Raw genomic sequence first — 137,232 nt, 5'->3', positions numbered from 1 at the left:
GGATGGGATGGAGGATGTGATGGTAGAGGAGGATGGAATAATGGATGTGATGGTAGAGGTGGACAGGAAAGTGGAAGTAGAGGTTGGTGTTAAGGTGGAGGTTGTTGTAGATATTAAGTTAGAAGAATAGGTAGACGTAGGAGTAGAGATGGAGGTGAATGTTGTGCTGGATGTGCCTGTGGAGACAGACGGTATGATAGTTGTTATGGTGGGTGTGTCAGCAGCGGTAGAGAATGGGATGACCGAGGTTATGGTGGATGTGCCAGTAAAGGTGGAGGTGAATATGTAAGTGTTTGTGAAGGTGGAAGAAGCAGTGGAAATAGAGGCAGATGTAAATGTGGAAGTAAAGGCCGAGGTAGAGGTAGATGTGGAGGGGGAGGTGGTAGTGGTGGAATTTGTCACTTAATAAGTAAAACATAACTTTTAAATGTGCATGCTGTCATTAATAATTGGAGTATATTTAAGGTGGGCGACTCTGTTAGGGTATAAGTCAACTATTTTATAAAACTTTTTATATACGAAAACATGTATTTTCCCTACAAAAACTCTACAGTACCAAATTAACTAGTGGTAACCAGATAACTGGAATGACGGTTGTCTTCATACTTTTCATTTTATTTCAAAATGACTCTATGGATTTTGTAATTTGTAACTGATTTAGTTGTAAAAAATTTGAATGAAGTTTTAATGTATAAAATCAATGTACCAATTAAATGCCATGTTTGTAAAATGTATGTACACTATTTCACCAAACGGAGTGCTAGTAAATGATAACAAAAAATTTGAAAAATTGCTGAATATTCTTTTCACAATGAATATAAGAGTGAAGTAAACTATGTATAATTATTCATGTGCCCAGGTATGTTAAGTTAAAGTAATTACTGTAGAACCATTAGACTTGACTGTTAGTTGACGATGTCATACTTACATAGAAATAAGGAAATCAATCCATTCACCTTAATTGTCCTTGGAACAAGCCAACTCAACTAGATTCTTTTTTTCAGTAAAAGTATCTAACTCTTATTAACTTAAGGAAGGACTAGTTTCGCATGTGTTGGAAGTATTTTGGGTCACACACAATACACAGATATAATTGATTTTAACAAATGGGAATAAAAGTGTATAATCCAAAAAAATAAAAAATATACTTTTTTCTGTTGTAGAAGTGAAAGTTGAAGTGATCTCAAATGAAAAGACAGATGTAGGAGTAAACATGGAAGTTGATGTTAGGTTATATGTAGAAGTTAGTGTGGAAGTTGATGTGGGGGTAGATGAAGACGTAGACGTGGAAGAGGAGGATGGGATAGTGGATGTGATGGTAGAGGAAGATGGGATGGTGGATGTGATGGTAGAGGAGGATGGGATGGTGGATGTGATGGTAGAGGAGGATGGGATGGTGGATGTGATGGTAGAGGAGGATGGGATGGTGGATGTGATTGTAGAGGAGGATAGGATGGTAGATGTGATGGAAGAGGAGGTTGGGATGGTTGATGTGATGGTAGAGGAGGATGGGATGGTAGATGTGATGGTAGAGGAGGATGGGAGGGTGGATGTGATTATAGAGGAGGATGGGATGGTGGATGTGATGGTAGAGGAGAATGGGATGGTGGATGTGATGGTAGAGGAGAAAGGAAGGGTGGATGTGATTGTAGAGGAGGATAGGATAGTGGATGTGATTATAGAGGAGGTTGGGATGGTGGATGTGATGGTAGAGGAGGATGGGATGGTGGATGTGATGGTAGAGGAGGAAGGGAGGGTGGATGTGATTGTAGAGGAGGATAGGATAGTGGATGTGATGGTAGAGGAGGATGGGATGGTGGATGTGATGGTAGAGGAGGAAGGGAGGGTGGATGTGATTGTAGAGGAGGATAGGATAGTGGATGTGATTGTAGAGGAGGATAGGATGGTGGATGTGATGGAAGAGGAGGATGGGATGGTGGATGTTATGATAGAGGTGGACTGGATGGAGGATGTGATGGTAGGGGAGGTTGGGAAGGTGGAGGTTGTTGTAGATATTAAGTTAGAAAAAGAGGTAGACGTAGGAGTAGAGATGGAGGTGAATGTTGTGGTGGAGAAAAATGTCACTTAAAAGATAAAATTTTATTAATGCAGAACTTAAAACCTTGATTATCCTTCTGAGATTTTTATCTAATAAGCATTATAATGAGATGCATTGACATATTGTTAAGAATCCCAATTATTTAGTTAAAATAGTTTTTAAGAATAATTCCATGATTTCTGTTAGAATCATGACAATATGGCAATTATGATTAGATAAAGGTTTAAAGGATGCCAAAGTGAACTGGGCAAATACCTCCTTAATAAAGGGTCATTTATTCTAACATAGCCAGTCCTTTTACGTTTAAATTGATGATGGTTTCTGGATCACAAGTAAGCTAAACTTATTGCGATTTGTGGATTACAATTTCGTTAAAAAATCTGGAAAAAAAGAGATTTTTTATTGAAGTGGCTTGATAGAATTAATATAAGTATAATAGAGTAATTCAAAAATAATAGGTTTGAACATGAAGTACCTTCTTGAAAAGTGACACATAATATTGCAGACAAGGTGCAAAGAATAGTACCTGATGTATATGATAGCGTAGAGGAAGATGTAGAGATTGAGGTAGAGATTGAGGTGGAGGGTGAGGTAGAGGTAGAGATTGAGGTTGAGGGTGAGGTAGAGGTAGAGGTAGAGATTTAGTAGTAGTAGTAGTAGTAGTAGTAGTAGTAGTAGTAGTAGTAGTAGTAGTAGTAGTAGTAGTAGTAGTAGTAGTAGTAGTAGTAGTAGTAGTAGAAGAGTCTGGGACTCGGGGTGGTATAATTAAAGTAACAAAAGCATTGTCTGGTTCAAGATTGTATTGCTGTTTTAACATGCTTTTGATATTTTGGATTCTGGCTTTAATCCTTACAATGATAACTTGCAGTTGTACCCTATTCTGTAGAATTTGTACTCTGACAGAGCTGGAAACTATAACTTGAGTATATGAGAGAAATGTTTTCGCCACGGAGAATAAAGTTTCATCTCTTCCAATCAAATCGATGTTGGCTAAAAATATACAACTGTTAATCATTCATATTTGATTTCACCATTTTGAACATTTTAAAAATTTACAGAAATATGTTGACTGATTGCCGCCATTTATAGACAATGCTTATTAGATAGGTTTTCATAATGTCCTCATTTGCATTGTAAACATTCCAGAAAGAAACATCTAATTTCTGGTTCATTTTAAGTTTTGTTTGTGGTTTCAATTTTTAATTATCTTTGACTATTGCTGTACGTGCACATATTTCAATATCATTTACAATGCAATGTAATGGTGACCAACACTATTGTATAATAAAAGTTTTAAAATTGCACTTTATACCATATACAATAGAAAATATTGCAACAAAAGGTTTGGTCAATAGTGGATGATCTCTTAACAGTTCTTTGTTTGGTTCATTTTAATGTTTCCTATTTAGCATGTTCCAAGACTTATTAAACCAACAATTTTTCCAAAAAATTTTAAATTAACTTTAATTCTGGACATTTAAGTAATGAATAATAACCTGTGCTTGTTGTTCTAACCGTGATAACTGAAAGGGTGTTAACTACTTCTAATTCTGTCGCTTTAATCAGGTTTCTCTTCGTTCTAGAAAAAGATTACTTGAGATCTAGGATATACAAAGAATGCAGAATTGGTCGCCAGGTTTAGAATAGAATGATTTGATTAAAAAAAATACACCAGGGGCTAGGGCTGGCCACTTTTGGACTTTTTTAAATCTTTCCGTTCTGTTCTAAAATGAGGGCCTTCAGGTAGATTGTTCATTTCTCGTTCTTTTTTTCCAATAGTTCTGTTCTTGTTCCATTTCATTCCGTTCTTGATGTTCTTAGTCAAAGAATGGTCTATCCCATTCCATTCCGATCTTGGTCAAAGAACGATTCATCCCTGTTCCATTCTTATTCAAGAACGTTTCCATCCCCTGTTCCTTGAAACAGGGGGTGTACAATTTTTAGATTTTTAAAAAAATAATTAATTTTCATAATCAATTTTTCAATAATATTATAAAGATATATAAATAAATTAGCTGAAGGGCCCGGCGTTGCTCGTGGGAAAAAAAAAATTTTGAAGACAAAAAGAATTTTTTTTTTTAAGCCTATCACACTCCGAGGCTACCCATTAGGGTCTATGAAAAATTTCAGCCCAATTGGTCCAGCCATCTCGCTGGCCAGAGGGATCTCCTTCTCGTAAAATTTATGTGTGCAGCTTAATCTTGTTTCAGTGGAAGTACACATCACCATTTACTGTTTAGCAATGGGTTATGGATTCATCTTTAATTGGATGATAAGATAAGATAAGATAAGATAAAATTTATTGCTAAAATAAATGTATCTGTATACAGAACGAGTTTACAATTACAAATTGATGATTATATTAACAGTACAAGTATAAAGCAATTAGGTGGAAAATAGCTCTTGGCTGTTTTGATTATTTTTTCCACCTAATTTTAATAATAACAACAAAATATTTCAATTAAATAGATTTAAGGAGAACGATTAGAGATCAGGGTGCAAATTTATCATATGCAAAATAGTTTATACACTGATTCGAATAACTAGAGTTTAAAGTAATTTTCTGACATGTACACAACAAATATCAAAGCATATTAAAACATATCTAATGCAAAAGATAGATAGATAAATGGTACCCTTTGCAATACTATTGGTTCTGAATTTTCATTAAGCATGTGAATGAACCCTGATTGGATCAGTTACTACTAGGGATGTTAACGTTTTGATTTTTCAGAAAAACGATCGTTTTGTTATGATAAAGACGACGAAAAATCGAAAACGAAACGATCGTTTTTAAAAATTTTAATTTATCATTTAATGAAGATGACTGCTAAACTTCTTGTGGGATAGAGTTCCATTTTCTTGGAACTTTATTAATAAATTTATAAATCTATAAATACTTCATATCTTTGAGAAACCTCTCATGCCACCAGGTCGAAAAATTTGTAAAAAATATTTTATTTAAGAATAATAAACGGGTTTAAAAAACCTATTGCATATATGCTCATCAGTGTATAGCAGAGGCTCTTACAAGGAAAGGTACCTTATATGTCTTTGAAAATTGCTTTAGACGTGCACTTATACATAAATAGTGCAGAATATTTAGATCAAGATCTCTTAACTAATTTCTACATACTTATAACTATAGTATAGACTGCAAAAATTGGTTTGTCAATGTCAAGTGTACGCAGAAATACTGAGTGCTCGGAGGAGTGATGCAGCTCATGCGTCACAACGCATTAAAGTAAATGTAGATTAGCAAGAAATAAAAAATATGGGACAAATGACAATCAGAAATAAATACATGTAGCTATCACTAGTTGCTTAGAATTAAAATGTTTCAAATATGAAAATTTCATATTTGTTAACAATAATAATAAAGAAATTTGCTGCATACTTTGGAAAAAATCGAAAGCTTTTGTTTTCCTCCGCCTTTAAGCAATTTGTATTCGCTTCTTGGGTTTTATTTTCGGGGTCAAGAAAAAAGCTTTAAAAAGTATTAGAAACAGTCTTAAGATTTAAAAATATTATATTTAAATAAGTTACCTAGCAGTTCCGTTTAGGATCATGTCTATTTTAGTTGTAACTTTTTCTAACTTATCCTCAGCCACCTTCAAGGATGTCAAGGTTAGATTCAGATTTTCAGCTGATGTGTAACATTTAGCAATATAACCAATTGATCCATCTTCAAGCTTCTTACATTCAGCAAACTTTTCTTTGCACACAGTTCTGGCGTCCTTTGCTTCTGCTTCCAATTGAACACCTGAATTCGAATTTATCAATATTTCAACTCAATCAGTATAGAACTGTAAATAAGCAGTTTTTAAAGAAATATTAATACAGATAATTTAGACTTACAGGGGACTGCGCAACCCTTTTTTAAAAATGCTAGCTCTTAAATGTAACTTATACTACAACTTTAAATTATAAAAAAGAATAAAGGAATTAAATTCTTGCCACAAACTAGTTTTCTAATCCTTTTATCTTAGCAACCCGATTGTGTAAACCTTTTATATTTCAAACCTAAATTCATAGTTCGACATATCAAATGTCTACAACATTAGGTACAAAGAAATAAGGATTAGAAATCAGTATTTGTGGCAAAGGTTTAATTAATTTTAGTGTTCTTTTTTGTAGACATAGTGTATTTCCAAAGTTAAAATAAACACTTTTAGAGTCGGAAAAACAACATTTTTTATCAGATTAAGATTTCAAGAGAACTGTTGTAAATCGGACATTGCTATCTTTGCACGGAGGGTCACTCTTGAAATTACGCTTACACTCCCTTTAAATTTTAAAAGTTCAAAACTAAAAGTTCATTTATTTGAACTCTCCATTTTGAAAACAAAAACAAAACTGAGCATTGTAGCATATAAACTACACAGTAACTGTATATATTTACTGTATACGATATCTGTGTATTGTATATAAAATCAGTGGGAAAAAACTTACTTAGATCACTGCAGTTTTTATACTTTGCCGGATAGTCGGCAATTTGGCTCACACACGAACATATGCTTTGAGGTTGATTTAAACAATCATCATATTTGGTCCTGTAAATTGTAATCATATAAAATACTTTACACAAAATCTATTCAGTTTAAGTTGAAAAATATCAAACAAATTAGTTTGTTAAGTTCTAAGCTGAAGAAAGACGGAATTTCTTCAGCTTTCGAGAAAAAAAAACTTGTCCTAATTTCAGTGCAAAAAGAACAGTAGCAATAAAGAGTGAAAAGGTGGCGCAACAGAACAATGTTTTTAAAATCTATTTTAAAATTAAAATTTAAGGACTAGAAGGTGCCTTCTTGCGCTCCTAATTTTTCCATGGAGGGAGGGGTCCGTCCTCCTAGTTTTCCAGGGAGAGGGACGTTCCCTCAATTTTCAAGGGGGATGTCGTCCCCCCCCCAAAAAAAAGCCGCCTCTGGTTAAAGAACTGTGAATTTATGGTTATATCCGGAATTTTCAGTTAATCTTATAAACTAATATTATGTATTATATATAATTAATTAGTTTTGGTTCCCCAGATCGTATCGTGCATTTAAATTAACCTTAATTATTTTCATTTTAAGGCCCAGTGCTATACATTTGCAACAATGAAGATGTATATGTGGGCTGTCGTTTTTGAATTATTTTGGTTTTAAACATGAAAAAATCGTTATTTATAAATAAAACAATAGTTATAAAATGTACTAATGGGTGACCCATTTAAACCCAATTGAATAAAAACTGTTTAAACTTGACATGCTTACTTCATATCTTCTCGTAGGTTAACACATTCTTGAACAGCTGTCCTATTGGCTTCTGAACCTGCAGGATTTACGCACTGTTCAGTAATATTACTCTCGCAATAACTCATGTTCAGATAGTGGACCAATCCCTGAAATATATCATGTTCAGATAGTGGACCAATCCCTGAAATATATCATGTTCAAATAGTGAACAAATCCCTGAAATATATCATGCTCAGATAGTGGACCAACCCCTAAAATATATCATGTTCAGATAGTGGACCAATCCCTGAAATATATCATGTTCAGATAGTGGACCAACCCCTTCGTTGAATATTTGAGAAACTCAGTGCATTGCTTTATTGATTTTTATTCATATACTATAATATCATGTTCAGATAGTGGACCAATCCATGAAATATATCATGTTCAGATAGTGGACCAATCCCTGAATTATGTCATGAGTGTATAGTGGACCATTTCCTGAAATTGCTTCTCAAAATCTGATAAATGAAAAATTACCTTTTGTCCATCTTCTGTGTCATATTGTCCACCACAAATGGGTGTTCCATTCGTAACAGCTTCCTTTTCACCAATAGCATGTAAGAGAGCTTTCATTGAAGCATTTAGGAAGTTAGAGGTGTTAAACTTCTTCTCTAAAATTAATAAATTTATTTTCCTATTATTTGACTTTATTTATCAGACATTCTGCCTTGGTCCTGGTAGGTTGACTTTTTATAAGGAAAACTTAATTTCGTGGAAAAGCTGGGGTTCTAAACGAAATCTTTACAAGTTTGCTTTTAGTACAGGTCGCAAAATGCAGCAATGGAAGAAGTTATTGTAAAAAATTACAGTTCTTTAAATGGAGAAACCGGCAATGAATGGTAGTTGAACTGAGAATGTAGTATCTTGGAAAGAAATTTTAGGATTCATTTGAGACATATAAAAAATTTAAATGATGTATAATTACTGAGTTTGAGCGCAAAGTCGAAGTTCAAAATCATCCATTTGGGTAAAATTTTGAGAATCGAATTTTTTAAAATTATTAAATAATGACGACAAAAAATGTATAAAAAATTACACTATAAACTAATAGGATGTTTAGAAACATATTTCTCAACAGAAATTTGTGACTAAACCAATGTAAGAATCAATATTTCTTTTCCATCATTATATTGAATTTCTTATTCTTTACGAATTTGTTCGCAGATTTCTACAAATTCTTCAAATGTCGTCTTTTCAATAAAAATTCCAGAAAGTCTACAGAAAATGTTTATGAACAATGAGAGATTACAAAAACTAATAAGGGAATAAGATTACTTATTTTCGTTGATAAGAGTTAATTTCTATTTCTTCAACCTTTGAACCTGTTCCTAAACAACTAATTAGTTTACTGTAGAATTTTTGATTTTGCAACTCGACTTTGCGCTCAAACTCAGTAATTATATATCATTAATACGTTTTATATGTCTCAAATGAAACCTAAAAATTTCTCCACAATACTATATTCTCAGTTCAACTACCATACATTGCCGGGTCACTCCCTTTAAGGTTTGAATATTTTTCAGTGAATGCCTTTAATGTCAAACTAATGTTATTTTTTCGTAGATAGTTGTAAAGCCATCGGAAAATCTTCAAAACATTAAGGTTTAAAATATGGATAAAAAATAGACCAGTATCCAGCAATTAGGCAGTCGAGCTTTTGACAAGGAATCGGTCAGAATAAAAAGAATTTAGGTGATTTTTTTTAGGTTTTTAAGTATTTGCTCCTGAAACACCCAATTTTGCTTTTGTTATATTTCATAAATAGATGATTTTAGGTTTTAGGCAAATTCTTCAAAGGAATAGAGTCCTTTGCCACAAACTCAAATTTTTGCAACCTGATGTTATAAAAATAATAAGAAAGCTTACCAGTTATCTTTACAAAATTCTCATAACGTTTGAACCTCTTTTCCGCATTGGCAAAATCTCCTTTAATCCAGAATTGCAATTTTTTCAAATTGTCCAAACAAGATTGGTTGATACATCCTGCAACAGCCTGTTTCATTCCATCCTTGGAACAAGATTGGTTGATACATCCTGCAACAGCCTGTTTCATTCCATCCTTGGTTTTTAACACACTTTTCCCCTGTCCAGCGGCAACTAACTTCTCCGTTCTAAACAGCAGTTTGTTCTTGTTTGACTCCCTTTTCCCTCGAGAGCTTTTTATAATCCCGCTAGGAGAAAGGTCTTGGTTTACTTCGTTCATTCTTTCAAATGTTTTAGAAGGTTTTGTTTCATCTCGGACAATCCTAGTGTTATGATTCAAATCAAGACGAATGTACTCCTCCTCCTCAACTGGCTGTTGGGAAAATTGAAAGTTTGATTTTAGTAGAGTTTATTTTTGTGTTTATTCCTAATGTTTTTTTCTCGTTTTTTTTTGTATTTTTTTCTGCGATCTTGGAAACACTGAAAATTGTCAAAATCCGAAAATTTATTGCAGAAATATGATTTAAGACTAACAACAATCAATTGGTTCGAATGCTCAATTTCTTCGTCGGGTTACACTTTTAAATTTGGGCTTCACATTCGAATGAAACAAAACTTATCAAAGTATATCCGATATGAATCTAAAAAAATCAGTCCCTCAAAATCCACAACACAAAGTTTAAGCTAAAAGTGAAGCCAAAGAAAAAAATATGGAAAATACTAAAATCTTATATACTTGATAAGCTAAAATGTGTTTAAGCTGTTCCGTGGTTTGAATATCTTCAGTTGCACTTGACGATTTTTCAATTTTTACTGGAAATTTTTTTTTTAATAAAAAATAAAATGAGTCTTTGCCACAAACCTTGATTTTCTAATCCAATATACCTACCTCTGCCTCTTAATGTCGTAGAAGTTTGATATTTCATACTGTGAATATTAGATCAAATAGTCTATGGGGATTAGAAAATATTATTTAGTGGCAAAGAAACAATTCCTTCATAATGATAACAAGTAAAAATATAAAAACGTTCAAAATTTCCTTGTTTTTTAGGAATCCACCATTGGCTACTGTGCTGAGAAACAACAACAATAAGTTTAGCACCAGCAGTGCACGTTCTATATGATCCATGGTATCTAAACATGATCCATGATATCTAAACATAATCCATGGTATCTAAACATGATCCAAGGTAGCTAAACATGATCCATGATATCTAAACATGATCCATGATATCTAAACATGATCCATGGTATCTAAACATATAATCTATGAAATCTAAACATGATCCATGGTATCTAAACATGATCCATGATATCTAAACATGATCCATGAAATCTAAACATGATCCATAATATCTAAACATGATCCATGATATCTAAACATGATCCATGGTATCTAAACATGATCCATGATATCTAAACATGATCCATGATATCTAAACATGATCCATAGTATCTAAACATGATCTATGATATCTAAACATGATCTATGGTATCTAAACATGATCTATGGTATCTAAACATGATCCATGGTATCTAAACAACATGATCCATAAAATCTAAACATGATCCATAATATCTAAACATGATCTATGATATCTAAACATGATCCATGATATCTAAACATGATCCATGGTATCTAAACATATAATCTATGAAATCTAAACATGATCCATGGTATCTAAACATGATCCATGAAATCTAAACATGATCCATGAAATCTAAACATGATCCATGATATCTAAACATGATCTATGAAATCTAAAAAATCTAAACATGATCCATGATATCTAAACATGATCCATGAAATCTAAACATGATCCATGATATCTAAACATGATCCATGGTATCTAAACATGATCCGTGATAGCTAAACATGATCCATGGTATATAAACATGATATCTAAACATGATCCATGGTATCTAAACATGATCCATGAAATCTAAACATGATCCATAATATCTAAACATGATCTATGAAATCTAAACATAATACATGGTATCTAAACATGATCCATGATATCTAAACATGATCCATGATATCTAAACATGATCCAAACAATCTGCATGATCGATGATTTGTGCTAAGCATGATCCATGCAAAATATGTGATTCCTTATCTAAATGTGGTCCATGCTATAATCTACATAATCCATACAAAACATACAATCCATACAAAACATACAATCCATACAAAACATACAATACATACGAAACATACAATCCATAAAAAACATACAACATACAAAACATACAATACATACAAACATACAATCCATACAAAAATTACATTCCATACAAAACATAAAATACATACAAAACATACAGTCCATACAAAACAAACAATCCATACAAAACATACAATACATACAAAACAAACAATGCATAACAAACGTACAATCCATACAATAAACGTACAATCCAGCATAAAAGTCAAACAATAAATACAATAAAACTGTAATATCGGAAGATGACCGAAAGCAAACAATAAATGCAATCCATACAATCCATACAAAACATGCAATACATACCATACCTTCAATCTAAAAAACACATATGATCCATACAACATATACAATACCTGCAATCCATACAATACATACAATCCATACAATACATACAATCCATACAATACATACAATCCATACAATCCATAGAATCCATAAAATCTATACAATCCACACAATCCATACAAAACATGCAATCCATACCATACCTACAATCTAAAAAACACATATGATCCATACAACATATACAATCCATACAATCCATACAATCCATACAATACAAAATCCATACAATACCTACAATCCATACAATACATACAATCCATACAATACATACAATCTATAAAATCCATACAATCCATACAATCCATTCAATACATACAATCCAAAAAATACATATGATTCATACACCGTATATAATTCATGCAATCCATACAATCCATACAATCCATACAATCCATACAATCCATACAATCCATACAATCCATAAAATCCATAAAATCCATACAATACATACAATCCATCAAATAAATACAATCAATACAATACATACAATCTATACAATACAAACAATCCATACAATACATACAATACATACAATACATACATTCCGTACAATATATACAATCCATACAATCCATACTATTCATAAAATCCATAAAATACATACAATCCATACAATCCATACAATCCATACAATCCATACAATACATACAATCCATACTATTCATATAATCTTGGGGACACAAACATCCCCGTTTATTAACTTGATCTCCATTTTTCATGTCCATGATTACCATTAAAAGGAAAAATGTAAAAAATGTTGCCGCTTCGCGCATATAATTTTACTCAATCAACTTTAGCAACGTAACATACATAGATTTTACCCAAGAATCCAATTTTTTAATGCAGTAGCGTACTTGCACTATATGTCAAATTAAGTATAAAGCATCTTCCGGGGGGGGGGGGAATAAAATATTAAAAGATCAAGATAATTAAGAATTAAATTTTAAAAAGTAAGACATTTATCTTTTGTCTTTATTTAATGGAGTTTGTAAATGCCAGAAATGAATGGAAAATGCAAATCAAACCCATCTAAAACCAATAATTTGATAACATCATGATATTTTTCTAGGGGGGTGAAAAAAATTCTAGGGCCGGGGGGGGGGGTTAAAAAAATTCGCCGCGCTTCGTACCCCCCTACAGAATCCTTATTTACGCCCCTGGCCATACAATACATGCAATCCATACAATATATGCAATCCATACAATACATACAATCCATACAATACATACAATATATGCAATCCATACAATACATACAATACATCCAATATACGTAATCCATACAATACATACAATCCATACGATACATACAATATATGCAATCCATACAATCCATACAATATATGCAATCCATACAATACATACCATCCATAAAATACATACAATACATACAATCCATACAAGCCATACAATACATACAGTATAGTCAATCCATACAGTATATTCAATCCATACAATCCATACAATGCATACAATACATACAATCCATACAATACATACAATCCATACAATTCATACAATACATACAATCCATACAATATATGCAATCCATACAATACATACAATCCATCCAATACATACAATCCATACAATCCATACAATCCATACAATACATACAATCCATACAATTCATACAATACATACAATCCATACAATATATGCAATCCATACAATACATACAATCCATACAATACATACAATCCATACAATATATACAATCCATACAATACATACAATCCATTCAAAACATGCAATCCATACAATACATACAATACATACAATCCATACAATACATACGATCCATACAATCCATACGATCCATAAAATATATTCAATCCAGACAATGCATACAATCCATACAATACATACAATCCATACAAAACATGCAATCCATACAATACATACAATCCATACAATACATACAATCCATACAAAACATGCAATTCATACAATACATACAAACTATACAATCCATACAATCCATACAATACTTACAATCCATACAATACTTACGATCCATACAATACATACAATCAATACAATCCATATAATCCATACAATCCATACAATACATACGATCCACAAAGCCATATGACTTTATAAAATAAAATACGCATATTGATCACTAATGTGAAACCAATACAAATGATCATACAATAAAAACGATCCATACACATAATGTAATTAATACATATTATATTTACAAAACATATGATCCATACATATTTTACAAATATTACATAAAGTTGTCGGTCATTATAGCAATATAATGAAGACGACTTTTTATTTAAGTTTTAATTGATAACTAGATTTTTTCGAACTACATATTTACAAGCAATTATTGAGAAGCTTTTTTACTTGACAGCTTCTCTTGTTTCCATTTTGTTGTGTATCCATGCTGTTTAAAAGCTTGATATAAATCAAAAATAAAATCGAAAGTGGTCTTCATTATATAGATAAAATCTCCTACTACCGTAGGATACTTAAATTAGGGAGGAGTGGCTGCTCTCAGGGTTTTGGAACTTCTCCCAGGGTTTAGAGTACTCCCAGAAATTTGGTGTTGGTCCCAGGGTTTAGGAGTAAAATGTGGAAATTTATCTGACTTTTTATGATTAGTCCTTTAAAAAGGGTACTTTAAAACCGAAAAATGAAAAAAGCGCTCTGCTACACTATTTTTAATGTCTTTGTTCAGATGTTTGCAGGGAAAAAAATCGCAAATTTTAGTTCAAGTAGCCTGTTTTAGCTTTCACATTAAAAATTATTAGTAAATGTAAAATAAACCTCCTTTTTTGAAAAAAAAATTTTTCGTCTTAAAAAATCTTTAATTGATTGTTGCCATTAAAAAAACAAATGTAGAATTGTTCTATGTCAAATTCACAGCCTTTTTTTGTAGCGCAATATTTCAAAAATCTTCAAATTATTGAGATATCTGAGGAAAACTATGTATAACAGTAAACAAGGGTTAGCAGAGCTCTTTTTTCACTCCAAAACCCCGGGAGCAACTCCAAAACCCTGGGAGCAACACCAAAACCCTGGGAGCAACTCCAAAATCCTGGGAGCAACTCCAAAATCCTGGAGCAACTCCAAAACCCTGGGAGCAACTCCAAAATCCTGGGAGCACTCCAAAACCCTGAGAGCAACTCCAAAATCCTCGGAGCAACTCCAAAATCCTGGGAGCACTCGAAACTCTGGGAGCACTCCAAAACCCTGAGAGCAGCCAAACTTCCCTTCTTAGATCATTACATCTTTTTCCTATGCACGATTTTCAACCATTAACAATAGGTCTTTAACTTAGGTCCCCTCTCGGAGACACCAAACCAAAAAATTTTAACCCCACTTTTTTTGTTCTCCCTGATGGAGTCATAAACAACCTCCCGTATTGTGAATCCATTTCAAAAGTTAAACAAAGAATATTTTCATATAAAGAATTAATGACTTTCGTTAATAATCAATTGTCATCTTATTTCAGAAGTTTAAAAACGTCTTTTAGTACTGTTTAACAATTGTTAACCCCTTTATCATCCGCTATTAGATCGTAAGGATTTTTTCATTATAAACATTCATTATAACATTTGTACACGTTATCAATATATGTAATTTTTTTCAGGAAATAAAGAGAATTTTTTGTTATCGATTTTTGATCATTTGTTGTGTCTCTGCTGTTATAATCGGGAAATGTTGTTGGGGAATATATATCCTTCAACGACTGATTCCAGCGGGCCTATTATCATTTCATCTTGAGAATCTCGATTTCAAGCCGTCAACAACGATATATACAAAAATACAATACATAAAAAAAAGTGAATAAACTTGATCCATACAAAACAATACATTAAGTAGAATCCAAACGATCCATAGTATGTTGAAAAAATGTATACATTATATTTTACAATCCGTACAATCCATGATATTTAAAAACAAATTATGCCACCCATAGTACCAAGAAGTAAACTATCTATATGATACAAATTATCTAAACAAGGTCCATATACAAACTATATTATTTAAACAACATCCAATAAAGTCATACAGCGTGTTTATTAAATGCCTATACACGGAGAATTTAATCAATACAATAAACCAAATTCATACAAATCATTGTTTATAAACACGATCCATGTAATTTTTAACATCTAATATTGAGTCCTATAGTACATACAATTCATAGTATTAAAATTATTACTATCCCAGTCCAAACGATACATATGAATAACATTTATGCCCGGTTCCTTGTTTTCAATAAAGCAAAAAAGTAAAATAAAAGTTTTAAAAAAGTATATATATATATATATGTTTTTGTAAAAAACTCAAAGTTTGTAATCGCTATTTCATTTATATGCGATTAAACTATTTTGATAAACCTGATATGTTAAACTTCGCATATTTCAAAATTGTACTTTTCTATCAACAGAATTCAAAGTTTGAAATATTAAAGGTTTCCGATATCGGGTTGCAAAGATATGAGGATTAGAAAATTAGAGTTTGAAACAAAATTTCATTTCCTTCCCTTGTGCTTTGCCTCAATGCAGAAAACTTCATTTATTTAGAAAAATATGAAAAGTGTAAAATTGTCTGTTAAGTTTGGTGTTTTATAATTGTGTATAAATTAATTGTTTAATATAATGCTTTACCTTCAGCGTACTAAACTGTTCTGAACTGAAAAGATGATCTGCCCAGGTGTTATAGAGCCCTCGAATATCTCTTAAAATGAAAAATACGTAAGTCTAATAATTGTTAATTATTAATGCTAAATGATTTAATATACATATGATAAAATTAACAAGGCTCTAGTAAAGATTTTCTTTTCATTTTTATTTTCATTATTCTTTTTTAACAATTTAATTTTTCTTTTTAAACAATTTGAGAAAATTTATTCCCGAAAATCAATTTGCTCACTGTTATTTGTGACATAGTGTGAAAGATTATATTCAATCCATAAATGTGTTAACATAAATGTGACAATGGTTCCCGTACGTGTAACCATTTGCCCGATTGCCATTATATTACACAATTATCTCAACAACCTCTTGCAGTATTTGCTCTAAACAAGAAACACGTTAAACCAATGAATGTAAGGCAAGGAAAGTCAATTGCTGTTTTGTATACTTTGTGTACATATTGAAACCAGTTCTCTTAAAGTTTTTTTTAATTTTGATAATTTATGTTATAAATTCCTATGACCAGAATAAATCATTGATTTTTTATTTGAAAGATGGATCCCATGTCAGGCTGTGACACCCCTACTCTTGTGTTTATATTAGAACCCAAAGACAGTACACTGCAGTACAAAAAATGCGTACACCACTGAAATGACTTTCCTTGCCTTACATTCATTGCGTTAAACCCTATTCTAGCCACGCTGCTAGGTCGATGCAACAAATCAAGTGGCCTAATCTAACACTATCTATATAGAAGGATAACGTAGTGATGGGCGGGTTCGGCTTTTTCGTTTCGTTCGTTCATCATTTATAAATTATTTTGTTAGTTCTCAAAATTACAGTTCATTTTCCATCTCTTTCGATTTCTCACTGAACGAAGTTTAATCGAAAAATCGTTCGTTGAGTAAAAACAAATTATTAAAAAAAAGATGATCAAAAAAATCAAAAAAAGATTGTTTTGTTCGTACGTTTATAAACCCAGATCTTTAAAACAATCCAGGTCGTTCATATAAAAAAGTTCGGTAGTATGCACAAAAACGAAGCTCATCTCTATAAAAACGCACTCCAAACTGGAGACGGTAAAATTTGTGCGACATTACGACGGTGTGACCTTCTAAAAGAGAAGTTATTATTGAAAACACATAATATATCAATCTTCCGTGCACATTACTTTAGTTTAACGTGAACTGAAAAAATGTAAATATAGCAAAAGAATAAAATTTCTGTGCAGATGGACCTTGAGCAAATGGCAATAGAACAAGGGTTATACGGTCGAATTTAAAGAATTTGAGCCGCGGCTTAGAATTAAGCCGGGGCTCAAATATGGTTGGTTCCGTTTAAAATTGTATTCAATTTTCAATATTTAAGCCGGCGATCAATTGAAACCGGTTTTTGAGGGATTTGAGACGAGACTTAAATTCATTAAATTCGTACACTATACTAATATATAGATCATATTCAGAACAGTATACTACGATTGAATACCCATAAGAAGTTGTGTACGATTAGTAAATTGTGTCTTACATCAAGAATTTATGTACAAAATCTTAAATTGTTCACATATATTCATTTAGCATACAGATTTCTTTATATAGTTTTAATATTTCGACCCAAATGCATCTAAAAGTTTGTTGGTTTAATGAATAGATTAGTTGATTTTTCATTGTTTGTCTGGTTCCAGAAAATATTCCCTTTACAACATTGAATTCCCCAATAAAACCTGTTCAGTTAGTTCTCAGTAACTAGGACAGCAACCTACTATTATCCTAAAGTAAGAAATATTTTCAATTATGTTTATGTTCTTATAATTTCAAGTGACCCTCCATTTAAAGAGAGCCCGATTCACAATGTTGATTTTTAAAGAGAGCCCGATTCACAATGTTGATTTTTAAAGAGAGCCCGATTCACAATGTTGATTTTTAAAGAGAGCCTGATTCACAATGTTGATTTTTAAAGAGAGCCCGATTCACAATGTTGATGTTTAAAGAGAGCCCGATTCACAATGTTGATTTTTAAAGAGAGCCTGACACACAATGTTGATTTTTAAAGAGAGCCTGATTCACAATGTTGATTTTTAAAGAGAGCCCGATTCATAATGTTGATTTTTAAAGCTTTACGTCGTCAATACTGGGAAATTTTTCTTGCTTGGAAAGTGTTTAACTATTGCAATTTTCTTCTTTCATCTGTTTCATGAAATCTTCAAGTCCCCTAAACGAACCTACAATTAAAAATAACCAATTTTTTAAAACAGCTTTTAAATATTTCTTTAATTGATCTGGCATACCAATCAAGGGTAACATTAGCAGTGATACAAAAGGTTGCAATTTTGCCAATTTTGCCAATTACTTCTATAAAACTTTATTTAAAAAGAAAGGCTTTTTATACAAAGGCAAATGCGTGGAGACTCTACAAAGTAGACCCAGTTTTAAAACTTGATGCAACTTTTTATATCTGCCTGGATCTACGTGCGTGCGCTAAAAATAACACGAGAGTTACTAGAATTTACATCTACTAGGACTTTTAGAGCGCTTCGCGCCCATCATTTATTTCAATCATTTGATCATTTGATCATTGTATAAATTGTAAATCAAAAACAAACAAAATTTCACGGTTTAAAAAAAATCGTGAATTTTCAAAATATTTTTTAATCAAATATTGTTAGAGGCAACTTTTTTCAAATTCGATCATCCATAAACCTTCCCTGGGGTCATGTGAGGTCCCACACAAAATTTGGGCCCAAAGCATATATAGATACTAGATAGTCCCTTCAACTACAGATAATGTTACTGGACAGTAAAGGGTTTTACGTCGTCTTTATCCCTTCGATATTAACAATATCTTCTTGGCTTATTAGAGTCTTTTATTTTTTTTAATTATTCTATTTTTCTGACTGATCAGCTTACAACCATTGTTAACCGCTAAACAGGGGCAGCCGTAGTAAATTTGAATTTCCGAGCCGGGTCAACCTTTCCGGTCCCAGTTTGAACTGTACATAGCTCTATGGACAGGACTAGCCGGTGCAACAAGGTTGACGCAGTCAGACTTTATGCTTCATATAGATTCAATTTACTTTTACTAAAGGGGCAGATTTGCGTGTAAACAGTAGATAGAGAAATAGCTAATTTTCCAACATACTAATTGTACCACCTTTAAGGTAATAACATTTAGTATAAACTTTAATTTAAAAAGTTTTTAATAATAGGATTATGTTGGAATAAAGAGTTGTAGATTAAACTTCTCTAGAAGTGCATATGTATGTGGATATATCTTTCAAAAGATGTATATATGTACATAGAGAATAGAATATATAGAGAGGAATTAACTAGAAAAAAAGTGTAAAACGGCCATTTTGTTGTATTGTTTCCATACTGCAGGTGTACTTCACATATTTATGCTATATAACCTGTTGGGCCCTGGAATATCATTTTATAGAAAATCTAAAATAATTGTTAAAAGAAAACCAAATTATGAAATAGGCTGGTTTCATAATTGACCTATGATCCTTTCACATAGACTCTATGCCTTCCACTTTACAATCGATGATTTTCCGTTATAACTATAAATCAAATGATGTTTTTATTCACCTAACTTATTATAAAGTTTATTTAACAGTTTAAAAAAATCGAAATTGAAATGGACAGTCTAGGGAACATACTGTATTAATGTTCCCTACTTCATATAATTTGTGAACATTTACATGATTTGTACACATTGAACTCCCTTTCAAGCTGAAAGGGACTGAAAAAATACATACCGAGAGATTCTTTTAATTCCTCTCTATATATTCTATTCTCTATGCATATATATCTACAAGTATTTAGATTGACTTATGTAAATAAGTTTGAGAATTCGTTTATTTCTATTAGTTACACAAACAAACAAATGTGAAAAACTACTTGACAAAATAAATAAATGTTTTTCCAATAAATTACAATAAAAAAACATGAAATTCAAATCTTTGCAACTCAATGCCGTAGACCTTTAAACTTTGAATTCTGCCAGATAAAACAATCTAATTTTGAAATATGGAGAGTTTACATCATTAGATTGTATAAAGAAAAAAGGATTATAAATTCTAATTTGTGACAAACTTTTCTTTAAAAGAGAATTTATGCAACAGAATAAAATTACTGAAATTCACCACTTTTTAAATCTTTTTCATCGTTGCTCAGATATGCAACTGTTAAAGGGTCATTACGTTTACGTCACTTAGTCCCTTTAAGTTTGTTTAGTTTCTATGTCTGCTCTATTGGTGAATATTAATCAAAGTTTGTTTATAAAAACAAGGAACACCATTGTCTTTTCATCAAGTCAATATTCCCTTGGTTCTCCTTTTACTTGTTTAGAAGTGGACAGAAGCCTTGAAAGTTAAAAAGTAAAAGCAGGGATTAATAGTTACCTTGTAAACATTCCTGCATTGTTTGTTAATTTTTAAGCAAATTATAAAATTAAACTTTAACTTTTCATTCAGGAAGAATTAATTGATTACGTTTTTTCGCTGAATTGAGTTTGATAATGAAAACAAAAACAAGAAAAAAAAATAAAAAAGTATATTGTTGGAATATATTTACCCCTGCATGAGGTTACCCCCCTTAACAGTCAGTTTTGCAGTGCAAGAAAATACCATAGAATAGTTAGTCATAACAGGTCAAACCAGTACAATGATTTATATAGACCAGACAATAAACAGTACATAGTTAAATAGTCCAGTACAGTTGGTATTTAGTACACAGGTCATAACAGGTCAATCCAGTACAATGATTTATATAGACCAGACAATAAACAGTGCATTGTTACATAGCCTAGTACAGTTGGTATATAGTACACAGGTCATAACAGGTCAAACCAGTACAATGATTTATATAGACCAGACAATAAACAGTACATAGTTAAATAGTCTAGTACAGTTGGTATATAGTACACAGGTCATAACAGGTCAAACCAGTACAATGATTTATATAGACCAGACAATAAACAGTACATAGTTACATGGCCTAGTACAATTGACTGTACTGTTGACTGTACTGTACGGACTGTACATATTAATATCACTATATTCTGTATCTTATAACTTCAGATAATAACTCTAGTTACTATGGGGGTTGCAGATATAAGGAAAAGGTTTTTATTTATTTGATTAGAGTCATACTTGCATATCGTGAGAATTCGTGAGTAATATTCAGACGAATAGTTTAGATATTTTGGTAATGCAAGACACTGAAAAATAGACAGAAGAAGTTGGAAGTAAAATTTATAAAATATTATTTTTTCCAGTTTGTCACCTCGAGCTCCTTAAGTAATGAGAATACAAATTAGAAATACAAGCATTATTTCTTTCTTTCAGCAGTACCTATTCAATATACGGTCTTATGACATTAAAACATTAACATTTTTAATCTTACCTACTTTAGCTTCAAGTAATCGTACCAAATTTTTATAAAAGGATTAAAATGTAAATTAGATTTCAGAATAAGACTAATTTATGTACAACGTAATCAATTTTGCTTTGCATGATTTCAAATAGTTTATTCTAAATTTCTCAAATTTAAAAACGGAAAAAGAGACAAATCATTTTTAAAAAAATTTAAAGTCATTACTACCCCACTAAATGAATTGAATAACCAGGGTTAATAATCTGTGAATCCTAGACTAAAGAACTAGAGAGTGAAGCCTTTTCTTTAATCGATTGTGCAAAATCTGTCAACATAATCCCCCCCCTCCTTAAAACCATAACCTAACAGTTTTAATACAAAAGAAGAATTTAAAAAGCAAAATTAAGTAAATCAACAAATTATCTTAATCTTGTATAGTTTTTTTATGAAAAAGAACTTGGAAAAGGAATATCTTTGCAGTTTCATGTAACCATTCTTTAATAGAGAGACATGGCGGATTCACACCGCGGTACCTTCACAACCGTTATCGTATCATATTAATAATGCGCGGAAGGGGGGAAATTTATCTGGCTTGAAAAGAAAGATTAATTTTGACGATTTCCTCTATTGATTCTGTAGTAGAAAATACCATTTGTTAATTATCTGCAAAAATAAAGGCTATGAAATTATATCTATATTGGTCAGGTGAAGATTTTATGGTTACCGTTGTGAATCCGCCATGTCACTCAAATGTTTCTTATGTGTATGTAGAGTCATCTTGGTTTCAACAATTAACACAGAGGGCTAATTTAAAGAATTTGAGCCGCGTCTTAAATTTTAGACGCGGCTCATCATACATGGTTGGTTCCACTTAAAATTGTATTCAGTCCATCATTTGAATGTAAGTCATCCGTAGCACCCAAATGACATTCACATTGCTAGCAATATCGATTTTTTGTACGCTTTCAATGATAGGAATAGGTTTCTTGAATTGAGCCGGTGCTCAATTGAAACCAGTTTTTGGCGGTTCAGCAACGCGGTTTAAATTTTTGAAATACGGCCTCAGAAAGTTTAAACAAGTTTCAGAAATGTAAATTATTAGTTCTTACCTTCAAGTAATTGAAATTATAAACATATTAATCTATATATAAATTTGGCTTGTCTGTCTGTCTGTCTGTCTGTTTGTCTGTTTGTTTGTTTGTTTGTATCCAATAAACGTAAAAACGGCTGAACCGATCGGGCCCAAATTTTTTGTGGGACATCACGTGACCCCAGGGAAGGTTTATGACTGATCAAAATTTTAAAAATTTATGTTTAAAAGTTTTTTATTTTTGAAAAATTTTTAAAATGCGCAAAAAAATATTATGAAATCCGCAAACTTTTTTTGTTTTTGTTTTATACTGTACAAAGAGAAGATGTTCAGAGATAAAGCCACAATTAAAAGTTGAAATAGAAGCTTAGAAAGAAGGGTGCGAAGAGCCCTGAATTTCTAGTATCTTTAAACAATTCTTAATTATTTGTTAAAACTGTTTTGGAGCTTAAACAATTAAACACAAACATCTTGTAAAATTAAAAAATTATAAAATTAACGCTTAAAAGCTTAATTTGTAACACGCTTTAAGTACGTTTAATCTAGATTTTGTTGTAAACAACTTTTGTAAACCTTCTTATTATTTTAAACTATAATCTCAAAAACAACAATGCACTAAAGATTATATTTTAAACATTTTTTGAGTTGCTAGAGCAATTCAGGTTTAAGATTTATGTTCAATAATTGTAGAAACTAGAAACTGAATTGTTTACCCAGGTGGATTAGATTTGGTACAAATAATAAAAACTCTAGATAATTAATATAGACCTCACGTGCCAGGAGTGCTGATCAATCCAAATAAAAAAGCTATTCAATTATTAGAAACAATTTTATGTGTAAAATACATTTTTGAAATCGCTGAATGCCGTCCAAATTATTTTAAGGCCAAAACATCAGATAACTTTAACTGTTTAATCTGTGTTTGTGAATGGTGTATCCTCATTCTAAGTATTTAACCTTTGAGATCTTGTGACTTGTGCCAAAACAACAGATAACTTTAACTGTTTAATCTGTGTTTGTGAATGGTGTATCCTCATTCTAAGTATTTAACCTTTGAGATCTTGTGACTTGTGCCAAAACGACAGATAACTTTAACTGTTTAATCTGTGTTTGTGAATGGTGTATCCTCATTCTAAATATTTAACCTTTGAGATCTTGTGACTTGTGCCAAAACTCCACAGCCATTCTTTTCCCATCCACCGAATGTGAATGTGTCGGAGGTAAAACTAAATAACTTTTGTTTTATTTATTTTGAAAAATAGTAGAAGAAGAGGTAATGTGTGTACTATATATTCAAAACTAGGGGACTATACACTTAATTTTTCTGTGACATTATCTTTGCAAAGATCTAATTTTAAGTGACCATTTGATTAAAAAAGTACGATTCACAACGGACCTCTTGAAAATCTGGACTGATCAAGTATGAATAAGATATTCATGTTTTTGTTTCTAAATAACTGTTTGTTTTCATTTGTGATTTTTCTCAACAAAAGTGACTTGCACATTTCTTGATTGAGAAACAATGGAGAAATTATCAGAATTAAAAAAAATGAAAGAAATACAAAAACATTATTAATATTAATCAGAATTGGTTTGCAAGAATACCATTGTCAATAGGGCATACTTGAAATCACAATGACATGTCCTTTAATAAGATTTTCCTGAACCATTAAACAGAATCAGGAGAGTAGAAACTACTAATTATAGTTTCTAAACTAGACAGAAGCAGGAGGATAGAAACTACTAATTATAGTTTCTAAACTAGACAGAAGCAGGAGGATAGAAACTACTAATTATAGTTTCTAAACTGGACAGAAGCAGGAGGGTACAAACTGCTAATTATAGTTCATAAACTAGAAAGAAGCAGGAGGGTACAAACTACTAGTTATACTTTATAAACTAGACAGAAGCAGGAGGGTACAAACTACTAGTTATACTTTATAAACTAGACAGAAGCAGGAGGGTACAAACTACTAATTATAGTTTCTAAACTAGACAGAAGCAGGAGGGTACAAACTACTAATTATAGTTCATAAACTAGACAGAAGCAGGAAGGTACAAAATACTAATTATAGTTTATAAACTAGACAGAAGCAGGAGGGTACAAACTACTAATTATAGTTTCTAAACTAGACAGAAACAGGAGGGTACAAACTACTAATTATAGTTTATAAACTAGACAGAAGCAGGAGGGTACAAACTACTAATTATAGTTTCTAAACTAGACAGAAGCAGGAGGGTACAGACTACTAATTATAGTTTCTGAACTAGACAGAAGCAGAAGGGTACAAACTACTAATTATAGTTTCTAAACTAGACAGAAGCAGGAGGGTACAAACTACTAATTTTAGTTTCTAAACTAGACAGAAGCTGGAGGGTACAGACTACTAACTATAGTTTCTAAACTAGACAGAAGCAGGAGGGTACAAACTACTAATTTAATTATAGTTTCTAAACTAGACAGAAGCAGGAGGGTACAAACTACTAATTATAGTTTATAAACTAGACAGAAGCAGGAGGGTACAAACTACTAATTATAGTTTCTAAACTAGACAGAAGCAAAAGGGTACAAACTACTAATTAAAGTTTATAAACTAGACAGAAGCAGGAGGGTACAAGCTACTAATTATAGTTCATAAACTAGACAGAAGCAGGAGGGTACAAACTACTAATCATAGTTTCTAAACTAGACAGAAGCAGGAGGGTACAAACTACTAATTATAGTTTCAAAGGTAGACAGAAGCAGGAGAGTACAAACTACTTACCATAGTTTCTAAACTAGACAGAAGCAGGAGGGTACAAACTACTAAATATAGTTTCAAAGGTAGACAGAAGCAGGAGGGTACAAACTACTAATCATATTTTCTAAACTAGACAGAAGCAGGAGGGTACAAACTACTAATTATAGTTTATAAACTAGACAGAAACAGGAGGATACAAACTGCTAATTATAGTTTCTAAACTAGACAGAAGCAGGAGGGTACAAACTACTAATTATAGTTTATAAACTAGACAGAAACAGGAGGATACAAACTGCTAATGATAGTTTCTCTAAACTAGACAGAAGCAGGAGGGTACAAACTACTAATTATAGTTTCTAAACTAGACAGAAGCAGGAGGGTACAAACTACTAATCATAGTTTCTAAACTAGACAGAAGCAGGAGGGTACAGACTACTAATCATAGTTTCTAAGTACATATATTTCAGGTTTATTATACCTTTCTCTTTTAAAAAGTTTACTGAAGCAGAGTAATATAGCAAAGTTATATAATTCTAACTATATTGTTTTTGTTTTTCGTCTTACAATGAGCAAAACTTTTACGAAATTTTTCTAATTTATTTAGAATTTTATTTAGGAAGATTAGCGGTTTGTGTTAAAATGATAGTTTCTCAACTTGTAAGGTAAAATCTATATATAAGATAAATTATAATAAATAAACGTTAAATTATGTTTGATAAGTAAAATCGTGTTTTTTTTAAGAAGTCTTGAGAGTCGGGTCATTTTCCGAATTTTCTAATTAGCATTTTCTAAAAAATTTTAATCACTATATTTTTGCAACCTGGTTTTGGAAAACTTTAATATTTTAAACTTATACTATTTAATCTAGCAAACTTTATAGTTTGAAATATCTAAGATCTACGACTTTGGGTTGCAAAGAAATAGAGATTAGAAAATCAGAGTTTGTGGCAAAGAATCAATTTGTATTATATCACTTTACCCAAGTAATCAACTTTCTTTATTACCGAATATATTTTTCAGATAAAAAATTTAGAACATGGCAATTTTTAATTTTCCCATGAAAACGATAAAAAGGAATAATTAGGGAGAATGTACAATGTACATTTTACAATGTACATTGTACAGTTAGAAAATTTTATTTTTTTTCGATAGATATTTAAAATTGATAAAGTAGGTTGTTTTGAAATGAATTTTGATGCGATATTCAAAATTAATAAAGTAGGTTGTTTTGAAATGAATTTTGATGCGATATTTAAAATTAATAAAGTAGGTTGTTTTTAAATGAATTTTGATACGATATTTAAAATTAAAAAAGTAGGTTGTTTGAAATGAATTTTGATACGATATTTAAAATTAATAAAGTAGGTTGTTTTGAAATGAATTTTGATATCAAGATTTGTTTAGGCCCCACAGGTCCTCTTGCCTTCTAGGCCAGTTGACAAAGGTAAACTATTGATTTTGTTGACACTTTCCAGTTTTGAAATTCGTTTCTGTCACAAAGGTTTTTTTTATCAATTTCTCAACTAATCTGATTTGCTCTCTTCTTAAACAGTAAAAAAAATACAGTCTATGTTGAACTCAGGCCAATATCTGGAATACAATTCTGAAATACAAAAATCAGGCTTTCGGTGAGAGAGTGTTCCTGTGTGGAGAGATCGAACAGTCCTTTGAAGTATACAAGGAAAGTTTTTTCAAAGTATATTTTATTTTAAAAATTTAGATTTACAGATAAGCTCCAAAAAATTTGTTGGATATATATCTTCATGAAAAACGTGTAGGCGAGGATAAAAACTCCCAAGACATGCGAGGCAACCCCAGATTCAAAGTAAGAATTCCATGCTTACAATGATAACCAGAAAACAATGGAATAGAAAGACGACATTTTAGCAAAACTTGAGTGAATTTGATGTTGTTACAAAGCAAATAGTTTTACTAGACACTTATTTAATCACTAAATTAGTGAAATGGGTCTGTTTTCACTGCACAGTTGTTGTGTCTCATACTCGTGGGACTTTTAAAGTTATTCCTTGATTCTAAGTCGTCTTCCTAATTCAGAGTTTTCTGATTATCACTGTATTTAAAAAATTTTCCATTAAAAATATAAAAAAGATCTTTTTTAGATTTACAGAAAGAGTACAAAAAGACAAGTGCAGAAAATCATATGCACATTGAACTGCACTTCGCAAGTGCGTTGCTTAGAAACTATTCAGGACACTAGGAGTATCAAGGGAGTCTAAGACACTTCATGTGTATATTTTAAGTATCCAGGACACTTGATGTATATTATAAATATCCAGGACACTTTGATGTATATTATATATATCCGGGACACTAGAAGTATCACTATCCAGGACACTTGATGTATATTATAAATATCCAGGACACTTTGATGTATATTATGTATATCCAGGACACTAGAAGTATCAAGGACACTTGATGTATATTATAAATATCCAGGACACTAGAAGTATCTAGAACACTTTGATGTATATTATAAATATCCAGGACACTAGAAATTAAAGGAGTAATAATATATATTCATGAAACCAAGCTTAAATATTACATATGTACATATTTTCGTATGTACATATTGTACTATGTACAATGTGGTAAGAGAATTCATATCGAACAATTGTACCAAGTATACGTCAGTATGCTGTTTTTAAACAGTAACACATGTTTTAGATCCATTTATTTGAAAAATTAGATAGATACACGTATTTTGCAGAACCAACTCAAGCAGAATGAGAGCCAGGAAAGAAATTACTATCATTAATGCATCGAAAACCCGGGTTTGCCCTTTCATCCAAGAACCCCCACTATGTCACTAGTAACCCCCAGGGGTATTAGATGAAAATACAGGGGTCTCCGATTAAAATAGTTAAGTAGGTGGCCGGGTTCCGATGTGATTCAGAAAAGGGGAGTGTTATGAGGTTTCTAATGGACAAATTTGGGTCAGCGATTAAATTCAAGGAGGCTACAGTGAGCGTATCTGGGCCTCAAATGAAAACTGGGATCTCTGATGAATATCTGAGGGTTCTCAACGAGATCTGATCATGAAGGGTTGCCAAAATTTTGTTGATCAGATGATATATTTGCAGACTCACAAAACAAACCTTTAAATTAGTCAAAAACTTGAATTATTTTATTTTCAGAGATCGAATTCTTTTAAGTGGAGATATAGAATCCAATCCCGGTCCTCCACGAAGGTATTGTAAAATTTATATTAGAAACCGACATTTTTAAATATATAAAAACAATCCTCAGCTTTATTTGTAGAATTTACTAACCTCCGTTTTTAAAAGTCTGAAAAATAATGGTTTTGATAAATAAATAAATACAAATAAAATGTTATTCATCGATATATTTGATGTAATAAAAAAGATGTTTAATTTCTTGATAAAAAGCAAATAAAAAGACGACATTTTTTATTTACCACTGTAGCAAACTTAAATTTAGACACCAAAACCTGGGCCGTGTGACTGCAGTGAGGTCCCGAAAAAACTTTGGACCCACTCGGTTCAGCTGTTTTGCCTTATTTGGATAAGTCAAGCATATCAATTTAAAGCATACCGCATATATGCATGTTTAGATCTATAGCTGAGAAAGGTCCAAGTACTGAAGAGAAAGTTGCCTCGATAGAAGCAAGCCTGTCAACTTACGAGGCAAAAATTCAAGGGCTAGGTAAATGTCTTCTAAAAACGGTTAGAAAATCGTTGTCATGGCCAAATTCACAAAAAGCACATTTAAGAGTAAAAATTTCAAATTAACTTATAATTCTTAAAGAATCTAAAATCTAAACATAATTTAAATGTCTAATGTTGTGAGGTAGCAATCTAGCAATCAAAACTTTAAAACTGAATACCGAAATATTAATGGCAAACAACTACATATCTGGCTTCTGGAAACTAAAGTTAAATTAGGAGAACTAAATTTTAATATTTCTGTTTTAATTTCAGAACATGAGATAGAGAGTCAGAAAGACAAATATGAGAAAACAATTGAAGATCTAGGGACTAGGTAAAAAGTTTTAAAAACCAAGAATTTTTAACTTTTGTTTTTAAATTATTTTGTTTAGAATACTGAGCCTTGAAGGCCGGATTGAGGAGATAAAGGATGATGCAACAAATCATAATAAAACTGTACAAGAATCCTTCCTAGAGTCAATGGGTAAAAATTCAATGTCTTACCCCACTCAAACCCGATAAATATCTTTGGGTGTCCCAAAAAAACTGTGCACTAGGGGTATTGAGGAAACAATTTTTGTTCTATTTTACAATCAAGGTTGCATTAGAAAGCTCTATAATTCAGTTATTTCATGATGTAAATTTTCTCCTTCCAGGCCTCATACTTTTTTGTTACAATTAATTATTTGAGCGTAAGTCGAAAATCGACTTCCCGGATTTTTCAAATTTTCGATTTTTTACGTCTCATTTTCTTTTGTTCCTAAAGTAAATAAAATAAATTATTTTAGTAAGTTAAAAAGATTTTAATAAGTTAAAAAATAAAGATTTTCGAAATTTTTATTTTAAATCATAAGCTTTTAATCTTAGGTTCCATTTTTTACACCAATTTCGGATCAGAGATCATAACTTGATCAGCGATCATTACTTTTGGAGCTATAGAAATGAAAATAAAATATGCATTACAAAAACGGAAAGAAAGCTACGAATACCTTGCCCAGACCACAAAAATAATTTTTTAACCCTATTTTGACACCCATGACGCTGTTTGTGTGCTATTTATATAATTTGACCTCCTAAAATGACCCCTTAGAATAAAATTGGCGGATGACATTAGCGGTCAATTTGCTATGTAGTTTGGACCCGCCTAACCAGAGTTGGTTGTTATGATTGGTTGGCCCATTATAGGCGAATAAGAATTGTAAATAAATAGATGGATGTACACTGTACAGTACAGTGTTCATGTTAAACAAAACAATGCTGATAAATCATGAATAAGGTAAGGAGGGGGTATATCCACCTTGATTGTAAAACTAGAGAGAAAATTGTTTCCTCAGTAACTACTACCCCTACTGCACAGTTTTGCTCAGCATTGCTTATTTTTAATAAATGCATGGTATTGTTTAACTCGGCTTGGATTTGAAATATGTACATGAAATATGTACATGAAATATGTATATGAAAAAAACTTTGCATAATTGGTCCAGTTCTAACTTTCAGAGTTAGAAATGGACCAAGTGTTAGTTTTGGAACTAATTTACCCTGCAATAAGCAAGACTATGCAGGACTGGGTCCTGACATTTTATTATTCTAAAATAAAACAAAATTAACCCCCTTTTTACGTTAGAATAATATTTTTAATTGAGCATAGTATGTTTTCCATGTTTTATAAAAAATTTATTTGCTGAATCACATCATTGTTTGCTTAAATATTGTTTTAAAATATTTTTTTTAGAGAAGTTGAAGGAGGAATCCCGCGAAAAAATCCTTGAAATCAGGTTTTGATTATTGATAAATTTCAGTTTTCGTAAAATTTAGAAATATAAATTTAATTTTTCAGTGAAAGAATAAGTGGAATAAGTGAAGAGTGTAACAGGTGTTTTACATTACATTTTAAGGATAAAAATATAAAGTTTAAAATTACATATTTTGCATATTAAGATTTTAAAGATGGCCGTTTATGGCTCTTTCAAAGATGGCCGTTTACGACTCTTTCAAAGATCGCCATTTATGGCTCTTTCAAAGATGGCCGTCTCTCGCCATCTTTTTATTTTTATTTTTTTATCTTCAAACATTTCTGCTATTGGATCTGGATTTAAAAATAGAAAATATAAAAACAAAGAAAAATATTTAGGTTTTTAAAACCAACATCTGTTGTTTAGAGGAAGTGAGGAGTATGGCGGAAAGTTTGCTAAAGTTGAAGAGAACTTTAATATTCTGCAGGTTGGACTCAGGGATATTCAGGAGGATAACCATGACAAGGTATACGGAGCTAGTCCCAATAAACTCAAACTTAAAGGGACTGTAAAAATTATTTTAAGTGAACCTTCATAAACCAAGTAGCATGTTGGATATTTGTCTGATCAATTAAAATATCTATATGGTTTTTAGGTGAAAAATCTTTTTTTCATTCGTGGATTTTTTGCAATAAATAAATTAAGATAATCTTCCACATTATTGATCGGTTAAAGGTTTCAATGGTACCGTTGTAAATTGGGCATGTCCCTCTTTAAAGGGGGGTCACTTAAATTTACGACAGTAGTCCCTTTAATTAGCGACTTTTAAATTGATTGTCAGGCACGACTTTAATTCCATACTTAAAATAATAAACATCACGGCCGGGCTCATGATTAAGAAAGGTGTTACTTAATTCCTTTATTCATTGCAGTGCATCTTTTGGAAATCTATACAAACTAATATTAATATGCATTAACCTCTGACGAATTCTTTTCTGCCGGAACATTATTGAATTTTTTTTTTTCAGTTGGATAAAATAGTTAGTGAGACGAACAAAACCAAAGAAATAATGGGTTGGCTTGAAGGCAGGGTAAAGGACAGGTAATCTAAGGGACTGTTTAGTGTTTTTGCAGTATTCATCCTAAATTATCTTTTAAAGTTATTTTTAAAGGGTTTACACAATTTTTGTCTTAAATTTGAATATTTTTAAAAGATATTTAAAAATCAAACTTTTCTTTTTAAAGTACAAATACATAATATTAACTTTATAAAAATATATTCAGTAAAGTTGAATATACTGGTAAAATCCATGAGTTGGCTCATGTATCTCGGGAGCAGGTATTTATAATATACAAAACATTATAAAGTAGAATAGTTATAACGTCGCTCGGATTTTTTTGTTTTCAGCGCATATTGTATTTCTAAAATATGCGCTGAAAACTTTCACAGAATCAGTCAAAACAATTTTACAATTAAGGTACAAAATCTGCTGGGCCATTACTAATTACCAGGTTAAACGAAGACGACAATCGTTTGCCTTATGCTCTTCTTAACCCTAATTACGAACATTATCTTCAACATTACGATTATTTTGTTCAAACACGAACATTGTGTTCAAAATTACAAACAATTTCTTCAAAAATACGAACATATTGTTTAAAATTAAGAACATTAAGTTTAAAATTAAGAACATTAAGTTTACAATTACGAACAAAATGCCCTTTTTCTACTGATTTATTTTTCTGATTTTTGTCACAATAACCGTCTAAGTAAAGGTATTGAGTTTTTGCCACAAACTCAAATTTGAGGATCCCTATTCCTTTGCAACCTGATGGTGTAAACTTTTGATATTTCAAATTTAGATTAATTGGTATAACATAATTCATAGTTTGAAATATCTAAGGTCTACGATATTTGATTGCAAAGATATAAGGATTAGAAGACAGTTCCTTTACGTTTAGTTTAAAATGAATCATTTAATAAAGAGGGTTTAGCCTTACGTATGGAGAATTGTAAGATTACAATAATTCAGATAGAAAAACACATCAATATATTTATCAGGGACTAAAATATTTTCCTCAGAGGGACTGGGGAAATAAAGTCATATCTCTTTTTTTACTTTTACTTTTTTTGTTAATTTATCAAATTTTAGAGGCGTGAGTACAAAGCTAAATTTTTGGACATGGACACTGAGTACACGAGACTAAAGGTAGTTTTTTTATTTCTTTAGACACAATGTTTTTCTGCTTTAAAATAAAAATTTAAATTTTAAAATGACTTTCTCATTAAGTTCTATACTATGGGACGGTATGACAGAAAAGTAGAAATATTTGTAATTTGAAAATTATTTGTCTAAAATTTAATGACAAATGTCCCAGTTATCATCAAATCTAAAGACTCTTATCTATTTGGTGCTTTATTGCTAGTGTTGCTGGCTGATAAAAAAAATGTTAAATTCAATTTTGATCTAGGAGAGAATGGAGACGATGAACCAGATGTTGGATGAAGTTCAGGTGAAAAATATAAGTTGACTATTGTAGATTTAAAAATATACATTTATACGTTCGTTCATTGTACACAATTTTATCTTTTTTATTTGTCTTATCCTAACAAAAGATTGATTCAAGGTTTTAATATTTAGAATTAGATGGGTGTGAGGGTTGTTTGTTTTTATCATAAACAAATTGTCAAAGCTTCAAAATTATGTGAAAAATGTGAATTTTAATAAAGCATAAACCTACAAAATTGAACCATTTATAAATTAAATGAAAATAATACTATTTTAATTTGTCGACTTTGCGCACTCCTAAGTAAATTGTCTTGAATTTCTAAATTTAAAAACCCTACATACTAAATTGATCCTATCTGGAGGTTTCAATTAAATTCTAAATGAATTGTAAAGGTAGCTTGAAAAATACTAAATATTGGAAAGAAACTAGCTTCAGCTTTAAAGGTGTATTATGTAACATTTACTGTATTTCAAGATGTTGCCTGCATTAACTGCATTAACATTAATTTTCAGGAGAAACTTTATGAATTTGAGCAGAATAAAAAGAATAATCTTATTTTCCACGGTGTACTGGCAGAACATCCAGAAACTTCGGACAGGTCTTCATTTAAAGGGAGAGTTTACAATTTTGAAATCAGATTTTGAACTTTGTCTTTGGACTTTAAAACTTCACGGACAGAATACCCTGTTCAGAAACGTTTTTATAATTTTGATTGTTAAAAGTAATTTTTGTCATCGAAACAGTTGCAATAAATTTATTTTTTGGAAAGACAAATGAGTAAAATATGATATTATAAAAGAAAAAACACTTTTGTATATTAAATCTTACATTTCAGACAATTAATTTCCCCTTCTTTAAGATTCAACCTTAAACGATGCCAGCCATCTTGTTTTTTTAGTTGAAAACCAAATAAACAACTATTTTTAACTATGTATGAACCTTAATTTTAATATTTTTCAGGCCTTTAATTATTGAATTGATATTTTAGTTCTAATCTTTATTTTTACTAAAGGACTTGAGTTTTTGCCACAAACTCTGATTTTCTAATCTCTATATCTTTGTAACCCAATGTCGTAGACCTTAGATATTTCAAACTATTAATAGTTATAGATAAAATAATCTAAGTTTGAAAAATCAAAGGTTTGCGCCATCAGGTTGCAAAGATATTGGGATTAGAAGATTAGAGTTTGTGGCAAAATCTCAATTCCTTTATGAACCGAATATTTAGAACAGTTGTAAACTTGCAAAAATCTAAATGGAAATTTAAACGTTTTAGGCGATACCGTTAAAAAAATATGTGAAACATAGTTTTTTTAACACCAATCAATCAAATCTAAATTATTTTCTTTAAAAAATGTTATTATCATTTTGGTAAAATAGGGAAACGACATTTTTTAAAGACCGTTATACGTTACTAGTTAAAAAATATTTTAAGAATTCTAATAACTCTGAAAGATCTTTTTAAATTGAATGAGATGTCCAAAAAATGGTTAAATTGAATGAGATGTCCAAAAAATGTTTAAATTCAATGAGATGTCCAAAAAATGTTTAAATTCAATGAGATGTCCAAAAAATGTTTAAATTCAATGAGATGTCCAAAAAATGTTAAAATTCAATGAGATGTCCAAAAAATGTTTAAATCGAACGAAATCCACAGATCAGTTTCAAATTAATGAGCTATGATATATCATCACTAAAATTTAGTTTTTTCACAAGAAAATGGATTTACGGATTTTTTATGTTCTTTGTTCAATAACATATTTTTGAATCTAGTTTACGTATTAACATTTTTTATATTTAACTAGCAAACTTTTTTTAGTGTTGTGTAAAGCTTGTCTATTTGATTTGCTCACCTCTGTATGTTTTCTAGTTTGAATCAGAAAGTTGCTCATATCATTAAATCAAATATCAGCATTAAGCGAGAAATCCCAATCTCTAAAGCAAGTCGGGTCTTCACAGGTATTATAATTTTCCCTTAGGTTGCTTTATATAACTAGGCCAATTAGGTTTTCAATAATAAATCATTTCTGTTTTCATTCATGAAAATAGAAAATATTATTTCCTCCCCCCCCCCCCCCCCTGCTTGTGTAAAGAATTCAGGGGGGGAGCCAACTTTATAGTCGAATAAATCTACTTTAGCATGAAACCTTTACCACCAAACATTAACTTTACTACGGAGGGATAAAATACATAAACTATTATTACATATTTTTCTTCTGCTAAATTTGTTTTTAATACAACTAACGGAACAGTAATATAATAGTAACTAGCAAATTTAAAACTTCAAATTTTAAATTTATATTCTGATATGTGAAGATAAATATAAAATTACTGTGCTTAACGTTTTCTATAAAAGTAAGAAAATCCATTTAAAAAAAATATTAGAGAAACTGTTATATACGTTTAATAGATTTTTACTTTTTCCACATACAAATTAAATATCATACAAACGTCATTTTAATTTTTTAAATATAAATAATATAAATACCTAAACTCTTAATCTTCATAAAATGAATTAGGACATAATAGAAGTTTCAAGTGCTCCGGTAACCCAAAGTGATCTCACGTAAAAAGAAGAGAATTTTGCCAAAAATCTTTTTAATTTCCTGGGATAGTTTTTTTTACATCAACCCTATTTGTTGTTTAGGTCCGGATGTAAGAGGAACACGACCCGTCCTGGTTACGTTTGAAAGTTTTAAAGACCGGGACGAGGTTCTCAGAAAAGCTCGAATGCTCAAGGAAAGGATTATTTCAGTTGTATTATTGTACAAAGCACATTTCAAAAATATTTGCCACAAACTCAAAGTCCCTTTATCTTTGCAACATGATGATATAAACTTTTGATATTTGAAACTTAGATGATTTAATCTGACAAAATTCATAATTTAAAATATCAAAGGTCTACGACATTCGGTTGAAAAGATATTGGGATTAGAAAATCAGAGTTTGTTACAAAGACTCAATTTGTTTTCTTTCAAAATACATTCCTTTATAAAAAGCTGGCTACGTCCTCGAGTTTTGCATTAAATTCATTTGGAGTTTATGGAAATTGAGTCTTTGCCACAAATTTGCCAAAAACTCAAAATTCTATTCCTCATGCCTTTGCAATCAGATCGTGTAAACCTTCGATATTTCAAACATGGATTATTTGATCTGGAAGAATTCATAGTTTGAAATATCTAAGCTCTACGACATTGTGTTGCAAAGATATAAAGTTAAGAGAATCTAAGTTTGTGTTAAAAACTCAATTCTCTTCCACTGGTTCCAATTTTTCTGAGAGTAAATGATATTCCTAACTACGCAAGCCTGCAATCTGCATAAATGTTGAAAGATTAGTCGGATACAAAGAAAAAACAGCTTTTATAAATGAATGTGCATACAAGGACATCAGTTTAATTTCAAATAAAATAATCTTAAAAGAAAGCGAATATTCATGTAGAAGAGGATCTCAGGTAAATTTTTAGATTTTACTTTAGCAGAATGTAAATTGTAAAATAATCATCTTTTACAACAAAATTTCAAACATTTGATTTACATATATAATTTCTAGTTCAGGAAAAAAATAATTAAATCTTAGATATTTGAATATTTTTTATATTTGAATGTTAATTTATTTTAGCAAGCGAACCCGTGAGAATAGAAATGAATTAAGGAAATTCATGAGACAGGTGACTTTAAAAGAACTATAACTATAATTCTAAGTGAACCTCCATTTCAGTATGGTAATGCCCGATTAACAACGGTACCTTAAAAACGTTGTCCCTTTCAGAATATTAGAGCAAAGTTTCTCCTATCTATTTATATGTTTCTCCATATCCTATCTATTTATATGTTTCTCCATATACTATCTATTTATATGTTTCTCCATATCCTATCTATTTATATGTTTCTCCATATCCTATCTATTTATATGTTTTTCTATATTCTATCTATTTATATGTTTCTCCATATCCTATCTATTTATATGTTTTTCTATATCCTATCTATTTATATGTTTCTCCATATCCTATCTATTTATATGTTTTTCTATATCCTATCTATGTATGTGTATTTCAAATAATGAGGTAACCTTAGCAGAAATCTAACATTTAAAATTGAATAAGTTCAGATGTTATAATAAAATAACTGATGCAAGAAAATCATTAAGATCCTCTTTAAACCACGTTATCTTCTGCTCTAATTACAAAATTAGCAATGACGACCTATTTTTGCCAATTTCATATTTTTTTTATTGTAATGAATGAACTCAGTTGGATTGGTGGCATTGTTCAATTTACATTGTATCCTTTAAACCTTTAAAGCTTGATCCAGGATAAATATGTCATTCTCTTTTTTTAGATTTAAAATGACTATTTTCAATTGTTGGTTTTCTAGTAAGTGACTCGCGAATTTATGCAAAACAAACAACGAAGGAAACTAAGAGAATTTATATTATTTTAGGAGAGTGCATTCTCATTGTTACTCTGATATAGGATTAAATTGTACATAGAGCTCTCTAAATTGTACATAGAGCTCTCTAAATTGTACACTACATAGAGCTCTCTAAATTGTATATAGAACTCTCTAAATTGTACACTACATAGAGCTCTCTAAATTGTACATGGAGCTCTCTAAATTGTACACTATATAGAGCTCTCTAAATTGTTCATAGAGCTCTCTAAATTGTACATAGAGCTCTCTAAATTGTACATAGAGCTCTCTAAATTGTACATAGAGCTCTCTAAATTGTACATAGAGCTCTCTAAATTGTACATAGAACTCTCTAAATTGTACACTATATAGAGCTCTCTAAATTGTACATAGAGCTCTCTTAATTGTGGGTCACTTGAACTCACGTTCTACAGTCTCTTTAAGATACTTAACTTAAAGGGACTGTAGGCGTAGTTCAAATGACCCTCCATGAAAATTTGAACAGTCAAAGGTTTAAACTGATAAACCAATAAATAAATTGATATGTCCATTTGTAAAACAATAGAAGGCGTCGGTGATAGTAGACTGTAAGTATGGTTGATTAATTGATTGATAATGGACTGTGAGGCCGGTTGATTAATTGATAGGTAGGCTCGTTGCCTTGTTGACTTATCTCATCTACTCTAGACGCAGCTAGTTACAAACATACATAGAAATCCGTATATTTTAAACCTACAATAATGGTAGGTATAAATAATTTAAATGACAATGTTAATAAAATTAATGACAATGTTAATATTGTTGGGTATTTAGTAATGTAACTTACTAGCATTCCTTGTCGGAGTAAAAAAGGAGTGATTAAGGGTTTCAGGGTTTGATGGGATAGTTTAAAACATTTATAAATACTTCTGAAATATAAACCCGATTGCTTAAGTGGAATTAACAGTTGATTGCAAACTTATTTATAAATTTAATCTTTCACCTGGTAAAACGTTTCACTCTTTATTGTTTCTTTGTTGGAGAGTACGATGAATTTGAGTGGGGACTGGCTTTGGTTTGGAGATTTGTCTCCGATTGGGTTTTGGTAAAGACGACTTACGGTAAAGGTGGAGGGTTCAGAAGATGTATTTAATTGGTCTACACCATTTTATTAAATTCTTGACATTAGATTTTAAAAATCGTCTTGAGCACTTGAACCGTGATAACTCCTAATTACAAGGACTGTATTCTATATTTCAATAATTTTTTAAAAAGTAAATTTCTTGAAGAGTCAAGATGATTCGTTTCCAGTCGAAAAGTTTTTTCAATTTGCGAACATTTATCATGATAACGTTAATAGTGCGTAGTTTTATAACAACTGTTTTCTTATCTGTTCATCCGTCGAAATGATTCAAAATCAATTTCACGAAAAACATAAAATACTAAAAGTAAATTGTAAATTTTAGCAAGCGTACTTTTTTGTATTTGTAATCAATATTATAAATCATTTATTTTGCTTTAAACCTATCAACTAATTCAGCTGAACTGTTCCTTAAAAAAGCTCTGTATTATTATTTGAATTATTATTATGAATAGGGCAGTTCACAGTTTGTTCTGCTATATAAAAATAAAATAATGTGTTGAACAAGAAAATGTACTCTAAAGATCCCAAAAATACAAAAAAGTTAATATTTTCTCGATCGGTTGATAATTAATAAACCCTTCCCTCTTTTTAACCTTTAACACGCTTGAAAATATCTAATTTGATTTAATTACTTTGATCAATTTGATTATTTATGATTTTATTTGATATCAAATTTAGATAAGAAAGGCGAATCCTGAAAGAAACTGTTTTCTGCAGTACGATAAACTATACTTAGGTAATTTGAAAAGTACATTTGTAAGTTGTTGAATCAAATATTTCTTTTTTAAATGTTAAATCAAAAACTCGCCTTCCAGCACAACAAAGTTTATGTTTAGACAACAAGGTTTATGTTTAGACAACAACGTTTATGTTTAGACAACAATATTTATGTTTAGACAACAAGGTTTATGTTTAGACAAGAAGATTTATGTTGAGACAATAAGATTTATGTTTAGACAACAAGATTTATGTTAAGACAACAATGTTTATGTTTAGACAACAAGATCTACGTTTAGACAACAACGTTTAATTTTTAGACAACAATATTTATGTTTTGACAACAAGATCTATGTTTAGACAACAAGGTTTATGTTTAGACAACAAGGTTTATGTTTAGACAACAAGATCTATGTTTAGACAACAATATTTATGTTGACAACAAGATTTATGTTTAGACAACAAGATTTATGTTTAGACAACAAGAATTATGTTTAGACAAAAAAAATATGTTTAGAAAACAAGAATTATGTTTAGACAACAAAATTTATGTTTAAGCAACAAGATATATGTTTAGACAACATGATTTATGTTTAGACAACAAAATTTATGTCTAGACAACAAAATTTATATTGAGACAAAAAGATTTATGTTTAAATAACATGATTTATGTTTAGACAACAAAATTTATGTTTAGACAACAAGATTTATGTTTAGACAACAAGATTTATGTTTAGACAACAAGATTTATGATCAGACAAAAAAGATTTATGTTCAAACAATAAGACTGGAGACACATACAAGGAGGCTGAAATAAATAAATGTTTAGAAATATATTTAAGAATAAAACGTTAGATATATATTTATATATATATATACATGTTTAGACAACAAGATCAATGTTTAGACAACAACGTTTATTTTTAGACAACAAGATTTATGTTGACAACAAGATTTATGTTTAGACAAGATCTATGCTTAGACAACGACGTTTATTTTTAGACAACAAGATTTATGTTGACAACAAGATTTATGTTTAGACAACAAGGTTTATGTTTAGACAACAAGATTTATGTCTAGACAACAATATTTATGTTGACAACAATATTTATGTTTAGACAACAATATTTATGTTGACAATAAGATTTATGTTTAGAGAACAAGATTTATGTTGACAACAAGATTTATGTTTAGACAACAAGATCTATGTTTAGACAACAATATTTATGTAACAATAAGATTTATGTTTAGACAACAATATTTATGTTGACAACAAGATTTATGTTTAGACAACAAGGTTTATGTTTAGACAACAATATTTATGTTTAGACAACAAGATTTATGTTGAAAACAAGATTTATGTTTAGACAACAAGATCTATGTTTAGACAACAATATTTATGTAACAATAAGATTTATGTTTAGACAACAATATTTATGTAACAATAAGATTTATGTTTAGACAACAACATTTATGTAACAATAAGATTTATGCTTAGACAACAATATTTATGTAACAATAAGATTTATGTTTAGACAACAATATTTATGTTGACAATAAGATTTATGTTTAAACAACAATATTTATGTAACAATAAGATTTATGTTTAGACAACAATATTTATGTTGACAATAAGATTTATGTTTAGACAACAATATTTATGTTGACAATAAGATCTATGTTTAGACAACAAGATCTATGTGTACAATGAAGTTCTTGCACAGGTTGTAGAACATACTGAGAGTGTCAGGTAAATTTTCAAATCAAATCATATTTTTATTTTATTTTTTATTCTGGGAGGGTTTTCTGCTGGATCTTGATATCTAGTTCATATCATTTTATTGTTGATATCTACGTAGGTAGGGTTGCTATCCACTTGGAATTTTTTCTTATTCGGTTTCGATATCGACATAGTTTCTGTTGTATCTGGTTTGTAGTAAGGAAGGATATCCATAACAAGATTATAAATTTGATAAATATTTCCAGAGCTGGGAAATTTAGAATGGTGGATATCGGGATTAATGCTTGATCCACTCTTTTTCTTAATCTCCAGATTAAATATTGCTTTGTGGTCCTCATGAATTGAATCTCCAGATTAATTAACAGATCGGGTTTAAGGATATCACATTCTAAAGTTTTCAGCTCTGAAGTGTTTATTATATCTAAATTTGGAATGATAATCTATAATTTCTAGGTTTTATATCCACCTAGAGTCTTTAGTATTTCGGTTAAATGTCCAACTAGTTTTTATTATATCTAGGTGTCCACCTAGCTTCTTTAATATCTAGGTTAGATATCCACTTAGTTTCTATGATATCTAGGTTGGATATACACCAATATTAAATAATATTTAGTCTTTATATTCATCTAGTTTCTATAAAATCTAGATTGGGTACAAGCTAGTTTCTATAATATCTAGATTTTAAATCCACCTGGTTTATATAATATGGAATTTCGAAATCCAACTAGTTTTTATTATATCTAGGTTGGATATCAAGCTAGTTTCTATAATATTTAGGTTGGATATCAACCTGGTTTATACAATATCCATGTTGGATATCCAATTAGTTTTTATTATAACTAGGTTGGATATCCACCTAGTTTCTATAATATCTAGGTTGGATATTAAACTATTTTCTATAATATCTAGGTTTTATATTCACCTAGTTTCTATAATATTTAGATTGGATATCCAACTAGTTTCTATAATATCTAGGTTTGGAGAGATGATATCTAGACCTGGATCTTCTATGGTTGGATCTCTACCTAGTTTCTATGGACCTAGTAGACCAGGTTCAAGAACAGGATCTAGACCTGCCTCAGGTGAAAACAATAAAAATATAAACCTTTTTCCATGGTTTGTATTTCCAATAACCTAAAGGAGTAAAAGATTCTCTTTCTGTTAAAAAAAAAATTATTTGACAATATTTTGGAAACGATCCTAAAAAACAGGTACCCTGCAAAGTCCCTTGTATCTCCGATGTATAACTTCAGTATTGGATAGTGTTTAGCTTTACTCACTTAACTCAATCTACTGAGTAAACTTTAGAATGGATGGGCTTAACGGTTTAAACTAGTGAAATTGTCCATCCCTGGACCATTGAGGACAATTAATCCTTGAACATGAATGAAACGGTCACTGTACTTGCCAGGCTACATTTGTTGCATAAAACGTGCTGGGTCGACTCTACACAGATTTGTCCCGACTGGACAGTACGAGACTGAATGCATATACAGTACATGTTGTACCGGCTTGGATCATGCAAGTTTTAGAGTGGTGTGCGGCATACATCGTCTAGGGTTGAACCGCTAAGGGGGGAGAGGAACCGACTGAGCTAGTTGTAAACAGATTTTGAATTTAAAAGTATTTAGGTGCAGGAGGAGGTAGAGGAGACAGTTCTACCAGTAGTATACCTAAACTACCTCCATTAAACAAGCAGCACTCCATCTCCCTCCCTAGTATGGTTGACTACGTAGATCCTAGAGATGTCAAGCTTAATGAACTAGAACGAGTCATTAATCAATATCAGGTTAGAATCACAACAGAGGTTTTTGGTTTGTAGTTTAGTTTGAGGCTTCGGTCGGGGTTGGGATATATTATTTTTTTCTGCCAAGAGTCAACTCAATATCCACTTGCTAGCTGATGTAGCAACCAACTATATATCTATGAAATGTTAGCTGATGTAACGACCAACTATATATCTATGGAATGTAAGCTGATGTAACGACCAACTATATATCTAGGAAAGGTTGGCTGATGTATCGACCAACTATATATATATAGGAAAGGTTAGCTGATGTAACGACCAACTATATATCTATGGAATGTAAGCTGATGTAACGACCAACTATATATCTATGGAATGTAAGCTGATGTAATGACCAACTATATATCTAGGAAAGGTTGGCTGATGTATCGACCAACTATATATATATAGGAAAGGTTAGCTGATGTAACGACCAACTATATATCTAGGAAAGGTTAGCTGATGTAACAACCAACTATATATCTATGGAATGTTAGCTGATGTAACGACCAACTATATATCTAGGAAAGGTTAGCTGATGTAACGACAAACTATATATCTAGGAAAGGTTAGCTGATGTAACAACCAACTATATATCAATGGAATGTTAGCTGATGTAACGACCAACTATATATCTAGGAAAGGTTAGCTGATGTAACGACCAACTATATATCTAGGAAAGGTTAGCTGATGTAACGACCAACTATATATCTAGGAAAGGTTAGCTGATGTAACGACCAACTATATATCTAGGAAAGGTTAGCTGATGTAACGACCAACTATATATCTAGGAAAGGTTAGCTGATGTAACGACCAACTATATATCTAGGAAAGGTTAGCTGATGTAACGACCAACTATATATCTAGGAAAGGTTAGCTNGGAAAAGGCCTTTGAGAATAGGTATAGGTTTAAAATGCATGTTCATAGCCCAATTTTTAAAGGCCAGCTCTTTGAAAAAAAAATTTGACCGATAACTTTAATAGTTTAGGTTAAAAAAGGCCAAAAAAATTAGCAAAAAAATGTAAAAATATTTTTCTAAACAAATATCAAAGTGTGACACATGTTTCTACATCTAATTTTCAAGAGCTTTTCAAAAATATAGTTTTTAGATCTTCAGTTTAGTCACAGAAAAGTTATGAGCTTTATTAGATTTTTTACAAACAGACTGGGCTTTTTACCGCCCTATACCCTACCCAATGCATTAAAAAAAAGATTTTAATACAAATCCTTTAAATTTCTTTTCATTTAAAGTCACAAAATTTCACAGTGATAGTGTCAAAAATGAGAGTGCTAGGACAATAAAAACTAGAGATCAACCCCCCCCCTCCCCCAGCCTGTTTAGGGTTAAGATTTTAAGTTTAACAGTCGTCATTTTAAACATAATGATAGGTGTGTGCTTATAGTTACCCACAAAGGATGAGACTTTAATGAAGGCCATAATGATTTGAAGGTTCTGTTCTGCCTTCCTTTAAATAATGAAAAAAAATGATTAGACAAAGAAAGAAAGTTGTAGTGAAGGAACCATAAATGCAAGGAAAAAGACGCGGTATACAGTCGTCTCTACAGTGTCATCCTTTAAGGGTAATCCTAAAAATGTCAAAAACCATTTTAATAAGACACTCGACGTACTGCTGATTATTTTCTTTTTTATTGAGAAGAATATATATTTTATATTTCTGACTAGTTTTGTTTTAGATCCAATCCCAGGGAGGATCCTGAGTATGAAGACGGGCCATTAGGTATAATACAGTGGGAAACATAAAAATGTGGACTAAAAAGACGCCGGGTTTTTTACTAAATTTTGATTTTTAAAAGTCGGAAGAGTAAGGAACACAGCAAATGCTCATTGTAATGTGCGCACACCCATTTCACTTTACAAGTCAATTTTCAAGGTTCTAGTAAAACTATGCCTTATAATAAATTTAAAAACACATTAAATTGCAGAACTTGCGTCTTCTTATTCCGCAGTTCTATGGGTCCCATTTTTAACAGAAGTACTGAGAAAAATGGGCTCCAGTACAAAAGGTAGAATTACAAAAGGTAGAATTACAAAAGGTAGAATTACAAAAGGTAGAATGACAAAAGGTAGAACGATTATAAGGTAGAACGAAAAAAGGTAGAACGATAAAAAGGTAGAACAAACAAAAGGTAGAATTACAAAAGGTAGAATTACAAATGTTAGAACGTTCAAAAGGTAGAATTTTCCAAATTAAATTTTTTTTTTAAATGTCAAAAAAAGTCAAAAAATAAGGTTTCTTATTTATTAGGATTAATTTTTTTTTACAAATGTACATGATTTTAGTCCATGCCAATAATTGTGGCAAGCTGTTTCATATAGTCTGGTGCAGGGATATTATTATACATTTCAGTCATGTTTTTAATCCTAGTACGTTTATCTCTCTGTTTTTGTTTGCGAGCGTTCTCAGTGCTGTTTGCACCACTGGCTGAACTTTGTTCTATTCTTAATTTTCTCAAAATTATATTCATATTTCTGGTCGTCAATCAATGTTGTTCTTTTCTTCTTTTGATTCACCCCATAGTTGACCAACCTCTCCATGCTGAATTTAACCGAGAAATGCAGTTTTGTGAACTTTTTTTTAAAACTCGCGGATTTTCTTTTAAAAATTAGAAACTTTTCTTCCTTCTCAAAAATAAAAAAATTCTACCTTTTGAACGTTCTACCTTTTGTAATTCTACCTTTTGAACGTTCTACCTATTGTTTATTCTACCTTTTGATCGTTCTACCTTTTGATTGTTCTACCTTTTGTCATTCTACCTTTTGTAATTCTACCTTTTGTACGTGAGCCAAAAAAATGGGCATCAATTGTCAGTGTTTAAACGTATTTTTTGTATCAAGCGGTTTATTCTAAAATTTTCATTTTTCGCGAACACTTTCTTTAAGCAAGCATGTTAAACGAATAAATATAATGTTATTGTGTAATTGTTTAACTACACGATTCGTTTGATAAGGTTTTTTTATTCGCATTGTCATAAAAACTTCAACAGGTTTTACCGCCATTTTATCAATTATTACAAATTTTATTTAGATATCTCAGATTTATCTCCTGATTTGAATCTCAAGTCTCCACATAGATCATCCAAATCTATAGATGTTATAAGGTACCAAAGTAATAAGTTACAGGGGTATTCACAAAAGATAAGACTGTGAAGATGACCTAAAACTCTAAAAATATGACAATAGGAAGCTTTCAATTGAGTATTTTGATGATTTACTAAATGATTTAGCACAGAAATGAGCTAGTTTTGTCATACAAGGAGCCCTAAATGCAAGAAATAGGGCTGTCCAATCGTCTCTGAAGTCTCATCCTTTGTGGATAACCCTGTATTCTTCCAAATCTATAGATTTTATGAGGTAGATATCCAAATACAATGGTTTCTTTTTTGCGATGTCAATTGATTTAAACACGCAGAAGGCAGATTAAATTTATCTGAGGTAAAAATGGTATCATAGCTGCAGCAAGAATCTATGTAAGAAAGTCCCGGGAAAAAAAGTTTCTGGAAAAAAAACCTAGAAATATAAACTTTGTAAAAAAGTCCGAATCTTATCAAGTCCTTGGAAAAAATGTCACTGGAAATAAAGTCCTGTGTTTTGGATTCCTGGGACTTTTTTTCCTAAAATAGTATGGGGACTGCCAATAAAGTCTCAGGAAATAAGATCCCAGGAAAAAAAAGTCCTGAAGAAAAGAAATCCGAGGAAAAGAAAAACCTAGAATTGTGAATCATGCATTTTCACTTGTTAGAGGACTTTTTATCCGAGGACTTTTTTGTATAAAATCATACTGGAGCCAAAAAAAGTCCTAGAAAATAAAGTCTCGAATTGGTAGGACTTTATTTCTGGAGACTTTTTAATTAAAGGACTTTTTTTCCACAGGACTCTTTTAGTGTGAAATTTTAGGACTTTTTTCCGGAAACTTTTTTCCAAGGACTTTTTTGGCGGTTACCTGCAGGGAACCATAAATTTGGAAAATATACTAGAAAGCTGAACAGTTGTCTCTGAAATCGGTTGATAACAATTTTTAATCTTTACTTTTTGTTTGTAGAGAGGAAGAGGAGATCGAAGATGAGAGATTTGATCAAGAAATCAAAATCAACGGAAACTATCATTGAACACTACTTAATCTCAGTTAACCAGCAGAATTTTATTTAGGCTGAATGAATTTATCCCAGTTAAATATCTTGATAGAGTTAATTAATGCATACATACAGAGATCACAACATTACTTTGGAATAGAAAGTTGACTTTAAAGAGAGTGACCGGCTATGTAATGTAGTTTAACTGAGTATGCAGTGTTATGGAAAACTTCTTTCGGATTCATTTGAGACATATTAAACTTTTTAAAGATCTGTAAATTCTGAGTTTGAGCGCAAATTCTTTGACAGTGGATACGTTTTCAGAATTAGTTTTTTTTATTATATCTTTGAAACCCGATGTCGTAGACCCTTGCTAATTCAAACTAAGAAAATCTATTAGATCATACATAGTCTATAGTTTGAAATATCAAAGGTTTACACCATCAGGTTGCGAAGATATAGGTATTAGAAAATTTGAAAAGTTGCAAAATTTCAATTCCTTTGAAATGTTACTGTAGTTACAGTTATCTAATTTATCAAATTTGTTTTTAAATCTAATTTCATTGGTTTGAAAAAATAATATAAACAATCTTAAAGAATATAAATTGTTGTTTGTTTATGTTATAGTAAAATTATTCTAATAAAACTAATTTTCAATATTTTCAATGTATCTAAATTTTTTATTTTCTATAAACAGCTAAGCGGGGAAAATATCACGCTAATAATATAACGACCAAAATATAACTGACAAAAATATAACGACCAGAAATATATCCTTTTTTGACTGAAATATAATAATTTCTTTAACCCAAAATATAACTGTTTTTACCATAAGCGCCCAAAATTGTTGGGCCCCTCCCTTTAAATTGAACGAAAAACAGTAGATTTCCAATTTATTATTTATTATCACATTTCGAGATTTACATATCAAAAATGAAACATTTTATTGAGATCGATTAAGCATAAGAATCTTATCGCTGATTAAAAAATAAACAATTAAGTGGGTGTCCAAGTCCAATTCATAATTTAGGAAGTTTAACTGTTTACCAATTAAAACAGATGTTACATAACAAACAATATGAAACATATTTACATATCTAATCAAAGGTAATAATGTTAGTGACTATATCTTTCCTTTTTTAAGCGCTTATCACGAGGTTCATAAATGTTTACAGTAATAACCACATAAACTCTGAAGTATAGGAAGACGACTTTAAACTCAAGTTAGAACTAGTTCAATGAACATTAGACATGTAGTAAATACCCTACTCCATAAACTGCTCTTGAACTCGTATCTATCCAGGTACAATTCAGTTACATTTAGCTATCAATGTCTAAACACGGTTACAATTTTGTAACCAATCAATACCAAACACTAGGCACTATATCATGAGCTATCGATGTCAAATGGACAATGGCATGTATTCTATCAACGCCAAACCAATGGGCTCGATTTCGTCAGCTATCGATGTCAACAAGTACACTAGCTATTAATCGATCAACGTCAAACCACTTGGACACAATCTTATGAACTATCGATGTCAACCAGACACTAGCTAGTATTCTATCAACGCCAAACCAATGTTAACAAGTTAAATTAGAAGACGTGCAATTCCTACAACGTCATCTATATCACATGATTAAGGCAGTCATGTTACTTATTACAACACAGTTAAAATAGGTGCAATTAGGATGTACGTCATTAATATATATATCACATTAAGCGCAATTCAAATAAATGGGTTTTACGTAGAAGATTACAAACGTAGATAGTTAATAATGTACAACGTACTTCAGATTTACAGAATATTGTGTTACTTGATATTGATTACAGACATAGATATTGTACAATGTAAATGGACCCATTTCACTTAAATTGTTTGTTACTGGTAAAAATATTTGCTTTGTAACAACATCAAAACGCTTAAGTAATTGCTATGATTTTGTCTTTCTATTCCATTGTTTTCTGGTTATCACTGTATGAGAAAACAATTTAAAAGATATTTCAGTTCAGGTTATTTATTTAATACTATAGTATATGAATAAAAATCAATAAAGCAATGCACTGAGTTTCTCAAATATTCAACGAGTCGGTTTTTCTTACAATATATTTATATACAAAAGATACAAACTCTAAATCGAACGATACCAATACAAACTAAATATTATGAATCTAATCAGTTCTATCAAACAGGAGACATTTTACATTTTCATCTTCATCGTCTCACTTATACAAATTAAATATTGTTAATCAAATCATTTTCATCTAGTAGGGGAATTCTTCAAGGGAACCTTAATTCAAGGGAGCTGAATCACAACTGCCTGTCCCCCTTCGATTTTGCTCCATCCTAGGATCGCATTTAACCCTAGCTACCCCGGGGTTGTTCCGCCCCCTCCCCAACGCTTGGGTCTTCAAGATAACGGAAAATTCGGCGTCGCTTGGGTTATTTATAGAATCCAAATGCAAACTCAAATAAATCCGTTAGGATTCAAAATAGGACTCTAAAGTCCAACCGTAGGGTTAAAGATGGGGGGGGGGGAAAGGGGGCATGATTCCCCTTGGTAGCTATGATCTCAGCGATCCAAAAAATCCTTGAATTGCTGATCGTAAAAGATCAACAAAACTCGCCCACTGTTACAATACTATTTTCGTGAATATCCTGAGGGGAGGCCATGGGTCCAGGCCCCCCCCCCATCTAGTCGATCCGCCCCTGTATTTTAAAGAGATACAAAAAAGAAATGTCAGGATACAAACAAAAAGTCCATATCTAGTTAACCCTTTCACGATTGGAGGGAGGGGGTGGTGTTTTCCACCTCCCCCCCTGTAGTTTTTCCACTATAAAATCTTGTATGCATATGGTATAGGATAGAGGGTGCTCAAAAGGGTAAACGGTCTTTCTAATATTTGAGCTACAGATATAAATTTGAAAAACCCTTGCAAAATAAATGTGAAAATATATGTTCATATATTTGTAAAAAATAAGAATAAATATTTTTCAGGTTAAAATTGATAGATAAATTATTAATATGCCGATTTGCTTTTTAATTAGTTTAATCTCCCTCTATCTGTCTGCCTGTCTATCTATCTATCTATCTATCTATCTATCTATCTATCTATCTATCTATCTATCTATCTATCTATCTATCTATCTATCTATCTATCTATCTACACCCAGATACAACTGGTAAACAATATCAGTTTAAATGTTCACATTTCTTTAAACTTTCACCTGTCAGGTTCATATAATATACCACGGTTTTTTTGGTAGAAATCTTATTTTTATTTTTCAATTGAATTCGAAATTTTTACCACTTGGGAGTTGGGACCATCAGAATTATAAAATTAATTGATCAATTAATCAATTGGTTTGTGCAAAGGATCTGTCCACTGCAGCGTGAGAGAGAAACCAAGATTGACCTGTATAAGTGTACCCTGTATCTCTTGTATCCCCTGTATCCTTGTATACATTAAACCAGGCAGGGTTAGTAGTGCACTGCAAACCAAGATGAGAAGAAGCGTGGTTCTTGGGGCTCTTGCTCTGTTAGGTATTTAAATAAGAAATCAGGGTTTAGTAGTTAGATCATCTCAGCTTTATATAAGACAATTTTAACAATCTTTCATACTTAATTCCTTTTAATCTTTTCACAGGCAATATATTTTATCCACTTAGTATTTATATTCAATTATTCTTTTTTACAAGTCACCTAGTTTACTAGGTATTTATCTCATTATTTACCAAAAATATTGTTTTTTTCTTACCTTATTTTTTTTGTTTAGTATTTTACAAACCTTTAACTATTATTTGTTTTCCACACTCTTTAGGTTATACAATTACATTCTTACGCTTAATCCCAAAATGTTATTAGTTTTGCCTTATGCAGTCTGTCTGTGTACTTTAAAGCTAGATCTAGCAAGGGAATAGGAATAAAGGGAAGGGAAATGGCGCTGGTCTGGCATGAGAAAGCCAGTTGCACTGCTTTGCAGACGAGTTCGTTATTACGTACGCACACTCTTTTGGTACAGACACACAACTTTAGGCTATATTCTTTGCAAGAAAATTTGGCTTAGAGTGTTGACTTAAATGTATAAATAATATATTACAGGCCTATTAAACTTATTTTCAAGTAAACAATTAACAATAAACAAATGTACTCTCCTAGATTGTGCAATTGCCGAGATTCTTATATACCTACAGTAAACACCTCTGGTGGTTCGGTATTACTTACACCCACTCTTTTGGTAGAGACACACACANCCCCCCCCCGGATCTAACTGCTTAAATTCGAACCTTGCATGTACTGGAAATAAAGCGGAGTTTACAGTGTACTGTAATACAAAATATTTTTTAATTACAGATTTTGGATTACTTGTGAAAAAATTTCGTGGGGTTTTCATCAGCTCATAAATACATTTTTAGTTACTTGTAGTGCACAGTCACAGGAGCAGTTTATTCAACAACTCCAACAGCAGGGGTTCACACAGGTACAGGGGTTCGTAGAGTTCAGGAAAACAGGGGTTCACTTATTTAATGTACAGCAGAGCCCACAATTTAAAAGAGTATCGTTGAACAAAACTCCCGAGTTTCCTTTTTGGGTTTTAACATTTGTGTAGATTTTTATTAAAGAGATTAAAAATGGAGTATATGAAGAAACTAAATAAAATAATATTTCATCACAAAAATATTAATATCCAAAAAACTGCCCAACCCCATTCGTAAAACCTAGGTTTCAAAACTGGTTTTCATAGCGATGCTCTGTCTTAAGTTTTGGCCTCTGGGGTTCCCGCATTTACAAATTACAGTACAGCAGTTTGTTCATATATGGAATTTCAATGTTAACTGTTCAGTGAACTGTTGAATGAAAATAAGGGGTTTGAGAAACGATTAAGCTGGAAATGTTTCTTGTATAAATCCTTGAATTTAGAAGTATCTTTAATATCAGGGTTCAGGCTATTTATTCAGGAACAAATTGGACAATTTCTTAATGATCAACAGCAGCAGGGATTTCAACAACAACAGGGATTCCAGCAACAACAACAACAGGGATTTCAGCAGCAACAACAACAACCGCAACAGGGATTCCGTCAACAACAACAGCAACAGCAGCCTGAAAGAACTAAGTAAGCCAATCATTAATTATGATTACTATTTAAACTTATATTAATGATTTAATGAAATGTGTCCTTCCTTGTCTTTTGTCGGTTTAACTTCTTGGGTTTTGGACTAAATTAGATAATAATTGTTTTTATCATAATTTCCAACATTATTATCATTATTAATAAAATAATTATCATTTTCATGACTACTATCATCTTCATGATTATCGTTATAATCATGAGCATTATCATGACTAGTATCATTATTATTACGATTATCATTAGCATTATCATGAGTATTATCATTATAAATAGTATTATCATGACTATTGCCATTATCACTATCCTGACTATTATCATTATTATTACTGATAATAGTAATATCATCATTTTTGATAATGATAATTTTTGCATTATGATTAATGATAATCTAGGGTATACTTCCGTGTGTCTGCTGACGGACAGGATCTAGGACAGATTAACATGGAACTATTCGATGAGGTAAATATGAGTTTAACAAACAAGAGTGAAATAAGGGAAAAATTGGGTAAGATTCTTGACAAAGTTAGGCACATTGCTTTTATTATTTAAAACACAGACAGTAGAAACCATGTCTAATGAACACGGACATCTTTATTTACAGACGCCAATGTCTAAAGAATAGAGACAACTGGAAACAGCAGATAAAAAAAGGCGGAACAGACGCCATATCTTCATAATACAGGCATGGAACAGACGACTAAATATCTTAAGAACACAGACGGAAGAGACAACATATCTTTATAATACTGACGGATTAACATATATTTAAAATACTGACTGTAATGACTCCATATCTTTAGAATACAGACGGAAGTGACAACATATAATTAGAATACAGACTGTACAGACGCCATATCTTTATAATTCAGACACGGAACAGACGTCATATATTTAGAATACAGACAGAACGGACGCTCTAGCTTTATAATACAGACTGTACAGACGTCATATATTTAGAATACAGAGGGAACAGACGTCATATATTTAGAGTACAGAGGGAACATATGTCATATATTTAGAACACAGACGGAACAGACGTCATATATTTAGAATACAGACGGAACAGACAACAAAACAAACTAACCCGGATTAGGCGGGTCCAAACTGCATAGTAAATTGTGATTGCTTATTTGTAATATCTCATGCTTTGTAGTTGAATAAATATATGAAATGAAATATTTATAATACAGACGAAACAGACAATATATATTTAGAATACAGACGGAACAGACGTAATATATTTAGAATACAGAGGGAAAATACGTCATATATGTAGAATACAGACGGAACAGACAATATATATTTAGAATACAGACGAAACAGACAATATTGTTGACTTTAAAAGTCACTATAGTAAAATAAAGAGATCTAAAAATGGATATTTCTAACATTTATTTAAAAACGAAAGTTTTGAAATATTTGCATTTAAGGCGGAGTTAAAATTGGTTGATTTAGAAATTAACAAAGGAATTAATGATGAATATTTGTGGGTACTTCATGGGAGTGATGTAGAGCTTCATGTTGGTGGAGCAGATCAACAGGAACTGGAACAACAGGGCTTATCCAACCTAGTAGGCAGAGATCGCGGCTTTATCATGCTGGATTTGAGCGATTATGTTGTCTCTGAAAGTGGAGTGCATGATAAACTGGGAACCCTTGGGTAAGCCTGTCTGCTGCTAGTTGAGTATCTGCGTCAAAGAGCTCCCTGTGTCGGAGCTGTTACTAGCTCAACTCTCCTAACCTGACTGAGCTGGGGTGTGTAGAGGGTGAGGCGGGGAAAGAAGGAGCGAGGGTTACATGTGTGTGCTTCATGGCGGAAATGGATCGTGTGTATACACACATCTTGAGAAAAAACTATGGCATTTGAGTCGGAAAAATCGTCTTCCTTATATTTCGAATTTGTGTTAACAAATATATATTTAGAATACAGACGGCACAGACTACATATCATTAGAATACAGACTGAACAGACGCCATACCTATATAGTACAGACGAAACTGACGACGTATCTTTAGAAAACAGATGAAACAGCTGCTATAAAAATACAGATGGAACAGTCCCTATAAAAATACAGATGGAACAGTCCCTATAAAAATACAGATGGAACAGCTGCTGTACAAATACAGATGGAACAGACGTCATATAAAGACACAGATAAAAACAGTTGCGCATTATCAAACCAATTCAGAAATATTGAGATTTACTTGTAGCCTCCAAGCTTCAAGTCCAGCTGAAATTTCTATGAAAACTAAAGAAAGGAAAGTATGATTTAACTGTCTAGGTCAAGAAAATATACATGACTAGGAACCGTACATGATCTGATATGACACGTCAAAATTCTGCAGTACTACCATACTACAGTGCATGGCAGGAGATCAAAACAAAGAATCCAGGGGCAAAACATTATTCATGTGGGGGGGGGGGGGGTATGGAGAGCTGTGGCTTAAAATTGTTAAAATATACACTTATAAGGAAGGAAAGTGGAATGATTATTAAAAAATAAAAGAATGATATTTTTTTCGAACACAAGTTTTGGAATGGATAACATAACTGGTGCTTCTTAAGGCTTCGGTCTGTCCTGCTCTAGCACCTCTCTAGCATCGCTCTAGCATTGCTCGCAGAGAGAAAAGTTCCAAATTTGCGTACATTTGAGTGAAGTTCCTTTGTTTAGGTAGTTCCACTAACTGTGCGTAACTTCAAGGAGATTGTATCTGGAGAAGCTGGGTTCTCCTACAAGAACTCTATATTTCACCGTGTGATCCCTAACTTCATGCTACAGGTTTTATACTATATATATATTTTAGAAAGTTGAGTTATTTTACAAGAACTACAATTGAAGCACATACAGGGTATCCCAAGAAACATGACAGTTGGTGAATAGTTTAGAATGTCTTTTTTTTCATTATTATTTATTTGTTAAGTTTTTTGATACCAAAGATCAATAAAAATATTATATGGGAGTCATGTTATATTAAAATTGATTTCAAAGTAAAATATAATGAAGCAAAAGATGTTTTTAACTAAAAATAACTATTTATTAAATGTCATTTTTCTTGGGACACCCTGTATCTCCATCTATTACAGGGATAGAAGCCTTTCCATATAGTTTATGATATGTCCGATTCACAATGGTACCCTTTAAACCTTTTAACTGATTAAAAATTATAGATTAATTTCTGTTTTCTTATTTAAAATAGATTTCTATTACCAGTGACATGCGGTTTTATGCAAATATAGAGAAATTGCCCTGCACACATTTAGTCTCCGAAAAACAGCTGTCGAAAATATAAAGTCCACCCGACATCTTCACCATCGGCATATATAGTCAGTTAAAATGTTTACTAGGTATATTTGTTTACGACTGAAAAACAAAGATATCTTCTATATATTTATCTAATGAAGGGCTTAACGGTACCGTTGTAAATCGGGCATGTACTTGAGGTTCGCTTGAAATTATGTCGACAGTCATTTAATGAGATTTGTTTATTAAGTTTTTGCAACAATTGCATAAACCTATTTTTGTTCAATTCAGGGAGGGGATTTTGAAAATTTTGATGGAACAGGTGGAAAATCTATTTACGGACCAAAGTTTGACGATGAAAACTTTTCAATCAAGCACGCCAGCCCTGGTCTTCTCAGTATGGCAAACTCTGGCCAGGTACGCAACCCGATCGCCTTTTACCCTCCCCCCATCATCGCCCTGTACCCTCCCCGAGGGTAAATTTCCCTACACCCCCACCCCCGTAGATAGAAAGATAAAAAACCTCATATGACGTCAATGATTATAGGGGCTAAATTGACGTCATATTATGTTTTATCTATCCGTCTTCGGAGACTATAAATTGTGCGTACATTGGAGCGCATCGAGAGCAACCAACCTTATTATACAACCTTGGTCATGTCAGAGATGAGACATGTCATAGATAAGAGATTTTATTGATGGAACATGTGTAAGATGGGACATGTCATAGTTATGACACTTTTTTCTAAGATCTATGAAATGTCCTTTCTATTTTATTGTGTTCTTAAAAATGTTCTGTCTGAAATATACTGTCTATGAAAGTTCATCTTTTAAATTTCTTTTTTTGAAGTTTAAAATTCTAATAATTAATGCATGATTCTAATCCATGACAAATCTCAGGACACCAACGGATCTCAGTTCTTCATCACGACAGTGAAGACCCCTTGGCTTGATGATAAACATGTCGTCTTCGGTAGAGTTGATGATCAGCCTTCTTATGATATTGTAAAACAGGTAAATATTCTAGATAATTGATGATTTTATTTTATATCATAAATCATTTTTTTTTAAAGATTGAGTCTATGGGATCTCAGAGCGGAAAAACGTCTAGAGTAATCAAAATCACAGACTCTGGCATTCTACAGGTTTACAATTTTCTGAAATTTTCCTGATATATTGAATTCTGGTATTCTCCATGTATAATAAATTCTGATATTTTCAATGTTGAGTAAATTCTAATTTCAATGGACGGTATTCTTTAGCTTTATTAGATATTTTAATAGTTGGATATCCTGCTAATCAGACATCATGGTATTCAGATACCCTATACTAGTCGGATATCCTGGTAGTCAGATATCCTGCTAGTCAGTTATTCTACTAGTTAGATATCCTGGTATTCTGATATCCTGGTAGTCCTATATCCTGGAATTCTGATATTCTAATAGTCAGATATCATGGTTGTCAGATATCCTGTCAATCGGATATTCTGGTAGTCAGATATCCTGTTAGTCAGATACCTTGCTAGTCAGATATTCTGCTACTCAGATATTCTGCAAGTCAGATATCCTGGTATTCTGATATCCTGGTAGTCATATATCCTTATATTCTGATATTCAAATAGTTAGATATCATGGTTGTCAGATATCCTGCTCGTCAGATATCCTGCTAGTCAGATATCCTGCTAGTCAGATATCCTGCTAGTCAGATATCCTATTAGTCGGATATCCTGCAAGTCAGATATTCTCCGAGTCAGATATCCTCCTAGTCAGATATCCTCCTAGTCAGATATCCTGTAAATCAGATATTCTGGTAGTTAAATATCCTGTTAGTCGGATGTCCTACTGGTCAGATATCCTGTCAATCAGATATTCTGGTAGTCAAATATCCTGTTAGTCGGATATTCTGGTAGTCAAATATCTTAATAGCCAGGAATTCTGCTAATTATATGTCCTGGTATTCTGATATCCTATTAGGCGGATATCCTGGTTGTCAGATATCCTGCTAGTCAAATATCCTGCTAGTCAGATATTCTGCTAGTCAAATATCCTGATATTCTGATATCCTGGTAGTCAGATATCCTAATAGTCGGATATCCTGTAAATCAGATATTCTGGTAGTCGGATATCCTGCTAATGAGATATCTTGCTAGTCAGATATAGTACTAGTCAGATATCCTACTAGTCGGATATTCTGTTAGTCGGATATCCTACTAGTCAGATATCCTACTAGTCGGATATTCTGTTAGTCGGATATGCTACTAGTCGGATATCCTGCTAGTCGGATATCCTGCTAGTCGGATATCCTGCTAGCCAGATATCCTGCTAGTCAGATATCCTACTAGTCAGATATCCTACTAGTCAGATATCCTACTAGTCAGATATCCTGTTAGTCGGATATCCTACTAGTGAGATATCCTACTAGTGAGATATCCTGCTAGTCGGATATTCTGATAGTCAGATATCCTGCTAGTCGGATATTATGTTAGTCAGATATCCTGCTAGTTAGATATCATCCTAGTTAGATATCCTCCTAGTCAGATATCCTCCTAGTCAAATATTTTGACCTATTTCTTTAATAACAATTTGAAATGATTTTGTGCAGTTTGTGCAATATATGTAATTCGTTGTTTTAAAACCCGGGCATAAAGTCGTCGTCGAATTCCACTTTAGGTTGGAAATTCCTTTATAAAGCTCTTCCAAGTAATTAATGAATTGTTCAATACTAGGTTGGAAGCTGCTGTGCTTAAAAGGATTCTTGGTCACAAAAGGATTCTTGTTCACTGCTGCAACTACAGCACAGAAATTTCATAACTATTTATTTAATATAATATAACAGAAATAAACTGATTAACAATCAAAACTTTGTTATTTGATAATTGAAATAAGATACAAGGAAAGTTTCCATCTAATTGATTTATGGAGTTAGGCTATTTTGTAGATTAAAAAATTCAATTTTTACTGAAATTGTACCTGTTCCCTTTAAAGGAACTGTCAGCGTTATTTCAAGTGATCCTCTATGCCAATGTTCGATTCACAACGGTACCCTTAAAAGCTATGTCTGAATAAGCATATGAATAAAATATCAATATTTAATGTTGTAACTGCTTAATTTCAATTGTGGTTTCGATACAAAAGTGACTTGCGCATTTCTACCCCAGCAAACCCTACAGTAATCAAATCAATAAAATCTATAATTAATCAAACACGTTTCAAGCTGAATTCATCAGAAAGGTTTCAAGTCTACCGTATTCAATAGAATATTGCCGTCTTTTTTTACAAAAATTACGCTAGTAGTCCTTTTAATTTGCATTTCACCGGTCAGAAAAGTCTTGGATATGACTTGTTTGTTTATGCATATACTTGAAACTGACATCATCTTGTTTATTCATGCATATACTTATAACTGACATCATCTTGTTTGTTTATGCATATACTTGTAACTGACATCATCTTGTTTTGAGTATACTATAGAGCTAAAGCTAGATCCTGAACCCAAATAGAACTTCAAGCGTAATTTCAAGTAACCCATGCATGCAAACAAAGACGGTAATGTCTAATTTACAACGGCTTTGATCAAGTATGAATAATGAATCGATGATTATAATTTAGACAACTGAATATTTTTAAATGTGGTTTCTCCACATCTTCTACATTATTGATTAGGTTTCAAGGGTATCGTTGTGAATCTGGCAGAGCCATCTTTAAATGGAAGGTTACTAGGAATTACGCTTGCAGTCCCATTTGCAATGTCTCAATCTCAACTTTTCAATTATCTATATCTTATAACTTCAAACTTGGAGAACTATTTGTTTAGAATACAGGATGTCCCATTAATTATGATATTCTGGAGACAGCTTCTTTGAAATAATTTGAATAATAATGTTACGTGGGACACCCTGTATCGAAGGTCTATGACGACAAGTTGCAAAGATTTATGGCTGTAAAAAAATAGTGTGCAGTTCCTTTTACATATGAATTGTGATCTATGTCTAGCTGTATGAGTGAGGCTAACAGCAAGATTCAACAGCTAAATTTTGATACAACAATGCAAGCTTTCTACAGAGAGCTTACAGCAAGTTACATTCCTGAAATTGCAAGGATACGAGGGGTTCAAGATTCAACTAGATAGATAGATAGTTTCGCCGAAAGCAATCAGAAGGGAAGATGACAGGGTTGTAAAAAAAGGTTAAATATTGATAATTTCGTAAAAAATTTCAAAATGATTCTATGACCCGGAAACTAAATCAAAGAAAGTGCAAATTTGTTTTTACTTTGCTTATCTACCCGGTCAGATTTCCCCCTTTAACATCATTAGGGGAGAGATTTTATAGTTCAGATATAGTTGTTAGGATTGGGAGGAGTCAGGAGTTAAAACAGGAGTTTTTACACCTGAACACATGGCTCCTTACCCAGGAGACGGACTACAGTCTTTTCAGGTAGAAACTATACTTTTAAATTGTGAACTGAGACTGAAGCTAGAAAACAAATGTTAGAATCTAGAGCTACAAAAATATAGGAGCTGGTGGTCGTCGTCACTTTTACTTTTTTATATACTTGGTATCTTTTATTTAAAGCAGAGAATTTATAAGATAAAATGAATAAAGTTTTTTTCTTTTTTTTTATATTAATGTTCAACCAAGCTAAAATACCGAACTGGCATTTTAACTTTTTTGATTGTTGTGCGACAATTCTATAATCGTTATCAATCAATCAGAAATGTTTCTTAACCCTATCTCTGCTGGGGTACTTGAAAACCAGGATATGCTGGGGGGGGTCAATTTGACCCCCCCCCCTCTAAATCCCATGTTTGGTGTCCAAATATGACAAATGATACATCATTGGAAAGCTCTTGTGCTCTACTTTTAGAATCTGCAAAAAAATTTGCAAATTTGCAAAAATTGAAATTTTTATCGCAAAATCCAGTTATATAGTAAAAATGTTTGCAAAACAAAATTTGTCCAAAAAATGAAAAATTATACATTTTTGAAAAGCCCTTGACCATGCCATTTCAAATATGCAAAAAATTTTGCAAAATTTTAAATAACCTAATTTTTAATCAAGAAAAACTAAAAATGTGCAAATTTCCTGTGTCAGGTTGTTTGCAAAAAATTTGCAATTTATTTTCGCAAAACTTGTGCAATTTGTTTTCTTATGTCAAAGGCTTTCCAAAAAGCTGAATCTTATCAAAATCTGACAAGTGGAAGTGGGTCAAAACAAAGATTTAGTTTGTTACAAGAAAAAACAGTCATTCAGGCAGTGTGCCTGAGGACTCAGGCAGTTAGTATTAAAGCCCGGTTTTAGGCCTAAATGGAGGGCTTTGGGTATGTAGGAAAAGTCAGAAAATTTCAACAGCCTCAGACCAATACTTTTTGAGTTATGTAAAAAAAACTACAGGGGGGGGTCAAATTGACCCCCCCCCCAGCAGGAATAGGGTTAAATTATAAAAATATATATTCTGCACACCCTGTATTGTCTGCATAGTTTTCATACATCTATACAGTGGGAACTAGAAAAATGTGGAACCTAGGAAGAAAACTTTTTAACTTTGTAAAAAGTCCAATGACAAAAGCCAATTCACTTATAATAAGTTCATTTTGAATCTACATGGAAAATGTTTTACATTGTAACAACATAAAAAACATTCATTTCTTTAATGTCGTCTGCCTATTCTGCAGTTTTTTGGGTGTCACTGTGTACAAGGTTTCCTCATAAAAATTAGACTTTATAGAGATAAACATTTTTCTCTGCTTTATCTTAAATTCTAGGTTTCTGCTACAACTTTAAACAGTTTTTTTTTCTTTTCTACATCATTAAGTACATCAATATTTAAAAGCCATACACAACAAAATTCTATCTTTAGATCATTATGTTTTAATAAACTTAGATCGTCATTATAGTGTCATGCTTAGTGGATAGTCCTCCCTGTATCTAGGTATTTAGTATAAAAGCGATAATTTTCTAAAATACTATACAACTAGCAGACACAACTTGAGTTCTATAACTCTGTTCTTTGAACAAATTTAGACATTCATTAACGATTGACGACGACGTTAATCTTTACTACGTCAAATGAAAACGCCAGATTCACAACCATACCCTTTTTATCAACGTTTTGGAAGATATCGTCATTTTTCTAGTTGAAAAGTGAATAATTTTCACAAATTCCTCAAATTTTTGCAAGAAATCGGTTAATCATTTCAATTGGAAAGCTACTCTAAATGACGATCCAAGTCAGGCTTTAAGGATCCTTTTACTAGTGTTATGCAGGACGTTTTATGATTATCTTATAAATTGGCTTTGTCATTAATCAAATCAAGACCAACGATCGTAAACATTATTGTTTTATTATTTTTAGCAAGAGGAGGGACTTAATGACGTAACAACTGAGAATGAGATTCATGAAAAAATCACAATTTTCATTAATCCTTCCAAAACAGAGAAACCTGAACACGGTGAAGATGACGTCGAAGATGATGAAGGATCTCACATGCTTTACAACAAGTCAAGAACTCTTCAGGTTGAAGAAAGCAGGTTAGATTAATATACAGGGTGTACAAAGTAAATAAATACTGTTATTGCTTTTTTTTTAGTTTAAATGAGGTGTATATTTCTGGCTCTAAATGCATCTTTTTTCTTTTTTTTAATGATTGAGACAATTTTGATTTTATTGAAAAATGTAAATCTGAACGGAAATAATCTCTGTTTCTGGTTATTCTAAAAGCACTGCAGATGACGAATGAATGCCACAAAAAATAATAAAATCTGCTCTTGTTTACTGGGATACCCTGTACTTACAGTGTACATCTTAACTATATAACTTAAAGGAATAGTTCACGAATAATAAAATCACATCAAGGATGTAATGCAAGGAAAGTTATTTCAGAAGTATAAGCATTTTTTGTACTGCAATGTACTGTCTTTGGGCGGAAAAGTAAACACATGACGGATTCCACAGCCTGACATGGAATCCATTTTCACAAAAATAATCAAAGAAATATTCTGGTCATAGGAAATGTGTATTGTATTGATTAAAACTTATTCAAAACAATATCTAATAAATGTTTTAAAGATCCAGAGGAGACAGTGTGGAAGTAGAACTTGAAAAAATGGTTCAAAATGTTTCAGACAAGGTTAGAAAATTCATATTGGAATGATGAACATTACTATAGTTTAGGCCACCTTATTATGTAGTACACTAGACGAGCCGTTACGGTAGGAACTATAAACGATATCTTCCGGTCCGTTACGGTAGGAACTATAAACGATATCTTCCGGTCCGGATCATACTACTTTTAAACTTTACTAAATTTATTAAATTTTATTTAAATATGTGGGAAACCTCAATGTATTCTGTGAGGGTACCCAGCTGTTTGAATTTGTATCCTCGAACCTTGTTCTCTAGGTAGACATGGTTCTAAAAGAGTTCTGTGACAAGGATGAGAACTTGAAGAAAAGTCTGCTGCAGGACGAACCTCAAGTTTTCTGTCATATCAACCTCAGGTTGGATAACTACTCTATAGGACTGTGATTTTGAATAGCCATGTCTAATTCACAATGTTACCCTTTAAATATTTGTCTTATCAAGGATGAATGAGCTATGCTTCTGCATCTCTCTGGAAATTGATTATTTTCAATTGTGGTCACTCTAAAATGACAAAAATCATAAAATAACAATAGCTTCCCAATATGGGACTTAAATTCAAGTTAAAATGGCTCCATTGTGAATCGGACATGCCACTCTTTTTTTTTAATGAGGGTCCTTTAAAAATACGTCTACCTTCACTTTTTACTCTAAATGTTAAGTTTTTAATACAATTTTAAGAATTAATTTTTAAAAAAGAATATAAACCTAAATTCCTATTTTTCTGAACAAGTGTAGATAGATTTTAATTCCTGGCCTGCCTTCGAGTCTATTGATATTCAATCATTAACCCAGAAAAGAAATCTAGATTATTCTCATAAAATAAATAATTAGCAAGAAAATAAATTGTTTTAGGATGAAAGAAAACTTTCCAGGAGAAAGACGCAGATCAACGTTCTTAACAGAACTGATGGAGAGTGAAGACGATCTTGAAAATGAGGAATGCAAATCATCTGACGCTCCTTTTCTAGCAAGCGAGGAGACGGTAGCTGACATCCTTAAGCATACTGAGGAGAACCTTAAGGATACCATGAATAATGAGGATGATTATGAATACGAGGAATATGAAGAATATGAAGAATATGAAGAATATGAGGAAAATGAGGAAGAAGATGATAATAAACGAATTTCTGAAAATATTCTTGATAAAATTGAAGAACAGATAGAGGATAAAGGCAAAAGTATTGAAAAAGAAGCTATTGAGAATAAACCAGCGGTTCTGCTACATGCAAATGAAAAAATGGAAAATGAAGGCGAAGTTTTTGAAATTTCTCATAAAGATCCAATTCAGTATGATACTGTAACACATGAGGCAGCAGCTTCTGTTGATGCTAATGAACCTGTATTTGATCAGGAAGAAATTCATATTGAGGATATCAACTCCCCTAAAAATGCTTCGTATCAAGAAGAAACTAAAAATAATCTCGAATTTTACCAACCAGAGTATTCAGACCAGCAAATGTTGCAAGTAGATGAAAATAAAACTGAGGGCAGCATCAAAGAATATCAAGGAGAAGAAGAGATAGAAGAAATAAAAATTGTAGAGGATGTAAAAAAAGATAATGTAGAAGAAATGGAAAATAACCGCGAAGAAAGCGTAAAAGAATCTTTAATGAATTATGAGAAAGAAGAGGATATTGATTATTACAACAAGTGGTCTGAGCCAAAGGAAGCTTCTGGAGAAATAGAACAAGAATCGAGTCAAGGTGTTAATTATCTTACACCTTTGATTCTTCCATTGGATATGAATGTAAATCCTTGTATTTCACTTTCTAGAAAAGATGACGTAGGAGGAGTAAACTCGGAAGACAATGATGATCATAACATCGATAAGCTTTCAGAAACCAATTTGGAAAAGAATGAGAATACAGAAGAAGAAGAAGAAGAAGAAGAATATATAGAATATGCTACTGATGCTAATAATGTTAAAGACATCATTGAGCAAATTGAAACATTTCTTGACTCCAAGATTGATGTTGAGAAGATCTTAAACGAGGCTGAAAATCAAGAACAAGATTTTGAACAATATTCCAGATTTGAAGAAAGTTGTTGTACTGGAGACTCTCGAACAGCAAACAATATTAATCTGCTCCAGCAGCTAGCTTGGGCAGCTTTTATACTTTTTATTTCTCTTTTAATTTTTAATAGATAAATTATTTAAAAGTTGAATAATTTTGTAATTTTTATATTAACAATAAAGTCTTATTCGTTTAAATAAAGAAAAAAATGTCTCTGTTTTTACTCTTTTAAAACTCTACATGAAGTGTTTACAGTAACATGAACCCATCATAAAAACTTTACAGTAACATGAACATTTTATGAAAACTTTAAAGTAACATAAACTCTAAATTAATTCTTTTCAGTAACATGAACTCTAAATAATTTTTTTATGGTAACATGAACGCTTTATGAGCACTTTACAGTAACATGAACGCTAGATAATTCTTTGCAGTAACATGAACCTTGCATAAGGTTTTAAAAGCAACATAAACTCTTAATGCAATATTTACGGTAAAATGAACTATAAATGAAGCCTGTCTTTTAATAACATGAACTCCTTATGAAGTATTTACGATGACATGAACCTCACATGAAGTTTGTATAGTAACATGAACTTCATATGAAGTACTTACAGTAATATGAACTATTCATATAAAGTGTGTACTGTAATATGTGTTTAACATGAATAATTTACAGTAACTTGACTTTTTTTAAAAGATTATGAATGACCTCTTTACTAGAGCACTAAATGAAGTCTGTACAATCAAACATGAATTCACATCTAGCTTCCAATCTTGTACAGCAGGTCACAGGATCAAATCCAGGATCCTCAAAAAAAATTGAAAAATTATATATTTGATAAGGATTTCCGTTTGAATTTTACGGAATTTTGTACAAATATTCGGAACTCCGCAGAATATTGCGCCGTGTAAGATAATGCTTATTGCACGAAATTATTAAATCGCAAATATCATCGTAATGTTGAGATTGTAACAATACAAAAACATGAAAGTAAATTGAAAATAATAATCTTGATATTTTCCTATGACATTTTTTATTCTTAATCCTTTAATTTAATTAATTTATCAGATATGACAGAAAATTCTAGACATTTAAATAATAAATACTTAAATCAGGGTTTGAGACTCAGTGAATATCTAATTGTTTATCGAACATTAGTGAAAAATATAAGGCAATCTTAAAATGAAGGATTTTTTCGGGATCCAAAACTTTCTCCAATATCTTACATATTATATCTTAGAAAACAGTTTTACCTTATTTTGTTTGAAAAAGATGGGTCCAATCCTGAAAGAGAGCGGTCCTGGTTCTGACGAAGGCTAAACAATTAAAAAAAAATATATAAAGCATCGAATAAAAATTAAAAAAAGAAAAACTTTTTTTTTGCTGACACGAAATGGGATGACGTGGAGTGAATATTACTACGTTTGTAACTTTGTTATCGACTTAAAGCATTTCCAAACTAATTATCTAGTTTGTCGCTTTTAAATAAATATCGATATAGTTTTTACAGATTAAATTTGACTTATCGTTTTAACTTTATGTATCCAACTTCAGCTATCTTTCTTTACCTACCAAGTCTAACTCTTTCAAAGATATAACACAATTTAAGGTCGGAAAACAGTCAGGTCAGTTTTCTTTAGATCGGATAATGCATGCTTTTTCCATCTTTTAAAGGTGAGCTCCAAAGGTCTTTTAAGCAGGGTTTTACTTCACCACATAAAAAAAAAAAACTTTTCATTGATTCAGAAAAAAAATTTATGCGGACAATTTTTACATCCCCAGAATTTCTGTAAATCAATCACTTTTGTATCACGCGATTCCCCGGACTGACTCGATTCCCTCTCCATGTCTCCATATCACATGTGTCTATGCTATTCTGGCTGGCACACGGACTAACCCCTGGTCTTAGGGTTTCCAACGCAAGTGGATTTTACTTGCGCGCAATTCCGTACAATTTTTTTGCGTTTGCCTTTCAATTTTTTGATAAAATTCAATTTAAAACTTATGGCACGCAATAAATGCAATTAATTGTTGCGCAATTCATTTAAACAACAAAAAAATAAATTTAAACTCTGGTAATGGCATTCCATAAACTGAACTTCATTAGCTTGTCAGTCAAATGCTGAGAATATTGAATTAAAATTTAATGTTTTGTTTTATAATCTTCATTTGCAGCATGATAACCAGAAAACTCTGTCATAGGAAGACGACAGTTTAGATTCAAGCAGACCCATGTAACTGGATAAGTGATTTAATGAGTTACTAGTAAATTTTGTTTGACTTGTAACGACATCAAATACACTGTGATGTTGTCTTTCTGTTCCATAGTTTTCTGGTTCTCACTGTAGCAAAAAAATCTAATTTTGAATTAAACAATTTTACTCAAAAAAGTTTCAATTTTAATGTTTATCCAATGTAAACAAATGAAAAATGTATCATATTAAATTGTTAATTAGTAGCTTAACCACAAGAAACTTTAAAATTTGAAAACTGTTGAAACTTTAGTGACACTCGGGCCTCGGTTTTTTAAAAAATCAACAGAGATTTTTAATTCATTTCTTATATCTGCTGCATGAATTTATTAGTCGAACAGGTAAAATTATTGATTTTTAGATAGAAAAGCTATTTCGATGCACGCAATTCCGCGAATATTTAATTGCTTCCATTTTCGCAATTATAGTGCAATTGTGCGCAATAAAATAGAGCAAGCGGATGCAACCATTGTGTGCAACTCCGCGCAACGGAATTCCGATTGAACCATAATGCTATTCTGGCTAGCACACGGAATCAGGTTCTGGGAATATGAAAAATGTTACCTCTACAAAGGGAGGTTTGCTTAAGATTTCTCTGTCTGGAATATGAATCAGGTTCTGGGAATATGAAAAATGTTACCTCTACAAATGGAGGTTTGCTTAAGATCTCTCTGTCTGGAATATGCCTGAAGAAAAAAGAAAAAATGAGGGAGTGTGGGAAATTTCAAATTATATTGTTTTTAACCTGATTCGTAGAGGACCCAGATTAAAGGATAAAGGCCCATCCTCAAACATCTTAACATTTTTGTTTATATAATTTTATTATTCATATAATTTTTATCTTTTATATCTCAATGTAAATGATTTTAGAAAAAGCTAAAAAATTCGGCAAATGTATAGCTGAGCTGAAGAAATCAAATTCTAAATCCTGACAGAACAGAAAAGTAAGAAATGCATAAATAAGGTTAAAACTTAGATGTTTATCTTATTTTAAAGTTGGATAAACTGAAAATCACGAATTTGCGTAAATTGCCTTTTTAATTTCGCCAGGTTGTCTGATTCCAGGCACTGGAGGTCGAATAGGATGGACAAAATGGCTTTGTTCTCCAGGTTGATGTATTCCAGGTTGATGTATTCCAGGTTGGTGTATTCCTGGTTTATGTGTTCCAGGTTGATGTATTCCAGGTTTATGTATTCCAGGTTGATGTATTCCAGGTTGGTGTATTCCTGGTTTATGTGTTCCAGGTTGATGTATTCCAGGTTGATGTATTCCAGGTTGATGTATTCCAGGTTGGTGTATTCCTGGTTTTTGTGTTCCAGGTTGATGTATTCCAGGTTTATGTATTCCAGGTTGATGTATTCCTAGTGAGTAAGGAGGATGTATTCCAGAAGAAGAATGTGCTGAAGGTTGCTTAATATGATGGGGAGGATGAAGTGATGCCCGCTGAAATATTAGTGAATTACAACTTTAAACCTACCTTAGATATGTTGCCTATAGCCGGCCAAACGGCTCGACCGAATCGGCTGAATTTTTATGTGGACACTCATGGGGAGCCGGTGTCTTCGGCTAGAAAAATCGATTTTTTCCTCAAATTTTTTTTTAATCTTTTTTCCAAATTCGTTTTTTTTCACGTGCAACGCCGGGCTCTTCAGCTAGTATTTAATATGCAACAAGAAGAAAGTCAAATTACATATTCATCATGTGTGAATAAATGAGAGTATGTATGTTACTTATAGCCGGCAAACCTTAACATAAAGTAATGTTACACTTGCCCCGTGGGTAACATTAAATATATAGGTTATCCCTGGGTTCTGGTTCTTTTTCTGGCGGGGGGGGGGGGGGGGGGGGCAGCAGACCATCCCCCCCCCCCCTGAGAAAAATCAGGGAGGGGTATACCCCCCCCCCTATTCCAGTCTGATACAGGCTGGAATAAAGGCCAAAGGCCACTTTCCTGTTTTTTAACTATGAAAATAATTTTTTTAAGAAACTGGATAGTTTTTTTAACCCGCCAACTCTTTTCATCCACCCAATAGATATAGTTTCTTTCAGGTATAAAATATAAAAGAGTAACGGCCCAAATTGCATTATTCTATACTATTCTTTGTAATAAAGTGATCATTTATTTATGTTACCCCCCCCCCCCTGAGAAAAATCAGGGAGGGGTATACCCCCCCCCCTAAATTTTCAGTTTTTTTATTTTTTCATAGGCTTATCAGCCCCTTTATATCTTTGCAATTTATAAATAAAACATATCTTTATTTAAGCCATAATTAATTTGCTCATAAAAACTCTTTACGATCTGTACATGTCAAATCTAGCTCTCCGAGGTTTCTATTCATTTTTTATGGTTGAATTTAATACTTTTATTTTGCAATAGATGGGTAATTTTTGAGGGTTTTTTTACATTGAAGTAGTATTATGAATACAGAAAAGAGAGGGTGGTGGAAAGGGAAATATCTTCCCCTGGAGTTAGGGGGACGTCCCTCTTCAAAGAGAATTGGGGGAATTGGGTTTATTCAAGGAAGAGGGGTATATTCTGACTCCTTTAAATCCATTTCTAAGAATGTAAAGGGTGGTTCAAATGAGTTAGAGGTTTGAATTTTGGTCCAATGGGTTAGAAAATGACTTTTGGCTTATGAAAAGGAATTGAGTCTTTGCCACAAATCCCAATTTTCTAATACCTATATCTCTAAAACCAGATGGCATAAACCTTTGATATTTCAAACTTTGATTGTTTGATCCATCAGCATTTATAGTTTGAAATATCTAGGGTCTACAACATTGGGTTATAGAGATAAAGAGATTAAAAAATCAGAGTTTGTTACAATGACTCAATTCCTTTAAACATTTTTTTCCTCCTTGTTTACAAAATAATAATTGTACAAAGTGAGAAAATAACTCGCATAATCACATGTTAGATGATCCTCATGAAGACCTCAATAACCACATGTTAGATGATCCTCATTAAGACCTCAATAACCACATATTAGATGATCCTCATGAAGACCTCAATAACCACATGTTAGATGATCCTCATAAAGACCTCAATAACCACATGTTAGATAATCCTCATGAAGACCTCAATAACTCCCCCCCCCCTGAATTTTTATCCTGTAACCGCCATTTGGTAGTTTATTTAAGGCGCACAGATAAATTTTTATTACATTCTATGTTTATTTATGAAAAAATATTCTATCTCTGTAATGTCCTCTGTGAAATACCCAAAGGAAATGTCCTATCTATGATTGTGTCATCTATGAATTTTCCATCTATGAAATCACCAACACCGTATTTTAAAATATCAATCACTTTATTTGCGCTACCGTCTTAGGGGACCTTGAGTCGAAAAACAATAAAATTGTTGTGTTTTGTAGGGAGAGGGGGGGGGGGTAACAATTGGTAATGAAACCTCAGCTTACCATTAAAAAGCTTCCCATAGCATGTATTACCGGTAAAAGCCCCAAACACAGGAGTTCACTTCGCAGACGCATTTTGCTTTTTGAAGATCCTGAAAAAAGTTTAAAAAAAATTTAATTCTAATTTACGGGTTAAAAAACACCTTATATGAGTTATTACTTATTTTTAATTTAGGAAGAATTTGCCAAGATTCTGAATTTAGGAAGATTTTTTGATGATTCTTTATTAAGGATGACTTATGTTGTATTCTTAACTTAGGAAAGATTTGTCAGGCTTCTTAATTTAGGAAGACTTGTTAGGATTCTCAATTTAGGAATAATTTGCCAAGATTCTTAATTAATTAACATGTAGATAGTATAATTATAGGAGATCATTAAAAAAATGAATTAAGATGAATGGTAACATCTTTAGCTAGTCGACACATTTGTGCAATAATGTATACATAATTAAACTAAAACTTTAAATCAGTTCAATTTAACAAAAAGACTATAGGAAGAAACAGACAGTCATACAAATAAGAATTTAAACAGCTGTATTGTTAGATGAATCTATAAATAGACATAGTCTATATTTACATATGTGAATAGATGTCCTATAGTATGGTGTATATGGATATAGGTGAATAACTGGATGAATCTGACTGAACTGGTAGTATTTTGAAGAGGAAGGAGGAAGGAAGAGAAGAGAGATATACAACCTTGAATAATATAAACCTAGGAATTAAATTGCTCAAAATTCCCAGGACAATGGGGTGCAGTAACCAGCAAAGGCTGTACATTATGTAACTTAGAATATGAATGTTGAGAGGGGGGAGAGGAGAAGGAAGGTATTGAGGGTGCATCATGGAGGGAGGAGTGCATGAAAATAATATGAGCCACTGAGTAATTAAGTGGAATGGTAGAAGATTTGGTCCAGGAGAGAAAAAAGCCAAATGAGTTTCGTCAATGCATTTTTTGTAATTGATGGATTAGAATCAAATTCAACCTTATCAATTTTTTCCGTCCAATGCTTATGTAAAAAGTTTGTATATAAACTGTTTTTAATTACCACAAAAAAATATCATAAAAACGTTTAGGCTTTTCTTGTTCTTTATTGAATTCAGCTTTACTAGCTTTTTTATAAAATGACAAGGCTTATTTTCTGCTGATTAAATAAAGTTTTGGCATCTCATGTAAAAGTTTATCAGATACATAATACATTTACATAAAAACTTGATTTTTAAGATGACGTAAGAAAATTATTGTTTTTAGTATATTGTTGTGCTCGATGGGACAAGGAATATCGTTGACACAATTAGGACAAGAGGACAGATTATACAGATGACATTATGCAGAGAACACAGTCTTGCACAGATCACATAAATAGTACAAGAAGGACAGTTCACACATATATTCGACAAGAAAGACAGATCATACAGATAAGATAATAAGGACAGATAGTTGGGACAAGGAGGACAGATGACACAGGTAGAACAAGAAGGACAGATAACACAGGGAGGACAAGGAGGACAGATGACACAGGTAGGGCAAGGAAGACAGATGACAAAGGTAGGACAAGGAGGACAGATGACACAGGTAGGGCAAGGAGAACAGATGACACTGTTAGGGCAAGGAAGACAGATGACACAGGTAGGACAAGGAGGACAGATGACACAGGTTGGGCAAGGAGAACAGATGACACAGGTAGGGCAAGGAGGACAGATGACACAGGTAGAACAAGGAGAACAGATGACACTGGTAGGGCAAGGAGGACAGATGACACAGGTAGGCCGGAGGACAGATGACAAAGGTAGGACAAGGAGGACAGATGACACAGGTAGGGCAAGGAGGACAGATGACAAAGGTAAAACAAGGAGGACAGATGACACAGGTAGAACAAGGAGCCAAGATGACACAGCTAGAACAAGGAGGACAGATGACACAGGTAGGACAAAGAGGAAAGATGTTAAAGGTAGGACAAGGAGGACAGATAACACAGGTAGGACAAGGAGAACAGATGACACAGGAAGAACAAGGAGGACAGATGACACAGGTAGGGCAAGGAGAACAGATAACACAAGGGGGACAAGGAGGACAGATGACAAAGGTAGGACAAGGAGGACAGATGTTAAAGGTAGGACAAGGAGGCCAGATGAAACAGGTAGGAAAAAAAGGACAGATGTTACAGGTAGGACAAGGAGGACAGATGAAACAGGTGGGGCAAGGAGGACAGATGTTACAGGTAGGACAAGGAGGATAGATGACACAATAGTTAGTATCCAGGCAACACTGTGTTCCCAATCTAAAGCCTTTCATAACAAGAATGTTTATATTTAAACTTCCTCAATTTTCAGTAAAAAAAAACTTAATATATCTCCATTTTATTTACTGCAAATACATTTCATACCACCTCTGAATTGTTTAACAGAACCCTGATTATTTTGCTGAAACTCACTTTTACATAGAGTATAATTTCTCCTGAGATGGTTTCTGCTTCGGTTTATATTTTATTCATCCGATACATTGACATTTAAATCTGAACAGTTCAATCAGATCTTTAGACGAACCTAAACATATGGGAGCAACGTCGTCTTTCTTTTAATTCATAGTTTAAAAAATCAAAGGTCTATGACAACAGGTTGTAAAGATATAAGGAGTAGAAAATTGTTTGCTGTCTCATTGTCACGTCATCAGTCTGTCAAGTCAGTAGATTTAATAAGTTTCTCTCAACATTGTGATTTTGGGGTTGTGGTACGTTTCATTCAAATTTTACCTTTTATCCATGAGAGAGGGGAGGTGAGGGGGGAGTATTGAGATAAACATAGCTGTGCGGTGTGGGGGAGGGGGGTCAAAAAAATTCAAAGAGTCAAGGTAAGGAGGTGCAAACTTTTAGATTTATATTGATATGAATTCATGGAAGCAAAATTTGTCTTAGATTTTGAGCTAATTTAGGTTTTCTCTATCCTGTTCATTTGTCACTAAATTTTCAGTTTAAAATTTTCTGATAATTCCTTATTTAAGGACTAACAACATTTTATAACAATGAAAATAGATAATTACGTCAAACCTGTACAGACGATACAGACAGAATCAACCGGATAAACAACTCTGAAAAACGATAAAAGAAACATTATTTTCTCAAAAAAAAAAAATTTAAAGATCAATTCTATAATTTACGCAACAGTTTAATGTGTTTTTCTTCTATTAACAACCGCATATAAAGTTTGATGAGATAAATATTATGCATATAAAGAAACTATAATAAAACAAAATATCAATTCTTAATCTACATCCTCGCATGCGTAGGAACTTGTTTATTGGCATGCGTTAAAACATGAGGTGGATTGTAACGCAATTTCATCTTATTGAACCAGGGGGAGGGCAAAATTTTTGCATGGGAGCGCTATAGCTTCAACGACTGAATTAGAGGTACAAACCACCGTGATTTAAAGGCATAGAGAATAGAATATATATTAGAGAGGAATTTAGAGAATCTCTCGGTATGATTTTTTCAGTCCCTTTCAGTCTGAAAGGGAGTTTAAAGTGTACAAATCATGTGAATGTTCACAAATTATATGCAGTAGAGTACATTAATACAGTTTGTTCCCTAGACTATTCATTTCAATTTCGAATTTTTAAAGCTGTTAAATAAACTTTATAATGAATAAAAAACATCATTTGATTTACAGTTATAACGGAAAATCATCGTTTGTAAAGTGAAATGATCATTGGTCAATTATTAAACCAGAATATTTCATAATTTGGTTTTCTTTTAACATTAATTTTAGATTTTTTATAAAATGATATTCCAGGGCCCAAAAGGTTATATAGCATAAATATTTGAAGTACACCTGCAGTATGGAAACAGTACAACAAAATGGCCGTTTTACACTTTTTTCTAGTAAATTCCCCTCTAATATATATTCTATTCTCTTTGTTTCACGCTCTCAAGCACATTTCGATAAACATTTTCCTAAAACCAAAGCTGACAATAAGTGCTGTCTAGTGCTAAAATATAAAAGTAAAAAGCTACAGAAAAGCATAAAGTGAGTTAGACCCATAGAGAATAGAATATATATTAGAGTGGAATTTACTTGAAAAAGTGTAAAACGGCCATTTTGTTGTACTGTTTCCATACTGCAGGTGTACTTCACATATTTATGCTTTTTAACCTTTTGGGCCCTGGAATATCATTTTATAGAAAATCTAAAATTATTGTTAAAAGAAAACCAAATTATGAAATAGGCTGGTTTTATAATTGACCAATGATCATTTCACATAGACTCTATGCCTTCCAATAAATCAAATGATGTTTTTTATTCACCTAATTCATTATCAAGTTTATTAAGCAGTTTAAAAAATTCGAAATTGAAATTAATTTTCTAGGGAACATATTGTATTAATGTACTCTACTGCATATAATTTGTGAACATTTACATGATTTGTACACTTTGAACTCCCTTTCAGGCTAAAAGGGACTGAAAAAATTCATACCGAGAGATTCTTTTAATTCCTCTCTAATATATATTCTATTCTCTATGGTTAGACCGATAAAATAAAAGATCAAGGCGTTACGACTCTTCAAAGTCTACCCTGTCTTAAAAATGATGAGACTGTTTATAACCAGACTGAAAGTTGGGTTTAAAATAAATTGGGGAAATTTTTTGTTTTTGAATTTTGACGCGTAATTAGGTATTTATCTTTAACCGATCGGTTTAACTGTAAAATTTTTGATCTCAAACTTTCTTATTAGGATTAGAGAATTGTACAGGGTGTCCCAAAAAACATGGGAATTCAGTGACGAATTGGATATCGTCATTGTTATGAATTAGCATTGTAATACCTAATTTCAAAAGCCATAGTATAATTATGTCTGCTAGAGTTTATTATATGGAAAGGGTAAAAGACTGTAAAGATGTGTCTATAATGTCTCCGCAAGATTAACAGTGAAGACAGACAAGTTTGCTCTGTTTGTATTCTGCAATTTTTTTGTTTTACTAAGTACAACCGTTTGCAGTCAAAACATAAACAAACAAAATGTGAACACAGCAGACAAAACTCTTACGAAATAAAACTTTCTCCTTAGGTATCACTATACTAAATCAAAGTATTATTAAAAAAGACGATATCGAATTCGTCACTGAATTCCCATGTTTATTGGGACACCCTGTATGACACTCAATATCTGTCAACATTAGTTAAGATATCCTGATTGACAAGATGGAGCTCTTATTTAAATAAAATTTCATCATTTGAAGAAATTCTTCCGAATTGGTTCTAAGATAAACAAGCGGTAACTAATTGCAATTGTTTAGGTCATATTTTTCCTACCCCCATCGTTAAGAGATTTACATAATTATGAAAACTTCAACAAACATAACTTTGAAGTGCAGTCGTCCTAACTTGGCGTAGGGTTGAAATTATCATTTTGTAGTAATAAGAATGTGAATAGTTCACAGCCGGGGGCGTATACAGGATCCGGTAGCTTTTTAAAGAATCTTTCAAGTGGGACTCCGTTGCAGGGGCCTGAAATTCACCCTGTATAAGCCTCAGTTTGAACAACCGATCAGGCCCAAATCTTTTATGTCAACTCAAATGAACCCAGACGACAGAGACCCAGGGAAAGTTTATGGGTAGTCAAATTTTGCACGGAAAAAAATATCGATGATCATCATTTTTTCAGTGCGCCAAAATTTGAGAATGAGTGTAAAAGATAAAAGATAAAATTTTTATAAGCAATGGGGCGAGAAGCGCACTGAAAGTCAGGGAATATAAAAGTATTAAACAGAAAATTTGTGATTAAGAGGTCGAATTATAGATAAACGATATTTAGGGCTTTCTATAAACATGAACTTGCAATAATTGGGAGCTAGGTGGAACCAGAAATCAATTAGTAAATTACATTAAAGAGACTGTAAAGGAAAAATTAAAGGGGGTATAGAATGAAACCTGAGAATCTCAGCTCAGGCGTTCAACGATACATATAAGACATTTATCTGATGTTCCTGTCTCGAGAAATTGATATAGTACTGTGTCAAAGGAATTGAGTCTTTACCACAAACTTTCTAATCCATATAACTTTGCAAAATATTGGCATAAGCCTTTGGTATTTCAAACTTTAATAATTTAATCTAAGACAATTCAAAGTTTGAAATATCTAAGATCTACGACATTGGGTCAAAAAGATATTGGGATTTGAAAATCAGAGTTTGTGGCAAAGACTCAATTCCTTTACGGGAAACTACATATATATATATATATATATATATATATATATATATACAATTTAGTATTAAGTAGTAAGTTTAAATAGATCATATTCAGCAAATATAAAAAACGATTTATCCAATAGGAGCCTGAGAAGCTCAGGTTTGCTCAGGTTATAATTTTTTAATTTTTATTTTGCATTTCTAATAGATATAATTGATAATATTATTACGTCACCAAAACTTCAGCCAATAGCAGTGCAGTATCGTTGTCACTTGATACAGACGGAAATCTCGTGACCAGTATACTGCACTGCCATTGGCTGAAGTTTTGGTGACGTAATACGGACTATACGGACTATATGTAATAATATTATCAATTATATCTATTAAAAATGCAAAATAAAAATTTATAATATGAGCAAATCTTAGATTTTCAGGCTCCTGTGGGATATAATCTTTTCCAGATTGGTTGCGTAATTGTTGAATATGATCTATTTAATACTACAACTTTTATACAAAATTGCATATATTTGAATTTTCGTAATTAATTTGACACAGTTTTACATCAATTTCTCGAGACAGGAACATCAGATAGATGTCTTATATGTATCATCCAATGCCTGATATTCTCAGGTTTCATTCTATACTTCCTTTCATTCTATACCCCCTTTCATTTTTCCTTTACAGTCCCTTTGAGCGAAAACTAAACTAACATTTCTAAAAAGAAGGGAGGGTCGAACTTGTCACATAACTATTTTACGTTTAGAAAACTTGGTTATGAATAGGGTTTCTAATAGTTTTTTTGTTTCGTTTTTCAATCGTTTTCAAAAATTATCGTTTCGTTTTCGGAAAAAAACTATCGTTTTTAAAAACGAAGGGTTGTCGTTAACGATCGTTAACGAAACGAAGAACTTTATAAAAACAGCCGTTTTTGGAAAAACGATCGCTTTTGAAACTTTATTGCAACATGCAACTTTATTGAATGTCGTTTTACATGAAGTTAAAAGTTGTGGGGAGCTAAAATTTCTTGATATTTTCTTAAAAACTACTCAAAGATAAGTACAGATGCCCTTCATGTCGGTTTCCTCTCTTCATTAACGATCGTTAACGAAACGACGATTTTTGAAAACGATCGTTTTAAAACGACCATTTTTAAAAAACGAACTTTTTTAAAAAACGTTTTTTCGTCGTCGTTTTCATAATGAAACGTTTATTTTTAATTTTTTATCTTTTATTTTTTGGGGGGGGGATTGGAACTGAAAGATTTTCTTTATTCTGCCCATGCTATAGATATAATTAAAGTTATATTTAAAAAAACCAAAATAACAAAAATTTTTGAATTATTTGATTATCTATGTAAATTAGTTAATATCAGGATATCTAAACATGAAACATATTGAAATTCCACCAGTTCAAATGTAAACGTTCAACACTTCATAGAATGTTATAAGTTTGAACACAAAGTTTTCAGAATGAAAAATTAAATTTATAATTTATATATTTGTAAAATTGCAAGTTTAAAGGGATTGCTAATGTGGTTTTAAGTAAAACCAATAAAGCAGCAAAATCGACTCGTGACATTTAACATTTAAAATTATTCTTCAGATTGGAAGATGGAAGGGGGGAGGGGTCGGGGAATACAGTTTGTTATGTTTGCCAAAAACATTTTGCCTGTCATATTTTGATTTAACAAAAAGTATAACTTTTTTGGCAGTGCTTATACAAATTTATAGAATTAGTTTTAAAAAACCTTAATTGAACTCTTCTCATGCCATGAATCATGATCGATAATTAAATTTCCTAAAAAGGAAATTAACTGAAGAAAATTGAGTTTTGACTAGAAATCATGGACAAAAGAGAAAAAACATGTTGTAAACAAACATAGGATTGAGTTGTCGTAAAATGGTGAAAAAAACATGTTTTCTGTGCGAGAGAGATCAAAACAATGACATGTAATTGGTTTGAACCGGTTTAAAATGTGAGACAGTTTTGTGGGTTGCAAATTGCAATTGTAATAGGAAAATGCGCATTTAAATCACATGCAATAATCAACTTCAGATCATCAGTAAATATCTATATAGATATATAAAAATTAAAAAAAATGTTATATTAAAATAATATGTAATGATTGAATATTATTGAAACCAGCAATGACGTTCTTTACATAAAGAAATATAAATATGAATTTCAAAACGGAACTTTAGGTTCTCCTTTTCTTATATTGGGCGCAAAAAAATAACTTATTTAATATATATTTTTTTAAAATTCAATTATATCAACTCTATAAGAACAGACTTAAAAATCCTTGTGAAATTCCAGCTCTTAGTAGCGTAGGCAAACGGAACTCGAAGCTGCCAAGCCCCCATTTTCAGTTTTTCTCTTGTACTTTTTACACACTTTTATCTTGTAGGCTGTATCAACTATTCTATGGTTTAGGAATTAGAGGCGTACACAGGGTGGTGTAAGGGGGCTCAGTCCCATCCTAGGGGTTTTTAAGGGGGTTTTCAGACCCTGAGCTCCCCTGGTCCAATTTCTGAGTACGCCCCTGGTAGGAACAGAAGTATGGTCACGTGGTGTAGGTGCCACCCTCCCCCCCCTCCCACTCTCCACTTGTCTAAAACTCTGGATGGGGCCCAAAACACAAACACATAAAAACATAAAAAATGGCAAAAGTAATTGTTTCAAGAAAATCCTGTTCTCAAAAAAATATCATTATTGAAATTAACTATTCCATGGTATCCTGAACGTTGTAAGTCTAAAATGCCAGTTGGCATAGTTTCCTACTCATGTGATGAAGAATCACACATTTTAAGTATTCCACACAAAGGCTCAGCTACATTTTGCCTAGTCACAATTTGCCTAGTCACATTTTGCCTAGTTACAACTTGCCTAGTCACATTTTGCCTAGGTAACAGTTTGCCTAGGTAACATTTTGCCTAATAACATTTTGCCTAATATTATTTTGCCTAGGGTAACATTTTGCCTAGAGTAACAAAAGAGCGCATTTTTCGCCTAGACTATAATTTTTTCACAAAGAAATTTTCAACAATCCGATAATATTTTTTAAAAATCCGCAAAGTTTTTTGCAAAAATTACGCAATTTTTTTTTTGATAATTCAATTTTCTATAACCAATCAGATCGAGAGACACATTGAAAATGGCTCCTATGATAACTGCAGGGCTTACCATGTGGGGTAAGCCCAACTACAGGGATAAGAATAACCATGGCCTTACCAACAAGCTGCTGAAAATTAAAGCCACAGAAAAGATTGAGAAATAAGATAAATAATGATAAATAAAGATATAACCTGTACAAGATACAATTCAATTGTCCTATAACATTTAATTTATTAAAATTGAACTGGTTAAGTTAAAAAAAAATATTTAATTTTGGACAAAATTTGTTATAAAAAAAGCAATAGGCAAAAAACATGCTCTTGCGTTACCTAGGCAAAATGTTACCCTAGGCAAAATGTTACTAGGCAAACTTGAACTAGGCAAAAAGTTACCTCGGCAAAATGTTACCTAGGCAAATGTGAACTAGGCAAAATGTGACTAAGCAAAATGTGACTAGGCAAATTGTGACTAGGCAAAATGTAGCTGAGCCGTAATAACAACATAAAACTACACCTAAGAATACTTATATGTCGTCTTATTTTTCCTCTGGGTCATTGAATTCAAGAAAAGTTAGTAGTTTTAAAAAATGTACAATTATTTCTTAATAATCATGCATTTGTATGAATAAATCTCCCCCTACATTACTTAAACATGCACTAATTCGTACTATTATGATTTCCGTTTAATCTTGTAACAAATGCTATTTTCTTTATAAATTATAATTCTTTATATATGAATGCATAATAAATTTGAAATTATCTTAATTTTTCTTTAACATAAAACGCTAGGTAAGAAAAAAGAATGTCTCATATTTTTATATTTTAATAAACTGGGTAGGATGTTGAATTACTCTTTTTTTGGGGATTATTCAGGGTTACCCACGTACAGAATGAGACTGTAAAGACGAACTGAAATTCTTATTAGATGATGATCCAATTATTTAAAGGTAGTTGAACTGAGTAAGCAGTGTTTTGGAAAACTACTTTCGTATTCATTTGAGACATATTAAACTTTTTAAAGATTTGTAAATCCTGAGTTTGAGCGCAAATTCGACGTTCAAAACTCCTACTTTGGGGGTGGATACGTTTTCAGAATTAGTTTTTTTAATTATTAAATAACGACGACATAAAGGGTAAAAAGGTTCTACAATAAACTACAGACGTCATGTATAGGAACATATTCAAAAAAAAAATAATCTTATTATCGGAAAGAAGTAATCTTGTTCAATTATTAGTTTCTATTTTCTCATTATTCTGGTTTCTCATTATTCACAAAGATTTTCTCCAGATTTTCTAGAATTATTATTAAAAAGACGGCATTTGAAGAATTTGAAGATATCTGCCAATAAATTCAAAGAAAATAAGAAATTCAATATTATAATGAAAACGAAATAATCGATTTTAGCATTGATTTATTGACAAATTTCTTTTTTGAAAATATAACTTTGAAGTATCGACCAATTTTTTTATTAATGGTTATAAAGTTTTTAAAGCTGCATGTTTTATACGTTAAGGGATTGTAAAGGAAAAGTGAAATGGGGTATAGGCTGAAACCTACGTATCTTATGAGTTGATCGCAACATAAGAGTTCTATCTAATGTTTTACTTCAGAAATGTTGTAAAGGGGTTTGTTGTTTAGTATTGCTTTCACTACGAGAAATCGCCTGTTTAGATATAAGATATAAGATATATAAGATATAAAAGTCCAAACTTTTATTCAAAAAAAAGTTTTCGCCGTGGATATTCATTTTAAAACGAATTTTAAAGATATTCTATTTTCTTACATGGAGGCGTCCATTTTTTTAAACATGTATTTCTTGAATTATTTCAAATTATTTCAAAATCAATGGGAAAACATGAGCTATTCTATCTATTCTTTATATATAATTTGCTTGTCTGTCTTGTCTGTCCGTTTGTATCCATTCAACGTCAAAACGGCTGAATTCTGAAAATCCACGAATTTTTTTTTTATAAAATCCGCGAAATTTTTTGTTGTTTTTGTTTTACAGTGTACACAAAGAAAACATGTTCACAAAAGAAATTGAAAATGGGCGTTTGCACCCCTATAAGACTAGTGCAAATAAATTTGTGCACTAAAATGGCAACAATTTATCCGTTATTCCTTATTATATTTAAGGAATAAGAATAACGGCTAAAACCAGTTCATTGGTTTCAAGTTTAATCTTCCTTCTCTTTTAGGTTATTTGCGTAGAATGCGTCAGTGTACGTTTATCTCAAGTTACGCAGGGGATACTCTATAGAAATGAAAGCTCTTCAATTCGTCCCGGTGATTATTTTTTATTTCAACATATTGATAGAATTATAAAGTTTTTTTTTAAAGAATGATTTTTAAACCCGAAAACCAATCCTTCGTTATTACGTTGTGATGTTAAGCTTTTAATTAGATATTGTTTTTTTGTATTTCCTATTTTATACTTTCTTGGTACGCTATTTTAGACAGATTTTGATTAGGATATCAATATATGACTGAAAATATCCAATATAAACAGGATGCAATGTGCTTCATTGTTGCTAGTTTTACGTAAATTAAATATTATTATTAATTATTAATTATTAATATTACTGTCTAATCCAATGAGGTTATAGTGTATAGGGTGATGATGTACGCTAATCCTTTACTAACTATATAGGCCATGAACTATACCGAGAGCGTACTGCATATGTGTTTAATATAAAGAGATTCTGGCCTAACCTATAGTACATATATCATTATTAGTAAACAAATGTAAGTGTACAGCACAGCTAACTGAGCACACAGGTAGGAAACTATCATCCCCCTTGGTCTAATCTCTTTGATAAAACAATTACTGATAAAAAAGACTAAATCTAAAATTGAATTTGCTTCTTGACCGATAAGTTGGAAATTATATTGATTTGTTTGTTTACAACAAAAAAACGTCGAAACAGTTGAATGAGTTTAATCGAACAGGCAAAATTGTTTCCTAGGACTGACCTATAAGAAGATGGTCGGTCAAGCGCTTTGAAGCCCTTTCTTATATTTTTATATTATGCATGGACATTAAGGCGTACACTGACCAATTTCAGAAAATATATGAGAGTGGTAACTTAGCAAAGCACCATGAAAGCCTAGTTTAAAATATATCATTAGAATTTTGTAAAAAAACGGTTTCTTAAAGGAATTAAGACATAATTATACTAAAACAAAAAAAAACTTTTAAACAAAGTTTGGTTCTGAAATTGGTTTATACGTAAATATAAACTTTAACATATTGCTAAAGAAAATTTCAGCCTTCAGGATAAGGTTATACAGGGTTTTCATTAAAAAAATTTGTCTTATGGGTTTTAGAAACTAGTTTTAAGGTACGTGAAGGTAACAAATCTTTTATTTCAATAATAAACATACTTTCTTTGTAAACATTGTAAAACAAAAACAACAAAACAATTCGCGGGTTTAATAAAAAAAATTTCGTGGATTTTCCAAAATTTTTAAAATGGAATTTTGTAAGAGGCAAATTCTTAAACCTTTCTTGGGTCCCGTGAGGTCCCACAAATAATTTGGGGCCGATTGATCCAGCCGTTTTGACGTTTATTAGATACAAACAAACAAACCCCCACCCAGACAAGCGAAGTATTTATAGAAGATAGATCAAGAGCAACAAATCTTAGAATATCTAAAAAATAGATAATAACGAAACCCAACTCTCTTTATTTGTTTATTGAAAACAACACCTGTAAACATTTGAAGAATTTTTCAGCTTTATTTCAGATAAAAGAAGTGAAAACTTTTTATGGGAGAAAAAGCGTTTTGTGGGATGGAAAATATTAAAAGAAAGGTTTAAAAGGTCTTATTTTGTATTTTTTCAACCTTACCAAAAATATAAATCCCTCTTTGCAACCTAATAGGGAAAGCCTTTGATCTAACTGAATTTATAAGTCAAAGATATAGGACATCAGTTGAAAATTCAGTTCCCATAATGTTACCATTTAAAAGTGGTCAGAGTAAATCAAATAAATAGTCTTAAACCCGACGTAAGTAAATCTACAGAGTATAGGAAAAAATGTATTTACAAGTAAAAAATTAACACTTAAAAATGATACTACTGTATACTAGACTCATGAAAACCGGAGCTCTATTTGGCGGATCTTCCGCCTATTCATTCGTCCTGATCAAGATCACCCTTGATATTGATAATCCGTCTTTAGTCCGTTGGATGAACCTAACTCTCTAATTCTCAGTTTAAACAATGGCATCTTTTTCCACGGAGAGCTGGCATTTCTCAACGGATAAATATCTCTACATGATACAGATGAGGAGACTTGTCACCCGGCTCACTGTTATCGTTTCCTACAGTTTATGTGTACAAGAAAGCTGTCTCTTCATGCTTACATCCTCTACCTGATCTTGGAACCTATGCACACTGCATGGGTTCCAAGATCTCACATAATTCATTCTACATTCGCCTCGCTTGTGAACCGGATCCCAACATTATGGTAGACCTCTTCTGTGTGCGGCGGAGGATTTACGGTATGGTTCAGGGTGGACATAGCCTAACAACTCAAGTAAAACTTCCGCCCTGGCTTTGTTATCTGTTTGCACAGGCATAGGCGGCTTACAAAAGGGCAAGGCAGCTAGAATTCTCTTTACTATGCACAGGGTCCAGAATACCCACTAGCAGGCGGTAATGAAACAACCAGTTGATACTACATAGTGGAGAACTTGCAGGACTTAATCCTGGTCGGATTCTAATCTATCCATCAACTCCCTGTATTGCTCTTGCGAAATTTGGAGTGCAAGGCTCTAGGGAGGAGGAGGTTAACAGCATCCTATTGGATGTGCATAGGAAATTATGGTGTTTATAATTTTCTTTTGGAATATCTGTATAACATAGCTTTTTTCCATTAATTCAACATTCTCTTTTGTACAGCTGTACTCATATACGTCTCTCTGTCTAAGAAAACATGGGCAGGGCTGCTGTTGGGTGGCATTATAAGCTAAAATCAAAGGGTTAAACTTTTCTCCCAATTGCATTCCCCATTTTCTAGTGTTGCTTTTTAAAGTTCTGTGAAATCTTTCGAAGGGATAGGAATTGTGTGATTATGGCGTCCCCACTTTTACTCTTACATTTAATGCTTTCATATTGTTACAATTACAGAGTTTCTAAACTTGCAGCCCGAGTCGGTCCTAATTGAGGATGAAGCACCATATAGAGGCCGACCCAGTGTTTCATGATCACTGAAGAAAATGTTTTAGCAGACTTATCAGGGATCGCTACAGCTGAGACGAACCTAGAAAATTAACACATCAATGTAAGAATATATTTATTTTTCTCTGGAGACAAGACATGCACAAGACATCAATGTCAACATTTTTTGCTAGATTTTCGAAAGGTTCAACATTTTTAAAATTGATTTCTTCTCTATGAAGACAACCTGCAAACTGTAAGACAAAAATGCTTGTGTCCTTTCTCCATCCATGAGCCAATAAAACACTTGTCTTACCTGTTGCATAGTTCGTTGCATGTGGATTTAACAGTTCTGCCAATATTCCAGGAAGCTGTGACTTTCGATCTCAATTTGACCCATTAAACATAATTTTTAGCTTTTTTCCAAAATACTTTTTTGTCGGCATATGTATTTTAAATGAAAAAGTATAGAATAAACAAATCCGTAAGTTAAAAGATTGTTGAATTATAGACCAAAACAGTGTTCATGTGCATGTACTGCTAAAAGTGCTGAAGTCGAGGTTCAAGGTTCGATCTCAAATTCATCCTCCAACAAATATAACAATTCTACTTTAATTGTCGAGGATTTTTTTGTTAACCTGCGCTGTTTTCTTACCTTGTACAGCTGTATCACATCACTATATAAACCTTCAAACTCGTTTGTGTCGATTTTTTTTTCATCGATCTTATTGAAGGCTCTTTAATTGGATTATATGAATTCCTTACGCTTAAAGATCCCTACTGTGTAAAAACTTTTACATTGTTAAATAAATATTATATTTTTCAATAATTCATTTTAATATTTTTATTTTTAAATATTTATATTTTTCAATAATTCATTTAAATCAGGTAGGGAGAGAATTCAATCTTGAAGGAAACAGTAATGAGATAATTGATTACTGTTAAAAAGTACGAGGTTACTAGCATAAAAGATATGAGACATTAATTTTCTTCTTATAAACACTTTATATATACTTCAAACCAACAGTAAATGTTCTAAGGGACAGATAGATGTAATTTCAATTTATCAACCCATTAAAGTCCTATCAACAACTGTACTATCTGAACATTTATCTGGGTAACAATGAGGAAGATATTGTCGTTATTTTAACTTAAAAAGTGATTAATTCTGTAAATTATGCTCATTGTCTTTCCACTAATCACTTTTATGGACTACGGTCAAATTAAATATTTCAAGATAGAAAACACTAAAGTTGTTTCCTTGTTTTGTTTTTAAATAACTATATTTAATCCATTAAATTGCTAAGATAATCATTTGACACAGAAAGAAACAAGTTTACAGTTGCAGGAAATTATTCAAGGCAGTATAAATTCCATACAGTCGTCTCTGAAGTCTCATTCAGTGAAACCCTTAATAACTAATTCAGACTTAAAGGGACTAAAATTCATTCAGTGAAACCCTTAATAACTAATTCAGCGGAAGAATTTATCAAATGTCGTCTTGGCAATTTTTCAAAGAGTTTTTTTTATACTATATTACGTAAATTTCAGTATTTGCGAAAATAAATAAATAGCCAAGAATATGCGGGAACAGTTTTAAAGAGTTCCATATAATCATTTAATTAAAAAACTAAATATCTGCAACATTCCATTATCAGAAAGTGAAGAATACGACATTTGATGAATTTTTTCGATGTATTCGTTATTAAGGGTTTCACTGTACTATGAGAGTAATCCTGCATGTTTCTATGTATTCTGATTCTTAAATTATGAATTAAATTATTAAATTCTGGGTCACCCTTCATGTATGATAACATTCTTTATCTTTAACTTTTTTAAAGTAATTTTCATATCGTATTAATATTCAAATAGTTCATTCTTAAATTCTTAAATGTGATTGCAGATTGCAGGTTGTTACATAATCCAAAAAATCTTTCGGAAAATGTTTTTTATCTAAAGAATGTAAAAAAAAAAAAAAATTTAATTTCTTATTTTCAATGACATTGACAAGATTTCAATATTTTTCGTATACATATATTTCATAACGCTATATGGAAACCCAGCTTTGTATGGAGTCTTTAAAAGTCAACCCACTCACTTTAGAATTTTTAAACCAGTCTAAATACACTATGATTTAAAGTTTGCAAGCTCTCATGCCAAAAGTTATGAGAATTTTGCCAATTATTTCTTAAAAACTAAAGCTAAAAAGTTTTGAAGTGGTCATGTTTAGGGCTACACAATAGTTAATTGATTTGGAGCGGTAAAATCAAAGCCAAAGGCGTTGCGACACTTCAAAGTCGACCCTGTCTTGTAAATTGATGCAACTTTTCATATCATACTGAATCTACATGAGTAAGAACATTTCCGTGATTATCGAGTTCCTAAATTTGAGGCAAATCGGTTCCTAAGTTTTTCATCTCTATGTTGATATTTACAAAAAAAACTTTCCAAGAAATAAGAATTGATTTATAAAAATATTAATCTTCAGAATTATGGCTTCAAAATCAAAAGAAAATGCTGCGGAAGAATTAAAACCAACAGAGGAGAAAGGATGTGGTAAATTTTAAGAATCTTGATTGATAAAAGTTTTTTTTAATTAAAAAAGTTGGATTTTTTGTTTTAACGAATTCCATTTAGGTCAACGTTTCATGAGTATTTTTGGAGAGTGCGAACTATCTAAGAATTTAATACGAAGAAATAAAAACTCAATTTACTGGATACCATTTAGGTACAGTTTCAACTGTAATATTCTCCCTCCAACCCCTCCCATCCTACCACCCCCCAACTAAATAAATTGATTTAAGACTTAACGGTGTTAAAAAAAACACTTAACACTTTTTTCTCTCACAGGCTTAAAATTGTTATGTGATCATAATAAAATTTATATCACAATATCTCTAAGGCGACGTTAGGACTACATCATTACATGGTTAAAAAATTATCGGATTGGGTCAACACTCACGTGGATTTAATGGTTCTGTCAATATTCCAGAAAGCTGTGACTTTCGATCACAATTTCTCCTATTAAACATAATTTTTCAGCCTTCTTTCTTAAATACTTTTTTGCCGGCATATACGTTTTGAATAAAAAGTATTTTACAAACAAATCCAGAAGTTTAAAGATTATTAAAATAAAAACCAAAACGCGTATGATTTCAAATAGAAGAAACCGATTGCTTCTAACTCTGGTAAGTCCGAGGTGCACAGCTCTGATTGAATGCTTTTTATCTCTTGGGAAAAGATTTGAGCAGCCTACCCAACCCGGCTGTTATTTCATATTCTCACCACACTGGTTTAGATGATAGAGATTTTCACATTTCTTCCTTGCAACCTTGTTTTTTGCCATGGCCCAAATATTCTCAATTACAGGCCAGACATTACTTCGTGGTTATTGTCAGGTGTATCTTAACCCAAACTTTAATTTAATCTTTTGATGACAGCAAAAGAGGCTGGTTGTGGTAGCTGTTTACAAGTTTACAAGTTACAAGTTACAAGCTGGGCCCTCGCGGACCAAGTTAGATTTGATTTACACAAGGAAAAGCTTTAGGATTGAATTAGGTATATTCATCTTTGCAATAAAATATGGTTCAATCAGCTTACAGTAATGTTCCCCGGCAGCTGTTCTCCTTTTTAATGGAGAAGTGAAGGAACTGGCTCTGCATTTGCCTGTAAATGGTGGGTTACAGTATCCTCCAAGGCTCCAAATTGGTATTTGGTCATATTAGCTCCACCCTCAACTTGTAATCTGTTAACTAACAAAGCTTTAAAGAGTTTTAGGCTTATACAGAACACCTTTAAATAGATTTTTGTCATTTAAGCAAGTTCTGAACCTCCTTCAGCTTTGTCAATGCATTCTTTTTTGCAGGTAGGCTGATCAGTTTTAACCCTAAGAGATATAGAGCATTTATTTAATGCAGTGTTGACCAAATTCAATAATTTTTTTAAGGATGTAGTCCTAACATCCTATAGACATTGTGATTTTAATTTCATTATGATTATTTTAAGTTATAAGGAATGAGCATAAAGCCTATAGTTGACCCAGCACGACATGCTACGTTTAGAGTGCCATCTCATGGCCACTTGTTGCATGTAATACCCATTCAGGGGTTAAGTTTTACAACTACAAAATACTGCAATTTTAAACATATAACAAAACATTTTTGAATTCAGTCTATTTTTGAAGATTTTGTGTTTCGTATTCAAAGGATCAATAAATATCCCTGAATACAGATGTTTGCTGATTGGTGTGTACAGTAATTGTACACAATAGAAAATGCTATGCAAGGATGTAATAATGCAAGGATGTAATAATGCAAGGAAAGTTATTTCAGAAGTGTACACATCTTTTGTCTTTTGTACTGCAGTGTACTGTCTCTGGGCGGTAATGTAAACACAAGACGGATGTCGAAGCCTGAAATGGGATCCATCTTTCACATAAAAAAATCGATGAAATATTCTGGTCATAGGAAACTATTATGTGAATTATCAAAATTTTCAAAATTTAATGCTTTTAACATCCTCGGATACTAAACGAACACTGATACATCTATTCTTGTTTACAAATTCCGCCCAAAGAGAACTGGTTTCAATATGTACGCAGAGTATACACGACCGCAATAAACTTTCCTTGCCTTACATTCTTGATGCTATGGAAAATATCGCATATGATTAGGGTTGTTAATCGTTTTTGTAAACGATCGTTAAACGATCGTTTTTTGTTTCGTTTTCAAAAACGATCGTTTCGTTTTCGGAAAAAAACGATCGTTTTTAAAAAAGACCCACCGTTTTGAACTTTTAGAAAACGAATAGCGATCGTTCTCATTTAATAAAAACAACTTTGTTTTTAAAACTTTTGTCAAGGTTTGTTGATGCAATACTACGGGGGATCTCACAAGTTGTTTTCGTTTCAAATCCTATATCAGGAGCATTAATTCTATCAGGTTAACAATTATAATATTTTTCCTTTCTTACCAAATTACCAAATCTAAATTAACAAACAATCAAAACTATATTTTCTTTCATTAATTAATTCTAATAATCCATGTTGTTTCATAGGTGTTTCACAGTCTATGTACACGATACTTATAGCAAAGAGAATAGAATATATATTAGAGGGGAATTTAGAGAATCTCTCGGTATGAATTTTTTCAGTCCCTTTCAGCCTGAAAGGAAGTTCAAAGTGTACAAATCATGTAAATGTTCACAAATTATATGCAGTAGAGTACATTAATACAGTATTTTCCATAGACTATCCATTTCAATTTCGAATTTTTTACAGCTTTTAAATAAACTTTATAAAATGAATTAGGTGAATAAAAAACATCATTTGATTTATAGTTATAACGGAAAATCATTGTTTGTAAAGTGAAAGGCATAGAGTCTTTGTGAAATGATCATTAGTCAATTATGAAACCAGCCTATTTCATAATTTGGTTTTCTTTTAATATTAATTTTAGATTTTCTATAAAATGATGTTCCAGGGCCCAAAAGGTTATATAGCGCAAAAATGTGGAGTACGCCAGAGCCCGAAAATTAAAAGAGTATCGTTGAACGAAACTCCAGAGTTTCCTTTTTGGAGTCTTATCATTTGTGTAGATTTTTATTTAAGAGATTCGAAAAAATGGTAAAATATGAAGAAACTAAATAAAATGATATTTCAAAACAAAAATATTGATATCTACAAAACTGGGTAAACCCATTTGTGAAACCCGGGTTCCAAAACTGGTTTTCATAATGATACCCTGTCTTAAGTTTTGGGCTCTGCAGTATGGAAACAGTACAACAAAATGGCCGTTTTACACTTTTTCTAGTAAATTCCACTCTAATATATATTATTATATATTAGTGGAATTATTGTAATCTTTGCAATTTCTCTGTACTAGAAATAATTTTAATGATTTCACTTATGACACCCATACCTCTGGCCGGACTTTTTATCCCAATTGTTTTAGCTAAAAGAGTACTTAACAGAAATTACGATTAAAATATATGTGCACATTCAACAGTTTTGGAAACATTTTGGTTAATCTTTAAATTTTAAGGCATGTCATTCAAAGAAAATATGAAAAATTAAGCATAACTCTAAATCCAAGCTATAGTTGATGAATTTTCAGTAAGAAATATCAAATTCGTTTATTTCACTTGTTTCGATTTTTTCTTTCAATTTAAATTTTGTTTAAGGAATCTATTTGGGAGGAATCGTAATTGGGCATGGTACTCTTGCCTGTACAGTTGGTGCTCTTCTATCCGCTTTATATTTCAAACAACCATCAGGAAAATTATTCAATTTTATTTTAAGAACCTCTCCCCNCCGGATACAGTTTTTAATGTCAGTTCAAGCATAATATTGTTGAGCATGAAACTCTCAAAAATCTTTTTGTTTAGATTTTAAAGTAAAAGTTAGAAAACTATGGAAGAATACAGAACTAGCTTTCTGAAATAAAATTTCTTGCTCCATGGAAATGAAACCCGGGTTTCAAAACAATACTCTGTTTTATCTATTGGGCTCTGCTGCTCTTTTTACTGATATTTTGAAACATTTTCGGTAAATTTCGTTTAAAAAAGGATAGAATCGATACATTTTAGTTAAAAAACAAAGATAAATAATTGATAAATTCTGCTTAAAGGACAAATTCCTTAACTTCACATGTCTTTACTTATACTTTTCATATGGTTTTTTTTAACGGAACATTTGTTAACAATTTAAAATAACCTTGAAAAATGTGTTATCGTAGATGCAGTGTACTTTCAAGTAAATACTGATCCAGAAATATTTAAATTGAATTTGTTTGTTTTAGATGCAATACAGGTATAATGAAGAAGGAAAAAAGGTCAAAGTCTGAGGGGAAAAAAATTAGATTGCATTTATTATAAAGGAATTATATTGAACACTTGCCGACACACTTTAATTTTTTCATCTTTTTATCTTTCGCAACCTGATACCCATTGTTATTTCAAAATATATATCTTTGAAACCAGATGTCCTTTCTGATTTGAAACCATAAATTCTGGCATGTATTTAAAACCAAACTTTCAAATATTGAAGGTTTACACCATTAGGTTGAAAAATTAGAGTTTGTGACAAGGGTTCAGTTCATGAAAATAATGTGATTTAAAGGAATCAATAAAAAACTCTCCACCCTCAGCCCGTGGAAAATAATAAACAGCAAACAAAGACAGAAAGCTCAGAACATTCCCATGGTTCTACCGAGTTTCCCCTTATTAGTTTTAGCCAAATCGGTCTAGATGTTCGCTTCGCATTCTATGATGGACATACAAACAAACAAGCACCAAAATAGAGATTACTATTACAATAACAGTTAATGATTAACATTAAAATTATTGTCATTATTTACATAGTAGATACTAGATGATAATGAGTTTTCATGTAAATATGAGATTATGTATCTATTCTTTGATCTCTACGTCAAACTGAAATATCTAAAGAAAATTGTTACAGTAATCCAGTTGAAACATCTATATTTAAAAAATGTGGTCTGCCACCGGTCCTTCAAAATTAAAGGAGATATACATGCGGGTCCATATGTCTACTACTCAGGGTCACTTGAAATTGCACTTCCCTGAAAGAAGTTTATATCTTGAAAATCATTTTTGTTATTCACGTCTTGTCATTTATGATCTATTCACATTTGAATCGTCTCTTAAATCCCCTAAATCCCCTGCGTAGGATGGGTTGACCCAGTTTAATGGTGTACTGGTTGGTTCAGTTACTTTTTCACTTTACCCGGCAATATTTGGAGGAGTTCTTGATCTTAGGTAAATACAGAAACAATTTGAAACTAGTTTTTCTTTATTTTTCTTTCATAAATGTAATATTTCTTATAATAATGCTAAGATGTTGGCAAAAACTTTAAGTTTACTAGCTTTTTAAAGATTATTAATTAGTATCTGAAGTGCCCGGTGTAGTCTGTGGAACAATTAAAAAATCGAATTTTGAAAGAAAAATTTTTGTTTTTGAAAGAAAAAAAAACATACGTACTAGAGTACTCAACAATTCTCTCAAAAAATGTAGGCCAATTCGGTCCAGCCGTTTAGCCAGCTATAGCTAACACATACAAGATATAAATACAAACAAATAAGCAAAGAGTTTTATTATATAGAAGATGTGCAATGTACATGCTAAGTAATAAATTACTATAGAAGTATAAATATGAAAAAAGTATATTTAATGAAAAATGACAAAGTAAAATATTTAAGGATACAAATCCGATAAAAGCGAACTTTATAATATACTTCAAAGAAAAAAGAAACGTAAAGAAAGTATTTTGCATGCGATGCTATGAGGCACAATAAGTAAATTGTACAGTGTACTGAATCACTCGACAAATTGCTTTCCATAGTTAATTTTTAAATCTATAGATAGGCTTTAACTATTACTGCAAAGCTCAGTTTTGTTTTCTTAATGCCAAGCTACCATTAGTTTTTATATAGTCAAAATTGAAACTTTTATCTTAAGAATAAAAAAATAATCAAGATTTATAATATTTAGTTTTCCATATCTTGATAAAGAATGCTATTATTTAGAAGTTGGTCAATAACTGTGTTGGGTTCAGTGATATCTGTTCCTATACAGGTTGCACTAGTCGGGCTTCTGCAAGGAGTAAAAGCATCCTTCAAGAATCTCCTAGAGAAGGTAATTTTATTAATTGGGCATAATTTTTCCAGACGATTTTAAAACTTTGATTTTATTTTAATCTCTAGGTGGGGGGATGACATGCAGTTTGCCCCCCCCTCCCCACCCAATAGTGGGGCATTTGCTTAAAAAAATCTTTATTTACAGAATTAAAATACTAACGATTTTCTCAATTTTTTGTAAAGCGAATGAGTAGTTGTTCGTCTAGGGTTCTGATAATGCTTAGGAGTAAAGGAAGAATTACCAAGTCCATCAAGAACATCCTCAAACAGAAACTGAGTGTAACCCCAGAAGAATCATCTGAATAAATATTTACAGAAGGGGTTGAAGAACATACAAGCAGTCCTATCTAACATCTCGTAGGGTAGGGGGTCACACTTCTTTACAAATGGCCATGTTTAATTTTATCATTTATAATAAAATGTGCAATAGTAATAGTATCCTTAGTTATCCTAGTGCAGCTTTTAGGTACTTACTTCCCACTTCTGTAACTGTTTTGTTTCAGAGTATGGAGTACCTAAGTTCACCTTAACCTTAAATTATCAGCTTCTGATAATATTTAGAAGGAAAGTAAGGAGTATGGAGTACCTGGGTTCACCTAACCCTTAAATTATCAGCTTCTGATAATATTTAGAAGGAAAGTAAGGAGTATGGAGTACCTGGGTTCACCTTAACCTTAAATATATCAGCTTCTGGTGATGTTTAGAAGGAAGGAGTATGGAGTACCTGGGTTCACCTTACCCTTAAATATATCAGCTTCTTATAATGTTTAGAAGGAAAGTAAGGAGTATGGAGTACCTGGGTTTACCTAACCCTTAAATATATCAGCTTCTGATAATGGTTAGGAGGAAAGGAAGGAGTATGTAGTGCCTGGATTCACCTTACCATTTAATATATCAGCTTCTGATAAGTTTAGGAGGAAAAGAAGTAGTATGGAGTACCTGGGTTTACCCTACCATTTAATATATTAGCTTCTGATAAGTTTAGGAGGAAAGGAAGTAGTATGGAGTACCTGAGTTCACCCTACCCTTCAATTTATCAGCGTCTGATAGTATTTAGGAGGAAAGGAAGGACTATGGAGTACCTGGGTCCACCCTACCATTGAAAATATCAGCGTCTGATAATATTTAGGAGGAAAGAAAATAGTATGGAGTACCTGGGTCCACCCTACCCTTGAAAATATCAGCGTCTGTTAATGTATAAGAGGAAATAAAGGAGTATGGAGTACCCGGGTTCTCTTTAACATCCAATATATCAGCTTCTAATATTATTTAGGAGGAGAGGAAGGAGTATGGAGTACCTGGGTTCACCTTACCATTCAATTTAACAGCTTGTATGGTGATGTCCCTTCTACTTGCCACACATCAGGTAAATGAACGTTCATGATTGGACAATACAGTTAAGTCAGTTTTAATTTTGAAATAATGTGGGGGGGGGGGCTAATTTCACTGTTTTATACAATTTTATATAAGTAGTAAGTACCTTTTTTTAAAGATTATTTAAACATTCTTTTTTGATTCCTTAATAATATTAAATGTTTGTTTTGATATAAAAACCAATTATCTAGCACAGAAAAAAACTTTATCAAACAAAAAACATAAAGATGTTCAATGAATTCTTCAAAAAAAAATTTCTCATAAATAACTTTTTAACTGAAAAACAAGATACAAATTAGTTATCTTATATTTCTATGAGGGGAAAATTTACAAAATAGAAAAGATGTCTCTTTGGCCCGACATTTTTGTATTTTTTTCCTTGACTGAAGTTGTACTTTGAATGGTAGCCAGCGGTGTCAAATAAGTTTTTTTTATGTGGGGCTAAAATTTTCATTCTAGAGTTTTGAAAACTGTAAATATTTAATATTACAATTAAAACATATTTATTTTTAATTATTTTCAAACAAAAAATATGATTTTGTTATTTTAGACTTGTGATAGTAGACTTTTAATTTTAAGGTTTTATCAAAGACGAGAGTTTGAATTATGAATGTGAAAAAAGCATGACATCGGAAAAAAATGTTTATATTTTCTGAAAAATAGCCCCAAAAATGAATAAGAGGAGCAATCATTGAGATTATAAACAAAGAGCATACAAATGCCATGAAACTGGTAGCAAAGTTGTTGTAGTAAAGAATTTCATTGCAAAATTGATAAAATATCTTTTGAAAGTTCTCAGTTTACTTACTTTTTAATTGTATTCAAAATCCACACTCCACAGTACAACGAAATCTAGTTTTTGTATTTCCTTGGATTTCTTTGATGTGTGCGAATTAAATGTTTACGCCAATTAATGTTATAAGGAAGAAAGCTAATTTAAAAGTTATTCTCATTGTTAAAATATAAGTGATGACAAGGGGAAATTCTTTAGTGATTGCCATTAATATATTTTTGTTTAATGCTTGTCGAATTTTACACCCATTTTCAATGTAAAAATCTTTTTTTTTCAATTTAAAACATTATAAGTTTTTTTGCCCCTTGAATCTATTTCGGTACAAAACCTGCCCATTAAATGCAAAAACAGTCTATGAAAGCAATTAGTGAATCAAAATACCATGTCCGGAGAAACAGCACCTCTTTAAACCCATGATTTTCTAATCAACAAATTTTTCAGGATTCTTTAGACACAAGCTCACAAAATCCTAATAAAAACTCCACAGCTGAAATTGTTCCTTCTAGTGAGGACTCCCTTCTTGCATCAGATGTAATAGTGGGAGTTGTAAAGTCAATGGGCCAGGTTTGTATTGAAGTGGTTAAGTTAATGTGCCAGGTTTGTGATGGAGTTGTTAATTCAATGGGCCAGGTTTCTATAGAGTTGTAAAGTCATTTGATGGCCGGGTTTGTATTGAAGTGTTTAAGTTATTATACCAGGTTTGTGATGGAGTTGTTAATTCAATGGGCCAGGTTTCTATAGAGTTGTAAAGTCATTGGGCCAGGTTCGTATTGAAGTGTTTAAGTTAATGTCCCGGGTTTGTGATGGAGTTGTTAATTCAATGGGCCAGGTTTCTATAGAGTTGTAAAGTCATTGGGCCGGGTTTGTATTGAAGTGTTTAAGTTATTATACCAGGTTTGTGATGGAGTTGTTAATTCAATGGGCCAGGTTTCTATAGAGTTGTTAAGTCATTGGGCCAGGTTTGTATTGAAGTGTTTAAGTTAATGTCCCAGGTTTGTGATGGAGTTGTTAATTCAATGGGTCAGGTTTCTATAGAGTTGTTAAGTCATTGGGCCAGGTTTGTATTGGAGTTGTTAAGTCAATGGGGCAGGTTAGTATTGGAGTTGTTAAGTCGATGGGCCAGGTTTGTATAGAGGTGTTGAGTCAATTGGCCAGGTTGTATTGAAGTTGTTCAGTTAATTAGCCAGGTTTATTTTTGAGTGTTTAAGTCAATGGGCCAATTTTGTATTGGAGTGGTTAAGACAATGGGCCAATTTTGTTTAGAGTTGTTAAGTCCTTGGGCCAGGTTTGTATTAACGTATTTAAGTCCATGGGCCAAGTTTGTGTTGAAGTTGCTAAGTCAGTGGGTCAGGTTTGTATTGGAGTGTTTAAGTCAATGGACCAGGTTTGTATTGGAGTTGTTAAGTCAGTGGGCCAGGTTTGTATTGGAGTGTTTAAGTCAATGGGCCAAGTTTGCAGAAACAAAGTGAATTGTGATTATTTGTTTATATTATCATGTGCTTTGTGTTTAAGTAAAAATATTAAGAAAAATATGAATATCTTATCAGCGGCTTAGTACCAAAATATAAATGTGTAGGTGTATGCTGTCAATACTCTGCCAGGTTCCCTGTTAATGTTGTTAGGAGTCTTCATCTATTCACCTCTTTTGGCATTTATAGAGCTTTCAGGAGCCTGTCTTGGAACTTTACTAGGTAGGACGCTTTATTCAAAATATCAATAATTCTTTACACATACATTTAATCATTGCTAATTTTAAACTGGATTACCAATACAAATAAAGATTAAAATGGAAACCTTAATTAGAACATGAACACAAGCTTACATAGACAAATATACATATACAAATAAAGACGAATATACTAAAACCCAAATATCAAATTAAATTACTTCCCAACTATCAAAAACCATGGGAGTTACATATCCAAGTATCAAGAAGTTACATCCCCAAATATCAAAGAGTTATAGTCCAAAATATCTAGGAGTTTTACCTCAAATATCGAGAAGTTATATACCAAAATATCAAGGAGTTTTAACCCAAATATTAAGGAGTTACATACCGAAATATCAAGAATTTACATGCCCAAATATCAAGGAGTTACATATATCAAGGAGTAACATACCAAAATATCAAGGAGTTACATGTTGCAAAATATCAAGAAGTTGCATACCAAAATATCAAGGAGTTACATACCAAAATATCAAGGAGTTACACAGCAAAATATCAAGGAGTTACACAGCAAAATATCAAGGAGTTACATGTTGCAAAATATCAAGGAGTTACTTACCAAAATATTAAGGAGTTACATAGCAAAATATCAAGGAGTTACACACCAAAATATCAAGGAGTTACATACCAAAATATCAAGGAGTTACATGTTGCAAAATATCAAGGAGTTACATAATAAAATATCAAGGAGTTACATGTTGTAAAATATAAAGGAGTTACATACCAAAATATCAAGGAGTTAAATGTTGCAAAATATCAAGGAGTTACATAATAAAATATCAAGGAGTTACATGTTGTAAAATATAAAGGAGTTACATACCAAAATATCAAGGAGTTGCACACCAAAATATCAAGGGGTTACATGTTGCAAAATATCTAGGAGTTACATAATAAAATATCAAGGAGTTACATGTTGTAAAATATCAAGGAGTTGCATACCAAAATATCAAGAAGTTACATGTGCCAAAATATGAAGGTGTTAAATGCTAAAATATCAAGAAGATGCATGCCAAAATATGAAAACATTACAGTCCAAAATATGAAGATGTTAAATGCAAAAAATCAAGAAGATACATGCCAAAATTTGAAAGAGTTTATATGGAACCAAGGATATCAGAATGATAAAAGAAAATTCAACCTTCAGTTGCTGGAAAGAAATCAATTATTAACTTTTTAGTATTCAAGTATTTATTGTTATTGTTACAAGAATAGTTGGCTGATTACATGGTTTCTTAAATGTATTTTATGATAAATACAATTATAAATATTGGTGTAGAACAGGAACAATTCTAATTATTAAGAATGTGTTAAATATATTAATATTTTATTCATTACCATGCATCAATTTAAAATAAAAATAACTCAACATTTAAATTGTATGCATCTAAAATCAAATTTAAAAAGTGGAAAATATGTTTTCAAAATTATCATAAAAACTTTTAATGGAAAAAGAAATTCCCAGTTAGTTTTAATGAATGTTTTTAAAAATAGTTGTGTTATTAGTTTTAAAAATATGAAAACTAGAAGAGGGAAAGTCTTTAAAAAATTTAAATTCATATAGATCATTTTGCAAGAATATTTTTGGTGTCTTCTTGTAAGGTGAAAGATAATGACTTTCTTTTTATAGATATTTACTTAACAACCAGTCAACCCGTTGAAATTGGATTAAAAAGGGGTTACTGCACTTCAATAATGAACATTCAACAGCTATGTCGTATGTCTTTTCAATTAATTTCTTCAGGACTTCTCATTTACCAGTTGATGGTAGCATTTATCAAATACAATTCAAATCCTACTGTAGTTACAACTTCTGTGAAAAATATAGAAAATGTGACATCTCCAACTATCATGATTTGTCCGCTTGATCAAGCTGATTGGTCTGCAGCTCGCAGCATTGGCTACTCATCCAGATCTGACTTTTTTCTTGGAAGACCTGATTCAACTGATAAATATTTATCCTGGGGAGGTACTGAAACTCTAGAATTTGATGTTGTGAAGAGAAGGGTTTATATTGCAAACTTTGATTTGATTAGTGTCGATTCAGGGTTAACAATCGACCGATTCATTCTTCCCAATGGAAATTGTAAAGAAGTTAGACATGGCAACTTAAGTCTTTTAACAGTGAAAAGTAAAAGTGCCAATGTTCACATCTTAATTACTGATCCTGCCAAAACTTTAAATTACAAAGTTTCCACATTATCAATGACTGGAGATGAATTGAAACTGTTTCAAGATGGCAATAACACTGTCAATACTTTCTTTGACTTTTTTGTAGAAATGGAACAAGTATTACTAGATTCTTCTAAGCCTGGTCAGGATTGCACTAATTATGGAGAAGGAAAGAAGTATGAATCCTTATCACACTGCCTTGAGATGACTCTAAATAAACAAATACAGACTGAGATAGGCTGCAATATACCTTGGATGTCGGCTACTAACAGTTGCATTGGAATCATTGACAAGTTTTACACACCAACCACATTGGAAATGCTGAATAAGTTTAGACTGGAACTCTTGATAAATCTTGATCCTGTTGGTGATGTCTGTAAAGTTCCTTGTTTGAGCACGAAGATAAATGTAAGGAAACTTAGCTATGATAAATCTGTTCTTGGAGATTCATCTCAAATTCAAATTAGATTTCATCCGACTGTCAAAGTAACAGAAAGTGTATCTGAATATGATGAATGGGCCTTGACAGTTGAAATTGGTAGTGCTCTTGGTCTTTGGCTTGGATTCTCTGCTTTAGAAATCTTTGACTTTGTATTTGATATGATTAAGAGAATAGTTCAAGTCTGTTTAAAGATGCAGCCCAAATGATTTAGCAAATTATATATGATCAAGGTTTTTAATTCTCTCTTAGACAGAATTTTTAATTTGTATCTTCTAGATTCTGCAAATTCTATAAAGAGAGTATACCTACTTAATATATAAATTTTATAGAAAGATGTAATTTTCTTATCTGAAATAAATTAAACCCAATTTTTGTAACACAGTTTAAACTTTTACTATGCAGATGCAACTCCTGTATCACTAAATATAGTTGCCAAGTTTTCAATAAAATTTAGTTAAAGAATTAATTTTCTTTATAATCTTCCTATGTTTAAACCTTTTAAACCTCTTTGATACTTGGAACTCAAAGTAAAATTTCAAAAACCTACAAAAAAAGAAAAAAGAGAAAAAAGAAAATTGAACAGGAAAGATGGTAGGGAACTCTCTGATGATAAGCTCTACACCATAAATTTTTATTTTCCCGTTGGCGAAAGGAGACATCATTTGAGAGAGCGCTGTGAGATGTCCATCCCCCCCCCCCCCTCCATTTCACCTACACTTTACCTAAACTTCACTCTGAACAAAAAATATCCAGGAATATGTGTTTGATGAAGCTGAATCAGCAAGCACTGCATTAACCTTCAATCAGCTTGTTGAGTCAGGCATTTTTGAGTTAGGCAATAAAACAGAAAATGAAAACTACAATGGAGGAGAGAGTCCCAACAAAACTAGTTTTGACAAATTTAATTTTCTTTCAAAATTATCAGAATCAGGGACAGTCACCAGAAGAAAAAGAAAAAGGAATGAGAGAAACGAAGATAAGAAGAAAAATCAAATAAAAAAAATTCTGTTAAACGATGTTTAGTTCAATTGATATGACACCAGAAATAAAACCATGACACATTGATTGGTTGAATTTAAAACTTCTTTCTTGGATATCAAATGTGCATTAAAATAATCTTGGGTTTAGTAAAACCAGGAGTTCAAGCATTAATCTTGATATCCATCATTCTTAAGTTTTCAGCTCAGGTTGAATAAAGATAAAGGGATTCAAAAGTTTTAAAATTTGAGTTTGTGATTAAGACTTAATTTCTTTATTAAAATAGAGTAAGAAGTTACAAAATTCAGTTAGATTATTTTCATATTTACTTTAACTATATCAGTTCAAAAACTGGGAACTTTATTATCATATTTACATAACAAAAATGCTATGGCAAAACAGTATTCAGTTTTTATTATTTTCAATAAAGGCTTATATATACATTATAATAAGTAAGAAAGTTAATGTTTTCAAACGGTGAACTTTAACTGATTTCCAACTATCAACTGTAAATTTCTTACTAAAATTTTTAACTTTTAAAACTCGTTACAATTAAGGGTGTTAACTTTCTTATCCAACTGCTAATAAATATAGACAGTACAGATAGAGATGAGCATGTTCAGCTTTCTTTTTAATTTCTTCTTTTATCATTTGTAAATGACCTATTTCATTCGTTTTTTTGTCTTTACTACAGAATTATCGTTCAGTTTCATATTTTAGTTTTCTTTTGTTCAGTGAGATCGTTCATTTAGAAAAATTGTTCTTTAAATAGTTTGTTCAAAAACAAAAACTTTCGTTTTTTCAAAAAGTTTGCTCAAAATAATAATTTGTTCAGTAAAAAACTATCATTTTTTTTTCTTCAAAAGTTCAATTAATAGCGGTCTGACTGGTCCATAAAATGCAAATTGTGATCGGTAACCATTTTAAACTGTTTATTTTTTCCTTCGTTTTTGAAAAACTATCTTTTTTATTTCTTTAAATGGTCCATGCGTCGTACGTTAATTGTTTGTTAATTTTTCTGAATGCCTCCATCGTTCACGAAAAATTTCATTTGTTTACAAAAATTGCACTCGTCCACAAACATGATGCTCATCTCACAGAAACTATACAGAATTCGATGCTATCTGAAAAAAAAAGAATTACACAACTCTTGTTCCGTGCAATTGATCGTAAAAAGATTTGAAGCCAACCACAAACTTATTTGTTAAGGATTGTACCTGAACCCTGGTTATCCTGGTGATGTATATGCTGGTATCTGGGGATACTGTGCTCTTCTAACTGCTGGAGCAACTGGGGGGTTCTTTGCTATACTTACTCCTAGAGCTGTGCCTTTAGGTGTTACCTCTATCTTTAACTATTTATTATTTTACTTGGATTTTATCTTGCGCGCATTTGCGAGCTACTTAATTCCCCGCAATTCCGAGCAATTCTGCACAATTCCACGCAACGGAATTCCGATTGGAAACCTTAAAATGCCAGTTATGTATTATTCCCAACACTTTAATAAAAAATTATTGGGGAGATTGTGAACATTTTGACCGAAATAATTTGTTTCGGCATCAACAATTATTCTATAAAAATATTTGCTTTCAAAGACAACCCTCTAAATAGTTGTAGCTTTTGTTTTAAATGAATTAATTGAAAATAAGTTTTACTATGTGCGTCATAAGTTCGACTTTGTAAACAAATTAACAAAGAGTTCTCTAAATAGTGTAAAACCCTATATTTAGAAGAAGATGACTGAATACTTTGTAAAATGTTAATTTCCAAGCTTATAAATGATCAAATACCGTGGAAAATAAATCGAGTATGTATTTTTTCTTAAAACCAAATCAGCGACTTAATCGGTGAAGCTAGGCTGTTTGATGACTGTTCTGCGTAGTTTGAGGGAGGAGGTGTAGAGGCGCCATGAGCCCTGCAAAAATGACCTCCGAGCCCCCAGATTTACAAAATGACTTCCAGGTCCCGCTAAACCGTCTCCGTGCAGCTTGCTACCTCTCCACGCCCCGCATTTTGGTCTCCAATAAAAAATATTTGGCTTTTCCATCCTCTAAAAACCTTTTCTTCGAAAAATCTCAACATACTAAAATAGTTTATAATGATACATAAACAATTTGTATTAAAAAATCCATTTTAATTGAGATTAAAGGTTTTAATATGTTTTTCTAAATTTCTCAAATTCCTTTAATTGTGAAGATTTATTGCAGTCGAATCAAACTATATCAGGGGCAATTCACAAAAGAAAATATGCGAAATACTTGAATTTTTGCTTTTATTGTATGCTTTAGAAAACATTGAAGAATTATTTTTTAAAAGTTGAGAACAAGCTTAAAAATAGTCTAAATATCTATAACATGCTATACTAACAGGACTGGGCATCCAGGGCAGCGTCATGTTCTGCTCTTAAGTTTTACATACTATTAAATTGGGCTGAAAAATAGTTAAAATCAGGGGAATTAGGGCCATGTAAATAAAAATTGATACATGGGGGGGGGGCGCAAAAACTTGTATATTAAAGCATTTTTATAATTAAATTTAATTCTAAGGGCTCAATAGAGTTAATATAATCTTCAAATCTTGATGTGTTCAAAGATATTAAAGTCGTTTTTAAAGGTCATCTTTTACAGTACACATACTAGTTTTATGTACACTTTTTACAATAAAACAACTTAGGATCAATTGAATGAATTAAAATTTAAAATTAGTCGATTAAACGATTCTTTAAACTATTGCGGAGTCTACTGTAAAGATATATATTTGATTTTTGATTGGTTAAGGTAAACAAAAAATAAGAACAGCAAGTGGAGATCATTCTGTAAATCTGGAGGCTTGAAGGTCATTTTTGCGGGACTCATGGCGCCTCTGAACCCCCTCCCTCGTAGTTCAGGGCTAATTATTTATCTTCACAAAAAAAATCTTGTATACATTTTTATTCCGAAACATAAAAAGTGATTAGTGAACTCTTAATAAATAATATTTAAGGCGAAATTTTTTAATTCCTCCGTTGTCTATTTTTATATGGGTTTAACTGTTTTACGTATAAAAATTAGTAGGGCAATAAATGTTCTTTTGCAGTTATCCTTGCAATATCAACAACTGCAGCTCTTCAGAAGACTATTCAACCCTTTCTACAGGTTCGATGAAAACTAAAAAATACCTGCTGCCTTTTATCATAGATTAATAACAATACAGAGTAAACACTAGATTTGGGTGTTTTTCGTTTACAATACCCTGGGGCAGAAGCCCAAATGAGTTAAGCGCATGCTCTCTTACTGTATTGTCATTCAATGTGGCATGCGCGTAACTCCTTTCTAGTGTTCTATCTGTATTGTTATTAATATATGCCTTTTATATTAAGAATTGTGCAATTACATTGGCACATATGAATTTGAAACCTGTTCTCTTAAGTATTGTTTGCTAAATGATTCTTTTTACCAAAATTTGTGTAGAATCGTTGTCGTTAATGGACAATTATTTTTCTTTTCTTAAAACAAATAGAGACTTATTTCTAATTGTTACAAAATATTTATGATTTGAATATGAAGATTGGAGGTTTGCCTGTGTTCACTTTTCCCTTTGTTCTGACTAGCTGGGTCTTCTTGCTGGTAACTACAGATAATGGTGTTCTATACAGGTAAATTTAAGCAGATTTTAACTCTGAGGACAAAAAATGGGGGGGGGGGGGGGGTTGAAAACATCCCTCTTCAACTCATTTATATCAGACAAAAAAGCTCAATTGGGATGGGGTTAAAAAGTTTGCATAAATTGTAAACTTAAGTGGTTTCTCACAAAATTAAATAAAATCTTCAAATAAAATTGTAAACGTATTTAATTATCTTTAATTAATATGGTTTTAATAACCTATGAAAATTAACATTAAGGTGTACTTTTCATCATGCTCATAACAGTATTTCTAAACAGAAAATTTCGGGATCGTACTACCCTTGTCCCACATACATATTTTTATCAATAATAGGACGACTTTAAAGTGTCCTTAATTTAACCTCATCAACTCGCTTATACTTTTTTGTATCAAAGTACACTTTAAAGCTATAAAGCATCTTGTTTTCTGCTTTAGCTTTTAAAAAGTAAATTCCGTATTTTCTGAACAATCTGATATATATGTGACTAAGCAAACATATAAAAATGGAAATAATAAATTTTAATATTTTTTTAGGACTGACAACCCGACTGTTCCAGAGAGAAATATAAAGGTAATTTGTTTAGATGGACGGGGCACGTAAATCTGCCCCTTTAGTAAAAGTAAATTTGGCCTATATGTAGCGTAAAATCTGACCACGCCAACCTATGTTGCACCGGCTAGTCCTGTCCATAGAGCTAGGTACAGTACAAACTAAGACCGGAAAGGTTGACCCGGCTCGGAAATTCAAATGTACTACGGCTGCCCGTGGAGGAAATATAACTTTAATGCTATGAATTCATACTAAAATATAACGTTTAAAAATGTAATAGATAAAAAAGTATCGGACCAAAAATATTGACAACCAAAAATCTAATGTTTTTTTTTACTAACAACACATCCTTTTGACAAAAAACCTTATCATTTTTGACCAATAATGAACCCTTTTGGCATGCAATGAATAAAATAATTTTTCACCAAAAATATAACTATTTTTGTAAATGAAAATATAAAAATGTGATGTAACCTCCTTTCTGAGAGGAAAGAAGTGACCTGAGAGAGATAAAAAAGATTTAATTTTTATTGCAATTTTTCTTCAATCTTTACAAGAATTTCATTCCTAATTTCTGAAACATAACAATTATCATATCAAAACTTATAGGAAACTTTTCTTTTAGAAACGCATGATAATGCTTCGGTTATTAATGAATAGTATTATTTTAAAAAATGTCTGCCAAATTTCATTATTTCTAAAAAGCTAACTCGGCATTGTATTTCTTGGAAAAAATTTTATTTAATAACACAAAAAAAATTGAAAACGTTATATTTTTGTTTAAAAAATTGTTATACATAGTTTCGTTTTATAAAATGGTTTTATAAGTTCAGATTATAAACAAATTATTTCTTTCTTTTAGATTTGGATGGATACAGTGACAGAATCTAGAAAATTAAAAATTCCTGATTTTATCCAAAAAATACGTTCAAATAAAATAGAAGATGCAGCCTGAACAAATCCTTGTAAAGTATTTCTCACACATGATAATATAAATTACAAATATTTTTTCCTCCTTTATTATCTGAACCTGATATAAGTATTATTTAATTATAGTCGTACATGAACAAGAAATGTGCTCTATTTTTACTAATCTATTCGTGAATTTAATTACATTTCTGTAATGAGATACTTAACAAATGTACTGTAATAACCAGCTAATAATTCAATGGAATAGGAAGACAACATAAAAGCAATACTTAAGTTTGTTTGATGTTGTTACTAGACACTTATTAAATCACGAATTTAATAAATGGGTCTGTTTAAACTTCCCAATTGCTGTGTCTAATGCTCATATTGGGCTTTTTAAAGTTTTGACCTTATTCTAAAAGTCATTTTTCTATTGCTGTGTTTTCTGGTTCTCATTGTAGGTGGACCTATAGTTGTTCTCTCATTTAAAATACAGGATGAGACTGTACGCATTTAAGATGCAGGGTTACCCACAAAGAAGGAGACCGGATGGATGCAGATATTGGGTATTTGTTCAGTGTTCGTTCTTTTCTTTCAAGGCTTCCTATAATGCTGCCATGCAGTAAGCTTGTTTTTTCTTCGCTAAGTTGCTTGATACATTTACTTTCCAGAAAACCAAAAAAAAAATATTCAAGTTATATTTAAGAGTTTCATCATACCCATGTTTACGTTATTTTGTGGTTGCTTTACAATCTATAGTTCGAAAATGCAAGAAATCTTTTCAGCATCGGTGTCCATTAAGTTCAAACCATATTCATTTTTAAGCTAAAGGCACTGATTCCTCCTTTATGATTGAAAATAGCTTCTCTTCGCTGTTTTGAATAATACGAGCTTTGGGTTTCTCGCCATGAAAACTATTCCACTAGAAATTGATCTTTATTCTCACTAAATCCAGATTTTAGGTTCCAAGAGAATGTAGATCATGTAGATCAGGATGAAGGTTTAGAACCACTGAGAATTCAGTATTCGGATATCTGTCTAGTATACTATTATATAGTACAGGCCCAGGTATGGCCCTGTGAGATAAGACATAATGAAACATTTAACAAAGTTTAATTTTATAGTTGAATTTTATGTTTAAAACTTAATATCGTTGAGTAAAGATCAAAACCATTTATAACTTTAAATTAATGATAGATATGTACAAAAATATTGTATCCTGAAGGATGCGAAAGTACGAAACAAGTTTCAGGGCGTACGAGAGCATTTGTGTAGGGGGGGGGGCGGGGCAAAAAAATTGTGCCCCCCCCCCTTGGCAACATTGGCCCCCCCTTGGCAACATTGTGCCCCCCCTCCTTAAAAAACCCCTTTTTGAAAAAATATTGATTTCTTTTTTAACTATGTTAATTATGTAATTTTCTTAAGGGGGGGGGGGCACAAAACCAGGCAATCCCTTTTAATACTGTGGTGTAAACTTCAAGGAATGAAAAATAGAAAAATATAGATGGAAACATAAAAAAAAATATCCATATTTTCATAGGATTGATACATATTGTATAATAAATTATGATATCAAATATATGTTTACACTGAAGGCAGTATTGATTAAAGCTTTTTTAATGAAAATTTTTAATTTAATGGTCAAAAGTGAGATTTTAAAGTATTTTTTTTCTATACCAAGTAATTATACTTAAATTGAATACATGCGTAATTTCATGTGACCCTCCATTTGTAGAGTGGCATATGTCTGATGTACCTTGAAAACCTTCATTTCTCCATCGTTTGTGAAGCAAGAAATGCGCGAGTCACTTATGTAGAGAAACCATAAATAAATATGTTCAGTTTTCAAAATGGGAAACATGGATTTTTAATGCAATACTTGATCAGACAAAGCTTTGAAGGGTATTGTTGTGAATCAGAATATTCATATATTTCATTCATATATTTATTCAACTACAAAGCATGAGATATTACAAATAAGCAATCACAATTTACTATGCAGTTTGGACCCGTCTAACCAGAGTTGGTTGTTTTGAGTGGTTGGTCCGAAGTTAATTTAATTTAATTCTTTTCTTAATCTTTTAGTTTGGGTGTGTGCAATGCAATGCAATGTAGAATGTAGATTCCCCGAGGAAGATGTACTATTAAAAGTAGGGCCCAACAGGTTATATAGCATAAATATGTGAAGTACACCTGCAGTATGGAAACAGTACAACAAAATGGCCGTTTTACACTTTTTTCTAGTAAATTCCTCTCTATATATTCTATTCTCTATGATAAAAAATGTTATCTGTGTTATAGTTTTATGTTTTCAAAATTAAATTTTGCATCAGTAAAGTGCTAATACGAAACAATTTGTTTGACCTAAAAACCGCAAAAAAGGTTGAAAGTAGTAACTCTTTTCAGTGTCAAGACTAAAAACTGGATTTAAACATTCCACATTACAGTTAAACCTAGAACTTCGTAGACATATGAGAAAGGCATCGTTTTTGTGAACAAACAAAATTTTTGAGAATTCATACGAAATTTTCATGAACCAAACGAACGCATGCAGATGAACGACTTGGTTGGATCCTTCAGATAATTGAGTAAACTATATATTTTTTTCTATGAATGATCGTTCATGAACGATCATTAGATCGATCTATCTCCCTCCTTCAACTTATCTCCATTCTCCAGGGGTGGCTTATGATATTTTCCAGTGAGGGGGGGGAGATTTAATTTCTCCCCCCCCCCTAGCAAAGAATTTATACCCTCTCCTTCCCTGGATTTTTTTACATGGAATTTGGTCAATTTTATGTGAAACCCTGTGCCCAGCTCGCCCAGCATGGCATGGTGGGTGGAAAGTGTGCTAGCAAGATTTATATTTTTATGGAAAATCAATTAATTTTGAGTGAAAAAGTGGCGACGCGTGCATTAAAAAAAATCTAAATGTGCTCTCGCTAATTCGCGGCCAATACGTTAAGTCGTCAAACGCAACATCCCCCTACTGATCTTTTGACCTAGACTAACTTTCCGGCAATATCATCGGACCTATGACAGCTGTTTATTTTTGTATTATTTGAGGGTTAGGTTAGGTTAAGACAATTTCTGCGGCTAGGACAGGCTAGGGGGCTAGGACAGGTGCTAGTAGGTCGGATATGTAGTAAAGCGGATTTGGCGTAGGTCAGAAGTGGATTATAGCGGATTCACGTAGGTCGAAAAATACATCATCAGCTATTTCTTGATACAGGGTGTCCCGCGAAACATGACAGCTTTGGTGAATAGTTTAGAATGTCTTTTTCCATAATTTGTTAAGTTGTTTGATACCAAAGATCAATAAAAATATTATATGGGAGTCATGCTATATTAAAATTACTTTCAAAGTAAAGGATAATGAAACAAAAGATTTGTTTAACTTAAAATAACGATTAATTAATTTTCATGTTTCGTGGGACACCCAGTATTTAATTTTTGCTACGAAGACGACTGAAGAAGTGATCAAGTGCCGCGTCTAAATCCAAACTTAAAAGCCTCAAGAAGTTTTGGATTTCGAAACTGAGAAAGAAAAGAATTTGTCGTCAAGTTATTGTACTAAGTCAGATAACGTTAGAGAAATTAACGTATATGCATTGACGAAAAAAATAGGAGAAAAAAGGAACACGAAAAAATTGTATCCGTATATGTGTACTGATTCACAATGGATTTTTAACTACTCATGATTGGGGTCCCGCGGCTTGGCGTCCGATCACACAACCCCCACCCCTGTTTTTAACATAGTTATTACTAGTATTTGTTGGGTCCTAGAGGACGCCTCTTGGACGGTAATTTCCTCGTGAAGGGTTTATGTGGGTAGGCCGGTAAGGGGCCAGCACTGCAGGGACAGATTTTAAGCAATTTGCTAAAATCCAAATCCCATGGCAACCTTCAGATAAAGATCCCCATTTAATGTTGTTTTAATTTTCTCTTAGATATTTATAAGAATGTCCTGTTTAGACATTATAGCTCTAAATGTCGGAGGGAAAGTGTTTACTACGACCAGGTCAGATCTGATGGATAAGATAAGATATAGTTTATTGCTAAAAATACACATACAAGTTAAAATGCTACAGGCAAAAAATCTGCAACAATTTTTATATTGTTTACTTTATGTATGTATTATAGTAATTAGGTGGAGATTAGCTTTTGCTGTTTTGGGTATTATCCCCACCTAATTAATATTAAAACGTTTACAATATGATGAATATTACTAGGTTTTAAAAGTTCATAATATGGAAAACATTTTTAGCTCCTTGTATTCATCGTTTAAACAATCACTGGGATTTCCCTTCACATATAAACACTCCAGGTGGAATAATGTTCTCATAGCTTTATCCAAGAATTAACTCTGCACTAGCGATTTCCTGGAAACCTGTTAAATCCCTCCCCCCTCCCTCCCCCTTTACATCGTATGTTGACTGCACACTTCTTTAATTTTGTCACGTAAAAGAGTAAAACATTTTTCATTAAAGAAATAATGATAAGGGATGGGAGAGAGGGGTTAATTAATTTAGTTTAATGTGTTTTACTTACCTTAGTTTGTTGAATTTAGGATGACCCTGACCTCGAACCCTGAAAGTATGCTTGCGAAAATGTTCGATGTTTCAAGCTCCTTCCCACCAGCTAGAGTTATTGGTAGGTTCCTTCCCACCAACTAGAGTTATTGGTAGGTTCCTTCCCACCAGCTAGAGTTATTAGTAGGTTACCTCCCACCAGCTAGTTATTGGTAGGTTCCTTCCCACCAGCTACAGTTATTGGTAGGTTCCTTCCCACCAGCTAGAGTTATTGGTAGGTTCCTTCCCACCAGCTAGAGTTATTTGTAGGTTCCTTCCCACCAGCTAGAGTTATTGGTAGGTTACCTCCCACCAGCTGGAGTTATTGGTAGGTTATCTCCCACCAGCTAGAATTATTGGTAGGTTCCTTCCCACCAGCTGGAGTTATTGGTAGGTTCCTTACCACCGGCTAGAGTTATTGGTAGGTTACCTCCCACCAGCTGGAGTTATTGGTAGGTTCCTTCCCACCAGCTAGAGTTATTGGTAGGTTCCTTCCCAACAGCTAGAGTTATTAGTAGGTTCCTTCCTACCAGCTGGAGTTATTGATAGGTTCCTTCCCACCTGCTAGAGTTATTTTTAGGTTCCTTCCCACCAGCTAGAGTTTTTGGTAGGTTACCTCCAGTGCTTAGGATCGTATCCGGATCCGTTGGATCCGCAAGCTTTTGGCTTCCTGGATCCGGATCCGCAAAAATATGCGGATCCACTGATCCGGATCCAAGGGGTAAAATGTCAACCAAAAACTGCAAAAAAAATAGATTTACTCTTAAACCCCAATCTGAACTTTTGAAAAAAGAGAGATTATAAAAAATTTCTCATTTCTGAATGGTTGTATTAAGTTTTGGAATAAAAACAAATTTGAAAATTATTTTTTGTTCAAAAATCAGTAAATCTTAAAGAAATGACCTGGATTCGGATCCATTTTTTCCAGTGCGGATCCAGGATCCGGATCCGCATCAAAATAAAATGGATCATAAGCACTGGCTACCTCCCACCAGCTAAAATTATTGCTAGGTTCCTTCCCCCAGCTAGAGTTATTGGTAGGTTCCTTCCTAAAAATTTCCTAAAGGCTAGGTGGTAATATTAACATTGTTAATTGCGTATGACACTCAAATTATTATATTGGTATCCTAAATGCTAGCTTAAATTCTGGTTTAAATTCTACTTTTTATTTGATTTCTAAGAATTATGCTAGAAATTCGTTTCAGATGGAGCTTTCTTTGTGGATTCCAACCCTGACGTGTTTTCTGTGATATTAGATTACCTTAGATATAAAACTGTAATTATTCCACCAACTGTACCGCCTGAAGCACTTCAGGTATTATCTTTTTCAGATAGAAAGATGAAGATATCTTCCTAATTTTTGCTAGGATTGAAGGGAGTGACCGGCTAGACATAGTAGTTGAGCTGAGAATGCAGTAAGTAAGTATTGAAGAGAAATTTTTAATTTGAGATTTATAAGACGTTTATACTTTGTGTAATTACTAACTAAGAGCGCAAAATCGATGGTCCAACTACTATGTTTAGCCAGACACTCCTTTTAAGGCTCTGTCCTTGATTTTTTATATTAAAATTAAATTAAATCAAAGACTCATAAAATGTAGAATTACGAAATAATTTTCATGATGCTCGAGGACAGAAGAATTACCATTTTTATCCTTGGTATTTTATTTTCAACGACTAGTCTGTGCATTGTGCATCTTTAAAATACATTTTCATTAATGAAACTATGTCCTAACTTCAAATAACCGACTTTGTTTTCTAAAAAAGCTCTTGTTTTTAGGCTCAGGCCAGATATTTTGGACTCGAATGTTTGGTGGAAGAAGTTCAGATAAAAAAACTTGCATGCAAAATTAGGAACAGATCAAAGCATTACAAAAAGAAAGAAAAAGTTTATTTTCTTTTCATTTTTGATTCATGAGTTTATTTAAACAAAAAGGAAAAAGGGAATTAAAAGCTACAGAATAAAATTAAAACTTTACCAACAAGCTTTTATCTTTTTTGAAAGTTATCCTCCAGCAACTAATTTATTATCACAAAAATTGAAAATTGTTAAGTGTTTTTTGCGAGACAACTAAATTTTAACGGGAAATTAATGTAAAATGATGAAGCTCGATGATAATAATCCAAGGGGTAAATATATATTACCCCCCTTTTCCCCCTTCCAATACTTTCCTCAAACTTTCATTTATTTTCCCCATTTCAAGGAAAAATGGGACATCAAAAGTCAAGTTTTTATTACTTTTTACACACAAATTTATTTTCTCCGAAAAATCATTTTTTCCCAATCCAACATCTGATTTTAAGAAGAAGGGGTGGGGGTTGAAAAGAAAATATACCCCTGAGTATATCAGAAATGTGAACTAAATCCTTGATTTGAACCTGTGAACCTAGAATCAATGCTGGAGGAACAATGTTTGAGAGTTCTAGAGGAACATTGACTAAACAACCAGGGTCTGTACTAGCACAGGCAGACATATATTCATTATTCATTGTTGGGGGGTTAAAGGGACTTATTTTCTAATGACTCCATTTTAGAGTGACGTGTCCGATTTACAGCGATAAACTTTCTTAAACTCCTGTCTGATCATGAGATAACCTTTCTTAAACCCCTGTCTGATCATGAGATATCCTTTCTTAAACCCCTGTCTGATCATGAGATACCCTTTCTTAAACTCCTGTCTGATCATGAGATATCCTTTCTACAACCCCTGTCTGATCATGAGATATCCTTTCTTAAACCCCTGTCTGATCATGAGATACCCTTTCTTAAACCCCTGTCTGATCATGAAATAACCTTTCTACAACCCTTGTCTGATCATGAGATACCCTTTCTAAAACCTCTGCCTGATCATGAGATACCCTTTCTAAAACCCCTGTCTGATCATGAGATACCCTTTCTTAAACCCCTGTCTTATCATGAGATACCCTTTCTTAAACTCCTGTCTGATCATGAGATATCCTTTCTATAACCCCTGTCTGATCATGAGATATCCTTTCTACAACCCCTTGCTGATCATGAGATAACCTTTCTACAACCCCTGTCTGATCATGAGATACCCTTTCTAAAACCCCTGCCTGATCATGAGATACCCTTTCTTAAACCCCTGTCTGATCATGAGATACCCTTTCTTAAACTCCTGTCTGATCATGAGATACCCTTTCTTAAACCCCTGTCTGATCATGAGATATCCCTACTTCTCATTATTCATTAAGAGGAGTTGTGATAATTATGTACTATTCTTGATATTGATACGACGACAACCTTCTCATTACTGCTGAGAAATAAGGTTGAAGTATACCAGTATGAACCAGTATGAACCAGTATGTATCGGATTTGCCACTCTTCAAATGAAAGGTCGCTTAAAATTACGTCTACATTCCCTTTGAAACAGTAATAAATGCTAAATTGAGTGTCAATTTTGGATTCAATAATTTTCACATTTTTGTCGTATTAAAATATTTGTTTGGTTGAGAAATAAGAGTCAGAGATTGTTCTATAGCTGCAAGCTTTTGTATACAACAAATAATGATATTGATAAGTTCAGTCATAAAACCTTCCACGTATGCTTTATGAACTATTTGGATTGTAAGCCATTTTTTTATATGACAGTTTTAGTCATTAGCACCTTAAAGTATTTTTTATTTATTTTTTGACTAGTTCGTTTTTTTAAATATTAAAAATTGAATATAATAGTTAGCGGCTGCTTCTGCCCATGAAGTATTTGTTGATGTTTGTCCTAAAGGTAGGTTTAACAACTTCCCCCTCCCACCCAACCCCCCCAACACACCATAAGATTGTATATATTGTATAATTTTTACTATCTTAATATAGCAGAGCTCAGCTTGAAAACAGTTTAGGCTAACCAATATTTTTTCGGCGGTTTAAATTACTAGAATTTTTAAGAGTATGATTTTTATAATACATATCCCTGTATTTATTTTTTATTATCTATAAATCTTATATTTTCAGCATTTGAGATTCTGTTAAACTTCCTGAGGTGTGGGGCAAGGAAGATTCCGCCCAACTCCAGCGTTTGTACGGAGAGTATAGGATATGCAGCAGAATCTCTAGGCAATGGAATATTGCACTTAGTCAATAAAATAATAATGAATAATTTGGATTTTTTCCCAGAGGTTTGAATAATCTCACCTGACTCTTTTTCTTATTATTTAATTTTGATGATTATTTCAACCCGCTTTTTGGCGTTGAATTAATATTCCTTGTTTAGGAATAGATATCTGCCTTGAAAGTAAAAAAGGACCCGGATTTTGCAAGGTAAAAATCAGGATTTTTGATCTAAACCTATATTCGATTTTAATATTTACTTAGAATTTTATTTTTTCATTTTCCTTATCTCCATTATTTATACTATTATTATTATTATTATTATTATTATTTTCCTTGAACCTTCAGCACGCGCGCAACTAGACATTCAGCAAAAGGGGGGGGAAGGAAATTTTTTTTTTGCCCTCCCCCCATAAATATTTCTAGGGGGAGGGGGGCAAGAAAAATGTGTATTATACTTAACCATGAAAAAAGCTCCTTACCAATTCAGGATATTTTGATGGTAAACTTTTATATTTGGGAGCATTCTTTTCAGTTTGGGGGAAGTTTTTGTGGGAAAAATCTTAAATTTAAACTTCAGGGGCAAATTTAGTTTTAGGGGACAATTTTCAGTTTGGGAAAATTATTGTTTTTGGGATATTTTTTCAGTTTGGGAAAATTTGTTTATGGGAATTGGGAAATCTTAAATATTTATTTTAAGGGCAAATTTTTTGTATTTAAGGGCATTTTAAAAATTTATAAAGGGGCTTTTTTAATTAAAGGTTTGGGCCCAAAACTTCCTAATTTTGGAGTTATTACCTTAAAGTTGGGTGTATGTATAACACATATGGGGATAAAAATAAATATTTAGGTGCAAATTATAAATATTTAGTGGTATTCTAGAAAAGGGGGCAAATTTTGGTTGAATAAGAATGTGTGAGTATAATTTTTTAAAATCCAATTTGGGGGCATTTTTTTCAGAAAGGGGGCGAAAATAAAAAGAATCTGAGCTGAGCTTATATCAAAAAATGTTGTAGGGGAATTTGAGTTTGCTTTAAGAGTTGGGGGCATAAATGAGTGATGGTTTTAAAAAAATTACTGTGGGGGCCTATTTTTTCTTCAAATTTTCGAGAAAATTAACTATATGTGGAACAATATGGACCCCTGTTGAGGACTTCTTCCCCCCCCCATACCCTACAGGGGGGATGCTTTCTTGAGGGGGGGCATTGTCCCCCTTAATCAGACTGGTTAGGCCCTGCCCCCCCCCCCTAGTTGCGCGCCTGTACAATTAAAGTATATTGTACTGTAGGATATGTTTCGTTTATCCTTTCTTAAACTCCTGTCTGATCATGAGATACCCTTTCTTAAACCCCTGTCTGATCATGAGATATCCCCCCCCTAGTTGCGCGCCTGTACAATTAAAGTATATTGTACTGTAGGATATGTTTCGTTGAGCTCCATGGTTGAGCTCCAGGGTTGAAGCCTTTGGCCACTTACCCTGTCTGTTTGGGTTTTAGTAAAACATATCCGGACACTGAATGATGTATGTTTTAAGTATTTGTAAATAACGTAGAAATTGCGTATTTTTTTTAACAAGATTTGAAAAAGTTCATATCCGATGGATTTGAATCAATACCGTTTAAAGTTTACTTTAAATTCTTCAATCTAAAATCTTAGATTTCTTTGTTCTAGATATCCTGGGTAGATGAAAGAAGAGATAAATCAAGGTTTTGTAATTGTAAAATGCTCGGACTAAGGAAAATTAACACTTAAGATAATTTATTGTAATTCAAACTATGGTCAGAAGTCTCCTAGGTCTGATTTTCCTCCTAGGGTTATATATTTTAATTAGAAATCATTTCCATCATCCCTCGTCTCCCTCCCCTAGTTTCGCAAATGATTATCTCTTACTCCCACTAGGTAATTTGAAATAGCTGTATCTCTAAAAATGTGTACAGAGACGTTTTTTGGACAGATATTTCCTCTATAATATTTACTATTAAAGAAATATTTTTCTCATTTCTTTTGAAGAATCAACAATTATAATAGTATTCTGGTTTTTATTTGTTTAGCTTGATATCCCGTGTATAAATACATTATTTAAGTGTTAAATTTTATTTAGTAATCACAGAAACGTGTCCAGTGCTGACGATTGGCTAGTCAACGACTAAACTAATCAATCTTGTAATAAAGAGAATAGATCTTGAGCAATTTATACATTCTTATCGAATGTATTATGTCATTTTGTTGTTTGTTTTATCAATTAATGCAACTATGTAAATATAAGTAACAATCCTGTTCCACAACGAAAACGGGAATAGGTAAAGAACAAGTAACTTGACCTCATTTAGATTATTCATTTGAAGTTTTTACATGATACTCTCCTTGTAAAGTTATTTAAATTGCATTCTTTAGATTTGGATGCACTAATGTATAAGTTATAAATTTAGATGTATGATTATATGTATAGTGCACACATTTACAGAGGTTTATGTGAACTGAGAACAATGATGTATTTTAATTCTTTGAATAATGCATACTTTCACTTTCTTTAATTTGTTGTGTAAACCTGTACGAAGTATGTATTTATCTATTGCTAAATTGGTGTTAGTTAATTGGTAAACATAATTTTAATGGTTTGTTTTATGCAAAGTTAAAATTCTTGAAGTATTAAAGCTATTATATGTGAAAAATAATCATGCAGAATAAATTTCATTCTAGAAACAACTGACTCGGGAATTTTCTTACTTCTAATTTTCATTTCGTTTTATATTCAATGCTGTAGGTTTAGTTTTTTTAATTATGACAGAAAAAAACGCTTATTGACGTCAAAAGTAAAATATTTGAATCGTCAAAGGAATTCTTTGAATGGCAAACAACTCCAGGAATTTAAGAAACATCATTTTAAATAACCTTGACAATCCGGTTATGTTAAAAGCAATGAAAAATTGTATTTTGATAAAATATTTATTTTACTAAATTTATTACCCTGACCTTATCTTTACCACGGACGTCGAGAATTTATTTTTATATGGTCTCTTTGTATAGTTTACACCTTGTACCGGAATTTTTTAAAACTTATTTGTATGTTGTTATTTGTTAAATTATGTTAGGAATTAATTTGTACATTTAGAATTTTTTAATTTCAGATAGTAAGATGTTTTTGTGTTCGTAGTCCTGTATGTGCTGAGGGGGTTAGGGTGGAATAATGAATTTAATGGGAGAAGAACTAGACCAGAACTGTACTCCCCTTCTTACATTCCAGGTACACTTAGTACACAACTCCCCTTCTTACATTCCAGGTACACTCAGTACACAACTCCCCTTCTTACATTCCAGGTACATATAGTATACAACTCCCTACTTACATTCCAGGTACACTCAGTACATAACTCCGCTTCTTACATTATATGTACACTTAGTACACAACTCCCCTTCTTACATTCCAGGTACATTCAGTACAAATTCCCCTCTTTACAATCCAGGTACACTCAGTACACAATTCCCCTCTTTACAATCCAGGTACACTCAGTACACAACTCCCCTTCTACATTCCAGGTACACTCAGTACACAATTCCTTCTTTACAATCCAGGTACACTCAGTACACAATTCCCCTTTTTACAATCCAGGTACACTCAGTACAAAACTCCCATTCTTACATTTCAGGTACACTCAGTCTTAATTTGAGCTTTATTTGGGTATAAGTAGATGCAAAGAACGGATTTTACTTGGGTTTAAACTTAAAGCTTTTTAAATATCATCTCTGGAATGTTGGATATCTGAGATATTAATAATAAAACCGAGTGGTTTTGAAGTCTTCTAAGTAGCCTATCTTTGAAAGAATTCTTTTTTATTTGAATTGTGTAAGATATGTATCTTAAAGGGACTCGGGAATGATGTAAATTCTTAACTGAAAGCCACAATATTTCAGGAAAGTTTGCAGAAGGTGTTCTCCACAAAGCTAGGTAGTCAAGCTTATCAGATGGCGGCCTCTCTTTCGCCTTTAGCTTCAAACAGGTTGATATTATGTGTTATGTTAATTCTTGGTTATCAAAGCAGTTAAACTAGAATTACGTCTAAAAAAATATTTGTTTTTCCAAAAAGTTCGATTTCTTTGCAAACATTTTTTTTAATTGTTTACCTTAGGTTAAAACTGAATATATTGATACTTGACCGACGATTCTCATTATTGCAGTGCTTATCAAGTTTTAGGATAAAAATAAGCAAAAAAAATTTAACAAAAAATTTGAAATTTTTTTTAATTCAGTAAATCTTAAAGAAAAGACCCGGATCCGGATCCATTTTTTTACAATGCAAATCCAGGATCCGGATCCGCATCAAATTTAAATGGATCCTGGGCACTGCATTATTGTTATTATGATGAAGAGTAAATAAATTAATTTAAACTTCTGAATTGTTGGTTTTTGTATCTATTTTTGTGTTCTATTTTTTTAACCATTAATGGAATGATTTACAAACTATTTGAATGAGAGATTGATTGATAGATTGATTGATAGAATAATTGATAGATTGGTTGATTGATTGGTTGATTGATTGATTGGTTTGTATTGAATGATTGATTGAATGATTGATTGATTAAAAATATAAATTAAATGACTGATATTTTGATTAACTGATTAATTTAACTGATGGAACTGATTAATTGACTGATTGATTAATTAAATAATTTTCTTTTGGTGAACTGATTGATTGACTGATCAATTAACTGATAAACTGACTGATTTATAGACCGAACAATGGATTAACTGATTGATTGATTGATTGATTGAATAACCAATTAAATTAATTTATTGCCTAATTAATTGATTAACTGAGTCATTGATTGATTAATGAATTAATTGACTAATTGATTAAGTAATTGGTTTATCGAGTAAAATGACTGATTGATTCATTGATTGAAGATTGGCAGGTTGATTGGTTGGCTGATTAATATTGATTTATCCATGGTTTTATTGATTGATGGCTGGTTGATAGTTGGTGGATTAATTGATGGATTGATGGATTGATGGATTGATGGATTAATGGATTAATTGATTGATTTATTGATCACTGGCTGGTTCATTGATTGATTGCCTGATTAATTGTTAAAATAAATCGACTAATTGTTTGGTTATTTAACCAATTGATTGATTAAATAAAGATTTTTTGATTTACTGAGTAATTAATTGATTCATTGACTTATTAATTGATTCATTGACTGATGTACTGATTGGTTGTTTGTTTGATTACTTGACTTTCTTGTCGACTGTTTGACTAGTAGTTTAATTGACTAATTCATTGATTGGTTGATTGACTTTTCAACCAATTGACATTTCAGACTGAGTTCCATGTCAAGATCTTTAAAGTCAGTTCTAGTAACTGGCGCTATTGGTAAGTAATATATATCTGTGCAAACCTTATTAAAGACTTTATAAGTACAAAGTACGTACAGGGTGTCCCAAAAAACATGGGAATTCAGTGACGAATTCTATATCGTCTTTATAAATAATTATTTGATTTAGTAAAGTGATACCTACTGAGAAAGCTGCAATCTGTAAAAGTTTCGTCTGCTATGTTCACATTTTGTTTGTTTATGTTTTGACTGCATACGGTTGTACTTAGTAAAACAAGAAAATTGCAGTATACAAACAGAGTAAACTTGTCCGCCTTCACTGTTCATCTTGCGGAGACATTATAGACTCATCTTTACAGTCTTTTACCCTTTTCATAAAATAAACGCTAGCAGACATAATAATATTATGAGTTTTGAAATTAGGTATCACAATGCTAATTCATAACAAAGACGATATCGAATTCGTCACTGAATTCCCATGTTTTTTTTGGGACACCCTGTATCCCCTATTCCAGGAGTGGTAACTCTTATATCTATCTCCTATTGTAGGAGTTTTCGTTAATATATCTAACTCCTATTTTATGTGTTGTAGTTTATGAATCTATCTCCTATTCTAGGAGTGGTAGTGTATGTAATTATCCCTTACTCTAGGAGTTGTAGTTTATGTATCTATCTCTTATTCTAGGAGTGGAAGTGTATGTAATTATCCCTTACTCTAGGAGTTGTAGTTTCTGTATCTATCTCTTATTCTAGGAGTGGAAGTGTATGTAATTATCCCTTACTCTAGGAGTTGTAGTGTATGTATCTATCTCTTATTCTAGGAGTGGAAGTGTATGTAATTATCCCTTACTCTAGGAGTTGTAGTTTATGTATCTATCTCTTATTCTAGGAGTGGAAGTGTATGTAATTATCCCTTACTCTAGGAGTTGTAGTGTATGTATCTATCTCTTATTCTAGGAGTGGAAGTGTATGTAATTATCCCTTACTCTAGGAGTTGTAGTGTATGTATCTATCTCCTGGATGACCAGAAGAAGAAGATCGGAAGATAGGGGGTCAGGAGCTAGAACTAGGAGACCAAGGAACAATTCATTCAGGTGAAAAAAAAACAGTTTTGCTTTCGTGAGAATTTATCAATCAAATGTTTTTAATTTTTATGCAACAGATCAGCTGTTGAAAATATTTCAGTAGGAAAGATATCAATTTAAAAATTATCTTAGATCTGCAAATGTTGCTAGCGATTGTGGTTCGGTTTCATCAACTCCTTACAGGTTTCTACGAAAACTTTTATTCATCTCGAAAACATTATTTATGACATTATAATGTAGTTTTTGATGTAGGGGTATAAAATATGTTCAAAGGTAGAACGCAAGATTGATTTAATTTATCTTTTTCAAAATAAATGTTTGGGAATTATTTTATCAATGAAAATAAAATTTGGCAAGATATGCTTTCTTAAAGCAAACACATCTTGGATCATTAGGATTTATATCATGAGAATTTCATTCAAATATTTAGAAGTTACAACTGGATTGAGCTGCAGAAACATTCAGTATCAGATCAGGTCAAATTTTAAATTGTTGTTTCGCAATCTTAAAACTAAGATGATGTCATTATCAAGATTCTGCTGCGTATTAAAATTAAAATGGCACCTTAAATTTTTCGGATAAAACCATAATTGCGTCCTGATTTAAGATTCCTCTGTATAATATACTAAAATTGCTTTCTGATTTAAGATTCCTCGGTATAATATACCAAAATTGCGTCCTCATTTAAGATTCCTCTGTAAAATATACCAAAATTGCGTTCTGATTTAATATTCCTCTGTAAAATATACCGAAAATGCGTTCTGATTTAAGATTCCTCTGTATAATATACCAAAATTGCGTTCTGATTTAAGATTCCTCTGTATAATATACCAAAATTGCGTCCTCATTTAAGATTCTTCTGTATAAAAAAAACAAGACGTTGTCCTAATTTAAGATTCCTTTGAATAATAAAAACAAGATCTCGTCCTAATTTAAGATTCTTCTGTATAAAAAAAAACAAGACGTTGTCCTAATTTAAGATTCTTCTGAATAATAAAAACAAGATCTCGTCCTAATTTAAGATTCATCTTATAAATAAGATGTTGCCGTCATCTAACAATTTTAACAACTAAGCAAAGACTCAAAATAAAAAAATTGTTATTTCAGGAGAGTATTGTGAGTAGTGCTACCCTAGTGGACGGAACACAACTAGGTAAGCATCAATCATTTACTTTGAGGTTGGAAAATCAATTAATAAGGGGGGTTAATTTTATGAATGAGGTTTCCATCCAATACCAATTTTCCTGTCAGCGAGTTAAAGTATAGGAGTTGTGGGTTAGAGGCCTAGAACTTTGCTCATATCTAATTAAAATACTTAGCTGGGACAGTTTTTATTTTTATTTTTGATTCAGCTCCTCAGCAGCTCGGTTTAATGGGTATGGAAGCTCTTGAAACAGTAATAGCATACTGGGAGGATGCTTTAGCAGCATATAATCCTACAGGTTAGCGACTTCATCTTTGTCAAATCCGTGTTTAGGATCCGAATCGATTTTGCCTTCCTGGATCCGGATTCAAAATATGCGGATCAACGGATCCGAATTCAAGGGGCAAAATATCAACCAGGAACTATGAAAATAAAATACCTTTTTCTCTTTAAAGCCAAATCTGAACTGTTATAAAAGAGAGATTATTAAAATTTTCCTTAACCATAAAAATAAGCAAAAATAAAAGAAGAAAATAATTGGAATATTCTTATTCTGTTAAAAAATCAGTAGATTCTAAAGAAATGTTCATGACCTGAATCCGGATCCATTTTTCTCAGGGAGGATCAAGGATACGTACTTGAATTCGCATCAAAATAAAATGGATCCTAAGCACTGGTGTAATCCTCTTTTATAAACTCATTTTTATTTTTACAATTCTACAAATTACAGTGCGGCGGTGGTAGGTTTTTGTTAAGTTCTTAACTTTTTAAACGTAAGCATATTTGTATAATGCTATAGGTTTGAGATTTCGTCAGCTTTTCGTTGTAAAACTTTATTTGGTACATTTTAAAGATGTGTTTGTTTCACATGTTGGAAAGTGAAGTTTATTCATACATCCTATTTTTCATATGTATTTTTTTAGTGTAAATAATCTATTATAATAAAAGATATAATTGAAATAGTAATGATTTTTGCATTGAAAACTTACTAAATTAAATTAATATAATTTTTTTAATATTTAAGCGACGAGTCTTGTTCTTACGACAAGCGAAGAATCAGAATTTCGACGAAGTGTTGAGGAAATACTAGATTTAGCCTACCAACTGCAGGTAAATAGAATTCGTGCCACTTTACGAATATCCGGATCTGAATCTGGCCGCAGTCTGAATCCTTATAAAACAAATCGGATCTTTTCTTTATTCTAATCTGGGTCAATTTTTTGAATTCTTATCATTTATTGTAAATTAAACGATAAATGTTTTTTCTTAGGACTTTTTAAACTGCCCCTAATAAGTTTGACTGAAAATATTTGTCTTACTAAAAATTCATCACTGGACTTAGACTGTAAGAGGGGGCCGGGGGGTGTCATTGGATCACAGTTTAGGATTCATTTAGGAAAAAATATTTAAGAATACTGAACTAACTTCTATAATATAGGATATGTCAGAAACACTATTCATTCACCAAAACTCTGTTCTTAATAAACGTGATGCATTCCTTCAACAGAAACAGGTGAGTGAATCATTTCATTTCATTTCCATGTTAGGTAGCTGTATGGCACACAGCCACAGGAGCATGAGCGTTATAAATTTGTGCTTAAATTTGTGCTCTTTCCCGGATAGGACTCCAGGCAGTTGCCCACTTGGTGGTGGGTAGCGCTCTGAAGGAAGCTTTCGGGTTCTACGATGGGTTTACTTTCAGATGAAAACTTGATTTGATTTTGAATCATTTATGTATTTTTTGTCTCATTTTAAGTCTTATCAATTAATTAATTAATTAATTAATGTTATGTGTTATTGTTATAATTCTTATTTTATTGTCATCCTCAGTTCCTACTTCTTGTTGTCCTTGCTCATATATATACTTTCAATCTCAAGAAATGATTTTTGAAGGTCTGGAGAGAAAAAAAATCCATCCTGTTTGATATTTTTACCCAAAATTTTATTTATTTTCCCTTATTCGGCGTTAACTTTTTTTCTTAACTTTTGGAGGAAAACAGATTTTCGAAATGGGGAAGGAAAAAAATTATTTTGTTCTTGATTTTAGGAGATGCAGAAAGTGGCTGAGCAGCGAAGATCTCCAAGTATATCAAGAAGAACAACAGCTCTCAGGTATATACGACAATTTGCAATTTGCTAAAGTACAGTCAAAAACGATCGTTAGTTTCTGAACGACACCACCGTTCACGAAAAAGGTTGTCCGTTCTCTTTTCGTTCGTTTACAAAAACAAAAACGATGTCCCTCTATACAGAGGAGTAAGAATTTTGTCTGTATTAGGGTATTATAAGAAGTTTCTAGAATTAAGATAATTATATTTAGTGTATCAAGTCTGGATGATGTAAGCTTTGTCTCCGCTGAGGATAGTATCGCAGATCTTAGAGATTTTGACGAGAATAATGAACCTTTGGATCTAGGTATTATAGATGATGTTATTCCCAGAAATGTAGACGGCAAAAACAATTTAAAAATTTATTGTTGACCAATTTGAAATTTTGACGTAACAAACAGGATACAGTTCATTAAGTATGGAGAGAAATGTTTGAGTTTAAAAGGGGGGGAAGGGGCTGTAAAATATCAAATATTTTGATTAAAACTTCTGGTGGCAGTACTTACTGGCTCTCCGAGAACCATCTCAATAAAAAAATAAGCAACATTTTCTTGGCATGAGTATGTCTTTTATTTTTGTACATTCACCACCATGGTTAAATCTAAAATAGGTACTGGGCAGTGAACTATGATCAAACTCATGGTCCATAACAAAACGGAAAAACAACGATTATTTAAATAATTAATTTTGTTTTATTCTCTCAAATAAGAAAGAAAATACTTAGATAAATTGGTGTTGTACAAGGCAGCTTTAGAGGTACACGAAACCAGTGGAATTCCATACAGGTTAACATCTTCTTTTTTGTCTTCTTTCCCTTCGTTTACTCTTCTTTTGGACTCTATCCGCAAAAAAATGACGACAATATCTAAAGAGTGCCTTTGATCAAATTCTTAAGTTCTTATTGCTCCTGAATTTGTATTCCCTACTTAGTTAAGAAAAATGACAATATCTGAAGAGTACCTTTGATCAAATTCTTAAGTTCTTATTTATCCTGAATTTGTATTCCCTACTTAGTTAAGAAAAAATGACAATATCTAAAGAGTGCCTTAGATCAAATTCTTAAGTTCTTACTTATCCTGAATTTGTATTCCCTACTTAGCTAAGACAAAATGACAACCATATTTAAAGAGTACCTTTGATCAAATTCTTAAGTTCTTATTTCTCCTGAACTTGTATTCTCTACTTAGTTAAGAAAAAATGACAACCATATTTAAAGAGTGCCTTTGATCAAATTCTTAAGTTCTTATTTATCCTGAATTTGTATTCCCTACTTAGCTAAGACAAAATGACAACCATATTTAAAGAGTACCTTTGATCAAATTCTTAAGTTCTTATTTATCTTGAATTTGTATTCCCTACTTAGTTAAGAAAAAATGACAACCATATTTAAAGAGTACCTTAGATCAAATTCTTAAGTTCTTATTTCTCCTGAATTTGTATTCCCTACTTAGCTAAGACAAAATGACAACCATATTTAAAGAGTGCCTTTGATCAAATTCTTAAGTTCTTATTTATCTTGAATTTGTATTCCCTATTTAGTTAAGAAAAAATGACAACCATATTTAAAGAGTACCTTTGATCAAATTCTTAAATTCTTATTTATCCTGAATTTGAATTCCCAACTTAGCTAAGAAATTAAAGCATCTTTTCAATTTGTTCCCTTGAATATATTACGAAATATTCTATATAGTATGCAACGTAGTTCTTATGCTTTTCAACCCAAAAAAAAGTGTCATTGATTCTTGGTGAATGATTGGTAAATGGGTAAAGTAGCGAAACAGACATAAGAACTATATAATTGTAATAATGAACAAGGAATTGAATATTTTTATCTAGGGTAATGCGAACTGATTTTCTTGGCTGTGCTTCTGATACAGATTATTTAGCTAAACTGCATTGTCTTAGACTGGCTTTCAGGTCAGCTTTAGTATATTAGCTGATTGCATCTAGAAATCCAATTTTATTTTCGTCATAAAACTTTTTTTGGTCCTATTTTTATTGAAACCCTTTTCCCTTTTCTTTCATAATGTCTCTTTTTTCTGTTTTTTTTTGTGTTAACTTAGGTATTCATTTAAGTCAATTCCAAAAGATTTGTTTATAAAAAAAATGAACTATTTAATTTTCTAGAGAAATAATGAAAGATAACGAACTAAGAGTGTTGTTGATTAAAAAAATAAACTATTTAATTTTCTAGAGAAATAATGAAGGATAACGAACTAAGAGAGTGGTGGACAGACAACGGGAGAATTATTCTAGTTCAGGAAACATTGTTGGACGCATCCCTAGCTGTATGATATGATATGATATGATATGATATGATATGATATGATATGATATGATATGATATGATATGATATATACAAATCAAACCAATATTTTAATATTTTGATATATTTTTTTATTTAAGCTATATATTCTTTAGAATCCTTTCTTATCCATACTTTTTTTCAGGCAACGTTCTTAGGATCTGGAATACAAAAAAGCTTTAAACAGTGTTTAAATTTAACTTATAATTGTCGTAGAACGCTGATTTTTTGCCTGTCCTTTCCGATGTCAAAATAAATATTGGAGCACTCTGATCGGCGCGCTAGCAGCCAGCAGTTATCTTGTGGCTAATCCTACCATATGTTTTACATGCAGTATGTAGATCTTAGATAACTAGACCCGGGGATTCTAATTCGTGGGTATAAATTTTGCTTGGGAAATCTGATCGTCACGCTGCTAAATAGACGGTAGTTATCGGGTTAACTGAAAATTGTTTGACATGTTCTTTTAGAAAAAAGTATTTCGACCAGAGGGATATAATTCTGTTGTCAAAACTAGTTGAAAAGCATTAAGGTTGCCTTGCTCTGGAACACATTGGTATTAATGAACTATTTACAATGTTTGTTCATGTAGTATATTAGAAATTAGTCACTTGAGAAATTTGTCTTATTATAAAAACCAGCGAAGAAGTCTGATAGACCTAGTGGACACCTATTATTAAATGCGGTTCATCCTACAAAAATGCTTGATATACTTAAAATTCTGGTAAACAGAATCTGAAAATAATCAACCATTACATTCAAAATGGAAGAAATTGTCTTGATTTTAGTTTAACAAATAATGTAGCTAGTACTACACGAGCACATTTCAGTAAAATGATCTTTTATTTATATTATGGATTCTTGCGTGCTTAAAAGTAACTTTGAGAACAGGTAGCTGCAGGCTGCTAGATTAACTATCAAGGGGCGCTTTCCATTGTTAACCAAGGAAATGGACTAATCGTGCTCAATTACTTTAAATTGACATACAACATGTAAACTCCAAACACTTGACTAAAAGCGCTCCGGTCAGACTGCTCAAATATTTATTTTGACCTCAGAAATGAATTAGTTTTTCCCAAATTTCTATAAATCGACACACAACATGTAAAATATGTACAAAGATGAACCATTACTTAACAGCTGGATACTAGCGCGCCGGTCAGAATGTTACAATGTTAATTTAGACATCGGAAAAGAATTGCTTTTCCCCAATTTTCTTTAAATCGACATCTCAACATTAATTTGAACTCGGAAATGAATTTCTCATGCCCAATTACCCGTAATTCGACATACATTACAAGAAATGTGTGGCAAGATGACTCATAATGTAACAATTTGCTATTACCGCGCCGGTCAGAACGATTCAATGTCTTCTTTTGACCTCAGAAATGAATTCCACGTAACAGCTGGCTTTATTTGCGACGGCCAGAATGTCCCGATATTTATATTGACATCAGAAATAAATTCCTGGTGCCCAATTACCTGTAAATTAATATACAACGTGCAAATGCAGCATGCAAAGTAAATCCATAAGGTAACAGCTGGCTACTAGCGCGCTGGTCATAATGCTCCAATATTTAATTTGACATCGGAAATGGATTTATCATGCACAATTACCTGTAAATTGACATACAACTCGAAAAGTATGTGGTTAGATGACCCAAAATGTAATAGCTGGATACTAGTGCGTCGATCAGAGTGCTCAAACTACATTTTTGACTTATTACCTAATTATCTACATACATGTGAAATTTGTGGCAAATGACCTATAATGTAACATCTAGCTACTTGCACGCCGATCAGAACGCTCCAATGTCTGTTTTGACCATAGAAATGAATTCTTCGTCTTAATTTTCCTGTAGATCGATGTATCGCATGCTACTTTTGTTTTGACTAATGCCTAAATTGAAAACTTAAAAATCTCAAATATTTTCTAAAATTCGCTCGCGAGGATTTGACTCTTTTTTGCGAAAAACTGGCATTACATGTTTGAAAGCATCTTGAAGCAAATTAAAGTTCATTTCATGGTGTCAAGATTGCAAAAATGCGAAAAAGTCACATTTTCCACCAAAAAGCACAGTCGCACTTATGCTCGATTTTTTTAAAACCGAATTTTGCATTTACAATACATAATTTCGAGTTCACATGCAAAAAATCAGCGTTCTACGACAATTCTAAGTTATGTTTAAAAACTGTCAAATTATCCCTAGAGTAATACATGTTGACCCCCTCCCCCTTACTTAAAGAAAAGAAGACCTAAATTAAGTTGCAAAAGTCAGAAAAGAATTAAGGCAATTAGTTAAATTAGATTGAAGCAAATCTTTCGAAATTCGTCAAATGTTTTGTTTCAAAAGTTATTGGTGAAGTCTGATAAGGACCCGAAAGATTTCCTCATTGCCTTCGATGATATGATAGGTACTAGTGCATTTGTTAATAAAGAAAAGATTATAACATATTATGGAATATTTTTAAGAATCTGATGTGTTTTAACAATAGCAAGCTAACAATTATTAAGTAATCATATGATTTTGTTTGTAAAAAATATAGATCATCCATCAGTTGTCTTAACTAATTCTTAGCATTTGATTTCCTATTTTAATAAGACCACGTACACAGCCCTTTAAAAATGTACGATATACTTGTTTCTAATTTCATTATTTATTCAAGTATCATTTTTATTTTTAGAGTACCTGACAGGAGACGCAGTTGTTAAACAGATGGAGGAAGAGCTTTCATCCAGGTAGGAGTCTTTATATCCAGGTAGGGGATAAAGTAGGGACTATATAGTATATATCCAGATAGGAGATAGAGTTTCAGACATAAATCCATATCCTAATTCTAAAACACTCCTTAATAATCACATATTCATTTCCTTCAAGTCTTCCTTTAAGTCTTTGAAAAAATTCTATGTTTAATCCGATTAAAAAAAATGTCAGCCAGGCGTTATGAGACATAATGAAGCTGGTGGACTGCTTTTGTAGCCGCTTAACACTGGGCTACACTGTTGTAGTTAACGGTAACAAGAAGTAGGGGCAGAGAATAGATTCAATACCTATTTTGTGACCAATTTCGAAGAGCCAGCCTAAATATGTCTTATGTCTTATGGATTATGGATTATATATCCAGTTAGGAGATAGAGTAGGAGACTATATAATATCCAGGAAAGAGATAGAGTAGGAGATTATATATCCAGGAAGGAGATAAAGTAGATGAGTTTATATCTAGGTAGGAGATAAGAGTAGGAGACTATATATACAGGTAGGGGATAGAGTAGGGACTATTTATCCAGGTAAGAAATAGAGTAGGAGAATATTTATCCAGTTAGGAGATAAAGTAGGAGACTATGATTCCAGGTAGGAGATAGAGTAGGAGACTATTTATCCAGGTAGGAGATAGAGTAAGAGACTATTTATCCAGGTAGGTGATATAGAAGACATATATATCCAGGTAGGAGATAGAGTAGGAGACTATTTATCCAGGTATGAGATAGAGTAGGAGACTATATATCCAGTAAAGAGATAGTGTAGGTGAGTATATATCTAGGTAGGAGATAGGTTAGGAGACTATATGTCCAGTTAGGAGATAGAGGATTAGATTATATTTTTATGTTTATTTAAATCATATTATATTTTTCAGGAATGTTCGGTGCATTAATTTCTACGATGTTTGCTTAGATTATATACTTATTGACTCATTCGAGGTATGCTATTTTTTATAAATCAATTTTAATTTTAATTTTGGAGCTTTAATTTTTTATTCGTAAATTTATATCTTTTATTTTTGAATTCATTTTTAGGATTTAGAATCTCCGCCCAGCTCCGTCCTTGCAGTCATGAAGAATAGATGGCTATCAAACAGTTTTAAGGTTAGAAAATATTCATTTTAGGTACTTACTACTTGGCGGACACCCGGGGGGGGGGGGGGCAACAGCTCTTTCTTGGTTTTTTTTTACGGTGGGCTGACCTTTTTCTGGCGATGACTTAAAGAGACTTGCATATATGGTTGCTGATTTTTTTATTTAAATGTTTTTTTTCCGTCGAATATTAATAAAATGCATTGTTAGTTTCTAAATATGGTTTAATGACATTTTACATTAATTTTATTTTTTCACCGTGAATACATAGATAAAGTTTTCGAATGAGTTTGGCTCTTGCTCGACGGTAATCTTCCCTGTGTAGGGGCTTCAGCTGTAACATAACCTGCTGCAGGAACTACTGAAGAACCTGTCCTTATCCTTTTCTGTAGGCCTCTTTTCTAAGTTTGTGAGTTTTGTGCCTCCCCAATGGACTGTGGGTCTGGTCCTAAAATGGAACAAAAACTTGTGGTCTGTTCCCTGAAACATAACAAAATCTGGTGTCTGGTCCTAAAATTGAACAAAATGTTGGCCTGTTCCCTACAAAACGGGACAAAATTTGGTGGCCTGTTCCACTGAACTAAATCGACCTTTTTTATCTGATATTAAATATTCAAATATTGTGTAAGTCCGGATTAATTTTCGGTCGCAGTCCTCATAGGACACAACACACCCATATGGTGATCTTGGGGTTCCATGTTGGATATCTTTTCAGATCTTTCCATTGTTTCTTATTCCTTATTAATATTTCAGGAGTCTGCTCTACAGACAGCGCTCTGGTCGGTATTTCAGGTGAAATAATTAAGACGGGAAAAATTTAAAGATTTATTTTAGAACCAAACTGACAAGCTGAAAAATTTAAAGATTTATTTTAGAACCAAACTGACAAGCTGAAAAATTTAAAGATATATTTTAGAACCAAACTGACAAGCTGAAAAATTTAAAGATTTATTTTAGAACCAAACTGACAAGCTGAAAAATTTAAAGATTGACAAGCTGAAAAATTTAAAGATTTATTTTAGAACCAAACTGACAAGCTGAAAAATTTAAAGATATATTTTAGAACCAAACTGACAAGCTGAAAATTTCAGACAATTAGGTCCAGCCCTTCTGGAAGTCGTAGCTAACATACATTATATATTAGCAAAGAACTTTATTATAAATAGTAATAATAAAAGGTCGTGAATGCTAAAAAATACCTCTTATTCTAACTTTTTTTCATTAATTAAATACTATTGTTAATATTTTTACCTAGGCAAAAAGAAGACTTCTAGTGCATCCGAATGGGTTTAAATCAAAATTTTATAATGTGTCAGGTATTCATTCATATTCATATTTAATAAAAATAAATCTAAAACGTATTTTGTAAATATCGAGTATACTACTTTCAATATAAGTACGGATTTTTTTCAATTTCACTTCAGTCATATTTTTTCTTTTTTATTAAGGATTATTTTTGTTTTGGAAGAAAGGAAGAGGAAATGTATTTTTTATTTTAGAAATTTTAACGCCGTCCCTGGCGTGGGCGTTTTTTGGTCCTGATGAGCATTTATGCAAATTAATGAACGAGTTTAAAACTGAGGTTTTAGGGTTTCTAGGAGATATATTTAGGTATCATTATAAATTAAAATTTATCATTCAGTGCCTATTTCAATTCCCATTTTATATTTACATTTTTTTGCTTAAGTTTTGTTTCTCAAAAAAAAAATTGATCTAAACAACGGGTTTACCTGAAATCCAATTCTAAAATATGATTTCTTTTTATAAAGTTTGATTTTCTAATCTTAAGTTTGATTCCTTATGTCAAGTTTGATTGCCTAATCTCAACTCAAGTTGGATATCATAATCTCAAGTTTGATATTCTAATCTCAAGTTTAATTTCCTAATCTCAAGTTTGATTCCTTATGTCAAGTTTGATTGCCTAATCTCAAGTTTGATTTCCTAATGTAAAGTTTGATTGCCTAAGCTCAAGTTTAATTTCTTAAACTCAAGTTTGATGATTTCCTTATCTCAAGTTTGTTTTCCTTATCTCAAGTTTGATTCCCTTATCTCAAGCTCGATTTTCAATCTCTAGTTTGATTTCCTAATCTCAAGTTTGATTTCCTAATCTCAAGTTTGATTTCCTTATCTCAAGTTTGATTCCCTTATCTCAAGCTCGATTTTCAATCTCTAGTTTGATTTCCTAATCTCAAGTTTGATTTCCTAATCTCAAGTTTGATTTTCTTGTATTAAGTTAGATTTTCTTATCTCAAGTTCGATTTTCAATCTCTAGTTTGATTTTCTAATCTCAAGTTTGATTTCCTTATCTCAAGTTTGATTTCTTGATCTCATTTTCAATTTAGTTTTGGTAGAGTTGATTATTCAAGTCTAGAGAAGCTCAGAGAATCAGGTATTTTAAAACTTTTTTGAACTTCTTTAAACCCCCAAAAAGTTTGTTAAGATTAGTGATTAGAAATACCATCCTGGTCTGATAATACCAATTATCTTAAGCCTAAATGAGCTGTGGTTGTAATTTCAAGTGACCCTCAATTTAAAGAAATGGGCATGCCCGATTGACAACGGGACCTGAGACCCTATGAATCGGGCATATCACGTTAAATATGAATTTTTACTTGAAATTACGCCTGCTGTCCCTTTAAATACCCGTGGCCTTAAACCTTAATCTTGTTGAACTTAGAAATAGTTTTTAAAGAATTTTTTTTTAGCGAATTATTTTCAGTGATGACCGTTGCTCAAGAAAGATTGGGAAGTGTTCAACGCAAACTTGAGGAATGATCTCAATATTATATCTGAATCTATGCACTAAATATAAATGCAATATCTTTTACGCAGTTTCACATACCTCCTGGACTTTTTACTAGACTATTTTACATCACTTTAATTTTGATTCTTAACACTGTATAATCTTAAACTAATCTTTCGGTTTCGTACTGCAGTGATCTGCAGTACACTAACCTTAGAAATAGTGGATTTTAGTGAAGAATGACGTAATAACTTAAAGGAACTTGCTCTTGTTTGCAAGGAAATTTAGAAATACAAAAGCTGTAGTGGTTTTTAGCTTCGTTTCTCTATAAAACTTTACTTACTGTAGTCTCAAAATTAGCCGGTTATTGTACAAAGTAATTGTAAACATGGTCACATGACAACATTAAAATTAAAGCTGTTTTGGATATGTCTGAATTTAAATGCTTTAAAACTTATTAAAAACTGTTTTGAAATACTGTTTCAGGAGCTTTCAATATTCATTTTCTAACGTTTATACTTGTTAAGCCTTTCCAGAACATTTATCTTATTTTTTCTTCATTCTCTGTTCTTAAAGATTGTTAACAAGTCGCTTTATGTAAAATATTATTTATTTGTTGATGAATGTTGATGATATTTGTCAATAAAATGCAAACAGTTATCTTTTATTGTATGAACTGCAGCTGCCTCCATAAATGTTAAGAACTAGCAGAATTATAAACAGACGATTGATAACTCGACGGACAATATTAAAGAAATAAATGTAGATTATACAAGCCCTTTGTGATTTCCAGCCAAAGCTGGTTCGTTCGGTTTATTTTATACTCATTCGTGCTCCCACTTTACGAACGGGCACAATCAATGTACCCTGAAGATTTAGTTTATAATGGAATGCTATAAGCAAAGCTTCCTCTTTATCACTCGGATTAAAGACTCCTGTCAGTTTAGAATTTATTTAGAGACAGCAATCCAAAAACAGGTGAAAACTGAAATATAAAATAATTTATAAAAATACAAAATATATACAATCAAGTGTGAAAAATGCAATTTTTATAGCGCGGCTTTTTAGATCTTATATGTTGGACTTTTTAGAACAATATAGTTTTTATGAAAGAATACAAAAATAAAAACTTACATTACGGTGAGTATCCATTTACATGAGAGCACTGTTCACAGTTCCATGCTTGCGTACGTCAATCGATCAATAATGTCTAAACGAATTATTGATTAATTGATTACAAAAATATTTATATAAATCGTTTACAAACATTTTTTAATTATTTCTTTTAACATTTTCAGAAACAATTTTTTAATCACCTGTAGGACCATTTTAGTTTAGATCGACCTACAGAGATCTTGAACTCCACACCAAGAGTTCTAATTAAATAACAACGTTATTTATTTACTATTGAATTGTTCAATAACATTAAATTTCACAAATTGTTCAGTGTTTTTATTATGCGAAATTAAACTACCTTTCAGGACTTGAAGACTTGACAAGGTCCAGTTTTAGTACAGCAGTTTACACTGTACTAAAGGGTAGGGTTCCAGCACTGCCTCAGCACTGGTTTCAGTTTTTCTATAAAAGTTAGCTTATAGAAAACCGTAGTGTGTTTTTCTTTTTAAATGCATAATTAGAAAATACATTTTTAGATTTAATACCTATTTAATCTTTGTCGAGAGAAACTTCGACGTTCACTCAAGTTTCGGCAGAAACACAGCCTCTACTTAAGTCTATTAAAAAGGGTTTGTATTAAAATCTTTTTAAATGCATTTTTTACAAATGTACAATTTTTACATTTTATAAACTCATACCTATATATATTCCAGGTACGAAGGGTCACAACCTTCACATACTTGTATAGTCCAACTACGCGCTTTAAACTTTCTCATTCCTTCTGAAAAGATTTCAGAAATTAATATTTTCTTTAATGAAAGTTTTTTTTTTTTTTTTTTTTAAATATAGGATAAATATTGTTTAAATATTGGCTAAGTATCATTTAGATAAAATCCATATAAAATTCATAGTTCTGAATATAAAATGTTTATAATTTTTAGACAGTAAACTTAAAAGTTTTACATTTAAGTTTTTTAAGAATGAATTTTCATTTAAATAGTTCTGAAGATTTTTTGAGTAAATATTTACTTTAACAATTCAGCAAAATCAAATATAATCAGATTGATTCTTGCTTTTATCTTCAATCTTCAGGTCTTGAATCATCTATAGGATCATCCGAAGGGTTTACCGAATCGTCTTCACCTATACAGTAGAATTTACACTGGGGGCGGGAAAAAAGACGATGAGGCGTTCCCTTGATTCAGACGCTTTATAATTGTTTATAGTTTATTTGAGAGAAGAGTAGAACTGATGAATATAGATGTAGAATGTCGAAAGTAGCTGAGAATACTGAATTAAAAATGTTCACTTTTCACTTTTTATTGAAATAAATTTCAATTAGTATTTGCTAATCACTCTTTGTTTATTTATTCATAGGCCAGTTTTCAGAGGAAAAAAGATGAATGAAATTCTCTCCCAACTGGTCTCCGACCCTTGACTCTCTGCTCTCTGTCTCCGAGATCTTCTTCATATAGAATTCGTTTCCTGCTTCTTTGCATGCCTCGTTTAGCTCCTGGATAAGTTCTAGATCATGCTCAACATGAACTACCGCGACCTTTCTCACAGATCTCCGGGTTGTCCTGAACACTGACTCCGATGCATTTTTGTATTCAACGATCAGAGATCTTGAGATATCATCCCTGGATTCATCCAGCTCCTTCACACGTCCTGTTCTCCAGACTCTAGAACCCATCTGTTTATCATTCTCATCCTTACGAAAGATTACAATATCTCCAATCTTGGGTTGATATGTATTCTTGGTCCACTGTGGTGGTCTAGGTATATAGTTGATGATTTTCTCCATGGTCCAGTTTCTCCACCAGGATTCATAAACCTTGTCCATCTGTTTAATTAATCTTGACGGAGCTTCAATTCTACAAGGTCCTTGAGGAGCACGAGAATTATTCATTCCACTAATTAGTCTTTGTGGAGTAATTAAATCTAGATTATCTAGATTTTCAGTCTTAGAACCTAGACATATTGGAAGATTATTGAGCTCATTACTAACCCAACCAAAAGCTGTTTCATAGGCGAGGATATCCAGCTGCAAACCATTGTAGACAGTGTAGAAAATCTTCTTGATTTCCTTGATTGACCTCTCCACAACTCCGTTGAAGTTGTGTCCTCCGACCGGACATGTTTTGAAGTTTAGACCAACCTTATATTCACCATTTAGAGTTTTAGAGATATCTGTCCAGCTAATCTCCATATCTTTGCAACCTTTGATAAGTTGAGATCCTTCATCAATGAATATTTGATTAGGATGACCAAATCTGCAGGCAAATCTTGTATAAGCTAATACAAAAGAAGAAGCATCATATCCTTGCATTACATGAGTATAAACAGCTCCAGAGGCAGGATCTTTAAACACTAATCCCCATATTTTAACACTGGATCTGTGATTATGTTCACAGTGAGCTAAGAAAGGTCCCATTATATCAATCTGAACATTCCAGAATACAGGGGCAATAGTGAGACGGTTTTCATGAATCTTTCCCA

At 32.0% G+C, this 137,232-nt stretch overlaps 8 protein-coding genes and 2 long non-coding RNA genes across 18 annotated transcripts in view; 6 read left to right on the top strand and 4 right to left on the bottom strand.

The window, feature by feature from the left end:
• The window catches only part of LOC111699250 (uncharacterized serine-rich protein C215.13), a gene marked incomplete in the record, with an annotated part of 5,278 nt that extends 2,580 nt beyond the window's left edge, over window positions 1–2,698 (bottom strand). Inside the window, 2 exon segments of the mRNA XM_023469863.1 lie at window positions 1,520–2,084; window positions 2,586–2,698.
• A 4-nt stretch (window positions 2,699–2,702) lies between these two features.
• On the bottom strand, window positions 2,703–16,517 carry LOC111699246 (uncharacterized; the record flags this gene model as incomplete). Its single annotated transcript, XM_023469858.1, has 9 exons — window positions 16,460–16,517; window positions 10,295–10,389; window positions 9,199–9,628; window positions 7,810–7,943; window positions 7,309–7,436; window positions 6,512–6,612; window positions 5,606–5,822; window positions 3,556–3,638; window positions 2,703–3,049 (listed from the first exon to the last, which is right to left on the bottom strand). Coding segments are annotated over exons 2-9 (1,530 nt in total), but the record flags the coding sequence as incomplete, so codon positions are not given.
• A 7,415-nt stretch (window positions 16,518–23,932) lies between these two features.
• LOC111699245 (uncharacterized) lies at window positions 23,933–44,083 on the top strand. The gene is made up of 26 exons (XM_023469857.1): window positions 23,933–24,168; window positions 26,306–26,351; window positions 27,094–27,133; window positions 27,311–27,370; window positions 27,468–27,514; window positions 28,845–28,898; window positions 29,282–29,373; window positions 29,649–29,709; window positions 29,768–29,859; window positions 31,108–31,150; window positions 31,213–31,248; window positions 31,535–31,634; window positions 32,137–32,210; window positions 32,393–32,447; window positions 33,262–33,318; window positions 33,581–33,622; window positions 34,132–34,217; window positions 35,490–35,578; window positions 36,267–36,358; window positions 37,040–37,071; window positions 37,239–37,287; window positions 39,831–39,888; window positions 41,556–41,619; window positions 42,586–42,692; window positions 43,242–43,399; window positions 44,036–44,083. Exons 2-26 carry the CDS (start codon window positions 26,329–26,331, stop codon window positions 44,081–44,083), a joined length of 1,659 nt encoding a protein of 552 aa, XP_023325625.1. The 5' UTR covers window positions 23,933–24,168; window positions 26,306–26,328.
• A 1,008-nt stretch (window positions 44,084–45,091) lies between these two features.
• On the top strand, window positions 45,092–47,733 carry LOC111699264 (uncharacterized). The gene is made up of 3 exons (XR_002764713.1): window positions 45,092–45,136; window positions 46,445–46,517; window positions 47,459–47,733. It is a non-coding gene; the product is annotated as an uncharacterized LOC111699264 (long non-coding RNA).
• Window positions 47,734–50,660: 2,927 nt separating this feature from the next.
• Window positions 50,661–58,727, top strand: LOC111699266 (peptidyl-prolyl cis-trans isomerase). Of its 2 annotated transcripts, none has more exons than XM_023469887.1 (10): window positions 50,661–50,674; window positions 50,868–51,035; window positions 51,908–51,972; window positions 52,451–52,608; window positions 53,019–53,085; window positions 55,299–55,406; window positions 56,160–56,285; window positions 56,769–56,882; window positions 56,942–57,013; window positions 58,594–58,727. In XM_023469887.1, the coding sequence occupies exons 2-10, from the start codon at window positions 50,996–50,998 to the stop codon at window positions 58,612–58,614; spliced, it is 771 nt and encodes a 256-aa protein (XP_023325655.1). In that variant the 5' UTR covers window positions 50,661–50,674; window positions 50,868–50,995; the 3' UTR covers window positions 58,615–58,727. The 2 variants fall into 2 exon arrangements, with proteins under 2 accessions (XP_023325655.1, XP_023325654.1); XM_023469886.1 differs by lacking the exon at window positions 50,661–50,674 and adding an exon at window positions 50,702–50,726.
• Window positions 58,728–59,907: 1,180 nt separating this feature from the next.
• On the top strand, window positions 59,908–65,219 carry LOC111699259 (protein PFC0760c). 2 transcript variants are annotated; one of them, XM_023469876.1, is made up of 6 exons: window positions 59,908–60,052; window positions 60,217–60,303; window positions 62,223–62,398; window positions 62,937–62,997; window positions 63,270–63,367; window positions 63,864–65,219. In XM_023469876.1, the coding sequence occupies exons 2-6, from the start codon at window positions 60,265–60,267 to the stop codon at window positions 65,158–65,160; spliced, it is 1,671 nt and encodes a 556-aa protein (XP_023325644.1). In that variant the 5' UTR covers window positions 59,908–60,052; window positions 60,217–60,264; the 3' UTR covers window positions 65,161–65,219. The 2 variants fall into 2 exon arrangements, with proteins under 2 accessions (XP_023325644.1, XP_023325643.1); XM_023469875.1 differs by lacking the exon at window positions 59,908–60,052 and having other exon boundaries at window positions 60,094–60,303.
• Window positions 65,220–65,381: 162 nt separating this feature from the next.
• LOC111699260 (repetitive proline-rich cell wall protein 2) lies at window positions 65,382–73,788 on the bottom strand. 3 transcript variants are annotated; one of them, XM_023469879.1, is made up of 9 exons: window positions 73,746–73,788; window positions 73,134–73,245; window positions 70,703–70,791; window positions 68,474–68,726; window positions 68,316–68,398; window positions 68,028–68,077; window positions 67,923–67,968; window positions 66,284–66,346; window positions 65,382–65,837 (listed from the first exon to the last, which is right to left on the bottom strand). In XM_023469879.1, exons 3-9 carry the CDS (start codon window positions 70,772–70,774, stop codon window positions 65,754–65,756), a joined length of 651 nt encoding a protein of 216 aa, XP_023325647.1. In that variant the 5' UTR covers window positions 70,775–70,791; window positions 73,134–73,245; window positions 73,746–73,788; the 3' UTR covers window positions 65,382–65,753. The 3 variants fall into 3 exon arrangements, with proteins under 3 accessions (XP_023325647.1, XP_023325645.1, XP_023325646.1); XM_023469877.1 differs by having other exon boundaries at window positions 68,316–68,726; XM_023469878.1 differs by having other exon boundaries at window positions 68,319–68,726.
• A 7,064-nt stretch (window positions 73,789–80,852) lies between these two features.
• Window positions 80,853–106,507, top strand: LOC111699257 (urea transporter 2). 4 transcript variants are annotated; one of them, XM_023469871.1, is made up of 18 exons: window positions 80,853–80,950; window positions 82,203–82,290; window positions 85,156–85,292; window positions 87,657–87,724; window positions 87,806–87,896; window positions 90,029–90,108; window positions 91,349–91,441; window positions 91,966–91,976; window positions 92,856–92,944; window positions 93,713–93,821; window positions 95,097–95,189; window positions 96,432–96,554; window positions 97,567–97,681; window positions 102,515–102,640; window positions 104,381–104,439; window positions 104,851–104,939; window positions 105,483–105,519; window positions 106,361–106,507. In XM_023469871.1, the coding sequence occupies exons 4-18, from the start codon at window positions 87,661–87,663 to the stop codon at window positions 106,451–106,453; spliced, it is 1,272 nt and encodes a 423-aa protein (XP_023325639.1). In that variant the 5' UTR covers window positions 80,853–80,950; window positions 82,203–82,290; window positions 85,156–85,292; window positions 87,657–87,660; the 3' UTR covers window positions 106,454–106,507. The 4 variants fall into 4 exon arrangements, with proteins under 4 accessions (XP_023325639.1, XP_023325637.1, XP_023325641.1 ...); XM_023469869.1 differs by having other exon boundaries at window positions 85,139–85,292; XM_023469873.1 differs by lacking the exon at window positions 85,156–85,292.
• An 11,645-nt stretch (window positions 106,508–118,152) lies between these two features.
• Window positions 118,153–134,277, top strand: LOC111699251 (mitoguardin). Its single transcript, XM_023469864.1, has 24 exons — window positions 118,153–118,288; window positions 118,957–119,042; window positions 120,364–120,416; window positions 121,370–121,472; window positions 121,596–121,646; window positions 121,894–121,939; window positions 122,571–122,616; window positions 122,816–122,905; window positions 123,632–123,717; window positions 124,046–124,120; window positions 124,655–124,719; window positions 124,928–125,022; window positions 125,440–125,500; window positions 126,552–126,632; window positions 126,910–126,976; window positions 129,376–129,436; window positions 129,707–129,761; window positions 130,658–130,721; window positions 130,818–130,886; window positions 131,628–131,666; window positions 132,130–132,190; window positions 132,374–132,485; window positions 133,217–133,263; window positions 133,594–134,277. Exons 1-24 carry the CDS (start codon window positions 118,232–118,234, stop codon window positions 133,647–133,649), a joined length of 1,626 nt encoding a protein of 541 aa, XP_023325632.1. The 5' UTR covers window positions 118,153–118,231; the 3' UTR covers window positions 133,650–134,277.
• A 352-nt stretch (window positions 134,278–134,629) lies between these two features.
• On the bottom strand, window positions 134,630–135,699 carry LOC111699252 (uncharacterized). Of its 2 annotated transcripts, XR_002764711.1 has the most exons (5): window positions 135,432–135,698; window positions 135,279–135,350; window positions 135,092–135,195; window positions 134,934–134,993; window positions 134,630–134,827 (listed from the first exon to the last, which is right to left on the bottom strand). It is a non-coding gene; the product is annotated as an uncharacterized LOC111699252 (long non-coding RNA). The 2 variants fall into 2 exon arrangements; XR_002764710.1 differs by having other exon boundaries at window positions 134,934–135,195; window positions 135,432–135,699.
• Between the last annotated feature and the right edge of the window lie 1,533 nt (window positions 135,700–137,232).

The sequence above is a fragment of the Eurytemora carolleeae genome, unplaced genomic scaffold (assembly GCF_000591075.1).
Source record: "Eurytemora carolleeae unplaced genomic scaffold, Eaff_2.0 scaffold269, whole genome shotgun sequence".
Classification (NCBI taxonomy): domain Eukaryota; kingdom Metazoa; phylum Arthropoda; class Copepoda; order Calanoida; family Temoridae; genus Eurytemora; species Eurytemora carolleeae.
This window is presented reverse-complemented; position numbering and strand designations above follow the sequence as displayed.

Excerpts from the sequence above, each read along its gene's own strand:
- LOC111699245 (XM_023469857.1), top strand. The coding sequence starts at position 26,329 with ATGATAGTTTCTCAACTTGTAAG. Across the intron at positions 35,579-36,266 it reads AGCAAGTCGGGTCTTCACAG|GTCCGGATGTAAGAGGAACA; the intron begins GTATTATAATTT and ends TTTGTTGTTTAG. Across the intron at positions 36,359-37,039 it reads GAAAAGCTCGAATGCTCAAG|AAAGCGAATATTCATGTAGA; the intron begins GAAAGGATTATT and ends TAATCTTAAAAG.
- LOC111699266 (XM_023469887.1), top strand. The coding sequence starts at position 50,996 with ATGAGAAGAAGCGTGGTTCTTGGGGCTCTTGCTCTGTTAG. Across the intron at positions 51,973-52,450 it reads AACAGCAGGGGTTCACACAG|GAACAAATTGGACAATTTCT; the intron begins GTACAGGGGTTC and ends CTATTTATTCAG. Across the intron at positions 57,014-58,593 it reads CAGACTCTGGCATTCTACAG|GTTGGAAGCTGCTGTGCTTA; the intron begins GTTTACAATTTT and ends GTTCAATACTAG.
- LOC111699251 (XM_023469864.1), top strand. The coding sequence starts at position 118,232 with ATGAATTTAATGGGAGAAGAACTAGACCAGAACTGTACTCCCCTTCTT. Across the intron at positions 121,940-122,570 it reads AACATTCAGTATCAGATCAG|GAGAGTATTGTGAGTAGTGC; the intron begins GTCAAATTTTAA and ends TTGTTATTTCAG. Across the intron at positions 132,191-132,373 it reads AAAATTTTATAATGTGTCAG|AAATTTTAACGCCGTCCCTG; the intron begins GTATTCATTCAT and ends TTTTTATTTTAG.
- LOC111699259 (XM_023469876.1), top strand. The coding sequence starts at position 60,265 with ATGGCTCCTTACCCAGGAGACGGACTACAGTCTTTTCAG. Across the intron at positions 60,304-62,222 it reads ACGGACTACAGTCTTTTCAG|CAAGAGGAGGGACTTAATGA; the intron begins GTAGAAACTATA and ends TATTATTTTTAG. Across the intron at positions 62,998-63,269 it reads TTCAAAATGTTTCAGACAAG|GTAGACATGGTTCTAAAAGA; the intron begins GTTAGAAAATTC and ends CTTGTTCTCTAG.
- LOC111699260 (XM_023469877.1), bottom strand. The coding sequence starts at position 70,774 with ATGCGTCTGCGAAGTGAACTCCTGTGTTTGGGGCTTTTACCGGTAATA. Across the intron at positions 68,078-68,315 it reads AACCTGGCGAAATTAAAAAG|ATGTTTGAGGATGGGCCTTT; the intron begins GCAATTTACGCA and ends AAAAATGTTAAG. Across the intron at positions 65,838-66,283 it reads TCTTTTTCAAACAAAATAAG|GATCCTGGATTTGATCCTGT; the intron begins GTAAAACTGTTT and ends ATTTTTTTTGAG.
- LOC111699257 (XM_023469873.1), top strand. The coding sequence starts at position 87,661 with ATGGCTTCAAAATCAAAAGAAAATGCTGCGGAAGAATTAAAACCAACA. Across the intron at positions 93,822-95,096 it reads TCAAGAATCTCCTAGAGAAG|GAGGAGAGGAAGGAGTATGG; the intron begins GTAATTTTATTA and ends AATATTATTTAG. Across the intron at positions 105,520-106,360 it reads TTCCAGAGAGAAATATAAAG|ATTTGGATGGATACAGTGAC; the intron begins GTAATTTGTTTA and ends TCTTTCTTTTAG.